This window comes from Amblyraja radiata, chromosome 9 (assembly GCF_010909765.2).
Source record: "Amblyraja radiata isolate CabotCenter1 chromosome 9, sAmbRad1.1.pri, whole genome shotgun sequence".
Lineage (NCBI taxonomy): Eukaryota > Metazoa > Chordata > Chondrichthyes > Rajiformes > Rajidae > Amblyraja > Amblyraja radiata.
Genome location: NC_045964.1, coordinates 49,848,871 through 49,993,049, shown reverse-complemented (window position 1 = coordinate 49,993,049; position 144,179 = coordinate 49,848,871). Strand labels below are relative to the sequence as shown.

At 43.9% G+C, this 144,179-nt stretch overlaps 1 long non-coding RNA gene across 1 annotated transcript; it reads left to right on the top strand.

Annotated features, from left to right (window-relative positions):
* Positions 1–63,493: 63,493 nt before the first annotated feature.
* On the top strand, positions 63,494–130,067 carry LOC116977073. The gene is made up of 4 exons (XR_004413112.1): positions 63,494–63,638; positions 109,171–109,253; positions 127,036–127,192; positions 129,785–130,067. It is a non-coding gene; the product is annotated as an uncharacterized LOC116977073 (long non-coding RNA).
* The last annotated feature ends 14,112 nt before the right edge of the window (positions 130,068–144,179 follow it).

Genomic DNA, 144,179 nt, shown 5'->3' with positions numbered 1-144,179 from the left:
ATCCTACATCATTAAGGACAATTTACAGAAACCAATTAATCTACTACATTCCTACAGGTCTTTGGAATGTGGGGGGAAACCAGAGCAACCGGAAAAAACCCATGTGGTCAAATGTACAAACTTCGTACAGACAGCTCCCGATGTCAGAATCGAACCTGGGTTTCGGGCGCTGTAAGGCAGCAACTCTATCGCTGCGCCACTGTGGCACCTTCTGTTGAAGGAAAGGTTCGAGGGAATGTTGGAAGATAATATATAACTTTGGGGTTTTGTATCATCATAAGTTGTAGTCAGAACGCAACCTTACTCTTTGTCATGGGACCATTGCCAGTCTGGCATTGTAAAGCATAAAACTTCTGTCTGTACGTTTTAACTGAGTTGCTTGGATCTCTTGTAGATTGGGGTAATGAGTCTGGATTAATTTATGGCAGTACGGATAGAGGACTAATCTATGGCAAGGGTGTGAGGAAGTATTTATACTTTTCCAGGGAACAGAATTACTAGAGATTACTGGTTACTAGAGATTTGTGGGAAATATTGACCACAGACTCAAATTGATTCTTAAATCCATGGAGAATGTCATGCAAATGCCAATTAATTTCTGTAAATGCTTGCCCATTTTAACTTGTATTCCAGCCAAAATTGAACTGTCCAGGTGCTATTGCAAGTCTGGACTTGTTCATTCACAATCTCCATTTTGAGGTATTAACTCATGTCTTTTTAAAAAAATGTTAAAATAGACTTTATTCAAGCAATAAACATATACAATACATGAACCGTGCAAAAACATAACCATCCACCATACTCGGAGGCTATACATAGATTCAATAAAATTTACCCAAATCACAATATGTACCCCCCACTAATGTGGCCCACTGGCGTGAAATCCATTCCCTTATTTTAAGGGGCGTCTCCACCTCACCCTGCCCCCCAAGTCCAGCAGCAGAAGGTCTGCATTTCTTGTGTTGGGAGAAGGTATCTAAATATTCACCGTATGTCCTTGTTCCCCTAGTTATCGAGCTCAGCCCTTCCCATATTGGCAAGCACGAGGACAGTATATCACACCTTATCCCAGATCATTTGCCACAATTCAAGGGAGATATGCAAAGAGACCTTCCGTATGTTTAATGATCTGCTAGTATCATTGATAGGATCCCAGGAATCTACATATCCTATAGCAGTAACCTGTTCTTTTGTTCTTACTTTCAAACAAACAATTTCATATTTGTATACATTACATTCAAATTGCCAGCTTGTTTACCGATTCATTTAATTCTCTCTCTCTGTAAACCATTTGCATTCTCCTTGCATCTCACCTTTCCACATTTTTATGATGTCCATCAATTCACTTCTTTCCTCAAAGTCATTTTTATTGTACATTGTAAACAGTTGCAGTCCCAGCATGATTCCTGTCGTATCCCAGTGATTGTCAACTTAAAAACAATCCCCTTGTCTCTACTCACTGCTTCCTGCCAGTTAGCCAATCTTCTATCAATGCCAATGTATTACCTCGAGCACCATAAGCTCTTCTCTTGTGAAGTAACCTTTTGTGGGTCATCTTGTTGCAAATGCAACACATCCACTGATTCCCTTCAATCCACTCTAGTTGAGAATTGTTCAAAAAGCATAAATACATTTTCAGATAAAAGTTTGCCTTCATGAAGTTACATTGACCTTTTGTGATTAGATTATGATTCTCCAAATATACTGCTATCACATTCTTAACAATAAATTCTGCCATTTTGCCAGCAACTGCTGTTTGGCTCCTTGGCCAATGATTTATCTAAATTTTGGCTCTGGCTTTTTCAATGAGATGGGATGTCACATTGACAGTTTTCCAACCCTCTGAAACTTTTCCACTATCTGTGAACTTTTGGAAGATTCCAGCTGATCCATCCACTACTTCGGCAGTTGCTTCTTTTAGGACGGGATCCTCGGCAGCGGTGAGGCCACGTGATTGACCCGTGATTAGCGGTCGATGAGCGTGAGGGGAAGACAATAGGGGCCCGGTGTGAGGGGACGGCGGTGAAGAACAATGGGGACCCGGCATGAGGGGGACCGCTTTGAGAGACAGTGGGAGAATAAAGGGGAACCCGGTGTGGGCGAGGGAGCAGGGGGCACTCTAGTTTTAGAATCCTCTGCCCAGGGGATAAGCCTGCGTTTGTTTGTTTCTTTGTTCCGTTAAGGCGCTGTGCACACGGCAGCCAGCCAACAGTCGCTTGCCTTATTCCTATTTTTCACGTTTAATTTAATTTTAATTTCAAATTTTTGTGTACCTTGTGTGTTGTAACTCTTGGCAGACCAATTTCACTCCGGGGATGAGTAAAGTTCTATCGTATCGTATCATAGGACGTAGGACAGAAGCCACTCAGCCAGAGGATTTGTCGGCTTCAGCCCCATTAGTTTGCCTGTTACTACTTCATTAGTGTTGGTGGTTACTTCCTCTGGAAACATGCTGTATTAGTGGAATGTTCATCTCTTCCATCTCCATCTGCCATCAACAGGATGACATGAACAGCTGCTGTTTCATGTGTATCACTGCCAGAACTTTGCATCTATCCCTTTTCAAGAAAAATAAGAGTATATAAGATCATAAGGTTAAATTAAGATAGTCAGAAATTTGACTTTGAAAGACATTCTGTCAGCACAAACAGTAAAAATGCTTCTCCCATCTGTTGAGTGTGTCTTCGCCAGATTCTGTGTAACTCTGCCTTTGCAGAGTAGATTACAATTAATTTTAAATCGGCATTTCCTTAAGTGAAGTTTAATATGAAAAGTAAATGTTTATGATACATATATCCACCATTTTTTAAGCAATTTATGAAACAACTCAAAGATTAACTAAGGTCATGAAAGGGTGTGTGGATGTGGCACATGGCATCTCTTGTTGTCCAGCTGCAGAGAAGATCATGAAAATCTTGTAAAACAAATTTCAGACACGTTTTCTCCTGCTATTGACCTCGCACCTGTGTTCAGTGTCAGGGAGCATAGCCTTTCTCAGGCCATTCTACTGGGAAAGCGTAACGTTGTTGAACAAAACACATCAGCAATAGTTGGGCAGACCATCTGCTCCCCCTGCCACTAGTAGTGCAGAAACGTTGCAGACAATGGGGTCTTTTGATTTGCTCGGGGAGGGAGCAGTGGCGCGGTTTGCTTTAAAGATGAGATTGAATAATCTCAGGATATCCTTATATTATGTTTGACTTGTATTAACCATCTGTTGTTAACTAATGCCCCTGTCCCACTTAGGAAACCTGAACGGAAACCTCTGGAGACTTAGCGCCCCACCCAAGGTTTCCGTGCGGTTCCCGGAGGTTGCAGGTAGTGGAAGCAGGTAGGGAGACTGATGAAAACCTCCGGGAACCGCACGGAAACCTTGGGTTGGGCGCAAAGTCTCCAGAGGTTTCCATTCAGGTTTCCTAAGTGGGACAGGGGCATTAGATTAACATAAACAAAAAATATATTATGACTAATGAAATAATTAATAACCATGTAGTAGATAGTAATAACAGGAAAAAATATAGCCAAGGACAAAGTATATTTTCGTATAATTATATCTTAACCAAAAAAAAAAGTTGTTTACTACACTGTATAACTATCGGCTAATTCTGCTGCAAAGACAGAGAACTGGTGAGCAGTTAACTGCCACCATCTCTCCATGATATCAAAGTCAATTTCCTCGACACTTGGATAGAGTAGATGTGGAGAGAATGTTTCCAATAGTGGGAGAGACTAAGACTAGAGGTCACAGCCTCAGTATTAAAGCACATTCTTTTAGGAAGGCGATGAAGAAAAATTTCCTTAGTCAGAGGGTGGTGAATTTGTGGAATTCTTTGCCACAGAAGGCTGTGGAGGCCAAGTCAGTTGATATTTTTAAGGCAGAGATAGATAGATTCTTGATTAATACAGGCGTCAGAGGTTATGGGGAGAAGGCACGAGAATGGCGTTAGGAGAAAGAGGCAGATCAGCCATGATTGAATGGTGGAATAGACTTGATGGGCTGAATTCGCTAATTCTACTCCTATCCCTTATGACCTTATGACATCTTAAAAAAAAAGAAACCTTTTCTGCCCTTTGGACGGGTACAGAAGAGCCACAACATTATTTCAAGCAGAACAGGTTCTACTCTGCCCTGGTTAATATTTTCCCTGGTTAATACATAGAACAGCAAAAGGGATTACTCTTTCATTATCACCTCACTGTTTGTGATTCATGGCTGTGCTCATATCAAACAGATAGAGTGAACACACTTCAGAAATACTGTACTTCTTTAGTCGTCAAGCATTCTTGACCATCCTAAAGCCCTGGAAATTGCAAAATATAAGCTGTGCCAGATGTTGGCTTATTCTGTTCGTGGTCTAAAGTGACCAGACAGGTTCTATAAAGAGCAAATAATCCTTTCCAGTAGATTGCATCCTCGGGCAGTGAAGATGAAATCTGCCCTCGAAATCCACTTTCTGTACATAGACCTACATCTCAAATATGAACGATTGTGACTGAGACGTTACTATGAAGTCTTTATCTAGTCAGTCTCGAAAAACTGGTAAGTTTAGAGAATTATGTTTGTGTTTGCAATTTGATAATCCAAAAGTATTAGTAACACTAGGAAAAAAAGTTAGAGTTGTCTGCAACATTGATCTTGGCTAAGTTGCTAATTCTATACAATGTTATTTTTCATGAACAGCTGCTGTTTAGGTTACGCCATTGCCAGAAATTAGTAGATTTTAATTTTCAAAAAGGGAAAAAAAATACATAAGATCAGAAGGTTAAAACAAAATAGTCAGTACAAACACCAAAGGTGCCTCTTCCATCTGTTGAATATGTCAGAATGCGTGAAATTCTACCTTTGCTGAAGATTGCAATTAATTTTAAAACTGGGTTTCTTCCTGTGAGCGTTAATGTGAAAATACAAATGTTTATTATATCTACATTCACCATTTTCAAAATAGATAGTGACATTGTAAAACAGATCAAAAAGTAATCATCAGTAACTAGAAGCTGTTTGCAGTGTCCCTGCATATTTATGGTACAATTATGCTGGACCGTCAGTCTAGTGCATGTTATGGTACTATTCAGTGTATGCCTGCTGGAAATCTTCCTCTTATTGGGGAATTATCTCCTGATCTCCAAAGCTATCCAATTTAGTAGGAAAAACAGAAAGGCAATATTTTATTTAAAGGGAGATAGACAGGGAAACGTTGATGCATAAGTGGGTTGGATATAAGTGTAGGTGTAGCAAGCACTTAAGAAGGCAAATGTGTGTTGGCCTCAATAAAGGAAAGTTGTTTGAAGTGTAGAAACTTCAGGCTGGATTCAGACGTGCTTTTTCCCTGGGTGTGGATAGCAGAGAATTAGTAGTCACAGGCTCAGGATACAAAGGAAGACGTTTTGGACTAGGTCTTAGTGCAGTTGGGGTGGCAACTGGGGGAGTGGTATGCTTCTCCTGCAGGACCAACTTGCCCACACTGGCCAACAATGTCCCAGCTACACTAGTTCCACCTGCTTGTGCTTGGTCCATATCCCTCCAAACAAGTCCAATCCATGTAACTGTCTAACTGTTTCTTAAACGATGGGATAGTCCCAGCCTCAACTACCTCCTCTGGCAGCTTGTTCTATTACCCCTTTGATTCCTATTAAATCTTCTCCCGTTCACCTTGAACCTATGTCCTCTGGTCCTCGATTGCCCTACTCTGAGCAAGAGACTCGGTGCATCTACCTGATCTATTCCTCTCATGATTTTGTGCACTTCTATAAGATCACCCCTCATCCTGCGCTCCAAGGAGTAGAGGCCCAGCCTACTCAACCTCTCCCTATAGCTCACACCCTCTACTCCTGGCAACATCCTCATAAATCTTTTCTGAACCCTTTCAAGCTTGACAATATCTTTCCTTTATCATGGTGCCCAGAACAGAACACAATATTCTAAATGTGGTCTCACCAACATCTTATACAACTGCAACATGACCTCCCAACTTCTATACTCAATACTCTGACTGATGAAGGCCAATGTGCCAAAAGCCTTTTTGACCGCCATCTACCTGTCACTTGACCTTAAAGGAACCATGCACCTGCACTCCTAGATCCCTCTGCTCGACAACACTTCCCAGAGGCCAATCATTGACTGTGTAGGTCCTGCCCTTGTTTGACGTCCACTTCACACTTCTCTGTATTAGGTGTGGGCAGGGCGGAGGTTGATGACTGTTCAGAGGAGAGCAGAAGCAACAGTCAGGACTGTGGCACTGCATCTGAGAAAGATTATGGTGAAGTTAAGGCAGGGCTAGAGCGATAGGACACTCATTAGTTAGGAAGACAGGCAGGAGATTCTGTGGCAGCAAATGTGACTCCAGGGTGGTGTATTGCTTCCTTGGTGCAAGGATCGAAGATGTCTCGGAGCAGCTGCTGAACATTATCAAGGAGGTGTGCAAGCAGCTGGAAGTTGCTGCATACATCAGCATATGTGACATTAGTAGGAAAAGAGATGATGTCTTGCAGAGTGAATATAGAGAGTTAGACAAAATGTTGAAAAGCTGGACCAAGGATAATGATCGCTGAATTCAATATTCATATCTTTCCATTGTAATACAACACAGAAATAGGCTCTTTGGCCTAAAATGGCCTAATTTTCTGAGTGAGATGCCCATCTAAACTAATTCCATATTCCTGCCTTTGACCCATATCCTTCTAAGATTTTCCTCTGCATGTACCTGTTGAATTTCCTTTAATATATTTATTGTATCTATCACATCCATTTCATCTAGCAGCTTGTTCCATTTAACCACCACCTGTTGTGTGAAAAAGTTGTCACTCAGATTCCCATTATGTCTTTCCCTTCTCACCTTGAACCTAGGGACTCTAGGCGAGCATGGCAAAAGCCTTTGTCAGAACAAGGGATCACAGTTTAAGGATAAGGGGGAAATCTTTTAGGACCGAGATGAGGAAAACATTTTTCACACAGAGAGTGGTGAATCTCTGGAATTCTCTGCCACAGAAGGTAGTTGAGGCCAGTTCATTGGCTATATTTAAGAGGGAGTTAGATGTGTCCCTTGTGGCTAAAGGGATCAGGGGGTATGGAGAGAAGACAGGTACAGGATATGGAGTTGGATGATCAGCCATGATCATATTGAATGGCGGTGCAGGCTCGAAGGGCCGAATGGCCTACTCCTGCACCTATTTTCTATGTTTCTATGTCACCATTTCGTCTTACGGTTGGTAAACCTGCAGAATGCAGCAGAAAATAGTGGAAGCCGAGTCGCTGAATATAATTAAGAAGGCGGCAGAGGGTGCGTGCAGTGAGCGGGCATATGTAGTAAGAGAGGGGATCAGCCATGATAAGTTTAGGTTTAGGTTTATTATTGTTACGTTCACCAAGGTACAGTTAAAAGCTCTGTTTTGCACCCTATTTAATCAGATCAAATAATACTGTACATAAATATAATCAAGTCAAACTCAAATATAATAGGTAGAGTAAAGGAGAACCAGTTTAGACTTTAGACTTTAGAGATACAGATACATTGTGGATACAGGCCCTTCGGCCCACCGAGGCTCCCACCAGCAATAACCCCGTACAATAGCACTATCTTATATTATATTATATATTTTGTGTATAAAATCATGAGAGGAATAGATTGGGTGGACGCACAGAGTCTCTTGCCCAGAGTGGGGGGAATCGAGAACCAGAGGGCATAAGTTTAAGGTGAAGGGGGTAAGATTTGCATCTGAGGGATAACCCACAAGAACTGCCCTCACCATTATTTAGGCTGGTTCAGGAGCAGGACCTCTGCGAGTGTCATTAAAAAAAACACTCACAATTATATTCATAATATTATTTTTATATAATATAATTATACTTAATTATATATGATTACAGTCATATTTACAAGTCATATATGTACATATATATATAGGTATAATAATATATAGTTTAAATGGACTGCAACACGGAAATAGGCTCCCCATGGTGTAATATGGGCATTGGACACTAGATGGCGCTTACTTACCCGATCTCATTTTCTAATTAGTTTAATTAATTAATGTGCAACTTTTGGCACTGACGAGTTATGACATCCTTCTCAATTATATTTCATCTAGATCTGTGGAAAATTTCATGTAGTTCCGTGACGTGGGCACGAATATTGATTTCTAGGCACATTTTTGATGCTCGGCCCACAACCTAGTAGTTGATGCAAGGATTATCGCAACATTAATGAAGCAGTTAGACAGATACATTGATAAGACAGATTTAGAGGAATATGGGTGAAACGTAGGCAAGTATGACTAGTGTAGATGGGATTTGTAGGTCAGTGTGGATTGTAGCTTAGGTTTGTAGATTTGTAGGTCAAGTTGGGCCTGTTTTCACACTTTATGACTTTATGACTCTACCCCCAAAATAACAAATATGAAGCAATGTCTAGATGTGATGAGCATGGCCTCGTCATGCACTTCCATTAATGGACAATGGAGATTAGGACCAAACTGAACCAGTCATTGGAAACTTAGTTGACCAAGTCAATGGAACGGCAGTCGGTGGAATTGACCCAATTGGTGAAATAGCTTTCAGAGTTGATCCAGTCAAATTAACAGTATTTAGAGTCAACATGATCAATGAAGTTGCTTTTGGAACTCCTGCTCAGGTCCGGTGAACCGCATTGGAGGATTGATCCCGTTAGTTGTGAGAGATGTTCACCAAATCAGGCAAACTGCTGTCAGCAGAGTTCTTTGCAGAGGCATTGGGATGGATATGTGGCGATAAGTTGATATCTCATTTATAGAGGACCCGAGCTGATTGGTTTTCAAAAGGCATTTGACAAAGGAGTCACAGAAAAGGTGAGAGCTCATGGCTTTGGAGGTAATATATTCATATGGTAGAGGAATGGGTAACTAGCAGGAAGCAACCAATAAGGAAAATGGGACAATTTTTATGATGAAAACCTATACCCAGTGGGGTGACACGGGTATTACTGCTGGGATTGTCTGTTTGTGCAACGTACATTAATGATTGAAAGGAAGGAATCAAATAAACTGTAGCCGTATTTGCAGATGACACAAATGTATGGTGGAAAGAAAGCTGTCGGAAGGATACTAACAGTTTACAGATAGATATTGACAGGTTTAAGTGAGTGCAGAAAAAGCTGGCAAATGGAACACGATGTGGAAAAATGTGAAGGATAAAACAGGTTATTATTTTAATGGAGAAAGACTGCAGAAGGTGCAGCACAAAGAGATCTGGGGCTTCTCATACGTGAGACGCCAGCTTGCAGCTGCTGCAGATAAATGGGAAGGCTAATGGAAAGCTGAAAAATTGAAGGAAGATGAAGAATAAATGTCAGGATGTGGTAGGATTTTAACTCATGCCACTGGATTATTACTCCAGAAGTTTTAATCACCAGTCTGCTATTCCACTGTTCCCATGTTATGGTGACTGTATATTAAGCCAAAAATTCTGTCATAGAATCATAGTCAAACAGAATGGAAGCAGGCCCATTTGGCACAATTTGCCCATGCCAACCAAGAAGTTTGATCTGCCCTCATCCCACTTGTCCGTGTTTGGCCCATATCCATCTAAATCTATCCTATCCACGTACCGGTCCAAATGTCTTTTAAATGTTATTATAATATTTGCCATAACTACCTCCTCTGACATCTCGTTCCATATACCCACCACCCTCTGTATGAAAAAGTCACCTCTCCGGTTCCTATTAAATCTTTCCCCTATTTCCTTAAACCTAAGTCCCCTGGTTCTTGATTCCTCTACTCAGGTAGAAAGACTCTGCATGTTTACCCTCTCTATTCCCCTCATAATCTTATACATCTCTATTAGATCATGCCTCATCCTCCTGCACTCCAAGGTCCTGGCCTGCCCAACCTCTTCTTATAGCTTAGGCCCACAAGTCCTCGTAACATCCTCGTAAATCTTCTCTGCACTCTTTCCAGCTTAACAACATCTTTCCCATTGCAGAATTACCAAAATGGAACACAATACTGCAAATGCAGCCTCATCAACGTCATTGCAATAAGTGAATGGAGAATATCCTCTGCTTGCTCAATCAACTCGGGTCCTCTATAAATGAGATATTGTCTTGTACACCAGTGTATTATTGAGTTTCATCAATAGGAAAGTTGAGACAATCTAGTTCTTCTGACATCTTCAACCCCTAATCTCAAAGTGGGAGAAATATTTCCTTTACCAACACCTGTTATTTATTTACTCAATCACAATCACAGGAAGACTCACTTCTCCCTGGATATGCAAAGGGGAAAGCTGGTGAAACCCAGTTTAATTTGCAGACGTTTAAGGTTTCAGTTTAATTTGCAGTTGTTTCAGGTTACAGATACAGGTTCCGGATACATGAACATAGAATAGAAAGTAGTGCCCTCATATTTGAGAGGATGCAGGAAGGGCATCATGTAGGGAATTAACTGGGGGTTGGGTGTTGTAGATGATGGAGGCTAGCAGTTACTTTAGTCCTGCTGAATTTAGCAACATGATTTAGTTTCCTTTTTTTGGGATCTGTTTACCAAAGGCAACTAAAGTTGCGAGTCTGAGTGGGATTGCGGTGGGTGTGTCTGCAGCATGGGTTGTACATCAGTGGAGGGGCTTGTGAAGGATAAATCATGATGGGGGGAGGGGGAGGGGGGGGGGGGGGGGGAGAGGAGGGGGGAGAGTGATTAAGAACAAGGAATCATTAATGGAGAAAAAGGGAAACAAACTGCTGGAGAAACTCAGTGGGTCAGGCAACATCGCTGGACTGGAGGGCGGCATCTTCGGCCTGGATCGCCTCAGCGCAGAGGGAGAACAAGGAGGGAAGAGACAGAGACTAAGACTTTTGCCTCCATCACAGTGAGGAGGTGCTTGGTGAATTCACTGTGGTTGATGTTAATTTGTGTTTATTGTATGTTTTGTTATTTATTATTATTGTGTATAACTGCAGGCAACGATATTTCGTTCAGACCGAAAGGTCTGAATAACAATAAAGGAATCTAAGTCTAAGTCTAAGAACATGGATAGGTGACCTTTCGACTCGGGACCCTTCTTCACACCCTAGCCATGTTCTCTGGACTTGCTGCCTGAACTGCTGAGTTACTACAGTGACTTTTGTCCTTTTGTGTATTCATCAGCATCTGCAGTTCCTTGTTTCTACCATTAATGAAGAGATTGGTGAAGACATTGGAATTTATGGTCAGGGTATATGGGGAGAAAATTACAAACTGAGGAGTATTATGGAGAAGACAGCTAGGGAAGGTTATCAGTAGAGCCAGGATTTTGCCATAAATGCCATAAGAGCCTTTTCATGCCTTTTTTGATGATTTCAGGAAGATAATGCCTTTTTCACAATTGAGTGCCTAAATCAGCCTTTTTTTTTTGCCATTTTAACATCTTACAAGAAAATGTACACCACATGGGCGAAACCCGGCTGTAAGTGGGTGTGAAGTGGTGATTGGAGAGGGGTGCGTGGGAAAGGGTCATGCTTTAAGTAGGTGTGACGTGATGATTGGGGAGGCGTAGGTAGGTGGGGAAGGATCTAGTCTTTTCAAACTGGAGTCAAGCTGTGAGTAGGTGTGAAGTGTTGGTTGGGGATGGGGTGTGGGGGATATCAGGGTTAAGTTTCTGTTTATCGAACCTGCAGTAGAACTCGTTCAGGTAGTTGGTCAGCTGACGATTGACCAAGGAGCGGGGGGAGGTTTCCTCTTGTAGCTTGTGATTACTTGCAAGCCCTTCCACACTGAAGAAGAGTCATTTGCTGAGAACTTGCTCCTCAACTTCTCAGAGTACCTTTCCTTGGCAGCTCTGATTCCTCTTCTCAGCTTATACTTGGCCTGCCTGTAAAGGTCTGCATCCCCGCTTCTGTAGGATCTACCCCTGCAAGTGTCAAAATGCCTAAAGTCAAGTCAATGCCTTGTAAAAAACTGAACGATTTGGTGAGAGTGTGCGGGAGTGATATATTCTCTAAAGCCAACTGTGTGCTGTTTTGCAAAGCTGGTGAGAAAGCAGTGAATCATGAGAAGAAATATTTAATCTCCCAGCATGTACACCCAGCTAAACACAAGTCGGTGGCAGAGAAACTGAAGGTAGGAAATACACAAACTTGGCTCCTCACAACATTTACTGCTGGCTTCAGTCGCAAATCTGAGTTTTCGAGTGATCTGGGCAAAGCATTCATTGATGCTGGAATTCCACTGTGGAAATTGGAAAACAAATCTCTCAGAGGTCTTTTAAAGAAATACACAGAAGAACATATACCGAGCGAGTATGTTACGGAAAAATTATGTTGGCAGAAACTTCAACATTGTTGTGCAGAAAATTAGAGATGAAGTTGCACGCAACAAAATATGGATCTCGATAGATGAGACAACCGATGCTGTGGGGAGATATGTTGCCAATGTGGTCATTGATACACTGGAGGCAGGTCAACCATCAAAGGAGTATTTCTTGACATTGGAAGTATTGGAGAAGTCAAAGAGCACAACTATTGCTCAGTTGTTTACATCTTCACTTGCTGTACTTTGTACTTAAAGTTCCTGGCGATGTAGGTAAAGACATACATGGAAAACGTGAGAGAGTGATTTTAGCTAACAAAGATCTTGAAGAAATACAAAACATAGCTAAAGTTATCAAAGGTAGTTGTAATGTAGGGGATATGGTCTTTTAATGTGGGGGGGGTAGGTGTAACTTTATTTCTAGGTCCCTACCTGGTCGGTGTGGCAGCCTTTTCTCCGGGCTGCCCGTCGACCCATCCTCGTGGCCTACCTGTGGGCTTGGAGCGCCGTTTCTTGGCGGGGACTGCCCAGCACCTCGGCCTCGGCGGCGGCACAGCGTTGGAGCGCTGGAGCGGAGTGGAGCGGGCGATGCCTTGCCTGGGTCGCCGCGCTGGAGCGACGCGCTGGAGCTCTGGCGAGCTGGACCGCCGAGAGCAACATCTCCGGGCTGCGGGTCTGCGGAGCGGAGAGGCGGCGTAAGGAGAGGCGGCAGTGCGGAGAGGCGGCAGTGCGGAGAGTCGGCGCCGACTTTATCATCGGGAGCCTGGGAGCTCCAAACCGGCGCGGCCTTGTCGGCTTCGGCAGCCGCGGGCTCCAACCAGGAAGCGGCCGTTCCAGGTGGCCCAGCCGCCAAAAGGACTCTCCCGACGCCGGGGCAAGACCACCCGGTGAGAACGGCCAGGGACATCGGGCCTCCGTAGAGGCAATTGCGGTGGCCTCAATAGGCCTGACTTTGGGGTGAACATGGGGTAGGGACTGGACATTGTGCCTTCCTCCACAGTGCTATCCACTGTGGGGGGATGATTTTTTTGTCTAATTATAGTCCTGTAGGTCTGTCCAAGATGGCTGCCGTGAAGAGAGAGTGGACGCTGGCACGCTTTGGCTGCTGCTGCTCTCTCTTTACACTGTGTTTTTGATTTTCTGTTTTTTTGGATTGAATTCTGTTTTTAATTTGTGTCTCTGTGATGTCTTTTTTACTTGTTCTATTCCGATTATATGTTTTTATTCCGATTACTATGTAAGGTGTCCTTGAGATGTCTGAAAGGCGCCCATTAAATAAAATTTATTATTATTATTATTAATGCACAAGATATCAACATGAATGTTGAGTTTGTAGCTTGTTTCAGGTATGCACCAGTGACCTTAGCTGGGGTAGAAAGAGGTTATTCACAACTGAAGCATATTCTGTCTGACAGATGGCATATTTTAACACCAGATAATTTTATAGAAATGCTAGTAGTTATGTGCAACCAGGCAACTTTGGTAATTTAATGTAGTATACCTTTATATTATCATTTTTACCCATATTTTGGTGGTGGAAATAATTGCCTTTTTTGTCAATAAATGCCTTTTTCGTGCCTTTTTTGTAATTTTATTATGCCTTTTTGCCTGCCTATTTCAGAGATTTTTAGCGCCTAAACATCCTGGTTCTAGTTATCAGATTGCAGGGGAGATTAACATGTTTTATTAGCAAGTGGGCTGAGGGCAGAGGGGGTAAGCACTTGTGTACCCTGGCTCACAAATGGCACTGCAAAGGAATTTATCTGTAGTATAAGCAGCTCGGCCTGCTTCAACTGCTGGCTTTTCCTGAAACTCAAAAAACCTGACTGGCCACTGTTGGAAGCTGGAAGTTGGAAGCTCCATTTCTGAGTATTGAAATTACTCCCCATCGTGCTAAATCAAGAAAATGCAATTTGTCAATCTTTAATTTCATGTGTAATAGGGCAGATAATATTCAACCTCTGACACATTGGGGCATTAAATTAAAAATTAAAAATACATGGAGTGGGAGAGAAACCACAACAAAATAAATGTTAGATCAAGGAACTGCAGATGCAGGTTTACAAAGAAAATCACAAAATGCTGGATTGCCTGGCACATTGAGTTACTCCGGCACTTTGTGCTTTTTAAAATAAATTAGACTAAGTAGGACCTGTTGGGTCCCATGTTCACAAGGGAGGTCTGGTCCCACAATGCAATATTCCATCTGTCCACCAATTCCAATATTGGTGGCCAGTGCGGGGGATGGGGGGCGGGGGGCTTTCTGGAGCACTAGTATGGGTGTAGTGGGCCGAAGGAACTGGTTTCCAGAGGGCTAGCATGGACATTGTGGGCCGCATGGATTCTTGAGCTGGCAACTCAGTCACTCAGGCTTGGTGGGCTGGCAGCTCAGTCACTCAGGCCTGGTGGGCTGGCAGCTCAGTCACTCGGGCTTGGTGGACTGGCAGCTCAGTCACTTAGGCCTGGTGGACTGGCAGCTCAGTCACTTAGGCCTGGTGGGCTGGAAGCTCAGTCACTCAGGCCTGGTGGGCTGGCAGCTCAGCCATTCAGGCCTGGTGGGCTGGCAGCTCAGTCACTCAGGCCTGGTGGGCTGGCAGCTCAGTCACTCAGGCCTGGTGGCTGGCAGCTCAGTCACTCAGGACTGGTGGGCTGGCAGCTCAGCCACTCAGGCCTGGTGGGCTGGCAGCTCAGTCACTCGGGGCTGGTGGGCTGGCAGCTCAGTCATTCAGGCCTGGTGGACTGGCAACTTAGAAACTACGAGAAATTCTGCCCAAAACAGGTGAGAGACAGAGTGAGAGATGGGGGAGAGGGTGGAGAATTTATCATCTTTTTCTGCAGATCACAGCAATGAAGGAGAAAAGTCTATCCTGGCCTGGACCTCACAGGGAGCCAATGAAGGGAGGGAGAAATATACTGGGGCATGGTTTAATACTTGCCGGGGGAATACTTACTGATGTGCCGAAGAGAGTCCTGGGCTGGTACAGGCCTGATGGGCCAAAGGGACTCTTTAAATAAAAATCTCAGTGAAATCTCAGTGACAGGCATTTTTTCTGGACTTTTCCTGGCCTGGCACGGGCCATTTGGGCCAACATGCTCCTCCTGGGCTAATACGGGCATTTTGGGCAAAAGGACTGGCTTCCCGACTAATAGGGGCCTCGTGGGCCGAAATGAATGGTTTCAGGCAGGCCAAATGACTCATTTCATTCCATTTCAGTTTCAAGTACAGGGCAGGCCAGACAACTCATTTCATTTTCATTTCATTTCCATTTCCATTTCCATTTCAGTTTCAAGCACAGGGCAGGCCAAACAACTCATTTCATTTTCATCTCATTTCCATTTCCATGTCAGTTTCAAGCACAGGGCAGGCCAAACAACTCATTTCATTTTCATTAAGGGCTAACAAATAATTTATTGCAAGTACATTGCAGACTCACAGTTCAGTTAACTCACATCTTAGAACCACAGTTGTAGACTCTCCCTCACGATCTTCCAGAGTGACTGACTCACGTCCGGCATCCGGGGCTTTATACTCCTGTCCCACCCGGAAGGGGCGTTACCTTCATTATGGTGATTGACAGGCGTTTTAAGGTGATTGACAGGGTAGCATTAAAAAAAAAAATCAATGAAAAACATAGACAGGAAGTGGTCAAGATGAGACTTTTAGTATAATAATAGATATTAGCATTTCAAGTAAGGCAGGGAAGTGGATCTAATTATGACTTTTAAAAGGTATTTGGACAGATATTTGTGTAGGAAATATTTTGGGCTATGCGCCAAATGCAGTGAAATGAGACTAGCCTAAAATACCAATATGGACAGCGTCGACAGGTTTTTCCAAAGTGCCTGCTCCCATTGCTGTACAGCCTTTTTGACTATATGAGCTCTGGAAGGCGGATTTAAGAGGATTTTGGTGCCAAGCATAGGCATATGGGAATAGCTCAGGTAAATAGATGAGTAGGGACTTGTTTCCATGGTGTATAACTCTATGGCCCACGAGGCTTATGTTTAGTTTTCTTGGTAAATGTATCTCCATGCCAACCTGAATAGAACATTCCATGCCCTGCCAGTACACACTAAGCTCATCATCCCAGATCACAGTAAGCAAAAAGGAAGCCCAGTTCTCTGACCAGTCTTACTGTCTCCGATTACATTTTATCTCTGTTTGCTTTGTTGTTAATCTCCCAGCTAACAATGATCTATTCTACATTTTCCTTGATCTCCAATATTATTTGCCCTGTTTTCACACCTTATTCTTATCTATGTATCTCCTTCTCCCCTGATGTCAGTCTGAAGAAGGGCCTCGACCCGAAACGTCACCCGTTCCTTCTCTCCAGAGATGCTGCCTGCCCCTCTGAGTTACTCCAGCATTTTGGATCTATCTTAAGCAAAAATTAAAATGTTTGATCTATAGGGCACAATACATCAACAAACCTCAGTAGAGAGACTAAACCTACAACAATCTTGTCATTAATGCAACAACTAAGGTTGCCAACACCCTGCAAAGTATCCATCACTACAAATTAAATGTGATCAACTAAATTATATGCTGGCTGGTGGCTGTAAACCAATAAAACCCATGTTTAACTTACGTACGTGGTCCCCAAGGTTTTTTGAAAGCCATTCACGGAGGAGTGCATGAAAAATGAGGCAAATTACAAATGTTTGCCAACACAAAATGATAGACAAAGTAAATTAAAGAAGATAAGACCAATAAATACACCTGCAGAAAACAGATTGCAGTTCTGATCTATCAGGTTATAATGCATACTTCACATTTTAAAACTTATGAATTACACATGGTTTTTATGCTAAGCAGTTGGTAGATGGCAGCATCTTCTATTTTTGGAATAAAATTCATTAATTTCTAATGAAGCTGGAACAGAATATGCCACTGTTATACTGTGTAGATCCAAGTCCAATTTAGATAATATCATTCTGACACTTTTTGTTAGTCTAGCTTTCCATCATTCAGACTGATTTCATTTATGCATAAATTGTATTCATAAATAAGCCTTCCTCCGAACTGCCAATCAGTTGGTATGGATTTCCACAGAAGATATCAGTAAATCACGAGGCCCTCGTTTTGTAAGATTTCAGTTAAAGTGCCCAAAATATTTAATGTGCGGTTTCATTGTCTTTATCTCATATTGATGATTTAATAAATTACAGGCAACCATTTCATGTACATTCCCTGGGACAGAAACTGTTACGAAATGGAATGTGTGCATAAGTAAAGCAATAATTTGTTGGAATTTTTTTTGAGGTGATACTTGAAGTTTGGGACTCCCGCACGTTCCAGTCATTGACTCTCTCAGTGTGTTCTATTCGCTGGACCTCATGGATTTGAGGGTCTGAAGCAGCAGTTACACTGGGAGACCTAGTCACAGATATTACACCGTTAATCTCGGTTCAAAATCTACACAGGCCATTCATTTCAAGACAGATTTGTCAGCCACAAGGAAAAGAGGTAGGAATCAATTAAATTATATACAGTATATATTTTAAAATTGTTTGACCCACCTCCAATGTTTTTAATTATTTAAAAATATTTGTATGTATTGTCAGTATGTATTTTTCATTTTTAAAAGTTTTTTTTTTTTAAAAACAATCTCTTCCATTATTAACAGTTTTTGAAAGCTTGTGAATGCCAGGGTATGACAGGTGGGAAAGCTTGTGTTGCCGCATTGTTTCTCAAAGGTTTACTCTGTGTACTTTTACTTGTTCAACAATGATGCAGTTGTGTTGTTCAAGACCGGGACAGGGCAGGACTCCCTGTCAGGTTCCTAAGCATCTTGGCTAGTGAGTTCGACCTTGTGGACCAGGGTGAACTAACTGCAGAACATTTGGGAATGTGAGTAACATCAGGGTGACAGGCCCCAAGTTCTGTGCCATTGATATTGTTGAACAGTGTACAAATCCAGAGGTTGCATTTTATTTTGTAACTGTAATGGCAAATATCCGACTGTTCCAGTGTCCAACTTTCCGTTGCCATTACTACACAGGTAATTAGGAGTGATCTTACGCAGACCAAATAGAACAGATTTCCCAGTCGTTATTTCCAGTTTAGTTGGTTCTTTATTGAAGTAGTTGTACAAAAAAAGAGATGAACGTACCAGGTTTTCCTTATTCTGCATACAAGTTGTAGCTAGCTGTTCTCCCTGGTCTGGTGAGAACTGAATGCCCTCCACCCCTGTGCCTGGTCTTCCACTCCCTGTCCACTATGCCCATATATGCCCCTCTGTGCATCTAATCACCAGCCCCAAGTGCCCAAAATAACACTGCAAGATATATCTAGATAAAATAATATAATATGCCAACAGTAACTAGTCTAAACATAAATGGTTCCTACACACCGGCCCTATTTTTTCTACGTATATAATTAAACAATTACCAATAAACTTTAAAAGGAGCTATATAAAAATTAGAATATTTTCAAAAAAAAGGTATGTACTATGTGTTGGCATTTAAACTTCTTTTCTTCCTTCTTCTTATCCTTCTTGCTGTACCTAGGTCTCAGCTTCTTGGAGCAGACATATCTTTGTTATCGGACTTTCCAAGATGTTGCTCTTAGTCTGAAATCGAACTGTGCGCACAAGACCTTGTGCATCTAGTATGGTCTCCAATATTCTGCCCATTAGCCAGGAGCCTCGTGGTGCAGTGGAATCAGCCACCACAACAAGGTCACCTGCAGCAAAGCTTCTCCTTACCCTTGACCTTTGTTGTTGATTAGACACAACACAGTCTGTTATGACCTTTCTTGCAGCGGAGTTAGCTTTGATAATCCAGTATCTTTTACGGAGGCAAGTCAGCATATGATTTCTTCCTCCATGTCCAAGTTGTTCATGGATATGTCCTAACAGTAGTGTTGATATGTGAAGGTACTTTGAGAGAATAATAGGATGTTTGGCCTCTTCAGGCATCGCTAGTCTATTCAAGCGACCAGCTACTTTCAGATGTCCATCATCCAGCACCGGTTCTAGCTTGTACAAATGACTGCTTCTTTTGACATCATTTTTACCAGCTCTAATACTGATAGTTCTTCTTTGAATCTTTGTCTTTGACTGAAAGAGATGACTGTACTTTCTGCTTGGAAAAGATCTTCAGGACATAAACAATGTCTGCCGAATGTTGCTTTAAAGACTTGCATCTTCTTATCAACCTTTTCCTTTATTTTGCCAGGATCTTTTTCAAAGCTACTCATAGCAGTCTGAATCTCCTTTCTTTTTCAAATCAACTGCAAGAGTGTTGTACTTACTTTAAGAATCTAAGCAACAGCAGTCTTCAGATTCCACCATGATGAGAAAAAAGTGATCAGAGAGTCTGTGGGGTTCAATGGATCCTTGACAATGACGTTCATTGTGACGTCTTGCTTGATTTCTGGATCATTAGCAGAGATTGCAGATTCCAAGTTAGGCTTTGGCCATTCTCTGTCTGGCTTACAGAGAAGCTCTGGTCCATTGATCCATCTCTTACAGCTTAATAAGCGGTCTGCTGTTTGTCCTCTAGAGGCTTCATCTGCAGGATTGTCCTTTGTGCGAACATATCTCATTGTAATATATCAGTAGCATCCCTTACAAAAGAGATCCTTTTTGCTACAAATGTTTGGAAGCGTTCGGTTTCATTGTTGATGTACTTAAGCACTGTTGTGCTATCGGACAAGAAGAAGGATTTGCAGCATTATGTCCACTCTGACAGCTAGGACTGCAGCTGTAAGCTCCATTCTGGAAATTGTCATTTGCTTTAATGGTGCCACTCTGGATTTTCCATTATGAATGCAACATGCACTTCTTTGTTATCACTTTCCAGTCTTCGATATAAAACAGTACCGTAACCCCTTTCTTTTGCGTCTGAAAAGTGGTGCAGCTGTGCATATCTGATTTGACCAAAGTTTGTGGGCTTCATGCACTAGTCCAATTTAAATTCAACCATCTTGATGAGATGTGCTAACCATTCTGTCCATCGCTGAGAGAAGGTTTGGGATATGTTTTCATCTCATCCGTACCTTTCCTTACAGAGCTCCTGCATAATCAGCTTGGCTGGCAGAGTAAATGGTGCTAGAAATCCTAAAGGGTCATATATAGAGCGAACCACGGACAAGATGCCCCATCTTGTATATGATTGTTCCTGTGCAGCAATTCTGAACTTGAACACATCTACTTCCTGCGGCAGCTCAAAAAATTCAGGGTCAGTCGACCAGCCATGACCCACTTCTATAGGTCTACCATAGAAAGCATACTCACATTCTCCATGCTTGTCTGGTATGGTCACACAACCTCGCAGGATAAGATTCGGCTGGAGAGAATAGTGCGCCGAGCTTCTAAGATCATCGGTTGCAGCAGACTTCCCTCAGTGACATCACTTTACTCAACAAGACTCACCAGAAAGGCCAAAAAAATCATAGCAGACCACTTTCACCCGGCACATTACTTCTTTAATCTCCTCCCATCAGGAAGGAGATATAGAAGCATTAAAAGTAAAACATCTCGCTTCAGAGACAGCACCTACCTCCAAGCCATCAGATATTTGAATTTGCACTAATCACTTTGCACTTTCTTTTGCACTTGCACTTACGCTTAACATGACGCTGCTGGGTACTGTCCTTCCTGTATATATTGTCCTTCGTACGGTATTGTCTGTATTATTTATTGTGGTGTATGTGGTGGTTGTATTGTACTGTATTGTATCTGTCTGAGAGCGAACCAAGACACATTCCTATCAACTTGTTGACATGGCAATAAACTTCTTGAATTGAATTGAATTGAATTGAATTGAATTGAATTGAATTGAATTGAATTGAATTGAATCTGTTTCAACACACCAGTGCAGTCCCAGTGCTCTTTCCATAGGCAGATTTTCTTTGTCCAAGTTCAACTCCCTAGTTTCCTTGGTTCTGCTTTCTTGTGGAATGGATGCCAATACAGCATGGCTGTAGCTGTTCCACTTCGACAGAATGAATCCTCCCATTTGGCAGAGGGAAGTCAGGTCTCTTGCCATTTGAACTGCTTCCTGTTCCGAAGGCATGGATTTTAAACAATCATCTACATAGAAGTTGTTCTTTACTGTGTTTGGCACCTCTGCTGGAAAGTGAGCTTTGTTGTCGTCAGCGATCTTCCTTAATGTAAAGTTTGCACAACTTGGTGACGACACTGTTCCTAAAAGTAGGAATGCTACAAAATTTTGAGATTTTAAAAATCGCCTGTAATTTATCCCATCAGATAAAGCATAAAAAGCTTTAATTTGATACCTAATTCACTTTCATATCTTCAGTATTAAAAAAGTTATGGTCATTTTCATACTCAGAAATTAGCATCTTGTTCCCTATTGCTTTTCCATTGACAAAAGGAAACATTACTTGCTTTTTATTCTTTTATTCTGTTCGAAATAAATAATAAAATAAAAAATAATAAATAAAAATAATAACACAAAACCTGTGATCTAGGACAGTCAAAAGCCCATAACTTTCTTAAAAATTAAGAGAATTGAAGATATAGATTGAAGCATTCTGAAACAAATATGAAACATCTTACTTGGATGACCTGAAATTAAAGCATATAATTAGTTAGTTACCTAATTGTAGCTCATTACAAAATTGACCGTTGTGCCAGAAATAGTAATAAACACCCAGACTGCCTTGAAAGTTCAAAAATGTGATATTCTCAAGATCAGAACTTTAATATTATTATATTATATGCTTCAAGTCCGGAACAGATAGGTAAAGAAATTACAATTTCTAGCAAAAGACCAAGTCTTTAAGGAGATCAGTTGCTAGCTGGTACATTGGCATATCATAATCAATAGCATCATCATACTCCTCAGATTGTAACCAATACGCAACTCTGTGCACCTTGTTTTTCCTCAACTTTTCAATTTTGGTATTGTAAACTGCAAGTTTTTGGTCTTCAAACTATGCATGCCATGCCTTTCTGCCCACTACTTTCCCATTAATGCCCCTGACCCACTTAGGAAACCTGAATGGAAATCTCTGGTGACCTTGCGCCCCACCCAAGGTTTCCATGAGTCACCAGAGGTTTTGGTCACTTGCCTGGAAAGCCTTGACCGAAGCGTGAGCTGCATCTACTGATCACAGATCCTATAGGATCTTTGCTACCAACCGCACACACACACACATACATACACAAACACATCGCGAAGGTGGGGGCCCGGGACAGCGGAGGAGCGCTGTCAGCACGATGAAGAGGAAGGTAAACGGCTGCCACAGAGCACAGTAAGTCCTTTAGAGAGCGCGGGAGGGAGGGAGAAAGAAGGGGAGTGAGAAGGGGAAGAGAAGGGGGGAGAGAAGGGGGGGGAGAAGGGGGGAGAAGGGAAGAGAGGGGGAGAGAGAATGGGAGAGAAGGGGGCAGAAGGGGAGAGAACGGGGGGGGGGGGGAGAAGGGGGGAGAGTGGAGACAGTTTTAAGAAGTTTAATAAAGTTACCGGGCATTTTACCTTCTGGCGGATCTTCTAGGTCCTGAAAACCAAAGATCCGATAGGATCTTTGCTGAAAACTCCAATGAGCCAATCAAAATGGCCGGTCAGTGAAGGAGATTGCCTTCGACTGCCTGTAAGTAAATAGCAACCCCACTCCACTGGCTTCGACCAAACGGCAACCTATTTTTAGTCGAGGCTGGGTTTTTTTTTTTTTTTAAATAATCGCAGGAACATAGAAGAAGCCTCGACTATGCGGAAACCACTTTCCACCATTAGGGAGAGTGACCGGAACCTCCAGGAACCTCACGGAAACCTTGGATGGGGCGCAAGGTCTCCAGAGGTTTCCGTTCAGGTTTCCTAAGTGGGACAGAGGCATAAGAATGTCCTGTAGATCATCAAATTTGAAGTAGTCCAAATTCGGATAATCTCTGCGAATGCTGTCTAAATCAGTCTCTTTTGCTGGACACTTGGATTGTCAATTTTGAATTTCTTCTTCGGAGACATCTGTTTAAAATGTAAAGAAAAAAAATACTGAACAGAAACAAGTTATTATTTGCTGTTTCAGAAAAAAGGGTAGAAATGATAGTTAAATGCTAAAACAATTAGTAAATACCCAACAAAAAAATCATATTAATCAGTTTCATCTAATCAATTAAATTTATCTAAATTCAATTACTAGATCTAAACATCTATCCATTTCTTAAGAAAAGGCTAATTTTTAAAAATAGCCTAAGTATCCAAATAACAAATAGATCCCATTCACACAAGAATTCACAATACAACATGATTTTAAAATCTCACTTTGTCATGAATTTATATGCCAAATGGAAGGAATTTAATGTTTAATTCCCATAAATTAATCCAGAAACATCCACTCTCAAGATAATCAAAATTATTATTTTTTGCGCAATACAACTGTACTGTGGATATTTAGCATGAAATTATTGATCATGGATAGACACTAACACAAAATATAGATGATGATTTAGATGTTCTTATGACATGATTGTGCAAAAAAAATAAATGAATTTGATTATCTTGAGAGTGGATGTTTCTGGAATGTGATCAATTAGAATGTTGCCTTAAATTTAAGCTCATATCAGTAGGCAAGAAACTGCTGATTCGTATGGGGGCCTACATAACATGTTTCGCATCATAAGATTAAACTGAAGCCACACCAAAAAGCAAAATAATATGTTAAATAATCAACGTAATAACCTGATCTCAGCACTTCAACTCCCCCTCCCATTCCGAATCCAACCTTTCTGTCCTGGGCCTCCTCCATGGCCAAAGTGATGACCACCGGAAATTGGAGGTGCAGCACCTCATATTTCACTTGGGCAGTTTATACCCCAGCGGCATGAACATTGACATCCAATTTCAGGTAGCCCTCACTGTCTCCTCCCCTTCTCAGCTCTCCCTCAGCCCTCTGGCTCCTCCTTTTCCTTTCTTCTTCCTGACCCCCCCCCCCACCCTACATCAGTCTGAAGAAGGGTTTCGGCCCGAAACGTTGCCTACTTCCTTCGCTCCATAGATGCTGCCGCACCCGCTGAGTTTCTCCAGCACTTTTGTCTACCTTTTGCTTTGTCCAGATATTGCAATCCATGATGTTGAAGGCGTTGAAGGCATTTTTAGTTGCGTTTAAGTTCAATCCAGCAACGCAATATTCCAGCAAATTAAAAAAAAAAACGGGAAGGGAAGTGCGTACAATTTGTCTTCATCAGCTAGCAGCCCGAGGAAATCCCTCTCTGACAACCAATACAAACCTGCATTTTAATCCCGCCCCCCCCAAAGCCTCCGGAATTGTACGGACTGGCAGTGGCAGAGCTGGAGTGCCGCTGATGGTAGGTTTTGTAACAACGCTACTAAAAGATGTACCTTCATCTGGTATTCAACAAGATACTGCTGCAAATCGCCCTCGGGCCACCACAGGAATCGCAGAGAGTCAATATGCTTTTCCGAACCTTTGACCTAATGAAAGATTGCTTTGATATCAGCCATCAAAGCAACCAATTCTTGTCTGAATCTGATGAGAACTTCAATAAGTGAGTTGGCAAGGTCTCGTCCCTGCAGCAGTTGGCAGTTAAGTGATGTTCCTTTGAAGACTGCTCCGCAGTCAAAGATCACCTTTAAGGTTCCTTTCCTTGACCATTGTCAATCATTTCTGTGAGGAAAGATGTATATTCATCATTAAATTTCTTATTCTTGCCAAACCTGCGTTTCAGGCTCTGGATGAGCTGCACTGCAATGCAATGGTTATTTGGCATGCTGACACTTTCTTGTTTGAAAGGTAAGTTTAGACAATAGTGTACATCTATTATCTTTGTTGAGCGATTTATAATATCCAAGAACTTTACATCTTCTCTGGACATTTCTTCTGTTTCCGTGCTGTTCTTTCATTGAAGTCGTGATTGTATTGCCTGACCAGTCGCTCCTCCAGGTTGTCAAGTCAAGAGAGTTTATTGTCATGTGTCCTAGATCGGACAATGAAATTCTTGCTTTGCTTCAGCACAACAGAATATAGTAGGCATGAATACAGAACAGATCAGTGTGTCCATATACCATTATATAAATATATACACACATGAATAAATAAACAGATACGGTGCAAGTAAACAGATAATGGTCTATTAATGTCCAGAGTTTTGTTTCAGTTGAGTTTAATAGCCTGATGGCTGTGGGAAAGTAGCTATTCCTGAACCTAGATATTGCAGTCCTCAGGGTCATGTACCTTCTACCTGAAGGTAGCGGGGAGATGAGTGTGTGGCCAGGATGGTGTGGGTCCTTGATGATGCTGCCAGCCTTTTTGAGGCAGCGATTGCGATAGATCCCCTCGATGGTAGGGAGTTCAGAGCCGATGATGGACTGGGCAGTGTTTATTACTTTTTGTAGTCTTTTCCGCTCCTGGGCGCTCAAGTTGCCGAACCAAGCCACAATGCAACCGGTCAGCATGCTCTCTACTGTGCACCTGTAGAAGTTAGAGAGAGTCCTCCTTGACATACCGACAAGGTCCTTGAAATACCGTAATCTTCTCAGGAGACGCTGATGTGCTTTCTTTATAATTGCATCAGTGTTCTCGGATCAGGAGAGATCTTCAGAAATATGCACGCCCAGGAATTTGAAGCTCTTGACTCTACCATTGACCCGTTGATATAAACGGGACTGTGGGTCCCCATCCTACCCCTTCCAAAGTCCACAATCAGTTCCTTGGCTTTGTTGGTGTTGAGGGCCAGGTAATAGTGCTGGCACCGTTTGGTCAGTTGGTCGATCTCTCTTCTATACTCTGACTCGTCCCCATCAGTGATACATCCCACACCAGTGGTGTCATCAGCGAACTTGATGATGGAGTTTGCATTATGGCCGGCTACGCATCCATCAATTCAATTCAATTCAATTCAACTTTAATGTAATTGCACAAATACTGAGTATGGGTACAACGAAATGCAGTTTTGCGTCAGTCCGTAGTAGTGCAATATAGAAATTTAAAAAAAAAAAAAAAAAAAAGAGGATACAGAATAATAAAAAATACAGAATAATTAAACAATGGGGACGGAGGGACCGGAGGAATCTATCGGCGGGACTCCGAGTTCAGCAATGCGACGGTATGATTGTAGAAGCTGTTCCTCATCCTACTGGTACGAGACCTGAGGCTCCTGTACCGCCTCCCTGATGGGAGGAGGGCAAACAGTCCATGGTTGGGGTGGGAGGGGTCTTTAATGATCTTCCCAGCTCGTTTCAGACACCGTTTTCGGTGGAGGGCATCCATGGCAGGGAGCGGGGCACCGATGATGTGCTGCGCAATTTTCACCACCCGTTGTAGTGCCTTCCTGTCCGCAACAGTGCAGCTGCTGTACCATACCGTGAAGCAGGCGGTCAGGATGCTCTCGATGGTACACCGGTAGAAGTTGGTCAGGATCTGGGGGGACAGGTGGGCTTTCTTGAGCCTCCTCAGGAAGTAAATGCGCTGCTGTGCCTTTTTGATCAGCTTGGAGGTGTTGAGGGACCAGGACAAATCCTCCGAGATGTGTACCCCGAGGAATTTGTAGCTGGAGACGCGCTCCACCTCAGTCCCGTTTATGTGGATGGGGGTATGTCTGCCCCCTCTGACCTTCCTGAAGTCGACAATAAGTTCCTTCGTCTTCTTGGAGTTGAGGACGAGGTTATTATTGGCACACCAGGTTGTCAGGTGCTGGACCTCCTCTCTGTAGGCTGACTCATCGTTGTCACTGATCAGTCCTACCACCGTGGTGTCATCAGCAAACTTAATGATGGCGTTGGATCCGTACTTAGGGATGCAGTCGTGGGTGAAGAGGGAGTAGAGGAGAGGGCTGAGCACACAGCCCTGTGGCATGCCGGTGTTCAGTGTTATAGTGGTGGAGGTGAGGTTGTTGACCCTAACAGACTGTGGTCTGTTGGTGAGGAAATCCAGTGTCCAGTTGCAGAGGGAGGTGGAGATGCCAAGCCCGCTGAGTTTGGTGATCAAGCTGGCGGGGATGACAGTGTTGAAAGCGGAGCTGAAATCAATGAACAGCAACCTGATGTAGGAGTTGTTGTTGTCCAGGTGGGTCAGGGCAGAGTGTAGGGCCGCCGATATGGCGTCCTCTGTAGACCTGTTGGCCCGGTAGGCAAACTGATGGGGGTCCAGTGTGGGGGGGAGGCTGGCTTTGAGGTGAGCCAAGATCAGCCGCTCAAAGCACTTAGCAATGACAGGGGTGAGTGCCACTGGGCGGAAATCGTTGAGGCTCCCTGTGGCTGACTGTTTGGGCACTGGCACGATGGTTGATGTCTTGAGGCAAGTGGGGACAACACCCTGGGCCAGTGAGAGATTGAAAATGTCGGTGAAGACTGGGGATAGTTGTCCAGCACATGCCCTAAGCACCCGGCCAGGGATGCCATCGGGGCCGGCAGCTTTGCGCTCATTCACCTTGCTCAGTGCATCTTGTACAGCAGAGGTGGAGAGACTGAGGGGTTGTTCATTTGGGGGTGGAGCAACTTTGATGGCTGGGGTTTTGTTATCTCGGTCAAAGCGAGCATAGAAATGGTTTAGCTCGTCAGGAAGGGTGGCGTTGTCTGGGGGAGGGGTGTTAACTTTCTGGTAATCGGCAAAGGATTTGATTCCTTGCCACATGCGCCTGGGGTCAGAGTTGTTTTGGAAGTGCTCCTCAATCCGCCGTTTGTGATTGAGTTTGGCATTCCTAATTCCCATTTTCAGATTGGCCCTGGATGAGCTGTATCCCTCAGCGTCGCCAGATCTGAAAGCGGCATCGCGAGCCTTCAGGAGTCTGACCTCCCTGCTCATCCACGGCTTCTGGTTAGGGAAGGTCTTTATTTCTTTGTGGGTAGTGACATTATCGCTGCAGAATTTTATATAGTCCATAACTGTTGAGGTGTATGAGTTGGTACACAAAATTGCTGGGGAAACTCAGCGGGTGCAGCAGCATCTATGGAGCGAAGGAAATAGGCGACGTTTCGGGCCGAAACCCTTCTTCAGACTGATGGGGGGTGGGGGAAAGAAAGAAGGAAAAGGGGAGGAGGAGGAGGAGCCCGAGGGCGGGCGGATGGGAGGGTGGGAGGAGACAGCTAGAGGGTTAAGGAAGGGGAGGAGACAGCAAGGGCTAGCCAAATTGGGAGAATTCTATGTTAATGCCATAAGGACGCAAGGTCCCCAGACGGAATATGAGGTGCTGTTCCTCCAATTTCCGCTGTTGCTCACTCTGGCAATGGAGGAGACCCAGGACAGAGAGGTCGGATTGGGAATGGGAGGGGGGGTTGAAGTGCTAAATGAGTGGGTGTAAAAGGTGTATGAGTTGATGTCCACTTGTGAATTGAAGGTGGACTGGGTAGCAAACAGACTCCAGTCTGTCTGCTGAAACTGCTGCTGTAAAACAGAGACAGCCCCCTCAGGCCAGACCTTCACTGTCCTCGTGGTAGGTTTCACACGTCTGATCAGAGGTGTGTATTTGGGGAGCAGGAACAGAGAGAGGTGGTCAGACTGACCAAGGTGGGGGAGGGGGAGGGCTTTGTAGGCTTCAGTAATATTAGTGTAAACTAAGTCCAGAATATTGTTCCCTCTGGTTGGGCAGGAAACATGCTGATGGAACCTGGGGAGTACAGTTTTAAGGTCGGAGTGGTTGAAATCACCCGCAACAATAAATGCCCCCTCTGGGTGAGCAGATAGATGTTTGCTGATAGCAGCTTGCAGCTCTTCCATTGCTAGCCTGGCATTAGCGTCCAGGGGTACATAGACTGCGGTGATAACAGTCGATGTGAATTCTCTGGGCAAATAGAAGGGCCTGCACTTTAACATCAGGTATTCCAGGTCCGCAGAGCAGTGACTACCAATCCTAACGACGTCCGTACACCATGAGTTGTTCACATAGATGCACAGTCCGCCGCCCTTGGTCTTACCGGAGTCCTCCGCTGTTCTGTCGGCCCTGAAGACAGTGCGCCCCTCCAGCTCGATGGCGTTGTCCGGGATGTTGCCGTTGAGCCATGTTTCAGTAAAGACCATGGCGTTGCAGTCAGTGATCCGTCTGTGTGTGGTGATCCGCAGCCTTAGTTCATCGATTTTACTCACCAGGGACCGGACATTCGCGAGGAAAATGCTGGGCAGAGCTGGCTGGTGAGGATTTCATTTCAGCCTAGCTTGATGTCCTCCCCGCTTCCCACGTCTTTGTTTGCGGTCCCTGCGCCGCCTCCGGGCACTTCCTGTCGGGGAAGCTGACCCGCTAGACCACGGTGTCTTGGCGATCTCCGGCGGCAGTTGAAAGTCGCTTCTGGGGCTCGTTACGCAGAGACGGCCGAGCTCTAATAGCTCCTGACGGCCGTATAGAGTCTTCGCTCAGGTGCTCCGGGCGAAAACTAAGGTAATGATTAACAGAAAAATGACTAAATTACAAAAACTACGGAGACGCAGAGCCTCGCGTTGTGCACGCGACGCCATCTTGGATCGTGACGATTACATATACATGAGTATAGAGTGAGTACAGCAGGGGGCTCAGCATGCAGCCTTGAGATGCTCCTGTGCTGATTGTTATCAAGGCTATTGTCTGTTCTCAGGGGACTATAGATGACCCACCCCAGTAGGGTCCTCACAGCGTATGGTCCACCCCCTTGGCTGTTGACCAGCTCCCAAGGTTCCAATACCTTTGAAGCATTTATCCCAATGAGTAGGTCAATGTTTCAAGAAGCTTGATATCCTTCAAGTAAGGTCATTGTATCATGTCTTCCTGTCTGGGAATGTTTAGCTGAGAAACCGGAATGGTCCTATGTGTGAACACATCAGATAGTTGGATAAAATTGTCTTTGTCCAGACAAGATATTTCCAAACCTGAGATATATTGACTGACCACAGGCTTCACTTGGTTCATGGTATGTAAGAGAATATTGGTCTTTTGTCCTGTAATGTTCTGCCTTCTCATCAAGCTTTCTGTGCAAAAGATAGTTGAACTTCCATGATCCAAAAATACGTATGTTTGCAACACTGTGGCCCCCTTGTGGCTCTTTACCTGTAATGGTACAATGGAGAAGATGCAGGTTTCATCACCGGCCCCAATATGCCCACACAGTATTACTCCCAATTGGCTTCTCATTCTGTTCTGTATGCTCCGGCTTCTTCTCTTGTTCTTTTGTGCAATGTGAAGTATTTCAGGATGATTTTGATTGCACTCATCACGTCAAACGACACTTGTGTGTCTTATCTTCAAACATCCAAAGCAGATGCCCTTCTCCTTTAAGAAGTCTATGCTTTCTCTGTGCCCCTTCTTCTTGATCTGTGGACACCGCCCCGATGGGTGACCGCTTTTATTACAGAACAAACAAGAACCTTGAGAATTGGTGGTAGATACATTTCTTCTCATTCCACTTGTTGTCAGATATTCTTGCACTGTTGTTTCTACAGGTATTACAGTTGTTTAAAAAACTGCTTCCTCTTGGTCCCAACCTTTCTCTTGCTTTAGCAAAAGCAGAGCTTCTGACAGTTGCAATTGGCCTGACATCCTGGATGTTTCCAAAAAGTAGATCTGACAGTATCTTCACTTGTCTCTCCATGAAGTCTACCAGGTCAAAAAATCTAGCTTGATGTCCACGCTCTTTCTGTAGCTGACATGCCCTATTCCTCCAACTGTCTCTGAGCTTGTAAAGCAGTTTTAGAAGGATGGTCTTCATATTGGAAGCAACATTAATTTTCTCCATATAGGTGAGATGTTCAATTGCATTGCAACAACTTCTAAGGAACAGTGAGAAAGCTGTTATCATTAGTTTTTCTTTCCACTCCTCTCTCAAACGCTGTGATGAAAACTTTATGCTGCAAAGAATCATAATCATAAACAGGAATGTTTCTTAGTGGGAAAAGTAGAAGGGAGATTTTGTTGAGCTAGAAGAGCAGTGATGTCATTTTGCCTCTGCATTAGGTTCCAGATATCACATTTGTTTCCATCATTCAGTGCAGGGGTGGTAGTGCTAACATGCCCCTGCACACCATTTTTCATATGAGTCTGTACTTTTTGCTATTGAAGAGAGTATTGAGTTAGATGGGTCGTATCATGAGCTCTATCAGATGGTCCATGAGTTGTTTGTTTTGGTCTTACAACCTGTTGCTGGGAGGAAGATTCACTTCCCATCAACACATTCTGTCTTTGTTGCAATTGAACAGGCAAGTATTCATCTGCCTGTGGATTTAGCTTAGCTGATGTTTCCCTTTGAGCAGTTCCTTTTCTCATATAAGAGTTCATCCCGTGAGATACTCTAGAGCAGCTTCTAGATCCCTTAGCCTCAAGTACATTGATTCTTGCATTGGTTGCTGCCAGCTCAGACTCGAGTTCCAGCTGTTCTTTCTCTTTTTTCAGCTGTTTCTTCTTTCTTTTCAATTGTTCTTCTTGTCTTCCCACTTGTTCTTCTTGCGCCTCAAGCTCATGCCTTTTGTTCAGGGCGGTACCCCGTTCCAAGAGAGCAGCCCTTTCTGCCTGAGCTTTCAGGCAGAAAGTTTCCATTCTTACATGAAACCACTGATTTTGCCTTTCAAGCTTCGCTTCAGGCAGTGGTACCTTCACCAATGACTTGTCGTTTGTCAATGTCTTCATCACAGAGCTTGATTAATTGAACCAGGTTAGATTGTACTTCATTTGCCTTTTCCTCTGATTTCATGAGCTCTTTCCGCTTTTCAATTAACTTGTTAGCTTGTTTACATATAATGAGTTTCTTGTCCTCTGACACTTTTCCATGAACAATTCCCAGCCTTTGCCAGTGTGTTTAATAACTCTTCTTTCCTTTTCAGAATACTTTCTGCCATCTTGTGACTGAGCCTTAGATATTCTTGTTCACTATCCCTTTATAAACTCGTTGACATGAAAGCCTACGGCTGGTATTTCAAACAACTGATCTCACTCTGATTCTCAAGATCACTTCCCAATTCTCCATTTTAGTAACCATTTTCCAATACAGCTTATCATATATAGCTTTTCCAATAAAGCTTAATGTTGTACGTACTCACACTCTCTGCGCGTTGGCTTTCGAGGTTTCCAATCTCCGTTAGTCAGATTAGCGCAGGTGGCGACCTTGTCCAGTTGATCAGGAATGGTGGCGTCAGGCTTGTGAAATAAAACAATCCTTGTTCCTAGGTTTTCACAAGCTCCAGTTTCACTCATAGAGCCAGTTCTCACTTAAATGTAATGGCAAATTTCCGACTCTTCCAGTGTCCAACTTTCCATTGCCATTACTACACAGGTAAGTAGGAGTGATCTTACCCAGACCAAATATAACATATTTTCCAGTTGTTATTTCCAGTATAATTGGTTCTTTATTGAAGTAGTTGTACAAATAAAGAGACGAACATACCAGGTTTTCCTTATTCTGCATCCAAGTTGCAGCTAGCTGTTCTCCCCGGTCTAGTGAGAACTAAATGCCCTCCACCCCTGTGCCTGATCTTCCACTCCCTGTCCACTATGCGCATATAGATATGCCCCTCTGTGCATCTAATGACCGCCCCAAGTGTCCAAAATAATACTGCAAGATATATCTAGACAAAATAATATAATATGCCAATGGTAGCTAGCCTAAACATAAATGGCTTCTACAGTAACTATATCATGAAAAGCACAGAAAAAATATTTATTTTCATTCATCAGAGTTAGTGTATAATTAAAGTGTTGAAACAAGGAACTGCAGATGCTGGTTTACACAAAAGTACACAACGTGGTGGAGTAAGGTTTACAGAGATGTTCTATGGCATCTCTGTTCTCCATAGTTGCTGCCTGACCCGTTGTTCTCCAGAGATTTTGCGTGACCTGCTAAGTGTCCCCCAGGGATGTTGACTGATGTGCTGAGTTACTCCAGCACTTTGTGTCCTTTAGTGTATGGTTAATTATTTTGAACTTCTTTATCAGCACTTTTTTATTGTGCCATTTCCCATGATAAAACCGATCTTACGTTATTTGGAATGCCAATGTCCAGATGGGTTAAGTCCACAGATTTTTAAAATATCTTGTTGGAGCCTTTTTTTTAATCTATTGGATTACATTTAATTTATTATATATCTAGATTCCAGATAATCTTTAGTTCAAGAGATCCCACTTCATGAGTAGAAAGTTGATCGAACTGGATATCTACCACCAGTAGAATTAAAAGAGGCTTTTTCCTCCTTCGAGCTTCCCTGAGCTGGGTTTTTGCCAACTTTTAAGAAAGTTGAACTTTTCGTGGAATCCCCAAGTGGTAACTGAACTTGCATTTAAAAAAAAAGAAATTTAGTTTATCGGAATGTTTTAGTTTTTTTTAAAAATAATATATTTTATCCATTGGTTGGGTGATCTAGGATGAGAAGAGTTAATCTAATAATCTGTGCCAGAGCATTCAGGTGCCAAGAGAGGAAAATTATTCTGAGGGAAGGATAAACAAAGGGGTCACAGTTCCAGAACAAGGGGTCACAGTTTAAGGATAAGGGGGAAATCTTTCAGGACCGAGATGAGGAAAACATTTTTCACACAGAGAGTGGTGAATCTCTGGAATTCTCTGCCACAGAAGGTAGTTGAAGCCAGTTCATTGGCTATATTTAAGAGGGAGTTAGAAGTGGCCCTTGTGGCTAAAGGGATCAGGGGGTATGGAGAGAAGGCAGGTACAGGATACTGAGTTGGATGATCAGCCATGCTCATATGTAATGGCAGTGCAGGCTCGAAGGGCCGAATGGCCTACTCCTGCACCTATTTTCTATGTTTCTAAATGGAATACTCCCCATATAAGACAATAAACAATATCTAAATTGGAGTACTGCATACAGTTTTGGTCTCCTAATCTGAGGAAAGACATTCTTGCCATTGAGGGAGTGCAGAGAAGGTTCACCAGACTGATTCCTGGGATGTCAGGACTTTCATATGAAGAAAGACTGAGTGGTTCGACCATTTTTTGCTTTATTGAGGAAATAAAAAAAACATTCCTAAATCTTGATTCATAAAGTTGCAGTTACTGAAAATCTGAAAACAAAAACACTCAACAGGTCAGCCAGCATCTATATTAGAACAGGTTCTGGTCAGAACCCAGCCTAAATCTTCGTCACTTCTGAAGACAAGCAGAAATGTAAACTTCTCAGTTCAAACAGTTCCCAAGAAACGTTGCAGTCAGAAAATTATCTGATACAAATCAATCACATTTAACACGGACTTTTGATGATTTTTATAAACAATATCTTGATATCAGTTTCAATGAGTCTGGTTGAAAGTAAAATTAGCTGCCCCCTATGTGCAGGTAGTCTTTCTAATCCCATCTCTTTCTCTCCCTTTATCTGCAAGTAGATCTTTAATGCAGGTTTTACTATTTCTCAAATTTGACAATTCATACGAATGCTCTCCTTGACGCAGTCTTTGCTTCATAATAAAGCCCCACTGCATTGAATCTCATGTATTCCTAAACAGCATGTAACGCCTTGGTGCTTGGCAAGCCATTCACTTTGCACATAATCAGTGCACTTGTCGAAGATTATGCAAGGAGCGTTTGAACTGCTAAGTACAAAGTTTCTGCCTAAGGCTTTTCAAGGACATACTGTAGCTATGGCTCTCAAAAGTTGATGCAAATGCAATATTTTTCTTTCTTCAGCTGAAGAACATCTGTTAGCTTCAAACAGATCTCGAGTGTGTTTTTTGCCTAGAGCAAAGGAAAGGCTTCTTCGTGATTTAAGATGAAGGATTATCCCATAAGGGAGATACATTTTTCTGATCTATGTAACTTTAATCTTCAGAAAACTCCTAATCTCTTGGAGAATCTTCTTTGAGGGGAAAACCATATGATTTGTAATCTTGCAACCATTGAACTTTGTGAGGAAAGACAGCGTGCTGTTCAATCTGAAAGCAATGGATGCTGTGGTCAGTTTTTTATCTGGCAGTAACTGCATCAAAACTGGGTCATTATCTGTACTACACCAGTAATGCTGCCAGCAGTAATGAACTGGATCACTTTGAAAGAGGAAACCTACAAATGTTGAAAATGTGATTTTTTTTCATTGTAATTGTGAATCGTCCTTGATTATGTTGGCTGCTTTGCTCAGGTTGCGTGAAGTGTGGATGGATCCGATGGGATGCTTTCTATGGTGTTTCTGTAGAAATTACTAAAAGTAATTGGAGACATGTTGAAATTCCTTAACCTTCTGCGGATATAAAAGGATTGGTGTGCTTTGTTGGCTGTAGCATCAATATGGTTAGATCTGGACAAATTGTTGATGATATTTACAACTAAGAACAAAGCTCTCAATCATCTTCACTCCCACAGCATTAATACACACTGGGGCATGTACTTCACCCTTGAAGGCAATGACCGGTTCCTTTGCTTTGATGACATTGTGGGAGAGGTTTCTCGTTATCTCCTTCCTGTAATCTGTCTCGTCATTGTTCAAGATCCGGCCCACTCAGTGGTGATATCTAAAATCGAAAAAGGAGCTAGAGCAGAATTTGGTTTCACAATCTTGAGTGTACAATCAGAGGTTGAGTATGCAGTCTTCTAGGGCACCCATGATGATAATTGTAGAGGATGATTTGATGCCTATCGTTACCAATTATGGTCTGTGAGTCTGGAAGTCAAGGATCCAGTTGCAGAGTGGGGTGCTGATTCCTAAGACCTGGAGTTTGGAGATCAGATTGGCTGGAATTATGATGTTGTCCTTATGTAGGAAGGAACTGCAGATGCTGGTTTAAACCGAAGATAGACACAAAATGCTGGAGCAACTCAGCGGGACAGACAGCAGCTCTGCTGTGAAGGAATGGGTGATATTGCCTTGTTATCCAGATGTTTCAGGAATGAGTGTAAGACCAGGGAGATCTAGGCCTGCTGGGAGACTGGGATTAATGTGCGCCTTCACCAGTCTCTTGAAGCTTTTCATGATGTCAGAGCCACTGGATGATGGTGATCATGAAGGCATGTTTCCGTGCTTTTCTTTGGCACTGTGATGACATTAGTCTTCTTAAAGCAAGTGGAAACCTATGATTAGCAAATATGTGTATAAAATCATGAGAGGAATCAATTGGGTAGATGCACAGAATCGAGGGCCAGAGGACATAGGTTCAAGGTGAAGGGGAAAAGATATAATAGGTAACTGAGGGAAAATATATAATAGGTATCTGAGGCGTAACCTTTTCACACAAAGTGGGGTGGGTGTATGGAACAAGCTGCCAGAGGTGGTAGTTGAGGCTGGGACCATCCCAACGTTTAAGAAACAGTTAGACAGGTTCATGGATAGGACAAGTTTAGAGGGATACGGACCAAGCGCAGGCAGGTGGGACTAGTGTAGCTGGGAAATGTTGGTCGGTGTGGGCAAGTTGGGCAAGGGGCTCGTATCCACAATGTATCACCCTATGACTATATGAAGAGGTTAAAAATATTGACTGATACTCCTGTTAACTGGTCCCCACAGGTTCTGAGGACCAGCCAGGAATTAATCTGGGCCTGTTGGTTTCTGCCTGTGCATTCTCAGGAAGGCTGATCTGATGTTTGTAATGGTGACTGTGGATGTAGAAGCAGCTGAGGCTGTTTGTTTGATTAGTCTGGGTCATTGATCTAGCTTGGTCTAGAATTGTCTTTAGGCATTGCAAATGGCTTTGCAAAGGCTGTAGGTACACAAAAATGCTGGAGAAACTCAGCGGATGCAACAGCATCTATGGAGCGAAGGAAATAGGCGACGTTTCGGGCCGAAACCCTTCTTGCAAAGACTGTACCTGGATTTCCTGTACAGGTCGTCATTGCCCGACTTGAATGTTTCAGACTGGATCTTCACTAAGGAGTGGATCTCACCATTCATCCATGGTTTCCGGTTGAAGAATATTTGATTCAATTCTTTGACATACAGTTCTCCACACATTACTGATGAGAATTTCATTAAGTAGGAATTTCATTGTTCTGTTTCAAAACATATTACAATCAAACACTCTTGACTCTTGAAATCTGTGACGGCAATGGTTTACTTATTTAGTTCAGCTGCCAAGTCCTTGACTAGTCCACAGATACAAGACCTTTATGTATGAGTTCAGCTGTTTCCTTAGACCAGCACTGTAAGACTTTCTGTATCGGATCCTCACACTTCAGTTTCTGCTTGTTAACAGGGAATAGGAGCATAGCCTGATGGTCAGATTTTCCAAAATGCGTGTGGGAGTTGGAGCAGTAGGCGTCTTTGATGGGTGTGCAGCGGTGGTCAAAGGTCTTTGGGCCTTTGAGGAGAAAGGAGACATGCTGACGGTACTTTGACAGCATGTTCTTGTGGTTGGCCTGGTTGATCTCTGGCTATGATGAACAACACTGGGGGTACTTCATTTCAAGGCTTTTGACAACTGTGTCGAGTAGTCCAGTGTAGGCTTCACATATGTATGGAGCAGGATGTAGACTTCAGTCAGGACTGCTGCAGTGATTTCCCATAAGCTTGGTAATAAGCTTGGTATGTTGGTCTCTTTCAAATTGGAAATGCTTGTGTAAAGGGTTGTGAGGTCACCAACCCCTTTCATATGTATTGGTACCTGATTAACACCAAGTCAAGGCAGTGAATGCTGACTTCCATAGATGGAAATTCACTTCATATATTCATTTAAAATAAATGAAGGGATATTTTTCCAGCTTTGGTTATTTTAGAAACAACTTTCAATCAACAGCAGTACATCTGTACTGTTAGTGTGATGTAGAAGATGAAGTCCATTTAATTCAAACAATGGCAAGCCTGTCAGATCTTCAGTTTAAAAAGGAACATTACAGTGAAATTAGTCAGCATTTATGGAATACTGAGTAATCTTTAAATTCTCATGGTCAAAGTGTTAGTGATTTATTCAGACAATACATCCAACTGTCTAAACACCATTAACAATAAAGGCCTTTGGGCTTTAACTGACTGTAAATTAATACATTAATTTCCTATTTGTAGTGTTGAACATGTTGTATAATATTGGTAGCACTGAAATCTGTCTTCATGAGCTCAGCAGTCCTGGCCAAGGCTGAATTTCTTGGTCATTACTTTCAAACTAACATTTTCTGATTGGTTTTCTCCTTGCCTTGGTTATCTTAAGGGGATTTGGATCAAATCCTTTATCTTTTGAAATAACCATTTGATACAGACATGGAAACTACTGAGGTGGATGACTGGAAAACTTTGGTCATGAGCTCCAACCATTATGAGCATAGGGTATCTCCGTGAATCGGTCACTCTCTTTCGCCTGTCATCTTCAAATGAGAACACAATGGAACATATTTACTTTTACTGTTACGATGATGCCATTGTGCTAGTGATAAGATATCTTTCTTTATTTTTCTCAACTATCACCATCTGCCGTTGATTTAGCTAAATTCAGAATTTCCATCATAAAACAGATTCCAATCTTAATCCAATAATTTCCCCCTTTTCATGTACCAAACTCACAGGGCTGTGTTCACAACATCAGTTCTCTAATCTTCTTTTCTAAAAGATTGTAATTACATTAGTTCCTTTCCTTTCCTCTGGCATCTTTCCTGTGTCTAAGCAGCTTTGACAAGTTGCTTCCAACAGCCAGCTGGCTTATGCATTCACTTCATTTAATATTCATGTTCTATTCTATCTTTACTTTAAGGGTTGGATCTGAATTTTTAATGAAAATGTTTAATGCCTTTTTTTTCATATATAGAAAGTTGTGTGCAGAGTCTTCTTCAAAGATGAATAAATCTTTGAAAAAAAAGTTTATCATTAAGGATATCAGAATTAAGATATTGGGAGATGTTATTATGAATGTCTATTTCATATTGCATATTATCAATCATATTATCAATTTCTTAATGTCTTTCCAAACAACCTTAGTTATCAGTTATGATGTTTCTAATCTTATTCCTTATATAAAGTAGGATTTATTGTTTTCCTCCCATTCTGTTGAAAAGCAGTGGTTTTGAATACCAATGCAACAATATCATCATTCCTACTGTAGCGGCCTGGACGAGGTCAGGAAAAGGCCAGACGTCAGGAAGGTTCAACAGTAGTTTAATGTCACAGCGAGAACACACACACCCCTGAGAAGCACCTCGGGAAACCCCGAGGCAGACCAACGACCCTGTCCCTCAATAGCCGAGGGGGATGACCCAAGGAATGGTCTAATCCCCAGCGACAGCCACAGATCCCCCCCCCTCCAAGAACCCGAGACACAAAACGGACAGGAGGGCGTACACGGCGACCAGCCCGGGTGCGCACCATGCCCGGCACAGGAACAAGCAACTGACCAACAGGTGCAGGGGACGGAGTAGCCAGTGGAGGAGGTACCCTAGACGGAGGGTGCCCTCGCTTACGGGGCCGCGCTACCAGCACCGGCCGATCAATATCAATATTCGCCGGCTTCAGCCGCGCAACCGAAACAGTCTCATGCCGACCCCCCATGTCCAGGACGAATGTAGATGAGCCATGCTCTAGGACTTGGAAGGGACCCTTGTACGGCCACTGGAGGGGTGACCGATGAGCATCCCTACGCAGGAAGACGAACTGGCAGTCCTCCAGAGCAGAAGGAATGTGTGGACGGAAAGACCCATGAAGAGACGTGGGCTCCGGCGCCAACTTGCCCATCTTCTGGCGAAGACGTTGCAGAGCATCCGAAGACTGCTCCACCTGGCCCCATCAACGGAGAGCCATACACCAACTCGGCGGAGGAGGAGGCCAAGTCCTCCTTGGGTGCAGTGCGGATCCCCAAAAAAACCCACGGCAGAGCGTCCACCCAGCCCGGATCATTGATCCATGCCTTCAGGGCATCTTTGAGTTGGCGGTGAAACCGCTCCACAAGTCCGTTCGCCTGCAGATGATACGCCGTCGTGTGGTGTAGGCGAACGTCCAGGAGGCGTGCCATGGCCGACCACAGTTCCGACGTGAACTGAGGCCCCCGGTCGAATGTTATGTCCAGTGGCACCCCGAACCGTGTGATCCAGTGCGCCACCAAGGCTCGAGCACAAGTGGCCGTTGAGGAATCAGGTAGCGGAATGGCTTCAGGCCATTGCATGAAGTGGTCCACCACGGTGAAGAGATAGGTCATGCCCCGGCACGGCCCCACAATGTGCACGTGAATGTGGTCAAACCACTGCCGAGAGATGGTGAACTCCTACAACGGCGCACGCACGTGTCGCTGCACCTTCGCGGTCTGGCACGAGGATGCAGGTGCGCGCCCAATGTCCAACCTCCTTCCGCAGCCCGTGCCACATGAAGCGGGAGGCTACAAGGGCTGTTGTTGCCCGGATGTGTTAGTACACGTAAATAAGAATGGAAAAGGTATTTAATCCCTTATTCAAAGAGGGTTGAAAATGACATTCACGTGGACATCGTGGGGTTGAAAATGAAAGAAGAATGCAGTCTTGCAACAATTATATCGGGTATTGTGAGAATACACCTAATATGCCCCGGGTTGCTTTTTTCCCTAAAGGAAGTCCACAGCCTTTGAAATAGGTGCAAAGAAAATGTAGCTGGATGATTCTTAATATAAGAATGTAGCATCAGCAGGTGAAATTAGATAGATTAGACTGATATTCTCTCATGATATGACCACAAACCCTTTGGAGGATATGATTGACTAGATACTGAAAACTGTTTCCCCTTGTCGATGAGTCTACCACTATGTGGCACAGTCTCAGAATAAAGCAACAGCCATTTAGGATTAGAGAATTGAAAATTGTGAATTTTTGGCCCCAAGGTACTGTAGAAAATAGACAATAGGTGCAGGAGTAGGCCATTCGGCCCTTCGAGCCTCGCTGATGAAGACGCTCTCCCTGATGCCGAGAACTATAGATGTCCACCCTGGGGGCAATGGAGTCATTTAAAGTGGAGATCAGTAAATATTTGGATATTAAGAGAAATAGTGGATATAGGAAAATGACTGGATAGTGGGACTTTCAATCGTGACTATTGAATAAGGTGTTGGCATGAAACTCCATGGAGTCTACTTCTGTGTCTCTTTTTAATTTCTAATGTCTACTTGATTTTCTTTGAAGCAGTCTTCCTCTTTAACATAGCATAGCCCCAAATTGGTGTAATCTGAAAATATAATGCTTCGGATTCCTGAACCCAAGTTATTTGTGTTAACGCTGACTAATTGTGGTCCCAGCAGTAGTCTTTGTGAAACATTATCCTGCTTCTGACATTATGAGTAAACATGTCCCCCGCTGCCGTACCTGTCAACAAAAGCATTTCTGACTGTCTCTGACATTCATAAATATTAGAACATATGCAAAAGTTATTAACATTTAATCAGTTACAATGCCTTTAAAATCTATTAAAGTATTTAAATAAAAACAATCCATTTAACAACATTGAATTCATTCCAAAGGAAGGGCAGCATGGTGGCGCAGCGGTTACTGTGCCGAAGACCCGGGTTCGATCCTGACTATGGGTGCTGTCTGTACAGAGTTTGTACGTTCTCTCCGTGACCGCGTGGGTTTTCCCCGAGATCTTCGGTTTTCTCCCACACACCAAAGACGTACAGATATGTAGGTAAATTGGCTTGGTAATTGTAAAAAAACTGTCCCTAGTGTGTGTAGGATAGCGTTAGTGTGCGGGGATCGGTGGGCCAAAGGACCTGTCTCCGAGCTGAATCTCTAAACTAGACTAAACTAAATAGTGTTATCTTGTACCTATTCTCTCTGAGCCATTCCCCTGCATTCAAACAAACGAAGATAATGTTCCCAGAGGAGGCAGCATGATTTCAGGCAGATATCCTTGAGAATGTCTCCAGCTTTGTACTCCCTTGCAAAACTTCAGAAGACTGGAGTTGAGTTTTGGATTTCCACATTTGATCACATGGGAATGCCAAACTTACTGGGCATTTATATGGAAAAATGACAGCATCTGTGTGTGGAACTCCCTGCAATATCTTGGCCATTGATCAGTTGCTTCGGAGCCATTAAAACTCTATGAAGGAAATTAATACCTAGTTCATTCAGAAATTACCATAAATTTCAAAATCCATTGCATTTGCACCGCTTCCTTCTATTGCTGCATATGTTTGAAAGCAGATTTACATATTCCATTAACTCAGGAAGGTTTCAATGCTGACCTTATTGCTTCATACACACAAAAGATTTTACTGCAGTTTAACGTGAAATTCATGAGGAGCCATCATTAAATTTGTGGTTAAGCTGTTGTGGCCGACACACAACTCATTCTTAGAGAAAACAGCTCGATATAAGAGCAACTGTGAGAAAAAAATTAATTCCATAAAACCAATTTTATATGCTCCCATTCAGTACTGTCTTATACTTCACCTTTTCTGTTCCCAAGAGACTCCTCACATTGCACTTCAGAAGCATTTGGCCACATGCCTGTGCAGAGCTCTGTTTTGACCTGATTATGAAATGGTGTGGAGTCAATGGTGTAACTGAGACCTGATGCCCTGCACTGGTCCAAAGCACACGTTGATCTCAAGTCAGGTTCGCAGTTTGACTAGGTGTAAAAAGAGTTAAGACAGTGTTTAAGTTAAGACCGTTTTTAAATATCATATGTACCAACAATGAAACAAGGAAACTGTTACTTGCAACAGCATAAAAGGCCTGTAACACAATACACATAGATAACATGCAATAAACAAAAACATCAATAAATTAGTAACCTCAATATTGGTGCAAAAATGCCTAAAGTCCATCATCAACATTCATAATAAAGGTGAAACTACATTTGGACGACTAGTAACACAAAAGCTAGAAAATGCCTTCTGTGTAATTTGAACTTGACCATACTGCCATTAAGGTGAACCTGTGTGGCTGACTAAATTTGGTTAGGTGATGCCTTAATTTCTGTTGTTTTCTCTTCCTTTTCCACAGAAAATTCTGCCTTAGCTAAGGAAACTAATGTAACTTAGGCTTCGTGTTTAACACTTGCTTGCACAATATTGGTGTGGGCGGGTTGTGCTGAATGACCTGTTTCCATGCTGCATGAATCAATTATTCAATTATTCTGGCAATGAACAATAACAATCTGTTAACTTTCCAACTTATTTATTGTATGAATACAAAATACCACAAAGACCAGTCAGAAGGCAAATGAATTTATGATAGTGACCCTGAGAAATATTTTAGATTCGAGGAATAAATATATCTCATTATGCTTTGTTTTCTATTTTTTTCATTATAATTTTTCCTAGAAGCTGAAGAGTGAATTGTGAAAATGTCAGCAATGCCTTCTTATCTTACCATTAGAGATTACACAAAAAACACTATATAACTAAGAACTTATTCTCAATATAATAAGTTGTTTATTCTTATCGTGCAGAAAGCAGATTCCAATGGAATTTGGATAGAGACTTGTGAAAATCAATCCACAGATTAATCACTCTCTAAGATAATAATCAGTTTTTCATCCAGGACGTAATTGGACAGTTGCCATTAAGGCATGCTGCTTTTCCTTTCCGTGGTATCGTGATTATAGTGGTCTTCTTAAAGCACGTGGGAACCCCAGAATGGAGAGGTTAAAGATGTCCATGAATGTTCATGCCAGCTGGTGCGAATGGGTTCTGAGGATGTCACTGGGGACTCCATCCGGACCAGTTGCTTTCCATGGGTTCACTCTCAGGAAGGCCGATCAGACATCTGCAACGGTGACTGTGGTACAGGTTCACCCTGGGGGTTTTGGGCCAGATGACATAATTCCACCGGCCTTTCATTCAAACAGAACAGGGAATGCCTTGAATAGCTCAGCGGGACAGGCAGCATCTCTGGAGAGAAGGAATGGGTGACGTTTCGGGTCGAGATCCTTCTTCACCCATTCATTCTCTCCAGAGATGCTGCCTGCCCCGCTGAGTCACTCCAGCAGTTTGTGTCTACCTTCGATTTAAACCAGCAACTGCATTTCTTTCCTACACATAGAATGCATTGAGCTTGATTGGAAGGGATGCATCGTTGCCACAATCCTTTTGATACTGCCCGACTTCACTTTGTATCCCGTTATAACATGCATGCCATGCCACAATCAACGGGTATCTCTGTAGTTATTCTGGGACTGTACCTTGGTCTGGAATTACCTGTTAGCATCCTTGATAACTTCACAAAGGTTGTACAGAGATTTATTGTACTGCTCATGATCATTTGACTTGAACACTGCAGACTTGGACTTCACCCAGGGATGCACCTCATGGTTCATCCATGGTTCCAGGTGGGGAACACACTTGTATTGTCTTCTATTGTGCGCATTCCTCTGCACACTTGCTGATGAAGTCTGTGACAGCAGTGGCATGCTCATTCACGTTTCGTTTGATCGTTAAATAGTTATTTTTACTTTTGTTTTTCAATTAGCATTTGCAGACTTCACAGTAACCTTTCTCCTGGTTTAGTGTGTGTGAGACCCTGCGAGGAATTTTGTGTAACTCTGAGCGACATTCTGACCTGTCTAGTCGGAGGCAGGAAAGAACAGTTACTGTGCAGATTTACACAAGCTTTGATTGGTCCACATCATGCATTAATTTAACATTGTCCTGAGATGCAGTAAAGGAACGTGAGCAGCTGTGCAGAATTGAGGGATTAGCAGCAATAACTTTTACAATTGGTCAAAGAGGAATATTTAGTAAGCTCAGCAACATAGATGGAACTCCACAATTTTCATGGACTTGGCGATTTAGCAACAGCAGCACAACATTATTGCACAAAATATTACAGAACATCCCAATAGCTTTCACGTCCAATTATTTTTTTTCTCAGAGTGCAGTCACTGATATATTATGCCATTCGTGGATTGGCAAACTGCTTTATTTCAGGTACCCTCTAATTAGCTGAATTAGTCATAACATGGTTGGGCTCTGGACTACAAAAATGTAGACGATTAAGAGCCTTCTGATGCCCGTGAGAAAGCAAGAGGAAAAATTAATGATGAAAGGGCAGCAGTATGTTAAGAATAATTTGAGTCCTAGTTCCTCTGGACAAACACTTTTAATGGCAGCTTGTCGGCTTGTAATAATGTGCTGCTCCTAATTACTAGGAGACATAACGTTTTGGAGCCATAATAATCGCTGAATGTGTAACAATTCAAAACTTTCAGAAATACATTTTGTCTGTACGACCTGTACTGAGTTGAGAATATTTTGAAAGCCATGATCACAATGAATGGCGGTGCTGCCTCGAAGGACCGAATGGCCTCATCCTGCACCTATTTTCTATGTTTTCTATTTTCTATGAAAGTACTAATTTCAAGCATTCTTCAGAAGTATTTTATAATTTATGGAATGTCCAGAACAGCCTTTCTGGTTAAGTGGGTATTGGATTACATTTTTGAATCGCCTTTCCACTAGAATACAACATTGTAATGGAGTCGAATGCAACATTAAAAGATTGGATAATTATTAATAATTGATAAATGCATGTTTGCTGGAAAAATGTGTTTAAAAGGAATTGCCCATTCTGAAGCCTCAGAAATTATTTAATCAAGTGCATTTTGTAAGTTTCAGTGAAAACACAAAACCCGTAAGTGGTTTAATATATATGATAATAAAGCAGATACACTTCTAAAAACACATACAAAAATTCATTAAATTACCCATCCCCAAGGCACTAAAAAAGTGGAAAGAAATGAAACATCCATACTATCATTAGCATTCGACAGGAAAATCAACAGCATGGGAGAATACTGATGGATTTTCTAACATCACGTGCAAATCATTTTTAACAGAATCATATGCCTGTAAAGTAAAATATTGGATTGTATTCTTTGGACTGAATGCCTTGAGATCCTTCTGGGATTTGCCTCGAGTTTGAAAAAGACAATCTACTGTACAGTAGATACCTTTTAATATTATTCTGTTTAGAGGTTTCATCTTAGAGAAGAGTGCAGCATTTTCAAAATTGTTCTATAATTCAAATGAAATCCCTCAACATAAGTGGGACCCCCCAAGTTGATAAAAACGCTGCTTTCATTATTCGGAGAAAATTAACTTTTGATTTAAGAAACATATTTCAAAATAAACCGAATGGCTGTAAAAAGGGAATGGAAAGATATGTGTTGCTGCACTATCATCTCCCATTGACAATGCAGTGGGTCCCAGATAGCACAATGCAGTTTATCTCGCTCATGCAACTGTAGGAACCCAAAGAGATGATGTTACCTTGGTCTGAATTCAATGGTGTTGGACATTTCGCCGTGATGCTTATGTTAGATATTCCTCTCCCCTTTCCAATCGCCTATGAGAAAATTTGTACCACAAGCTGTTGGTGCTGTGAGATAATAATGGTGTAGTAAGCTCAACAAGGCACCTAGCAGTCTAGTGAATGACAGGGCCAACACTCCGTCTCCCTAAACAATACCAATGTAAGAAGAAACATAAGGAACAATGAAGATGGAAGAACAGTGAGTTGGTGCCAAATGAAGCACAGGAAAAGAAGAGAAAAGGGAAAGAAATTGGATTAATGAAATGATGCTTAAAGGAACAGCATGAAGATAAAAAATATTTATAGTTTTAAATTAAAAATAAAATCCTTTAGGAAAGGGTGTCCACTGGCCAGGTAGACACCACAGTTTCAATTGATCTTTGAAGTTGACACTGAATCAATGGAAGGTACACAAAAAAGCTGGAGAAACTTAGTGGATGCAGCAGCATCTATGGAACGAAGGAAACGTTGCCTATTTCCTTCGCTCCATAGATGCTGCTGCACCCGCTGAGTTTCTCCAGCCTTTTTGTGTAATTTCGATTTTCCAGCATCTGCAGCTCCTTCTTAAACACTGAATCAATGGATATTGCCATGAGTCGTATTTCACCATGTGAATCTAGCACTCATTACTTGGTTGATGGTTGTTGAAAGTTTATGGATGTTTAGGAAGATCTACTGATTCATAGCCCATGACATATCCTTCCCTTGGCATATTTTGCCTTATTTATACATCAATAGGTAGGCATTATTTATACATCAATAGGTAGGCATTGTTAAGTTTCCAATTCTGTGCTAATAATTCCTTCAATTATTCCACCTGCTGATTAAATTACTTACTGATAAAGAATAATGTTAACATCTTCTCTTTTGTTCAATCAGTAAGAATGACCAGTGCAAGAGAAACTATATTTCCTGGGTGCAGGTTGTAAACTGTTTCTTTCCCTTTAGCATTCCAATCACAGATACAGTATGTCATGAAATAATGTCCTCGTTAAGTTTAGAGATACATTGTGAAAACAAGCCCTTTGGCCCACTGAATCCCTGCCAACCATTGATCACCCGTATATTAGTTCTATGTTATCCCACTTTTGCATCCTACACACCAAGGGAGATTTACTGAAGCCAATTAACCTTATAACCTATATAAATGTGGGTGGAAACCAGAGCACCTGGAGAAAACTCCACATCGACAACACCCAGAGTCAAGATCAAACCCGGGGTCTCTGGTGCGGGTCTACCTCTGTGCCACTGTGCCACTGTGCCGCCTCTCAGTAATATTTCTGCTGCCATAATCATATGTAATTGTGACCCACAAATTATTTTGTGGGTCACAATCATTGCCAGCAATGCTAGAATTTATCAGTTAACCCAACTGTAGATTAGTTATTGCATATGAACCAATCATAGTAGAAATAGCATCACTAACCCCACCTTACTGCTTGCTTTATACTAACACCAACTTCCTACACTAGGCAGTCTTGGAAGCGGTAATGATGAACTAACAACTAACAACTTGCTGTACCGCTATACTATGTGTACAGATTAAAGATGACTCTGAACTCCATATTGTGTAATTTGCTTATTTACATGGTGTCAGAAAGCTTGGAGTAACCCACTGCGTCTGTATATCGGGTTTTATTTCTGTTTATCAGTTTTACTTGCATAACGATGGCTCAATCATGCAGAAAGCCTGCGCAGCTTATCTTCGATTGTGACATCGGGGAACGATGGAGACTCTTTGAAATCGACTACGAACACTATATCAACATTGTCCACTGAAATGAACCAGATGCTGTCAAGGCTTCCCTCCTACTTAACCTGGCGGGACCCGAAACCATGATGAGAACGTGGACCTTTGAATACGCACCAGCCGTTCACAATGCCAACGATAAGGTAGTTACACCTGCTGAGTCCATGCGTTACACCACCAGAAATCTAACTGTCTATATCTTAAAATTTGACTCTGTGACTCTACTGGGCATCCATGCGTGCCAAGACTTAGGGCTAGTCTCCTTTGACCGGTCCGTTCACAAGTTACTAATATCTGCGGACCAGAAAAAAGGATACCCTGATCTATTCGATGGCAAGCTAGGCAAGCTGCCTGTGACCTACAAGATAGCCATTGACCCCAACGTCGACCCAGTCATCCGTGCCCCCCACCGTGTGCCACATGCCATGAAAGACAGAATTGAGACTGAACTAAAAACATGGTCTCCATGGGCGTACTAGCTGAAATCAGCGAGCCCACTGACTGGGTTTCCACCATGGTTGTCACCTTCAAGAAAGGTAAAGACATGCTCGTGCTGACACTCTTTCTCGCGCACCACGTGCATCCAGCGAACGACACCCTATGAACGGGACGAGTTTACGGTTCTCAAGATCGAATTTGTTTCCACGGAACGCTTGCGCCGTCTAGCTGAACACACAGCCGCCGATGGCACTCTCCAGCTACTCTCATCCATAATCAAAAGAGGCTGGCCAGACAGACAATCCAGCACACCACTGGAGGTGCAGCCGTTCTTCCTAGTCCACGACGGTGCCATAGCTAATGGTCAAAAAGTCGTGATCCCTTCATCCTTACGAGATGAATACTACAAAGAGGCACACAACGGTCACCCAGGTACCGATGCCACGTTGGCCCACGCACAGAACATGTTCTACTGACCTGGCATGGCCAAGTACATACAGGACAGGACAGCCTCCTGCCCCATCTGCAACAGCCTGGCGCCGCACCAACAGAGACAGCCCCTGCTACAACAACACCCACCGGCACTGCCTTGGACGTCGGTGGCGGAAGACATTTTCGAATGGCACGGTAAACATTACAGTGGTTTGCAAAAGTATTCATACCCCTTGAACTTTTCCACATTTTGTCACGTTACAACCACAACCGTAAGTGTATTTTATTGGGATTTTATGTGATAGACCAACACAAAGTGGCGCATAATTGTGAAGTGGAAGGGAAATGATACATGGCTTTCACATTTTTTTACAAATAAAAAACTGAAAAGTGTGGCGTGCAAAGGTATTCAGCCCCCTTTACTCTGATATCCCTAAATAAAATCCAGTGCAACCAATTGCCTTCAGAAGTCACCTAATTAGTAAATAGAGTCCACTTGTGTGTAATCTAATCTCAGTATAAATACAGCTGTTCTGTGAAGGCCTCAGAGGTTTGTTAGAGAACATTAGTGAACAAAAAGCATCATGAAGCCCAAGGAACACACCAGACAGGTCAGGGATAAAGTTGTGGAGAAGTTTAAAGCAGGGTTAGGTTATAAAAAAATATCCCAAGCTTTGAACATCTCATGGAGCACTGTTCAATCCATCATCCGAAAATGGAAAGAGTATGGCACAACTGCAAACCTACCAAGACATGGCCGTCCACTTAAACTGACAGGCCGGGCAAGGAGAGCATTGATCAGAGAAGCAGCCAAGAGGCCCATGGTAACTCTAGAGGAGCTGCAGAGATCCACAGCTCAAGTGGGAGAATCTGTCCACAGGACAACTATTAGTCGTGCACTCCACAAATCGGGCCTTTATGGAAGAGTGGCAAGAAGAAAGCCATTGTTGAAAAAAAGCCATAAGAAGTCCCGTTTGCAGTTTGCCACAAGCCATGTGGGGGACACAGCAAACATGTGGAGGAAGGTGCTCTGGTCAGATGAGACCAAAATTGAAGTTTTTGGCCTAAATGCAAAACGCTATGTGTGGCGGAAAACTAACATTGCACATCACCCTGAACACACCATCCCCACTGTGAAACATGGTGGTGGCAGCATCATGCTGTGGGGATGCTTTTCTTCAGCAGGGACAGGGAAGCTGGTCAGAGTTGATGGGAAGATGGATGGAGCCAAATACAAGGCAATCTTGGAAGAAAACCTGTTAGAGTCTACAAAAGACTTGAGACTGGGGCGGAGGTTCACCTTCCAGCAGGACAACGACCCTAAACATACAGCCAGAGCTACAATGGAATGGTTTAGATCAAAGCATATTCATGTGTTAGAATGGCCCAGTCAAAGTCCAGACCTAAATACAATTGAGAATCTCTGGCAAGACTTGAAAATTGTTGTTCACAGACGCTCTCCATCCAATCTGACTGAGCTTGAGCTATTTTGCAAAGAAGAATGGGCAAACATTTCAGTCTCTAGATGTGCAAAGAGACATACCCCAAAAGACTTGCAGCTGTAATTGCAGCGAAAGGTGGTTCTACAAAGTATTGACTCAGGTGGGCTGAATACTTTTGCACGCCACACTTTTCAGTTTTTTATTTGTAAAAAAATTTGAAAACCATGTATCATTTTCCTTCCACTTCACAGTTATGCACCACTTTGTGTTGGTCTATCACATAAAATCCCAATAAAATACATTTACGTTTGTGGTTGTAACGTGACAAAATGTGGAAAAATTCAAGGGGTATGAATACTTTTGCAAGCCACTGTATCTAGTCCTGGTCGACTCCTACTCTAACTGGTTCGAACTTGATTTACTGCCCTCTATCACATCAGAAATGGTCATTCAAAAGCTACAGAGCCACTTTTCGACATTCGGCGCACCCGTCCGTCTGCAAACCGACAACGGAAGACAATTTACCAGCCACGCATTCAAACACTTTGCCAACCGATGGAACTTCCACCATGGCACGAGCAGCCCCGAATACCCTCAAAGTAACGGGCACGCTGCACGTTAGAAGTGCAAAACAACTAATGAAACGCGCCCACCTAGCCAAGTCGGATGTGTACCTCGACCTTTTAAACCTCAGAAACATCGCTAGAGACGGGGTCCTGGGCTCACCAGCCCAACGCCTGATGTCCAGAACAACGTGACCTCCGATACCAATTGCCCAGCTGGTGCTACAGGTGCTGAAGCCAGCCGTGGTCCAGAAGCGCATCCAGGAGAAACACAACATCCAGAAACGATCATATGACAAGTCCAGCAAACCGCTGAAACCACTACTGCGGTGCCAAGTCGTCCGCTTGCAAACTACTTTGGGACATTCCTGTCTAGGTTGCGTTGTTGGGCCTGCCAAGGAACCCCGATCCTACCTGTCGACGTCGATGACGCCCTGTACTGACGGAGCCGCCAGCACTTGCTGTCTGTAAAGGAACCACGTCCTCCACCAGCCGATCCTTTTGCTCCACCTTTATTGTTCCAGCCGTCTGCTGCTGTGGCCATCACTAGTCCCAGCATGTCCCGTTCTCCACCGCGACCGGCGGCTCTGACTAACAACAACACTACCTCTCCCGCATGCTCTCCCTATCGGTCACCTCAAGTGTCCCCTGCTGCTTTCTCACTTCCGGGTTCACTGCCTCCCTCTCCCACTAATTTTTCTGGCACAGAGGGAGAGGGGTTGGTCCGTACACGTTCGGGCCGCATTAGTAGACCGCCTGACAGATACGGCGAGTATGTTTAAATTCGGAAGTCGCATGTGTGTTTAACTATATTCGCTCTTTACGGGGAAGGATGTAGATTGGTTATTGCATGTGAACCAATCATAGTAGAAAGAGCATCACTAACCCCACCTTACTGTATGCCTTATGCCCCTGTCCCACTTAGGAAACCTGAAAGGAAACCACTGGAGACTTTGCGCCCCAGCCAAGGTTTCTGTGCGGTTCCCGGAGGTTGCAGGTGGTTGCCGGAGGTTGTAGGTAGTGGAAGCAGGTTCCTGACAAAAACCTCTGGGAACCTCCGGGAACCGCACGGAAACCTTGGGTGGGGCCCAAAGTCTCCAGAGGTTTCCGTTCAGGTTTCCTAAGTGGGACAGGGGCATTATACTAACACCCACTTCCTACACTAGGCAGACTTGGAAGCGGTAACAGTGAACTAACAACTAACAACCTGCTGTACCGCTATACTATGTGTACAGATTAAAGATGACTTTGAACTCCAGACTGTGTCATTTGCTTATTTACCCCAACAATTAAGTTTAATTGTATAGGAAGGAACGGCAGATGCTGGTTTACACTGAAGATAGACACAAAATGCTGTAGTGACTTAGCAGGACCGGCAGCATCTCTGGAGAGAAGGAATGGGTGATGTTTCGGGTCAAGACCCTTCTTCAGACTGTACGACAATTAAGTTTAGTTGTTGAACAAGAAATGTAAGCGTTAGAAAGAATTGCTGGATAGAATATCTAAAATTGTCGTATACCTGCTGAAAGTAATAATGCGTGCATTTTGCTGTGATAAAATATATCATGAGGCAGTGTAATGGTTTATATATTTAGTTGGGAACAGTCAAACTCTGGTAGGTAGATGGTAGACCCATCTCACCCCGCCCATCACTTGTTTGCCCTTCTGCCCTCGGGAAATCGCTACAGTTCCATCAAAGCGCACACCACAAGACTAACAAACACTTTCTACCACTGATATATTCATTTATAATATTTATTTTTATAATACTATTCTGTGCAATATCTTATATTCTGACAATGACCTTCTGAGTGCAATATCTTATATTCTCGTAAGGGTGCATACGTAGACATAATGTGTACGTGTGTGTGAATCTGTGTGTGTGTGTCACAATATGTGCACGTGGGTGTATGACCAATTTTTATTTTTCTCACTTTTTTGCTGTTACTTTATCGTTTTTTTTAATCTGTACATTTGAGCTCCGCTCAGGCAGTGCGCCTGAATTCCGTTATGTGCACCACTGCAATGACAATAAATTAATAAAGTAAAAGTAAAAAAAAGTAAAAGATTTAACTAATGTTTGTGAACTGGCAACAAGAAAATAAATGATGGAATAGCTCCTAAAGTAAGTACCAGCCTCTTATGGATCCAGTAGTGTGTGCAAAAAATTAGCGTCGCTGAACATCTCGGATGTCCATGTGGAGACATGGCTAGCATCGGCTGGAGTTTTATCTCACTTGAGGAAAATGTGGAAGCAAGTGGCTCATGGAGAGTGTGGTAGGGAAATCTGTCAACTTCTTATGGGACCCAGGATCTTTTTTGGGAAGTCGAGAATGTTATCTAGAGATTGTTAGGATTATTAAAGGAAGAAACTAACACATTTCAAGGGAACCAGGCAGCAATCAATCTGGGGAAATCAGATAGTTTAAAACATCTGGAACAACAGAGCTGAAATTGTCCATCTGGTTCTGCCTGGAGGGAACCTTCAACAAAGCTGTACTGACTTCACAAGACATGTAGATAAAGGTACCGATCTACTTGTTTATTCGTGAGTGCATTGCTTTAGACATGCAATATTGCATTAGATATCCAGATAGCACCGCTGGAAGTAATATTTCTATTTAAATTATTTTGTGGGATACGATCATTGCTGGCAAGGCTAGAATTTATTGTTGCTGTTGAGGTGATGAACTCACTTCATAAACCACTGCCTTCTTTATATTGAAGGCATTCCCACTGAAGGCAGAGAATTCCAGTTATGAGCCAGTGATGACTGAATGGTGAGCAATGTCCCTCAAAGTCAGAAAGGCACGTGGCTTGGAGGGCTCAGCCTCAGAATCAATGGACGTACTTTTAGAATAGAGACGAGGAGGATTCTCTTTAGCCAGAGGGTGGACAATCTGTGGAATTCATTGCAACAGATGGCAGTGGAGGCCAAGTCTTTGGGTATTTGTAAAGGGGAGATTGACAAGTTCTTGATCAGTAAGGGCATCAAAGATTATGGGGAGAAGGCAGGAGAATGGGGTTGAGGGAGAACAAATAGATCAGCCATGATTAAATGGGGGTGGAGTAGACAGCTTGGGGTGATTGGCCTATTTCAGCTCCAATGTCTTATGGTCATAATTTTACAGATGATTGCATTACCATATTCACATTATCTTTGTCCTATGTGGAAGACATTACAGTTTTTAAAGGTGCTTGATGGGTTGCTGTAGAGCACCATCTAACTGGTTCAAGCTAAATGTGTCTTGTAATGATGGTGAGGGATATTTAAAGTGGTAGGGCGTTCATTGCTCAAGTCGGCAGCGTTGGCTGGGAAAGTGTCCAATTGATCACTGCTGAAGCCATATTCTAGGCAAATGGACAGTATGACATGAATCATGAAATGGAAAGATGAGGTTCAATCCTCCCACCTCTCCAGTTTAACACCCCCCCTCCCTTCCATTCAGTGGTTCTATGTTTGGTGTTCTATATCATAGATAGCATTTTTTAACATTAATGTTCCAGGAAACAAATACATTTGACCAGATGTAAATTGAAAGACGCCTATGAATAATCTAACAAAATGAACACAACTCATGTTTGGATTCTCATGTTTCTGATTATCAAAAATAATTGCATTTTTACATTCATTGCGCTAATAGAATTCTACTCTGCCAGCTGTTGTGAGCCTGGCTAACAATTTGATGTTACATCAGCATACTAGATAATAGACAATAGACAATAGGTGCAGGAGTAGACCATTCGGCCCTTCGAGACAGCACCGCCATTCAACGTGGTCATGGCTGATCATCTCCAATCAGTACCCCATTCATGCCTTCTCCCATATCCCCTGACTCCACTATCTTTAAGAGCCCTATCTAGCTCTGTATTGAGCGCAACTACTCCCAAGCGCACAGATACCAATAGAAAAAGACTGGGGAGCTGGCATTTTACTGACTTGCTTATTTCCAATTTCACTTCTGATGAACAGCCTTTACCAGGCTGAGGGAACTGTGCTGTAGAGCAGTATTCATATCTTTACCGAAAGCTAATTCACTTTGACACCAACACAGTGACATCAGCCAATGTGTCTCTCGTGCTTTGTATCAGCCTGCAGGGAGTGAACTAACCACTGCAGCAAAAAAAAAAATCCAGAATCGTCATAACAGTTCCTAGGCACCTTAAAGCGGACCAGATAAATGGCACTAAATAAAATGCAATCCTCAGGAGTCAAGGCAAGACGTCTTTGATTTAAAAACAACAGAAGAAGGGTCTCGACCCGAAACGTCACCCATTCCTTCTGTACAGAGATGCTGCCAGTCCCACTGAGTTACTCCAGCTTTATGTGTCTATCTTCAGTTTAAACCAGCATCTGCAGTTTTATCCTGCACAAAAGACAATCATGAATATATTTTGCTCACAGATATTTGCAAATCACGGATGAACCACGAAACCACAGGTTAAATGTAGATAATGATTAACTTTCCAAACAAACTATTCTCAAGAAAGCATCCATTAAATAAAAATAAATTATATAATGATTCACAGGAGAGCATTCATTAAAAGATGAGCTTTGATTTTTACAAAAATATAATTCACATTTTACGTTATTTTATGAATTTATTGCAACCTCAGTGAGATATGATTAGAAAGTTTAAACACCTTAATATACATTTCAATATATATTCATTTACAACACAAGTACAGCTCATGCATAATGATAGATGCAGCATCTTTGACTGTATATATATTAATATATATAAAGCGGTGAAGTATTAGACTTTTGATATGGATTAAGATTTGGGTTCACGTTGTTCTTTTATCTATAATCCAAACCCATATTCCTTTGAACCAGGTTCCTGCATCAGCTATCTCAACAATGGGAGAAATGCCCATGGGAACATTTAATCATTTTTCTGATTTCTAAAGCAGTAATCATCGGACACGAGGTACAGAAGCCTGAAGTTGCACATCACCAGGTTGAGGAACAGTTACTTTCCAGAACCATCAGTTTCTTGAATCAACCTGCAGCATCCTATTTCAATTGCTCGGCAGTCATCCATTTCCAGGCCGTGCCTACTGACCTTCACTGCCAGCCTAGGACTACCGACTCAATATGAGGCTTTCCATTCTAGGACACTGAGATGTCTTTCTTTAGTAAATGTGGTTTCCCTTGTGCTGTTGTAGATGGATCCCTCACCCCTGTCTCCACTGTACTGTAGTTCTGTTTTCGCTCCCCCATCTCTGCAGACGGAACAAAGATAGAATTTCCCTGGTCCTCACCTTTCAACCCATCAGCCTCCGCAACCCACGCATCATCCTCTGACCTTTCCGTCACCTCCAACGTGATCCCACGACTAATCACATCTTCCCATCTACACCCCTTTCTGCCTTCTGCAGAGACCACTCCCCCTACAACACCATTGATCATTCATCCCTTCCCACCCAAACCACCCTCTCCCCAGTTACTTTCCTCTGCAACCATGAGAGATGCAACACCTGTCCCTATACCTCCTCCCCCACCTCCATCCAGGGTCCCCAGCAGTCCTTCCAGGTGTGACAAATGTTCACCTGCGCCTCCTCTAACCTCATCTACTGCATCGGGTGTTCCCAATGTGGCCTCCTGTACATCGGCGAGACCAAGTGTAGACTCGCCGAACTGTTTTGCTGAACACTTGGGCTTGATCCACCTAGGCTTACTGGATCTCCCTGTTGCTAGCCACTTTAACTCCGCTTCCCATGACCATATTGACCTTTCTGTCCTCTGTCCACTTCCAGAGGTCACAAGCAAACTGGAGGAACAGCACCTCATATTCCACTTGGGTAGCTTACAACTTAACGTTATGAACATTGAATTCTCCAATTTTAATTAATCTCTAACAAACCCTCCTCCCTTTTTTCTCCCACACTCCCCCTCTATTCTCTGCACTGCACTGGACTTGCACTGATTTCTCAACTCTCCCTCCCCCTCCACCTACATTCCTTCCTCTGGTTTCACAATTTGCAACTCTTCAATCCATTTGCCTCATACCTATTTTAAAATTAATTTTGACCTTAGTCCAACCATCTATCTATCAAAATCCCCCTTGCCTGTGTTCACTTGTTATCTGCCAGGCTTTGTCCTACCTCTCCTCTTTCCAGCTCCCCCCCCACCCCCTACCATCAGTCTGAACAAGGATCCTGACCTGAAACATCTATCCATGTTCTCCAGGGATGCTGCCTGACCCGCAAAGTTACTCCAGCACTTTGTGGGTTTTTTATTTGTATACCAGCATCTGCAGTTCTTTGTTTCTGCACAATTCTAATCCTACATTGACAAAGGAAAATTATAGACCACCTCTTGGACTACAATGGACGTTTTCTTTTCTCTATAATTGCGTTTTTGCCCCGTTGTATTGTTTTTTATTGCCTTGTGGAGTTTTATGTGGAGTTTATGGATAATTTATGTTCTTGTCTATCTGTTTGAGTCTATGTGGCTGTGATGCTGCTGCAAGCAAGATTTTCATCTTACCTGTAACTCACCATACTTGTGCATATGACAATAATCTCGAATTGACTTGGCTCCTTTACGAATATAAATATATAATGATCATTTACACTGGCACTTAAAAGAATAGTTGATGTCTAACCATTCAAGTCATCTTAAGAAGAAGGACTGTTAGGCGCTCTCCCCCCCCCCCCCCGGTGAATGCTATGTACTTACCTTTCTCTGTTTCTCTCCCGAGTGCAGGCCTCATGGCTGTGAGTCAGGAATCACGGGGTTAAAAGGCTCCTGTACCCGATTGGCCAAGCTGCGTCAGGTGACGGGTGACTCATCTGAAGCTTAAATACCAGAGTCTCCCAGGATTCTCTCTCTTCTTAGTCGACCCTGACTTGTGAGCAGCCTGCTGGTGTGAGCTGCGGAAGGCCTGGCCACATGGCATAGAACTTTGTGTACTTTCACCATTACTTGTTAACAAATATTGAATTGGGACGGATAAGGGCTGACCTTAGTGTTTTCGTGTATTTTGTTTCAGGGTTATATCTCTTTAGGCAGGTTTTAGAGTCTCCGGTTCGACGGTCCATCACGTGGCTAGCTGGAGCAATGTTAAATTGTTTGTCAGTCCATCCATATCCCTGACTGGGTTGTTTGAATCAGGTTTGGGTTTTGTGTTCCACTGAATAATTAAAACTATTTTTGAACTTGAATCTGGTTTTTGAATTATGTTACGCGGCTCTGAAGTACCTGCATTCGGGAGTCGTAACAAAATGGGGGCTTGTCCTAAGTTTTGAGGACCCTAGACGTTTTTGGGGTTTTTTTTTGTATGCTTCTGGTGACTGAGGAAGTCTGTGTGTGTGAGGGAATTTTTTCTTCCCTGCTTTGAGACAGTCTGTGTTGTGAGCGAAATTTTTCTTCCCTGTTTGTGGTAGCATTGGTGCCCAGGTTGTAGCTGGTGGTTTGGTGCTACATTTGATATAGAGTTTAAAGGGAAGGACTTTATTGAGGCTCCGAGTCGGGAGTTGTTTGATATATGTACGAAGGAGCATTTGATTTTTCTGGCAGAGAACTATGACGTGCCTACTAACAAGCATTCAAAGAAACAGTCCATTAAATCGGTGTTGTGGGCTGCGTTGGTGGAGGGTGGGGTTTTGCCTGGCTGTGTAGACAGTCCCCCACCTTCTGTTCAGCCTGGTCAGGACATGGAGGCAGTCATTAGGTTGAAGGAGTTAGAGCTGGCAATGAGAGAGGAGGAGACCAAAAGAGCAGAGGAGGAGACCAAAAGAGCAGAGATTCAGCTGCGTGGGGCTGAGGAGGAAACCAAGAGGGCAGAGATTAGGCTGTGGGAAAAGGAGTTGGATGCCTCCCGGCTTTCTTCTAGGGAACGGGAGTTTGATATGAGCAAGAACATCCGCCTGGTTCCTCCGTTTAGTGAGAAGGATGTGGACATGTTTTTCACAGTGTTTGAACGGGTGGCTTTGTCCTTGAAGTGGCCTAGGGACGTGTGGACCTTGCTATTGCAGTGTGTCCTTGTGGGTAAAGCACGGGAGGTGTACTCGTCTTTGTCTGTTGAAAGCAGTCTGGACTATGAGTGTGTGAAGTCTACAGTATTAAGGGCTTATGAATTAGTTCCAGAGGCGTACCGGCAGAAATTCCAGCGCTTTAGGAAGTTTGATAGTCAGACTTATGTGGAGTTTGCTAGGGAGAAGGAAGCACTTTTTGACAGGTGGTGCGCTTCTCAAGGAGTGAAGGATATTGGGCAACTGCGGGCCTTGATGATTATGGAAGACTTTAAGAACTGTCTCCCTGAGAGGGTTACTACTTACCTTAATGAGCAGAAGGTGAATGAGGTGTCTAAGGCCGCGGTGTTGGCAGATGAGTATGTATTGACTCATAAAACTGATTTTGTTGGGCGATCCTATAGTTTTAGTGCACGGCCGGTTGATCGTGGTGGTGTCGCCGGTGGCAGTGTCAAAGGTGTTTCTGTGCCTGCAAGTGGCAGCACGTTGATACAGGGGGAGGTCCGAGCTGATAAGGTTGACGGAAATTTGAGGACTAATGAAGGTCCTGTGTGCTACTATTGTAGAGGGAGAGGGCACATGTTAAAGGCGTGTCCCGTTCTGAAGCAGAAAAATGCAAAGCCTGTGGCTTTGGTGGGTACACAGAAGGCACCTGTGGTACCTGAGGTGCCTGAGTCTGATGAGTGTAGGAATTATTCTGCGTTCATCATGAAGGGTTTTGTTTCTCTGGAGGATGGGGGTGATAGAGTTCCAGTATCGATCTTGCGTGATATTGGTGCTACTCAGTCCTTTATATTGGATAGTTTACTGCCGTTTTCTGGGGAATCATCGGTTGGGTCAAGTGTCCCTGTGGTAGGATTCGGGATGGATGGCATGGTAGTGCCTTTGCATACCATGAGTCTCGAGTCCGAGTTGGTTTCAGGCCGGGTAACTGTTGGGTTACGGCCGTGTTTTCCCGTTGGGGGAGTTTCTGTAATTTTGGGGAATGACTTGGCAGGAGGTAGAGTTTTAGTTACTCCTGAGGTGACGGCTGTTCCGATGGTACAGAGTCCTGATAGATTGGCTATGCAGCATCCGAGGGTCTTCGCAGCTTGTGCTGTCACGAGGGCTATGGCTAAGAGCCAGGCGAAGTTTGGGGATGTAGTGGACCTGAGTGAGAGCATTTTTGGGGATCAGGATGATGGATCCTGTGTTGTGAAGGGTGTTTCTACATCTCAAGATGGGATAGTGTCTGGAAATGGGCCGGTGTCGCTGTCACGTGACCGGCTGGTTGAGGAGCAAAAGAGTGATCCAGGTTTATCTGATCTGTTCGACTGCGCGGTGCCTGAGGGGGATATGGATTCCACAGCAAAGGGGTATTTTCTAAGGGATGGCTTACTGATGCGAAAGTGGTCACCCTTGGATATATCTGGGCATGATGATTGGAGCGTGGTTGATCAGATTGTGATACCTCGTCGGTATAGGGACGAGATACTCTGTTTGGCTCATGATGGTCCTCTGGGTGGACATTTGGGGGTCAATAAGACGTATGACTGTATCTTACGGAATTTCTTTTGGCCAGGGTTGAAAAAGGACGTGAAACAGCAGTGCAGGTGTTGTCACATTTGCCAGGTGGCAGGAACGCCGAACCAATCGTTGTTCCTGCGCCTTTATATCCAATCCCTGTGGTCGGTGAGCCGTTTGAGCAGATTCTAGTTGATTGTGTGGGTCCTCTACCTCGGACAATGGTGGGCAACAAGTTTTTATTGACAATTATGTGTGCGTCTACCCGCTTTCCGGAGGTGGTCCCTTTGCATAGAATTACTGCCCCTACCATTGTGAAGTCTCTCACTAAGTTTTTTTCGTTGTTCGGTTTGCCCAAGGTTGTGCAGAGTGACCAAGGTTCCAACTTCATGTCGAAGGTTTTTGGTCAGGTAATGAAGTTGTTAGATATTAAGCATTGTTACTCCAGTGCGTATCATCGGAGAGCCAGGGAGCTCTCGAGAGGTTTCACCAGATTTTGAAATCTATGTTGAGGACTTACTGCCTGGAGTTTGAAAAAGACTGGAATGAGGGGGTTCATCTAGTTATGTTTGCGGTGCGTGAGGTCGTGCAGGAGTCTTTAGGGTTCAGTCCTGCTGACCTGGTGTTCGCGCATACTGTACGTGGTCCGCTGAGGGTCCTGAAGGAGAAATGGTTGCAGGAGGATACAAAACGTAGTATTTTAGACCACGTCTGTACTTTTCGGTCTAGACTGAGGAGGGCATGCGAACTGGCAATGGGTAATCTTGCTTCTGCTCAGTCTAGGATGAAGGACTGGTTCGACAGGAAGGCTTCTAGTAGGAATTTTTCTCCAGGTGACAAGGTCCTGGTGTTGTTGCCTATTCCTGGTTCCAGTCTGCAGGCTCGGTATAGCGGTCCCTATCAGGTGGTTAAGAAGGTCGGTGCGAGGGATTATGTTATTGGTACCCCTGATCGGAGGCGTAAGACTCAGCTCTGTCATGTCAACATGATGAAGCAGTACCATGAGCAGGAGCCTGTGGAGGTTGATGGGGAGGAGCTGTGTCCTTCGGTTTCGTCTAAGCCTGTTTTGGCTGCAGTGGTGCTGCCCCCTGACACGGGTGGTGATGTGGGTGAGGCACGGTTGTCTGTGGCAGTGACGCAGGGAAGGCTGTGTAACTCTGAGGCTTTGGAGTCGCTTCCCTTGCGGTTGTCTCATTTGACTAAAAGTCAGCGGGTTGATCTGCTTGTTTTGGTGGAGTCAAATGTGTCACTGTTCTCGGATGTGCCTTCTCAGACGTCTGTGCTGCAGCATGACATTGACGTGGCCGGTGCTGCGCCAATTAAACAGCATCCGTATCGGGTCAACCCTGACATGCGTCATCGTCTAAGGAGTCAGGTTGGCTATATGCTGCGGCATGGCATTGCTGAACCTAGTTGTAGTCCGTGGAGTTCTCCGTGTCTACTGGCTACGAAGGCTAATGGGGAGGACAGGTTTTGCACGGACTTTCGGAAAGTGAATGGTGTAACTAAGCCGGATTGCTATCCTTTCCCACGGATGGAGGATTGCGTGGATCGTGTGGGAAGTGCATCTTTTGTGTCTAAGTTGGACTTGTTCAAAGGGTATTGGCAAGTTCCTTTGACTCGGCGGGCGAGGGAGATCTCTGCGTTCGTTACGCCTGATGACTTTCTTCAGTACACGGTAATGGCATTTGGGATGCGCAATGCGCCGGCAACCTTCCAACAGTTAGTGAACATTGTATTGTCTGGTTTGTCCTTCTGTGAGGCATACCTTGATGATTTGGTTGTGTGCTCCAGGTCGTGGATCGAACACATCGGTCATCTGAAGGAGGTATTTCATCGTCTAGCGGAGGCAAACCTAACGATCAATCTGGGGAAGTGTGAGTTTGGCCAGGCCACGGTAACGTATCTGGGTAAGGTGGTGGGCCGGGGTCAGGTTCGCACTCTCAAGGAAAAGGTGGGGCATATTGTCGCATTTCCTGCTCCAACCTCGAGGACTGAACTCTGTAGGTATCTGGCTATGGTTGGGTACTATAGAGGATTCTGTCCAAACATTTCTGCGGTGGCTGCCCCTTTGACGGATTTGCTGAGTCCGAAGGTAGCTTTGGTGTGATCCGCAGAGTGTCAACAAGCCTTTGATCATATTAAAAGTCTTCTGGTGCGCGCACCTGTGCTTGCGGCACCTGATTTTGAGCATCCATTTAAGCTGGCAGTGGATGCTAGTGATCGTGAGGTTGGTAGAGTTCTTCTACAGGATGATTCAGATGGGGTGGAGCATCCAGTTCGTACTTCTCTAAGAAGCTTAATCGTCATCAGAAGTGGTACTCAACCATTGAGAAAGAAGCCCTTGCTATTTTAATGTCTCTGAATCATTTCGAGGTTTATGTTGGCTCCTCGAATGTCCCTGTCATCGTACTCACGGATCATAATCCGTTGGTATTTTTGCATAGTATGAAGAATAAGAACTGGCGGTTAATGAGCTGGAGTTTGCAGCTGCAAGACTACAACCTGGAGGTCATGCATATCCGTGGCAAGGATAATGTCTTGGCTGACGCCTTGTCACGCCAGTAGTGTTTTAGCACCTGAATAGTTTCTGGGATTTGGTGATGTTTTTTCACTCTTCTTCCGAAACTTATTCAGTATCTTTGGGTTGGGGTGTTAGGCACTCCCCCCCCCCTGGTGAATGCTATGTACTTACCTTTCTCTGTTTCTCTCCCGAGTGCAGGCCTCGTGGCTGTGAGTCAGGAATCACGGGGTTAAAAGGCTCCTGTATCCGATTGGCCAAGCTGCGTCAGGTGACGGGTGACTCATCTGAAGCTTAAATACCAGAGTCTCCCAGGATTCTCTCTCTTCTTCGTCGACCCTGACTTGTGAGCAGCCTGCTGGTGTGAGCTGCGGAAGGCCTGGCCACATGGCATAGAACTTTGTGTACTTTCACCATTACTTGTTAACAAATATTGAATTGGGACGGATAAGGGCTAACCTTAGTGTTTTCGTGTATTTTGTTTCAGGGTTATATCTCTCTAGGCAGGTTTTAGAGTCTCCGGTTCGACGGTCCATCACGTGGCTGGCTGGAGCAATGTTAAATTGTTTGTCAGTCCATCCATATCTCTGACTGGGTTGTTTGAATCAGGTTTGGGTTTTGTGTTCCATTGAATAATTAAAACTATTTTTGAACTTGAATCTGGTTTTTGAATTATGTTAAGCGGCTCTGAAGTACCTGCATTCGGGAGTCGTAACAAGGACAAACAGCTCAACAAGAATTTTTTTACATACTGAGTAAGTTGTGAAGTGGATATTTATTATTTGAACCTTGTACTTGCATTGTGCATAATGTCTTTACATCTATTGGTTTTAAATTGCATCTGAGAATTTGTGCATGCTGTGTCGAGGCAGTACTTTGAACATTCAAGCTTTGCATTTTTAACCTTACTTAATTTTTTCCTACAGACAATGTGACATGACATTCACACAAGCTTATTAAACATAATCTGAAAAACATTGCAAAATGAAACACGAGTATCCCGACTTCTGTCGGCTGGTTACTTGTCATAAGCGGCAGCTTCATGTTGGGGTTCCCTTATCGGTGGCGCAGTGGTGGAGTTGCTGCTTTACACCGGTAGAGAACTGGGTTCGATCTTGATTACAGGTGGTGTCTACACTGAGTTTGTACGTTCTCCCTCTCCTCTGACCGTGTGGTTCTCTGGGTGCTCCGGTTTCCTCCCATATTCCAAAGGTGTGCAGGTTTATTTGCCTTCTGCAAATTGTGCATAATGTGCAGGATACAACGAGTGTACAGGTGATCGCTGGTTGGCATGGACTCGGTGGGACAAAGGGCCTGTTTCCATTCTGTATCTCTGAAAAACTGCTTCTCCCATATCTCATGAGATCAAGGGGAAAGTATCACATTTGTAGTGAGATGGAAATGTTTAGCTTAATTTAGTTTAGTTTATTGTTGCGTATACTGAGTTACAGTGAAAAGTTGTTGTTGCATGCTAACCGGTCAGCGGAAGCACAATACATGATTATAATCGAGCCAATGTACAGATACATGATAAAGGGATGATCTTTGGGTACACTCTGGAACCCGCCTGCTCATGTGGCCAGTCAGGCTCATCCCTATCTGTCACCATGGCCCCATGTGCAAGTCAGCCCTTGAAAACTTAAACCTGCTCTAACAAGTTGGGATTCAAACAATGGCTTGACGTTTCATTAATTATACAGTCTGTTAATACTAAGTATGCAGCTTTTGAGAATAATTCAAGGGCTTTAATGTACGGATGATGCTGCTGCGAGAGAGCTGTGGGTGGATCTGAGCAGGCAGGCCTGGCATTCAATCCTGTTGACTTGGCTGCAATATCCTCTCAGTTTACTAAAACACACTGTCTTGTGATGAGGAACTTGGGTAAAGGAACACAGCACATGCCATTAAAGATGCCAAATATTTATTTATTTATAAGTAAGTTCAATCTTTGAGAGTCCAGGCTCTGACTTGTCATAAGTGGCAGCTTCATGTTGGTGTTCCCTTAACTGCTTCTCCCACTCCACATGTGATCAAGGCGAAAAGTATCACATTTGTAATGAGCAGGAAATGTGAATGAACTGCTGTAAAAATGGGTCCACTCCTTTGCCATCTACATTGTTCAGAGGCCGGGTCCCAACTCAGCTGAGGAATTTAAAACGCTCAGATAAGCAGGCTTAATCTTAGTTCTGCTTCATGACTTTACTGGACATTACTAGAGTAGCAGACTGTGGCGCCACTCCTTTCCCCCGTCAGGAGGTCAGGCTCAACTGCTACGGAGCCAGGAATCCATCCCAAGAGGCAAACCGCCGAGCCCGAGCTCTGCCCTGCTCACCCCTGAAGGTCGGAGAGGGTTATAGTCTTCAGAGATACAGCGTGGAAACAAGCCCTTCAGCCCACCGAGTCTGAGAGATGAGGGAGTGAGAGGATAGGGGGAGAGAGGTAACTGGAGAGAGGGTTGAGGGAAAGGAGGTTGAGATAGTGGGGAGAGGAACGTGGAAAGAGTTGTAGGGAGAAGGTTTAGGGGGAGAGAGGTGGAGGAAGTGGGGGAGAGGGGAGAGAGGATGAAGAGGGGGTGGGGATACGGATGGAGAGGGGAAAGAGAGAGGAGAGTGAATGTGCCAGTACAGTGGCGTGGGTGCCTGAGGATGCTTGGTGCATTTTTGAGGCAGGTCTCCTGTAGATCCTTTCAATGTTGGGGAGGTCAGTACCTAGCGATGGACCGGGCAGCGTTCATTGCTTTTGACAATCTTCTTTGTTCCTGGGCATTCGAGTTGCCGAGCCATGTTGCAAACAGTCGATATGCTCTCTGCTGTACACCGTCAACAGACGAATCTTCTCATCTTTGTGAGCATGAATTAACTTGTGTCAGCATTGTGCTAAATGTTTAATACTACAGTTCATTCAAAGTAGTTCTAGTCAAGGATTTATCCTATATCCCCGGCATAATGGGACCTATGACCAGAGATCATGGGAATCTGTGATTGCATTTTCTGTTGTCCTAAGTTGTGAACATTGAAGGAATATTATCGCTGAATGGAATGTGCATTTGTGGTACTGGGAGTTAAACAGTTTATACTAATATTATCCAGTGGAGGGCAATAGATCATCAATGAGCAGCTAAATCCTCTCCTTTACAATACTTTTTTCCTTGAGTATAAATAACCCTGTTCTTTATTTTTATAAACCGAGATTCTCAAAAACAAGCAAAATTATAGCTTAAATTATCTTGTTCTTTGTTGTACATTTGAGGCTATCAGATTTAATAGGCAAGACATCCCTTGAGAACTATTGCTTTTTTCCCATTAATTATACAGTCTGCTAATACCAGGTATGTACAGCTTTTGAGAATAATTTAAGGGCCTTAATTTAACAGGGAGCAGAACGTTGTTTTTAGAGAGAGGAGTGAATCCTGAGCAGATACTCTGACAATCAAAAACACATACCCTTTCTTGGGATACAATTCTGTTGACTTGGCTGTAATATCCTCATGGTTTAATGGAATGCACCTTCTTGAGATGAGGAGCAGTGGACAGGGAGCACCATACAGTTGTCCTATCTTATTAGTGATACTTCTTTGACTCGGTGGTTGTGGAATGACATTGATAAACTGTGAGGGAATCCAGGCAGAGAGCAGCTGGCACTTTCAACAGAAAGGCTCCAAGCAGCAGAGGGCAGCACCTGTGGGAATAAAGGGAAGAAAAACAATTCACTTAAAAATGAGTTTATGCAAGCAAATAAAAACTGAATTATTTCTCATGCACTAAAACCTTTTAACTAGGACAAGTGTAGCACTTGATAACCAATATAATTGCTGCCTAAGGTGTCTTCTCTCAAAATATATTAATGTGAATAGGATTATATTTCTAAATTTAGTTTCAATTTATGAGATGAAGATTCATGATAAATATTCCCTTCTGTTTTCCCTCAGAAATAAACTGAAGATCGCTGTCAAATTTTGGAAGCCTTGACTATTTAGCCCAAAGGAATTCAGGCTAAATTTACTGTGAAATCCACACATCAATCATTGGCAGAGTTCTAAAATGGGCAATATTGGAAAGATCACCTGTCAAGATTTTCATCCGTGGATCTTAACCTAGTAGGAAATAGCTGGCAATAAATCTGTCAAGTACAGCATTACCAGATATTATGGCAGTTTAACTGGACGATCTTTAACAATGTGGAGCTGGAGCAGACTCGGAAACTCCATCTTTGGTTTCCTGTTCAGTTGACATTAAGAGGGTTTGCGGATATTTCAAGTGGACACAATTCTCTGGGAAGAGCTCCCCCTCACTAAGATTAGAACGTAATTGAGTGAAAACATAATCCTGAAACTAGTCCCCTATCGGTAGTATTATGGTTACACGATTAGCTATGTCTGAGCGGTAACTTTTTCAGTGGGTGGATGTATGGAACAAGCTGCCAGAGGAGGTGATTGAAGCAGGGACTATCCCAATAGTTAAGAAGCAGTTAGACAGGTTTGGTCAGGATAGGTCGGGTTTGAAGGGATATGGATCAAATCCCTGGCAGGTGGGACTAGTGTAGTGAGACATGTTGGTCGGTGTGGGCAATTTGGACCGAAGGGCCTGTTTCCACACTGCTTCACTCTATGATGGAGAGAAGGCAGGTACGGGATACTGAGTTGGATGATCAGCCATGATCATATTGAATGGCGGTGCAGGCTCGAAGGGCCGAATGGCCTACTCCTGCACCTAATTTCTATGTTTCTATGTTTCTATGATTGTCTAACAAGCAGCTAAAGATTCGACTAAAGATAGACACAAAATGCTGGAGTAACTCAGCAGGTCAGCCCGAATATCTGGAGAAAAAGGGTAGGTGATATCTTGGGTCGGATCCCTTCTTCAACTGAAAGTATAGCATGCGAGAAAGGGTGTGTGCATGGGGAAGAGCTGGATGCGGGGAAAGACCAGGACACACCAGGGCAGGCAACAAATGACCAGACAGGGTGCTGCCCAGGTGGGCCAATTGTTGGCTAGGGAAAGTGTGATCTCAAGAGAGATACAATGTGGTGAACTATGGCTGGAGTGCAGTGTATCAACAACTGATGCCCTTACCAAATGAAAGTTGTGGGTGATTGGGAAGTGTTAGGCATCCATGTAGGTAGACGAAAAAGGTGGAGAAACTCAGCGGGTGAGGCAGCATCTATGAAGCAAAGGAATAGGCGACATTTCGGGTTAAGACCCTTCCTCAGACTGATGTCGGGGAGGTGGAAAAAGGCGGAGACAGTAGGCTGTGGGAGAGCTGGGAAGCGGAGGGGAAGGAGGGAGAAAGCAAGGACTATCTGAAATTGGAGAAGTCAATGTTCATACTGTTGGGGTGTAAACTAAGCGAAATATGAGGTGCTGTTCCTCCAATTTGCAGTGGGACTCTCTCTGGCCATGGAGAAGGCCCAGGACAGAAGGGTCGGTTTCGGAATGGGAGGGGGAGTTGAAGTGCTGAGCCACCAGGAGATCAGGTTGGTTATTGCGAACTGAGCGGAGGGCGAAGCGATCGCCAAGCCTGCGCTTGGTCTCACCGATGTAGAGCAGTGGACGTCTGGAACAATGGATGCAATAGATGAGGTTGGAGGAGGTGTAGGTGAACCTCTGCCTCACCTGGAATGACTGCTTGGGTCCTTGGATGGAGTCGAGGGGTGAGGTAAAGTGACAAATGTAGCATTTCCAGCAGTTGCAAGTGAAAGTACTAGGTACCAGGGGGTGGTGTGGGTGGGAAGGGACGAATTGACCAGGGAGTTGCGGAGGGAACGGTCTCTGAGGAAAGCAGAAAGGGGAGGAGATGGGAAGATGTGGCCAGTGGTGGGCTCCCGTTGAAGGTAGTGAAAATATCGGAGGATTATATGTTGTAGGCGACGGCTGATAGTGTGGAAGGTGAGGACAAAGGGGACTCTGTCCTTGTTACGAGGAGGGGGATGGGGAGTGAGAGCGGAGCTGCGGGATTTAGAGGAGACCCTGGTGAGAGCCTCATGTATAGTAGAAGAGGGGAACCCCTGTTCCCTAAAAAATGAGGACATCTCCGTTGCCCTGGTTTGGAACATCTCATCCTGAGTGCAGATGCGGCATAGACGGAGGAATTGGGATAGAGTCCTTACAGGAAGCAGGGTGGGAAGAAGTGTAGTCCAGATAGCCATGGGAGTCAGTGGGTTTGTAATAGATGTCGGTCAGCAGTCTGTTACCTGCGATGGAGATGGTGAGGTCTAGAAATTGTAGGCAGATGTCGGAAATGGTCCAGGCGGAACTGATCCTTACCCTCAACAACTTTTCCTTTGACTCCTCCCATTTCCTCCAAATCCAAGGCGTAGCAATGGGCACGTGCATGGGCCCTTGCTATGCCTGCCTCTTTGTAGGTTACGTCAAACAATCCTTGTTCGAGGCGTACCATGGCACCTATCCTCCCAAGAAAATACCCATTACCATAGGCATCCATGTAGAGTCACCCAACAGCTCAGGGCTGGTACCAAAGAAAAACCAACCTGGTGAAGTATCCAAGCCTCTCCCAATGGCAGGTTGTGATATTTCTATGGACACCGGAGACACATTAATCTTCCTGGCTGGCCAGTTTTCCACAATAAAATATTCATGCCTTTTACCATGCATTAAGCACTGCTGGTTAATTCATGTACTGCAGGGGGCAATGGGTGTAGTGTGAATGATGCACACATCTTTCGATTTTACTCCAGAATTATCGGCTATTGTCAAAGGATCCAGATTGGCAGATGTAACAGTTGTGCCCAAAGCCACAAAAAACAGTAACAACATCCACTTATATGGTATATTTAACCTAATGTGTCTCAGGGTCGTTCTCTGGAGAGTTAATAAACAGAAGAACTGCCACACGGCCCCAGATCCCTGTGGGGAGATGTTGCAGTTTTTACCAACTAATTCCCATTGAAGATGTATCAGATCAGCAACCAAGCAGAATGGGACTGAATTTGTGTCTCTGTCCTGTATTTAGCTTTGAGCAAAGAACTCACACCAAATACATATAAAATAATTTAATGCAAAAATGTAATTTACCCTGGGCAAGAATCGAATTATCATGGAACAAAGAAGCGCACTTTTGGTATGTTTTACCATCTTGGCAGCACTGTGGTTAGGAAGAAAATTAATGTAAATCTACAGCTGTTTGTCATGTCAACTTAACATCTGCTTCAGAAGAAAGCTCCAAGTTCAGGTAGATTCAGACACATCGGGGGATAAGCCTGGCAGCACTCGTACAAATGCTGAGAACTAAGACCTTCTATGTTGTCTAAAATAATCCTTTAACTAGTTGAGAAATGTCCATAATAATGTCCCTCAAGCATCAAGGTATAGTGTGGAATAGTCTTTGGAATTCACGATTTGTAACCACGATTTTTAATCTTGCTTTAAAAAAAATTAATTCATCTGATATAGTAGTCGATCCAGGCAAGCTCTACATGTTACACAGAATTCCAGTCAGTAGCAAATTTCATTAAGAGAAAGCAATTTTTGAATGTTTGATTTAAGTCAAATTGGTTTTTTTTCCCCCTGAGCTTAACCAGTTCAGATCAAATCCGATCAAACTGGTCATAAACAGGGGCAGGCACTGTATATGTTTAACAGACCTTTATATCTGAATTCAATTCAAATTGAAAATATTCACAGCTACAGAATTGTGGTCAGGGCTTCTGTGTGCTGGAAGAACATTGAATCTGAAGGTTAGAATGATTTTGTTTAGAATGATGTGCAAGTGAATGGAAAATTGTTTCCCTGAAACCTCAAATAATAACAGGAGGAAATGAGGAAGCGTTTCCTGTGTGAACTACATTTGATGTTACCATCACTTTCCTTTGATCATGGAGAAGGAGCTGAATTTGTTAGAAAAATTGCTCTCTTTGTTTACAATTTAGGTAGGTTAATGCTCAGGTGAACTGTGCAGAGCCTTAGCTTGAAGCAGAAAGAAAAAGAGTTTAATTTGTTCTTTTGCAGTAAATGGGATTTTGTTTTCTCTTGCAGCCTGGTAGGAAAGTGTCGAAGATAGACACAAAACGCTGGAGTAACTCAGCTGTACAGACAGCAACTCTGGGTAGAGGAATGGGAGATGTTTTGGGTCGAGACCCTTCTTCAGACTGAGAGTCAGGGGAGAGGTAAAGACAGAGATATGGAAGGATAAGGTGTGAAAACGTGACATCAAAGGGGACGAAATTCAAGAAAAATGTACAATACATCATTGTTAGCTACAGGAAGTTGACAACGAAGCATACAAGGTAACATTTAATCAGGAGGACAGTCAGACTGGTCAGAGTATAGGATGGGGGAGGGATGGAGAGAGAGGGAAAGCAAGGGTTACTTGAAGATAGAGGTTGATATTCAGACCGCTGGGTTGTACGTTTCCGATGTGAAATATGATGTGCTGTTCCTCCAATTTGCATTGGGCCTCACTCTGACAGTGGAGGAGGCCCAAGACAGAAAGGTCAGTATGGGAATAGGAGGGGGATTTAAAAGTGTTTAGCAACCAGGAGATCGTGTAGGTTTAGGTGGACAGAGTGGAGGTGTTCAACATAATATAGGTTCGTTAACAGCACATTAATGTAGTTCAGTTACATTACGTTATATTCTAATCAATGTACAAGTGAGCAGATTAAATTTAAAAGACAATCACAGTACCTAATCGTCAATTGCAGTCTTGTTCCAGTGCTAGTTCAATAACTCACATTAATATTGACTGCTACTGCATAAATAACATTCATTGCTTCAGCTCATATGTGGGATTGTTAATGAAGAAGATAAATTGTGACACATCCACCTTAGTGAAGGTTTGTATCTTGGTTTAATTTTATTAATGGTGAGTTATTAATGGTGAGAAGGAGGTGGAGAGAATGTTTTGAGAAGCTGTGGGAGCTGGTGGAGTTTAGAGGTTTATGTCTTGGGGAGTTTGGAGGTTATGAACTGGGGGTTGAGTTTGGTGGGGGGTGTGGGGAAGAGGGCCTGTCATTAAAAGTGAAATCAAAATAAATCCATGGAGATTAAAAACTGACTGTTTAAACGAGTTAGTTCTGTGCATCTCTTGAAAAGCCGCATGAAGTTTGCCAATACTAAGTACATCCTCAGAATAACATGCACAAATCAGGTTATGTATTATATAACATGGTATTATATTTATATTTCCCTGTTCATATAGAGTCATAGTCATACAGCATGGAATCAGGCCTTTTAGTCTTTCATCCATGTTGACCAAGATGCCCCATCTAAGCTAGTCCTATTTGCCCGCATTTGGCCCATATCCCTCTAAACCTTTGCTATCCATGTACCTGTCCAAATGTCTTTTAGATGCTGTTATTGTACCTGCCTCAACTACGTCCTCTGACTGGGGAGCTGTTCCATATACCCTTGCGCTGTTCCATATACCCACCACACTCCGTGTGAAAGGACTGGCAGTACAAAGTGCAGGGTGAGTCTCGGCAACAACATATCCAAATGCAGTTAAAGTGATTAATTCGCAGATACTCAAAAAATCAATGGTGGAAACAAACTTTGAATGCTATGGCCAGCAGGCGATATGGGAGTTGCACCAGGTTTGCATTCATGTTTTGCAATAACCTTACATTTCAAAAGCATTCACTGGAAAGATGGGCCAGAGAAACTCCACCTATGCTCATACCATCTCCCATCAGGCAGGAGATACAGAAGTTTGTAAACACGCACCTCCAGATTCAGGGACAGTTTCTTCCCAGCTGTTATCAGGCAACTGAATGGTCCTCTCATCAGCTGGAGTGTGGCCTTGATGTCCCATCTACCTCCAATGACACTTTTGAACTTTCTTTAATTGGAGTTTATCAGACTTCAATGTTATATCTTTGCACTAAATCCGTTATCCGTTATCTTGACACTGTGGATGGCTTGATTGTATTCAGGTGTAGTCTTTTTCTTGACTGGATAGCACGCAAACAAAACCTTTTCTATGTATCATGACAACGATAAATTAAACCAAACTAAACTAAACCATCTTGAAGTCCACATTCCAGCCTTGAGCATTGCCAGCATGAAAACATTGGCCCAACGCACCTTCATGATAAGCAGACGGCTCAGAACTTCTCACCTCTCTGTATTAATGTTACACACTTACTCTGCCATTGCCCAACAGCAATAACTCTGCTCTCATGTCTGAGTTGATGCACCATCCCCTGATGTACTACCTAGCATTCAAGTACAGCAAATAATGAAGAAAATGTTTTGGTGTTTATCACAAGAGGGTCTGAGTACAAAAGTAAGAAAGTCTTATAACATTTCTACTGGGCTTTGGAAAGACAAGTACAATAGACAATAGGTGCAGGAGTAGGCCATTCGGCCCTTCGAGCCAGCACCACCATTCAATGATCATCCCCAATCAGTACCCCGTTCCTGCCTTCTACCCATATCCCAGACTCCGCTATCTTTAAGAGCCCTATCTAGCTCGCTCTTGAAAATATCCAGAGAACCGGCCTCCACCGCCCTCTGAGGCAGAGAATTCCACAGACTGACAACTCTCTGTGAGAAAAAGTGTTTCCTCGTCTCCGTTCTAAATGGCTTACCCCTTATTCTGAAACTGTGGCCCCTGGTTCTGGACTCCCCCAACACCGGGAACATGTTTCATGCCTCTAGCGTGTACAAACCCTTAATAATCTTCTATGTTTCAAAAGATCCCCTCTCATCCTTCTAAACTCCAGAGTATACAAGCCCAGCCGCTCCATTCTCTCAGCATATGACAGATGCGCCATCCCGGGAATTAACCTTGTAAACTTACGTTGCACTCCCTCAATGGCAAGAATGTCTTTCCTCAAATTAGGGGACCACAACTGCACACAATACTCCAGGTGTGGCCTCACTAGGGCCCTATACAACTGCAGAAGGACCTCTTTGCTCCTATACTCAACTCCTCTTGTCATAAAGGCCAACATGCCATTCGCTTTCTTCACTGCCTGCTGTACCTGCATGCTCTATGAGTTGCACACTGTTTTGATCTCTTTGTTTAAGGAAGCGTCTATCTGCTTCTGAGATGGAGCAGAGAAGATTTGTTAAATAGATTTCCTGATTGAGGGAGTTGATTTATGATAAAGAATGAGAAGAATATATCTATGTTCTCTGGAGTTTAGAACTGAGTGAGGGGATCTCATTGAAAGGAACACGGTTCAGAGGGTCTCAGCTGGGTAGATGTTGTGAGGATTCCCCTTGTGGTGGAATTTAAATTTTGAGGAGATAGTCTCAGGATAACGAACTGAGATTAGCAGGATTTATTTTTCTCTTTGCGAATTGTGAATCTCTGGATTGTTCCAGAGAGATGTACATTAAGTATAGTCAAGACTGAAATAGATTAAACAGAAAATGCTGGAGTAACTCATCGGGTCAGGCAGTATCTCTGGAGAAAAGGAATAGATGACTTTTCAGGTGGGAACCCTTCCTCAGACCCGAAACGTCACCTATTACTTTTCTCCAGAAATGTTGTCTGACCCGCTGAGTTACTCCAGGATTATGTGTCTATCTTTTGTAGAAAACCAGCATCTGCAGTTCGTTCCTACACACTGAGAAAGATACATTTATTTTGACTATTGAAGAAGCAAAGGTTATGTTGAACGGGCGGGAAAGTTATGTTGAGGCCCGGATCAATTAAGCAAGATTTTATTGAATGGTGGAGTAAGCTCGTGGGTCTATATGACTTACTGTTGCTTCTGTTTCTTCTGTTCTGCATTTTGAAAGCTCTATCAATGCACTTGTGCGGCACCAGGTGACACTAAATCCTGGTTATTATGTTTTGAACCACCATTGTACCTGGCATTTATGGAGCTGGTGCAGAGTTCAGCAAATTACAGCCCCCTTTACCAACATCTCGTATTCTATTCTCACCTGTCCTCTTGCAAATTTTAAATAGCAATGATGTAGATTATGGGTTTAAACATTGCACATTATACAGTGCAGTTAGAAAGCAAAAACAAACCCAGTCAGAATTTTTTTCTCAGGATGGAAAAATTACAAACCAGAGGGCATAGCTTTATGATTAGAGGAGCAAAGTTTAAAGGAGATGCGTGGGGTAGATTTGTTACACAGTGGGTAGTGTGTTCATGGAACAAGCTGCCAGTGGTGGTGTTTGAGGCGGATACAATAGTGGCATTTAAGAGACTTTTTGATAGGCATATGGATATGCAGGGAATGGAGGGATATGGATTATATGCAAGCAGATAAGAGTTGGTCTTGGCATAATGTTCAGCACAGACATCATGGGCCGAAGGGCATGTTCTTGTGCTGGACTGTTCAATGTTTTACCTTCAATGTGTGCTGCTAAATATTTATTCCAAGGAACAAGTCTGGAAATATGAGCAAAAATAGATGACAACTCCATCAATATGATTGATACAATTACTAACTTAAATACCCACAAAGCAATTAAAATCTCTAAGAGAATATGCATATTCTCAGTCAAAGACTGGCAATAACATTTACAACATAAGCATAATGTAACTAATTATGTATTTTAAGAAATATGGTATTTATCACTTACAATGCAATCAATGATCACTAAGATTACTTAATATCCACATATTAAAGGAACAATATAAATGAAATAGGATTTTATTTAGATGAGGATTTTACTTAGGATCCATGAGCTGAATAGCCCTCTTCCCCTCTGTTGTGGTTCTATGATTATACTAAGAAGGAAGATAAATTTATGCTGGAATTAATGTGAAACACACCTGAGAAATCATTAAATGCATCACCAACGCTCTGCCAACATTAGCCTGTGGGGATTGTACAGGCAACCTCGGAAAGAATTCATACTCCATTCTGCAGATCACCTTCTGATGTGGGTAAAATACAAAAATGGCTCGGTTGGGAAATATATAACGTAATGTGTTACTGTCTTACAAAGCAAGCAGTTTCCCAACTAACCTTAAACGAGATGGTAGTATAGGGTCTAACAATTGCTCCTATTGGTTGTGAATTAGATAAAACTGGGGGCTCACGAGGCTCCAAGAAAACAATTTATTTTACAGTGTAACAAGTCAATTCCATTGTAAAACAGAATTGTGTGGGAAGAAACTGCAGATGCTGGTTTAAGCCAAAGATAGACACAAAAAGATGGAGTAACTCAGCGGGATACGCTGTTACTTCACCTTTTTGTGTAAAACAGAATTGAATGGATGAGCATGGCAAACAGAAGCTCTGACTGAATCTATACCAATTTCTGCCAATACACACAGTTATTTTTCTCCACGTGGCACAGTGGCATTGCAGTTGTGCTGCTGCCTTGACGCACTGTAGACCCAGGTAGAATCCTGAACTCTGGCACTGAGTGACTTTGCATATTCTCCCTGTGCTTGCATGGGTTTTCTCCAGGTTCCCACTTTCCTCCCACATCCAGGTTAATTAGCCAGCGTAAATTGCCTCAAGTGTGCCAGTAAATGCTGGGAGTTGTGGGAATCTAGGGTGAATAAAATGGGATTAGCATAGGATTAGTATAAACAGCTGACTGAAAGTCAATGTGCACTTTGCGGGCTGAAGGGCTTATTTCTGTGCGGTATGACTCTTTGACTAAGACAATGTATTTTTTTAGTTTGAGAGATACAGCGGCATATAGCGGCCCTTCAGCCCAATAAGTCAGCGCTGACCAGTGATCACCCTTACACTGGTTCTATTCTACACCGGATAATTTACAGAATCCAATTTTATATCGAAGTCTCGTGATGAGACTACGTGAAGAACCCGCCAGCCCGCATGCGCGTCAATACGTCGTCGCATGGCACGGGATTCGGAGGCATTCGAAAATGCTCCAGCAGGTAAGCTGTTTTTGTTTGCAGGCCCGCTGGCTCTGAAAATGGATGCAGTGGGTTTGGAGAGGCTGACAGGTGCAACCCATACAGTTATCGCCGTTGAGGCTCCGGAAGGGAGCAAGCGGCCGGCCTCGGAGTAAACTGGCAAGCGCGACCTGCGCAGTGAGCTCCACCAAGGCTCCAAAGGAGCAGCCTGTCGCACCAGGCTTGGAGTAACTGGCAGGCGCGATCTGCATAGTAAGCTCCATCAAGACTCCGAAGGAGCAGAAGGCTCCGAAGGAGCAGCCTGTCCCACCGGGCGCAGAGGCACTGGCAGGCGCGACCTGCACAGTAATGTCCATTTAAAGCTCTGAATGGGAGCAGTTTGGCAAGCGTGGGGTCGAAGATGTGGACAGGCACAGCCTGCAAAAGGAACTTAGCTGAAGCTCGGATAAGGAGGTCGACCCGGGCTTGGAGACGCTGGCAGGTAAGGTCTGCTTGCTAACCCCCATGAAAGCTCCGAAATGGAGCAGCTTGGTGACCCGGGCTCGGAAACACTGGCAGCATAGTCTCTCTAGTACCTTCCACTGGCTCTGAAAAAGAGCAGGTTGGTGACCCGGGCTCAGAGACGCTGGCAGGGTGGCCTGCACAGCAACTGCTGAAAGTTCTGAAATGGAGCAGCTTGTTGAAACCGGGCTCAGAGACGCTGGCAGGTTGGCCTGCACAGCAACCTCTGTGAAAGCTTCCAGAAGGAGCAGCTTGTCTACCCTGGTTCAGGGTAGACCAACTTGAAACTGGCTGTCCAAATGGATTATATTGGCCAGGAAAGCGCTGCCTCAACATCTATGATTGGCGTTATCAGGCTGCCCACAAGAGTAAGGAAGGTGCATTTATTGATTGAGGCAGTTTATTTGAGTCAGATATTTGAGGATATCTCCTGCTCAGAGGCAGGGAGTTTGAGGATTCCCTCAACACATGCTAAATTCTTTCAGCTCGGCTAAAAAGAGTTGCCAGCACGCTGGAACATCATTTGCCATCCTCTTGGGGATAGGTAAACCAGTAAAGGCCGAACTTACATGTACCATTTTTACCTGACTTGCAGGTTTATGTTGTAAAAATAAAAAAATAAATAAAAAATAATAATAAAAAGCAAAAGCTCTGTAAGGGAGCAGTTTGGCAACCCAAGTTCACGGTAGGCCAAGGCCAAAACGGCAAAATGTCCTGAAGGACAATATTGTGCAGGAAGGTACTGCCTCAACATCCATTGAGGATATCATCTGTAGGCCTGATTGAGAGGCTGGTCGAAGGCAATGTGTTGCGCACACTGGCGACCGAGACAGGTAGTCCCAATCAGAGGTTTGCGGCAGCAATACCTGGTTCAGGGTTGCATTATGATATCTCCCACTCTGAGGAGGGGTGATTTGTGGATTATTGGTGGAGACTCTGACTGTGAGGTAGTTGACAGTGGACATCAAGTGGATGGTATGCTTCAACTCAAGTCTCATAAGGATCTGCTGTCACTTGTGACTAAATTTGCCATCCCTTCGGGGATAGGAGAACCGTTAGAGAAAGAACTGGCAAGTAGCATTGGTTAATTGACTTCTCATCAGTTGATTGAGAAGTTCATGCAGGACACTGCTGGATAGTATGCTAGTCCTGATTTCTGCCAGACACTGGAGGTCTGTAGGTAAATGCTACCATTTGGGGCTATCTCAAGAGTAAAACAAAGTCAAAAGGCTTTAAACTCCAGCGAGTTCAGAGAATTCTCAAAGAAAGATTACGACATTTGCAAGGTCAGTGGAGGGAACTCAGCTGTCTGAATTGCAGTAGACGCCTTAGCACTTTTGTGTAATGCACACTCAAATTGTGTTAGGAAGGTATAGGCCTGAGAGCAACCCAATATATGCTGTGTTGTGCAAGGCTAGTATGTGCAGTCTGCAAATATCTCTTTGGAGAAGACTTGGGCTAGCAAGTAAAAGACTTGCAAGAGGAATTCAAGGCTGCGGTGGGTGTGGTAAAGACACCCTTTGCGGGTAAGACTCCCATTTACCTGCATGCATATCATCCCTACCAAACGAGTGGCAGATACCACTACACTGAGGCTGGTTGGAGCACCAGGCCTACACAATTAAAACCAAGCCAGAGGGCTTTTTATTCGCAGGTTTTAGCGCTCACCATGGAGGCAGCGCACTCAACATACTCTATATTGTTCCCCAGTTGGCCATGATGCCTGAGCCAAGGGGACAGAGCAAAGTCTAGGGTCAGTTGACTATATTGATCATCTGCCTAAGGCCATTTTTGGTGGTGTCAGTCTCAGGGGTTGCTGGATCATGGTGGCGGGGGGTGATAATCACCTTTCGTCTATTATTTTATTGGCAGCCTTGGTGGTTTTTATAGCAAGTTCTTGGTTTCTTGGTCCACCAAAATATTCCAAATGGAATTTAAACTGGAGGTGGATTTCTTAGAAACAGATGCTTTCTTAGAAACTGCCTTGATCACATCTACAGCCACTGTCTGTCTCCTCATGGACAGCAAAGCAACAATGAGGTGGAGGCCGTTTAGGTATGCAAATATTATTCCATCAGTCGCATGAGAGATGCTGACGATATTCAAGTCGGAGATAGGTTGAGACTGTTCAACAACAGGTGGGGACGGATAACCTCCAATCTTTATATTTTACAAATCATAAACGGTTATAACATTCAGTTTCTGGCTGATTAATTTCCATGGCAAGAGAAGCCACGATTTCCGTACATATGGTCTAAAGAGGAAACTATGGCTATTCAAGTTGAAACAGAGACATTTCACAAAAGGATGAGCAGGCTGCTCAAGAAAAAGAGGGGTATATTTCTAATCTTCTCACGGTTGAAGAAAAGTGGAGGAAGCCAAATCATTCTAGGATTTGGCTAGTCTGAACATGTGCTTGGTATAACCATTTTCAGATGGATAATTTTCATTCAGCAAAATAGCTTATTACAGAGGATTGCTTTCGGGCCTCAATCGATCTTGAAGATAGAAACATAGAAACATACAAAATAGGTGCAGGAGTAGGCCATTCGGCCCTTCGAGCCTGCACCGCCATTCAATATGATCATGGCTGATCATCAACTCAGTATCCTGTACCTGCCTTCTCTCCATACCCCCTGATCCCTTTAGCCACAAGGGCCACATCTAACTCCCTCTTAAATATAGCCAATGAACTGGCCTCAACTACCTTCTGTGGCAGAGAATTCCAGAGATTCACCACTCTCTGTGTGAAAAATGTTTTCCTCATCTCGGTCCCAAAAGATTTCCCCCTTATCCTTAAACTGTGACCCCTTGTTCTGGACTTCCCCAACATCGGGAACAATCTTCCTGCATCTAGCCTGTCCAACCCCTTAAGAATTTTGTAAGTTTCTATAAGATCCCCCCTCAATCTTCTAAATTCTAGCGAGTACAAACCGAGTCTATCCAGTCTTGGCAAGAATGTCTTTCCTCAGATTAGGAGACCAAAACTGTACGCAATACTCCAGGTGTGGTCTCACCAAGACCCTGTACAACTGCAGTAGAACCTCTCTGCTCTATACTCAAATCCTTTTGCTATGAATGCTAACATACCATTCGCCTTCTTCACTGCCTGCTGCACCTGCATGCCTACTTTTAATGACTGGTGTACCATGACACCCAGGTCTCGTTGCATCTCACCCTTTCCTAATCGGCCACCATTCAGATAATAGTCTACTTTCCTGTTTTTGCCACCAAAGTGGATAACCTCACATTTATCCACATTATACTGCATCTGCCATGCATTTGCCCACTCACCCAGCCTATCCAAGTCACCTTGCAGCCTCCTAGCATCCTCCACACAGCTAACACTGCCCCCCAGCTTTGTGTCATCCGCAAACTTGGAGATGTTGCATTCAATTCCCTCGTCCAAATCATTAATATATATTGTAAATAGCTGGGGTCCCAGCACTGAGCCTTGTGGTACCCCACTAGTCACTGCCTGCCATTGTGAAAAGGACCCGTTTACTCCTACTCTTTGCTTCCTGTCTGCCAGCCAGTTCTCTATCCACATCAATACTGAACCCCCAATACCGTGTGCTTTATGTTTGTATACTAATCTCTTATGTGGGACCTTGTCGAAAGCCTTCTGAAAGTCCAGATATAACACATCCACTGGTTCTCCCTTATCCACTCTACTAGTGCATACTTTTCCATATCAATACACAAGAGTTACGGGATATATCTGAGGTTTATCTGGCAAGGCTAGTTGTGGAAATTTTAGGCTCTAGCTAAGGGGTTGACTTCAGCCCTAGGCTATTTACAAAGATTCTAAAATCAATGTTGCCCTACTCAGATCTAAAGGCCATTTTGTCATGGAGTTTATAGAGGACATGCTTATTGTATGGAAGAGATCAGGTGTCACAGAGTTAGCTGTTTCAGCAACCAAGGCACTCCTAGAATATCTAGGGTTTGTTATTCATCCAGGAAAGTCGATACTGGAGCCGGCATTATCTATTACATATTTAGGTTTTGTCATAAACTCTGCAGATATGTCTCGGACCCTACACACAAATAAGACTCAGGGTATTTATCAGTAGATGCCTCCTAAGATAATTCAAGATGAGGCAACATGAATTATGGAAGGCCAAATTGGCCTACTCAACCATGGCTTCCATTGTAAATAAGTCCGCTGAAAGAAGCTCCTATATTTGCTCGAAGACACGAGCGGTGGCTAGTTCAACCTATCTCTCACGCATCTATCACTGCATGGTTGTATGGAAAGTTTTGTGAAGAGACACATGTGAGCTACTTTTAAACAGAAGCAGAGGTTTGTGGTTTTCTTTCAGTTTGGGTTTAAGAGAAGCGACTATGTTATAACGCAATTAACACTGCTCGCACTACTTAGCCGTTGTATCTAGTACCATAAGTGGGACAACAAATGATTGGTTATTCACCCACTGTTGACTTTGGTTATAGAAGGTGTCTTTTATATGAACACTCTAAAGTCGAGATACAAAGTAGTGTGGAATGTGTAATCAGTATAAATTTTTATGCAGATTATCACCAGCTGTATCCCAAACGTTGGAGCAGTTACTCTTAAGTTAGTCATGCTTATGACACTGATTTCAGCACGAAGAGCACAGTCTTTACCCAATCTCCATCTGGATCTCTCGGTCATATCTTACAAGAGGGTAGCATTTTATGTGAATGAACTCATAAAGCAAAACAGGCATGGTTGGGTACAATTTGGAGTTGACAGCATACCCACCAGATCGGAGATTGGGGGTGTTTATTATGTAAAAAGGTACACTGAGGTTACTAAGAACTTATGAGATGAAGGAAAAGTTTCTTCATAGTTATATAATAGTTTCACGGGGTCAACGAAAGAGCGTTCACGTCGCGGCCCTGTTTCCACCACCATGCACAAGAAGCACAAGAAGCGCAAAGCAGACACCATTGTGCAGATGCCGAGAAGTGTGTTCAGCTCAGGCTGAACAACTTCTAATCTTGTGTGTGGACTCGATAAGAAGAATAGTTTCACAAGAGATTGTTAGTGCAGACTATTTCAAGATGGATAGAGTGTAAGCAGCTGAAAGCAGGAGTGAATACAAATCATTTCGAGTTTCACTCTACGGCTGGATCATCAGCAGCCAATAGAATGGATATTTCCCTTTGATCACTTTCTTGCAACAGCAGGAGGCTCAGATAAGTGCACTTTCAGAAGTTATAACATTGTGTTGAACATGTCTGGACGGTTGCAGATAGAATTCTGAACAGTGTTGCATGAGCTATTGTCTAACCCAAAGGCAATTGGCACTGTGGCCCAATTAAGGGCGATGTACATGTATGTAAAGTTAGCATCATGTTGTTAATGGCCCATGTCTTTTCTACCATTTATGGTTTATCTGTTTAGTGTTTTCACATTTACTGCATAGAACCACAGGGCTTCAAAGGCTTCACGTAGTCTCAGCACGAGACTTCGATATAAAATAGAAAGATTAAGCGAGAAATTACCGTTTGAAGTATGATCTTTATTTTATGAGAAGTTGGAGTGAGAGACTACGTGCCCTCCCAACCCTGAATCTCATAAAGATCATTCGGTAAGTCAAGCGTTATTAATCTTTCTATAGTTTAATTTGGTGCAAGTGGTCTGTGGTTTCATACAGTTGCTTTGAAGATTGACGCGCATGCGGGCTGGCGGGTTCTTCACGTAGTCTCTCACTTCAACTTCTCATAAAATAAAGATCAAACTTCAAACGGTAAATTCTCGTTTAATCTTTCTATTAATCTGCAATCTTGCAAGTCTGTGGAATGTGGGAGGAAACCGGAGCACCTGGGGAAAACCCACGCGGTCATGGGGAGAACGTACATACTCTGTACAGACAACACCCGTGGTCAGGATCGAACCCGGGTCTCTGGCACTGAAACGTAGCAACTCTATCACTGTGCCACCGTGGCGCCCTGAGCCATAGTGATGGGCTATGTGATCTGCTCTTCTGTTGAGCTAGGTCACAAATCCTGTCCTGCTTCCAATTCATTAACTAACATGCTGATGTAAATATTTGTTCTGTTACAGTATGTAGCTAAAAATACAGGGACCTCTTCCCTAGTTCTTGTGCAGTAGGATTCGCTGTTCTGGGATGCTCCAGGCAGCAGCTGACCAACTCCAGTGTACCATTTGTCTGATTACACAACTGAACAGCAGCTGCCTTTTCTCAACCTCAAAACATTATTTATTTAATTAGCAATTTACACAATAAACATGTTCATCTGTAATCTTGGTTGGAATTCTGATTCTGCTTAATTGGGAAATTGTGCAAAGTTCAATCAGTGCTGATGGGAGAAATATTTCCAACATCATTAGCACTGTTTAAACATGGGAAAAAAAATCCTTATTATTAAACTCATCAAATTAATAGTGACAAGCTTTGCAGCATGTAATTAGGAAAGTGCCATACAGGAAGTTTTTTTATTTGCCCCTACATTGCAGTGATTCATCTTCTGGGCACTGTTCTAATATTTATCAGCTCATAATTTCTCACAGTGGGGATGGAGTCCATTGAGACCATGTCAGCTCTCAAAGCATTTCCATCTGTCTCATTCCCCCCAAATTATTTTCTTATAACATATTCCCTCTCACATGTTCATCAATTCCTCTCACGTTCCAACTCTTCTGTCACCCAGCTGCATAATGGACAATTTTCAGGGTCAATGAACCTGCCAACCAGCATGTCTCTGGGCTGTGAGAGGAAATGACAAAATGCACATTGGCAACTTCACTGGAGCTGAAAAGACCCCCCATAAAGTGCTGGAGCAACTCAGTGGATCAGCCAACACCCCTGGAGGACAGGGACCCTTCAGGTTGGGACCCTTCTTGTGCAGCTGTAATATCTGCTATACCCGTTCATCCTTCAAATATCTGCACCTCTGGGATTATTTTTATTTAACGTGCATTTGTGGGACACTAAATTAAAACTACCAATGAAAGGCAGCATGGTGACATAACGGCAGAGTTGCTGCCTTACAGCACCAGAGATCTGGGTTCGATCCTGACTACAGGTGCTGTCTGTACAGAGTTTGGCTTGGTAAAATTGGAAATTGTCCTGAATGTGTGTGTGGGCATCGCTGGTGGTGTGGACTTGGTGGGCTGAAGGGCCTGTTAATTTTCATGAAGCTTGAGCAATGTTGATAACAGAGAGGAAATGAATAAACTGGACAATTACACATCCATAGGCTAATGTTGGTAAAAGCGAACGGCTGATGAATTTAGTTCTCACATGCTCTGAATTTGACCCCTTGTGCTACAGGAAATTTCTCTTTAGAGTCATATAGTACAGAAACAGGCTCTTCAGCCCAACCAGCCCATGCTGATGAAGATGCCTCAACTACAGTAGTCCATCTGCCCATGTATGGCCCATATTCCTCTCCACATACCTGTCCAAACATCTTTTAAATATTATAGGAAATTTAACTTTATGTACTCTAAGAAGACTATTCCTGATCAAATATTGATACACTGTTAAATCTTTTCTTAGCATTCATCTCCAAGGAGACCAAACTGTATGTGCAGTTATATTTTGCAATCAAAAATGAAGAGCCCGCCAGCCCGCATGCGCATCAATACGTCGACGCATGGTGCGAGAGTCAGAGCAGTTCGAAACTGCTCCGACAAGTAAGGGGAAAGATTTTCTTTCAGGAACGGGCCGCTGCTCCGAAAATAGGGGCAGCCGGCCCGGAGAAGCTGGCACATCTTGTACAGTCGCCGGCATGGAGGCTCCGTAAGGAGCTGGCAGGATAAAAATAGCGGCTGCCGGCACTCTGTAAAGGAGCTGATGGCTATAAATAGCGGCTGCCAGCTCGGCCCGGACTGCGACCGCTGTGGAGATAGCACAAATGCCGTGGGGGGTCAACAGGAGCTGGCGGTTTTTTAAAATAGCGTTGCTGGTTCGACTGGGACAGCGGCTGCTGTGGCAGAATGGGGCTCCACTGGAGCAAGCAGCTGTTCGGAGCATCTGATGGGCATTGCCTGTACAGATTGGAGCTCCGAAAGGGATTCAGATAGAGGAGGCAATACCTGGTTCAGGGTTGCATTCTATTTCCTCCCCTAAGAAACTCCGTTGAGGCTCCAGAAGGGAGCAAGGACTCGGAGTCACTAGCAGGCGCAACCTGTCTAGTAAGTAAAATAAATAAATAAATAAATAAACAAACAAACAAATATATAAAGAAAAATAAATGGATGAATAAATAAATAAAATGGAAAAGGAAATGTGCTCCTAGCTCAGGAGACATTTACAGGCTGTGTCAATCAGATGCCTGTGGGAGCAACACCTGGTTCAGGGTTGCGTTATAATATTTCCCGCTCAGAAGAGGGGAGTGTTGGAGATTCTTACATAGGTGACTCCAACTATGTGGATATCGATAAGGAAATCGAATCGCTGAACTAATGGGGGATATGCTTCATTTTTAATCATATGAAGGAGCTACCGGCTCTTGTCACATATTTGCCATCCCTTTGGGGATAGGAGATTCACTGGAGGAAGATCGGGCTAGAAGTATCTGGGATATATGCCAGTCCAGATAACTGCCAGACTTTTGGATGTTTCTATTCGTCAATTTCATCAGTTGTGATATCCCAGTGATGATATGTAGGCAAAGAATTATGTCAGCAAGTGCAAAAACCGCTCTGGAGTCATTACGGCCTTTGGCAAGTCAGTAGATGGGTCTCAACTCTCAGAAGTGCAGAAAATTGCATTATCACCTCTGTAATACCCAGTTGGGGCTATTGCCTTTGCAAAATGCTATAAGGCATGAGATAATTCCCAAAATGGCTCATTTTTACAGAGCCAGTAACGTGCAGCCTGCATAGTATCTCTTCAGAGAGAACTTATGTAGCAAGTTGAAGACTTGCAGGGGGAATTTAATGTGGCTGCGGGGGTGGAGTACCTTTCTAGGTGGTTAAAGCTCCAGTATTCCGGTGGGTTTTCACCCTGTATTCAAGGAGCAGGAAGCGCCGTTGAAGCTCCGGAAAGGAGCAGTCGGGAGTCACTAGCTGGCCACGCAAGTACAGCTTGTTGAACCAGGCTTGCAACAATGGTGCTGTCCCTGTGAGCCCCTCTGAGGCTCCGAAGGAGCAGCTGGCCAAAGGAGCAGCCTGTCGATCCAGGCTGGGAGAAACTGGCAACGCGATCTGCATAGTCAGCTCCAGCAAAGGCTTCAAAAAAGGCAGAAGGCCGCAGGAGCTCTGAGTTATGGCAGGCGTGGCCTGTTCAGTGAGCTCCGATAAGGCTCCGAAGGAGCAGAAGGGGTAGAAGGAGCGGCCTGTCAAACCAGGCTGGGAATAACTGGTAGCGTGACCTGCACACTAAAGCTCCAGCAAGGCTCTAAGAGGCTGTAGGCCGAAGAAGTAGTCTGTCCCATTGAGCTCAGAAATGCTGGCAGGCGTACCTTGCACAGCAATATCGCTTTGGAGCACCGGAAAACTCTGAAATGGAGTGGGGCTGAATATGTGGTCAGACAGGGTCTGCAATGGAACTTCGCTGAAGCAACATGCAGGTCGACCCGGGTTCAAAGACATTGGCAGGTAAGGTCTCTTTATTAACCTCCGTAAAACTCCGAAATGGAGCAGTCTGTCGCCCCGGGTTTGGATTTACTGGCAGCATGGGCTGTCTAGTAGCTTTCATTGTCTCTGGAGAAGATCAGGTTGATGCAGAGACATTGGCAGGGTGCCTTGCATAGTAACCTTAGTAAATTCCAAGTAGGAACAGCTTGGCTACCCTGTTTCAGGGTAGACCATCTTGGAACTGGTTGGCCATATGGATCATATTGACCAGAAGAGCACTGCCTCAACATCTGTGATTGAGGTTATCAGGCTGCTCAGTAGAGTGAGGTAGTTGAAGTTTCCCTCAACACATGTTTAATTTTTCAGCTCAGTTAGTAGAGTTGCCAGTTCGTTGGACACATCATTGCCATCCTCTCTGGGATAGGTAGCTACCAGCAGGAAGCCGGTCTGGCATGTAGCACTTTTTATCTGACCTGCAGGTTCATGTTGTGAATAAAATATATATATATATATATATATATAATAATCTGTATGCTCTCAATACCAGTATTCCTGATTGAATGGCTGGTCGAAGAGAGTGTGTTGCGCACACTGGCGACTGAGACAGGTGGTTTCAATCAGAGGACTGCAGAGCAATTCCTGGTTCAGGGTTGCATTATGCTATTTTCCACTCCTATGGAAGAACGCTGAGGATTCGTGATGACTCTGACAGTCAAGAGTTGACAGGGAACTCGTATTCCCACATCAAGTGGAGACTGTGGAGCTCTAGTCATAAGGATCTGATTATATGTTATGAGCGAAATAAATAAATAAATAGATAAATGCATCTTCCGCGGCAAGAGAAGCCAAAAAATTCTATCTGTATGGTCAATAGAGGAAACAATGTTTATCCAAGTGGAAACAGAGACGTCTCACAAAGGATGAGTAGTCTGCCCAAGAACAAGAGGGGTATATTTCTGATATTTCACGAGGTTGCAGAAATGTGGAGCATGCCAAATCAGGTTAGGATTTGGCTAGTCTCATCATGTGTTTGGTTACCCAGTTTTAGATGGATAATTGTCTTTCAGCAATTTAGCTGATTCAGAGGATTAGGGCCTCAATCGATCTTGAAGATGCATACTTTGCCATATCTATACACAAGAAGCACAGATATATCTGGTGTTTTGATGACAAAGCCAGTGGTGGTACGTTTAGGCTCTACCTAGGGGTTGTCTTCAGGCCTTGGCTATTTACAAATATTCTAAAGCTAATGCTGCCCTACTCAGATCAAAAAGGCATTGTGTCATGGAGTTTATAGACAACATGCTAATTTTGTAGCTGATAAGACTCAGGGGTTTTATCAGTAGATGCCTCTTACGATATTAAGGATGAGGCAATATGAAATTTAATAGTGCCAATTTTGCCTACTCATTCACGGTGTCCATGGTAAGGCGGCTGAAAGAAGTTCCTATTTACTCGAAGTCACGAGTGATGGCTAGTTCAGCCTATTTCTCGAGCAGCTAGCTCTGCACGGTTGTATGGGAAGTTTGTGAACAAGGCACATGAGCTACTTTTAAACAGAAGTAGCAGAGCTTTGTGTTTCTTTCAGTTTGGGCTTAGAGATGCGATTATGTTATAGCACATTTGACACTGCTTATGCTGCTTTGTCATTCTCTCTAATACCTGTGGGACAATACATGATTGGTTATTCACCCACTGTTGACTAACGTTATGCAAGGTGTCTTTTATATGAACACTCTAAAAGCCTGGACTCATAGTAGTGTGGAATGTGTATCAGTAAATTATTATGCACATATTCATCTACTGTATTCCTAATGGGAGCAGTATCTTTTAAGTTGATTATGCTTTTAGCAACTGATTTCAGCACAAAGATCACAGTATTTATTCAATCTTCAGCTCGGTCTCTGGGTCATAACTGACATGAAAAGTTGATGGCATACCCACCAGATTGGGGATTGGGGGTGTTATTATGTATACAGGTACACTGAGCTTGCTAGTACCTATGAGATGAAGGATAGTTTCCTCATTGTTATTTAATAGTTTTCTCAAGAGATTGCTGGTGCAGACCATCTCAACATGAATGGAGTGTCAGCAGCTAATAGCGGGTGTGAATTCAAATAATTTCAAGTCTCACTCTTCCAAGGGGGCTGGCTCATTAGCAGCCAATAGCATGGATATTCCCATTTGATAATCTTCTTGCAACAGCAGGAGGCTTACATGGTGCACTTCAGAAGTTATAACATTTGGTTGAATATGCCTGGATGATTGCAGATAGAATTCTGAACAGTGTTGCATGAGTTATTGTCTAACTCAAAGCCAATTGGGACTGTGGTCCAATTAAGAGCAATGGCCATGTATGCAAGTTAGCATCATGTTGTTAATAACCCATGTATTTTCTACCATTTATGGTTTATCTGTTTAATTGTTTCACACACAGATTGGGTTACTGCATGAAACCACAGAGCTTTGAAGGCTACACGTAGTCACTCACGTGACTTTGGTATAAAATAGAAAGATTAAACGAAAACTTACCGTTTGAGGTTTGATCTTTATTTTATGAGAAGTTGAAGTGAGGGATTACGTGCCCTCCACTCCCAACCCTGAATCTCATAAAGATCATTCGGTAACTCAACAGTTATTAATCTTTCTATAGTTTAAGTTTGTGCAAGTGGTCTGTGGTTCATACAGTTGCTCTGAAGATTGACGCGCATGCGGGCTGGCGGGCTCTTCACGTATTCCCTCCCTTCAACTTCTCATAAAATAAAGATCAAACCTCAAACGGTAAGATTTCGTTTAACCTTTCTATTAAAATATACAAATAAAAATTGGGCCATTGAAGAGAGAGAGACTCGGGTATATACACATTTGTTGAAGGTGACAAGATAATTTTGGAAGGCTGTTTAGTAGAAATATTCAGGACCATTTGGCTTTATTAATTGTATATACCAAGGTGCCTAGAATTCAGTTGGAATGCGTTTGAAACTGAATGGAAACTGTAGAAGAGATTCACTAGACGGGTACACAAAAATGCTGGAGAAAGTCAGCGGGTGCAGCAGCATCTAGGAGCAAAGGAAATAGGCAACGTTTCGGGCCGAAACCTTCTTCAGACCACTAGACGGGTACCAGGGCTAAATGATTTCAGTCATTCGAAGAGATAGGAAAGGATGGAATGTGTAAGAAGGAACTGCAGATGCTGGTTTAAACCAAAGATAGACACAAAAAGCTGGAGTAACTCAGTGGGACTGGCATCATCTCTGGAGAGAAGATGCCTTCGGACTGGTTAGTGATAAGGGAAATGAAAGATATAGACGGTGAAGTGGAGAGATAAAGAACAATGAATGAAAGATATGCAAATAAGTAATGATGATAAAGGAAACCATTGTTAGCTGTTTGTTGGGTGAAAATGAGTAGCTAGTGTGACTTGGGTGGGGGAGGGATAGAGAGAGAGGAAATGCCGGGGCTACCCTGGACTGTAAGCTGCCCAAGCGAAATATGAGACGCTATTGAGTTGCTCTTAGAAATGAAGAGGTTAAAGGGTACTGGACAGTGAATCAAAATTTGATCGTGAATGGTTGTGATAAAAACAGATAATGTTTCCTGTAGCAGAAGGAACAGAAACCTGAGGACACTGGTGATGTGAGGAATGTGCTTTGATTAGCAAGTTGCTATGATGTGAAATGCACTGCATGAAAGTGCAATAGATTCAAAAATGAGCATTCAATGGACAGAAAAAGAAGAGGAAGTCTCATAGCAATGAGCAAAGGGCACAAGAGTAGGATTAATTCAATAGCTGTTTAGAAATCTGCATGCATTCCATGGGCTAACTGTTCTTTTCTGATGCACCATTCTAAACTTTGGTAAATCTTAACTTGATTCAGAAATTTTAAACCAAAAATAAATCATTTTTGAAAAACAGATTCTTTAGTTATTATTATTTGGTTTAGTCCAAAGAAAATTCCTGATCCAAAACATTGTCTTTCCATTTCTCTCAACAGATGCTGTCTGGCCCACTAAGTTCCTCTAGCAGTTTGTTTATTGTGCAAGATTCTAGCATCTAGCTCTCGCTTTGTCTTCAATATTTGATACCAAATACCCTCTGAATTTGCTGCTTCTTTTTCTGGAGAAGATCTTCATTGAGCTCTGGCATGTTGCCTCGTGGCTCCCCTGGATTCAGCCTTGCAAGTTCACAGGCTATCCTGAACGTATTCTTTAATATCCTTTGCTATAAGAGGCATTGATCCATTTTGCCCGTATATTTTTAGTCATCTTCAGCCTCGACTTACAAAAGGTTAAGCCTAGACGAGGGCTCCCCACAATTCTTTAGCTCCCATTGGAACTGGTTCACTTGGTCAGTATGCATCGAGAAATGTGATACAGGAGCAAGTCTGAAAATAAAGTTCACCATGGAACATCTGAGTTGGGATTGAATGAAGAGTAAAGGGCCTGTCCCTCTTGGCTATCTTTCGCGCACCATTTACGCGACCTGCTAGCATGTGAGTAGCATGTGGGTAGTGCGTGGGTAGCGTGTGGGTAACATGTGGGTAGTGCGGGGACGGCCGCATGGAGTGGTGCGGAGGAGTGTGCAGTGGCGTGGAGGAGTGTGGACTTTGTCCTGCACTAAATCTTCGCACGGCACCGGCCTGACGGCCAAAGTAACTGACGGCCAAAGTGGGACAGGCCCAAGACGCTGGCGCGACACAACATCTCACCTCCAACAGCAGCAGAAGCAGGCAAATGATTGTCGAACTCATCCTGGGGTTGCGGATCCAGATTCGCCCCCACTCCTACTCCCAGTAAGGGGCCAAGACGATTAGAGATAGACACAAAATTCAGGAGTAACTCAGTGGGACCGGCAGCATCTCTGGAGAGAAGGAATGGATGATGTTTCGGGTCAAGACCCTTCTTTCAGTCTGAAGAAGAGTCTCAAGTCAAGTCACTTTTATTTATATAGCACATTTAAAAAACAACTCTCGTTGGCCAAAGTGCATTGGTGGAGGTACTAACGTTATACAGCATTGGTTCATAGATTAAGTACATACATAAATAAATACATATAGTCCTCCCTCAGAGGACATCAAGAAAGGCTTGAGAGTAAAGATGAGCTTTAAGTCTCGACTTAAAGGAGTTGATGGAGGGGGCAGTTCTGATGGGAAGAGGGATGCTGTTCCACAGTCTAGGTGCTGCAACCGCAAAGGCGCAGTCACCCCTGAGCTTATGCCTGGACCGCGGGATGTTCAGTAACCCCAGGTCGGCCAATCTGAGGGACCTGGAGGTGGTGTGGTGGGTAAGCAGACTTTTGATGTAGGTGGGGGCAAGCCCGTTAAGGGCTTTGTAAAAATAAAGAAGGATCTTGAAATTTATTCGGAACCGCAAAGGGAGCCAGTGGAGAGAGGCCAGAATCGGGGTGATGTGGTACCTTTTTCGGGTGCCCGTCAGGAGTCTCGCTGCGGCGTTTTGGACCAGTTGCAGGCGGGACAGGGAAGATTGGCTGATGCCGGTGTAAAGGGAGTTCTAATAATCGAGGCGGGAGGAGATAAATGTGCGGATGATCTTTTCGAGTTCTTCAAACTCGACCCAAAACATCATCCATTGCTTCTCTCCAGAGATGCTGCCGGTTCCGCTGAGTAACTCCTGCATTTTGTGTCTATCTTTAAATGACGTCACACGCTCCATACGGCGGTGCGGGCACATGATGACGCGCGTGACTCTCGCGGGACTATCGCGCGACCGTTACTACCGGCCTGTCAGGTAAACATAGAAACATAGAAACATAGAAAATAGGTGCAGGAGTAGGCTATTCGGCCCTTCGAGCCTGCACCGCCATTCAATATGATCACGGCTGATCATCCAACTCAGTATCCCGTACCTGCCTTCTCTCCATACCCCCTGATCCCTCTAGCCACAAGGGCCACATCTAGCTCCCTCTTAAATATAGCCAATGAACTGGCCTCAACTACCTTCTGTGGCAGAGAGTTCCAGAGATGACCCAAGTGGGTCAGGCCCTTTAGAATTCTCCATTTCAAAACATTACAACTGAGTCAATTTACGTCGAAGGTGTGAATGACAGTGAGAAAACCGTTTTTACCGTTCCGAGTGGAAGTGGGCTCGTTTAGACGGAGAATTCTAGGATTGTCTCAGAGCATAAATACAAGAGAGAGAAGCTGGACAGAGGGGCAATGGTGGAGGTATCAACTAGGACGTAAGGCCACTCGAGACTGAAGACACAATAAATATTTTTTTGCTAAAATGAGAGATTTTGGAACCAATATTTTAGAAACTGGAGTCTGCACACTGGATCCCTTTATTTTAAGATCCACATGAACCAAAATTGATTTTGCTTAGTGTATGCTAGTTATTCATCTTTCATTGCCATGGGAATCTGAATTGGTAAAGGCCCTTTTTTTTTAACTAAATGTAACCTGCACCTCTACACTCAACACATTCGCGTCTCCCTAACTCTCTGGCTCTGTTCTTCAAATTTCACTAATCAACAATCAGGCCTCTTTGCTCCTCACGCATTCTCAAACTTCTCATGACCCAGTCCCAGTCCCCAAATCGTCAGATCTTCCATTTACTGCAATGTGTGCACCAGTTCCTTGACATTCAGAAATGCCACTGTTTGGTGTGGTGTCCCATGTTTAAAACAGGCATGAGCATGCGAGAAAACAGCCATTTAGTGGGCACTGAAGGCCCAGTTAAATTCCTAAACAAAATGTGCTTTGATATCTTTGGCAGTCGGTAAAGCCAGGAAATGTGGCTTTACATTAGCTGACAGACCGATTCCTTCAGCATTTTCATGGTTAAGGCTAATTCAAGATCCTAGTTGTACCATCAAATGTTAGATAGATAGACACAACATGCTGGAGTAGCTCAGCAGGTCAGGCAGCATCTCTGGAGAAAAGGAATAGGTGATGTTTCTGAGTCCGAAGACGAGTTCCGACCCGCAACTTCACCAATTGAGCAGATTGATAACAATGGGGAGGGTACAAAAGTTATGAATTGTTCATTGAAATTTCTCCTAATAAGATGACAGTAGTGAAAACTTGGATATGAAGTAAAGAGCAGATACCTTACACAGTCCAGTAGTGCCACACAAAGCTGATTTGGTTTGCGTTGTGCTTTCTCTATAAAAATCATTCAAGACCTTAAGTGGAACAGTGGCGCAGTGGTAGAGTTGTTGCCTTACAGTGAAAGAGACCAGGTTTGAGACCTGACTACGGATGCTGTCTGTGCGGAGTTTGCATATTCTCCTTGTGACGGCGTGGGTTTTCTCCGGGTGTTCTGGTTTCCTCCTACATTCCAAAAAACGTGAGGGATTGTAGGTTAAGTGGCTTCTGTATATTGTCCCTCGGGCGTAGGATAGAATTAATGTACAGGCGATCGCTGGTCGGCATGGACTCAGTGGCCCTGTTTCCACACAGTATCTCTAAACTAAACTAAACTAAACTTGTGGTTTAACCTTGGCTTAAAATTGTGCAATATTAACAAAATGAAGGTGGACGCTGCTCAAAGCAACCTCAACTTTTCTCCAATATAGATGTGAAGCTCAAATTGAGCACCACACCAGCTGTTAGTCATGTAGACAGTTGTATGAGAGTATAAAGGGAGTTGAATAATGGTGTTTTTGCTTTCTGTGACAAATTCTACTTGCAGGGTGTGAGATGCTCCCTTAAAATAGTGTCAAATATCGATCTGCGGAGACTTTCCAATGGAACTCGGTTTGGGCTATTTATCAGGACTATAAATTACCTGCATTAACTCTGCAGGTTTTTCGCCTCGTATCATCACTTTGCTGAAGGAACAGTGAAATAAAGGGTTAGAAGAGGGAAAGGAAGATGACTCTATGGAGCAGAAACATCAACAGGTCTGAATTTATTGACAAATGACCTGACTTTCTGGAGTTTCGCAAGAAGGGAAACTAGCTGCCTGCATGCTGTACAGTACAGAAGTTGTTCTCACCTAATCTAAAGGACGCTTCCTTTACTCAGGTGTGAGAAAGTTTGAATCTTGAAGTTGAATTAATGTGAAGTCACGGTATCTTTCTGAACATTCAGTCCACCTTAAGCTTAATGTTCATTTAGCACTTGAAGGGGCTAACAATCTACCCTGGTAGGTGTAAATGTGCTAGCTCCCGTTGTCTTAACCTCTGGCCATCCAGGGATCAGTGTGCTCTTCTCCCTTGCACAAGTGGCCTCCTGCGTTACACTGGGCCCGTGCAATCCTGGGAAGCAAGGACTCAATTCCCAGTTTCCACTGCTACACTCGCTTCACCCAGTTATCTCACAGTGCACTGCTGTCTGATTTTCTGCTTGTAAAACTGAGCATCTCTTGGATTTGTGTCCTAGATTCAGGAGAAAATCCATCCAGTTTGAGGCAAAATTTCACATTTTGGCAGCCCATCTTCTGGGCATTGGTGGACTTCAGGGGTTCTTCGTATGTTTGGACTGAAACTGATACTTTATATCAGTTTGATATTAAATTCAGCTGGAAAAGTGCATCAGATACTCCGTACATACGTTGAGCCCCTGTACGAGGTAATTCAAGAGATAATTTAACACTGTACGAGGTAATTCAAGAGCTCTCCCGAGTTTTTCCCTGATTCGAACTCGGAGAATGTCCGTAGCGGGTCCGTAGGAGTTTGTGGATGTCTTGTAGCAGCTCGTACGAGTAAAAAGTAACAATTTTTGTCATCATAAGTATTTTTTACTCGTGGACATTTTTTGCAGGGATGAAAAAACGTCCCGAGTTTAGCGGATGTCCCGAGTGCCTACCGTTAGCATTACGAGCCACTACGAGGACATCTACGAACTCCTACGGACCTGCTACGGACATTCTCCGAGTTTGGATCAGTAGAAAACTCAGGAGAATTCTTGAATTACCTCGTACAGTGGGACAGGGGCTTGACTACTCAAGTTATCTTTCAACTGGGGACTGCACAGACCAACCTATGCAGACACCACCAGAAAACTCAGATTGTAAACCCTTCATGAGTTTAGTACTTAGGACAAAATCCATGGGCACATTTCTTTGAATAGGGGAAAAAATGAGTAACTGGTGTATGTTGGATGGAGGGTGGGGGGGTGGGGGGGACATAGTGGCAGGGTTTTAAGCTGACTTTTGAACGGAAAATGAATGTAAGAGGGAATAATCATCTAGGGTGGGAGTTTCATGAGGGAAGGAGCAGTGAGAGAGACAATGACCACCTTTGATGAGCCAGAGCTGCAGGGTACAAGGAGGAATGGCTGGTTGAACTCTCTCTGGTGGCATGGGCATGTGGCAACAGTGCATTTGGCATGCTAGAAGGTATTTGATCCTCAGCTGATGTAACATAGAAGAATTGGGAGGAATTTCCATACATTTTGTGGATTCCTTTTTCTCAAGAGAATAGTTTGTGTAATAGCAGTAGCTCTGTTTTATCAGCAAATGCTAGTTTCACAATAAAGGCTTTGGTCTCTATGGAAAATCCCATTGTCAAGTGAGACGGAATGTAATGATTGAGTTAATTTCATTAATCGCATACCAAATAACTCAGGCCGTTTCGGACCTAATGTGTTTAGATCAGGGGAATAATTATCTATGGTGGGAGTTTCATGAGGGAAGGAGCAGTGAAAAAAACAATCACCCCCCAATCTACCTCGTTACAACCCTTGTACTTTATCTTTTATTTGCACTTTCTCTTTAGCTGTGTCCTTCATCTGCTAACCTTTTTCACCAATTGTCAGTGGGCAAGAAGACTAGCAGATTGATTGAGCTTATAATTGATTGAATTTAATGCATACAGCATGTTTATTTGTGTAAGTAACAAACTTGATTGTCTGAGGTTGTTTCCTTTTAAAAAGGAAGCATTGAGGTCTTTCCATAGAAGGCTTAAGGGCCTGTCCCACTGTACGAGGTAAATCAAGAGTTCTCCTGAGTTTCCCCTGATTCGAACTCGGAGAATTACGGTAATAGCCGCTCGTAGGTACTCGGGGCACCCGTGGACATTTTGCAACATGTTGAAAAAACTTCACGAGCTTACTGCGTTTCCTGAGTTCCTGCCGTTAGCATTATGAGCCACTAAGAGACGTCCCGAGCTCCGACGTTCCCGCTACGTACATTCTACGTACTTACCACGAGTTTGATTTTTTTCTAAAACTCGCGAGAGCTCTTGTATAGTGGGCAGGCCCTTTAGGAAGTTTGGTATGTCCTCCACAATTGTCACCAACTTCTACAGATGCACCGTAGAAAGCCTTTAATCAGGATGCATCACAGCTTGGGTTGGGAACTGCTCCATGCAAAACCATAAGAATTTGCAGCAAATTGTGGAAGAAGTCTAGACCATCACGCAAACCAACCTCCTTTCTATTGACTCCATTTACCTTATACCTTATGCTGGCCCAGCAAGGCCAGCAGCATAATCAAGGACGAATCGCACCCTGGCCACTCCCTCTTCTCCCCTCTCCTATCAGGCAAATGGTATAGAAGTGTGAAAACGCACACCACCAGATTCAGTGGCAGTTTCTTCCCAGCTGTTATCAGGCAACTGAATGATCCTATCACAACCAGAGAGCAGTGCTAAACTACTATTTACCTCTTTGGAGACTCTCGGACTATCCTTGACCGGACTTAGCCAGCTTTACCTTGCACTAAACATTGCTCCCTTATCATGTCTCTATTCACTGTAAATGGATCGATTGTAATCATGTATTGTCTTTCTGCTGACAGGATTAGCACACGACAAAAGCTTTTCACTGTACCTCGGTACACGTGACAATAAACTAAACTAACTGACTTCTTTGTGTGGCACTCAGATCTGTTGTTGTATATTGTTGTACCCAGATACAGGGCTTCAGTTGTGTTACTGTCTTCAATAAAGGACATTGTGTTTTAGCTCCAGCTTTATTTGATTGCCTTTCTTTTGGAGCAACTTAAAAGAAACCCACAGACACTACAAATGCCGAGGATTAAAACAAATATGAATCAAGATAAAAAATGCATCAGAGGTGCCTGAATTGCCTTGTCTCTGAAGGCAGTTAAATTGGAACTGGGGTGCAACAAATTGACTTTGATGACATTGTACAAATTCAAAGGAAAGCAATCATTTAAAACGCAAGACATATTCTCATGAGATTTTCTGTGTTTGTATTTTTTCATATTTTGGTTCTATAATGCTATGGCAGCTTTGAAGTCCAAATATAATGGGTGAGTGACAGAGCTACAATATGAAAAGTTTAGCATATATTTGGAATTTCAGGAACTATTAAAATAAAGAAATCCATTGGGAAGGCAACTGCTTTACTTTAAGAATCATCAATTATGCTCTTAGACATGTGCCTGGGGTCTTTGGTATTGTCTGTATTTTTCTTGTAGGAGTTTGATATGGTGTAGGTGTGATTGTAAAATGTGCATTTAAATGTAGTTATGGATCTGACTCATTTCCCTAAGGCAGCTGTTTGAGGAAAAGCCGAGTGGTTAATTTCAACATTGCAAATTGTGCAGTTTTATTAATGTGCAGTGTAATAATGGTTTTGATACATTTGTGTTTTTAATAGACTGTGAGTATATACAAATTGGCTTCCAATGAGTCCCAGCGCCAATCAAGAGATTGCAGTGAGAAGAGAATGCATGAAAGTAGAAAGGAGTGAACTGTGTGTCTTATTGTCACATGTATTTAACACACATGGTTCATACATCTTGTGAATGGCTGTAAAGGAACAGGCACAGGCAACAATCAAAATGGATGATCAAAAGACTGATACACCATAGAAAGCTTCCTATCAGAATGCAGCTCAGCTTGGCATGGCAACTGGCCTCCTCAGTACCCCAATGACCAGTTGGCTCTATCTATACATCAGGCTGCTTCTGGAATGCACATAAACAAGGACCACTCACACCCCAATCATTCCCTCTTCTTCCTGTCAGGCAGCAGATATCGAAGCTTGAAAGCACAAACCATACTACCAGCTTCTTCCCTAGTTATCAGACCTTTCATAAGTTAAGGATGTATTCCTGATTCCCCAACCTACCTCGTCATGGCCCTTGCACTTTTTTTAATATGCACTTTCTTTGTAGCTGTAACACCGGATTCTGCATGGTTTGATTGTAATTATGTATTTACCTGGGTAGCACACAAACATTTTCTTTCACTGCATCTCAGTACACATGACAATAAGAAACCAATATCAATGACTTCTTATAGCTAAATGTGAAGAGGACCTGAGAAAACTCTAAAAGTTATAGATTTCTAAAAGTTCAATCATTGAACAAAAATAATAGCTCCAAATTGATAAAAAAATAATTCAAGATAATCATTGACTGAGTGGAGGAATTGGTAAATTTTATTTTCAGGAATCAGAATCGAAAGAAATTGGGGAAGCGATGTCAAATTCAGAAGAATACTGCCAGGAAGAATAGTAATGGCAGACTCTGTGGCATGGGCGGCACGGTGGCACAGCGGTAGAGTTGCTGCCTTACAGCATTTGCAGTGCCGGAGACCCGGGTTCGATCCCGACTACGGGTGCTGTTCCCTTGACCACGTGTGTTTTCTTTGGTTTCCTCCCACGCTCCAAAGACGTACAGGTATGTAGATAAATTGACTTGGTAAATGTAAAAATTGTTCCTTGTGTGTGTAGGATAGTGTTAATATGCGGGGATTGCTGATGGGGATCAGTGGGCTGAGGGGTCTGTTTCCACACTGTATCTCTAAACTAAACTAAAATCAATCAAAATAATAAAAGTTAAAGATAGAAGATTGTTTTCCTGGGGATGTAAAGGATGGAGATTGTAGATGCTGGAACCTTGATCATAGAACAAACTGCTGAAGGGGTTCAGAAGGTTGAGCAATGTTTGTTGTTGGGGCTTTGACAAAATCCAGCATGGTTGGTAGTCTGGAACGTTAAAGTGCATGGAATCCAAAGTTAGTTAGCCAATTATTTTCAAAGTTGACTTGGAGGAAGAAGTCAAAGGGTAATTGTGGAAGGTTGTTTTTCTGATTGGAGCCTGTGACCAGTGAAGTACCCCAGGAGTCTGTGCTGAGTCCATTATTGTTTGCTTTCAGCATTCACAATTTGGATGACAATATAGTTAACATTGGTAATAAGTTTGCAGGTGACACCAAAACTGGTGGCGTAGTGGACAGTGAGGAAAGATATTTAAGTTTATACCAGGGTCTAAATCAATAGGGAATGTATGCCAAGGAATGGCAAATAAAATGTAAGTCTGACAAGTCTGAGGTGCTGCACTAGAAGAGATCTGGCCGTACAGGTGCATGGTCCCCTGAAAATGGCAGGTCAGGTGGACGGTATGGCGAAGAAGGCCTTTGGCATACTTGCTGTTTGGAAAGGGTATTGATTTTTAAAAAATGGAACTGTACAACTTATTGGTGGGTCCACACTTGGAATGCTTTGTGCAATTCTGGTCACTATAGGAAGAAGCAGCCAGAATAACTATGGATGCAGGTACAATTACGACTTTTAAAAGGCATTTGGATAGATATTTGGATGGGAAGGGTTGAGAGGATTATGGGCCAAATGCAGATAGCCCAATATGCCAGCTCGGTCGGCATGGACAAGATGGGCCATAAGCCTTGATTCTGTGCAATATACCTCCATAAATCTATGATATAGTGATCAGTCTATATGTCTTATGTCTATGACTCTATCTGGAGTTTTGTGACTTTCAACATCAACACATAGTCAGGGATAGGGTGTTTAAGAAAGAGCCAGTATATAGGCTCACCAGGAATTAGCACTGATTGTATTGCACTCAATAGACTGAATAACCAAATATTTGAGGAAAATCCGTCTCTCCACAACTCCTCAACAATTAAGTTGATTCAAAAGCAGACTGCACAAATGATGAAAATTCTCTAATTTTCACCAATCTCGCCCTTTGCATACTCTGATTCTTGTGTACTTAATGATGTGGCAGTAGAAGTGGTGGATGGTGGAGCAGTGAAATTAACCATTGTTTGCCACATGGGAGACACAATAGCAAAAAGGAAATGAAAACCCTGTAATTCTGGTATCACCCAGCAGTATTTGTGGAGAGAGAGCAACACAGAGGTAGTGGGTCGATGATCTTTCAAGAAAGGTCTGATGATAGGTAATCAAGCTGAACCGATAACTCAACTTCTCTCTCCACGGATGCTAACCGACCAGTTGAGTGTTTCCAGTACACTCTTTTTATTTCAGCATTTATTTTCTCTGGTTCTTTTGATGGGAAATTGAAAGCTGAACCAATGTAGATGTAGATGAAAATTAAATTATTCAGTATTATCCTCCTTAAAATAGTCATGCATTATTGAATCAAAGTTTAGATGAATTATTAAACCCTGAAATTCAGGTAACAATGATCGAGGGGAATGAACACTCAGCATGAGATTTAATGAATTGAAGTAATGAAGAGTCCACGGTTTTCCTATTTAAATGTTATTATAAGATGACAGTAAGATAATTTTCTATGAATAAAAATGTAGAGCAAGTATGGCCACTTGTCATTTGGAATTTTTTTGAACTCATACTGTCTTACCATAAAACTATTTCCTTAATTTAACAGTTTATAAGATACAAGCATTTTAGATAAAAATACATGTCTTAAGCAGGAACTCTGTTCCCTTTGAGCAGTTTTTATAAATTACTTCTCAATGACAGATCAATAAATAGAAGACCTTTGGGATGGAGTATAAGAGGAAATAGATACATTTTTGAAAGATCAGATAATTGAGAGCAATGGGGAACTGGCACACAGCCTGAAGCAGTCAGCCATGAATGGCAGGCCAGGCTTGAGGGGCCGACTGGCTTACCCCTCTTCTTAATGTTTTCCCAGTAAAGGCTGTATATGATTAATTAAGCAGAAAATTATGGGATGTTTGAATACAATATTTCAGGACAGCACAATTTCACAGCGGTAGATTAGCTGCGGGCCTGTCCCACTTAGGCGATTTTTCAGGCGACTGTCAAGTTGCCGGCAGTCGCCTGAAAAACCGGCAACTAGAACAGCGACTGTCAGTGGCACACACACACACACACACACACACACACACACACACACACACACACACACACACACACACACACACACACACACACACACACACACATCGCAGGCAGGGGACAGGGTAAGTGGGGGGAGCGCTGTCTGAAATGCATACGGTGCAAAGCCAAGGTGATACAGACACACACTGCGATGAACAGGAAGGATGGCACTTTAATTAGCACGGCTAAAGCACAGTGTTCGATAAGTCCTTTAAAAGAGGGGGGAAGGGAGGGGAGAGGGGGGGAGGAAGGGAGAAGGAGTGTAGACAACTTTTAAGAAGCCAGAGATACACGTCTGTGAAGTTTGGCGGACATTTAACATTACCGGTTGGTTATCCTTGGTTCTGAAAACTACTGCTTATGTTTTTTTTCCCCAATTCACCTACAAGAACCTACGTGAACCTTCGACCTCCTGGTAACCCACTAGGACCTCTGTTGCGACTGCATAGTCTCCTGCAGTCACCTAAAAAGTTACCTAAGTGGGACAGGCCCATTACAGCACCAGAGACCCAGGTCTGATCCTGACTATGGGTGTTGGCTGTACAGAGTTTGTGACGTTCAGGTTTGTAGGTAAATTAGTTTCGGTAAGTTGTAAAATTGTCCCTAGTGTGTAGGACAGTGCTAGTGTACGAGGTGATTGCTGGTCAGCGTGGACTCGGTGGGCCTGTTTCCACGCTGTATCTCTAAACTCTGAACAAAAATAGAATCAGTATTGGTCTTGTATTCCAGAAGCACTAGAAGCACGTGTTTATACGTCAACACAGTTTCTTGGATTTTTTTGACTGAGATAGTGAAGAACAGTAAACCTGACAGATGCTGCCATGCGTGTGCCAAAACATGGTGATTTGCAAGTCACTGTTTTATCGTTCTGCCCTTTGTTCTCATCTGAACAAAAGGCCACATGCTTCTGCCACTGAAGAGTGGTGGACGAACATTCTGGTTAAAAAGGAAATCCATCTAGACCTGATTGATGCTTTTGGAATCAAGAAAAATCAATGGTAACTTTGCTACACCACCAGGGGCACTGTATGATTGGCAGCCCCGCCAGCAGTCTGTCCGTTTTTTTCTTATTTTTTTGTTAATTTTAGTGTGTTTTGAAAGTTTGTTTTAATGCTCTCTTTTATGTTTGTTTGTTTGTTTTATGTCTGGGAGGGGGGGTCGGGGAAAACCTTTTTTTCAATCTGTTATCCTGCCGGAGATGCGATTACTTTCCGGGTCGTATCTCCGGTCACTCTGCGGCCTAACATCTTGGAGCTGGATGCATGCTTGGACTGATTTTGAGCCCCACCGCAGGGTGTGGACATCATCGGAGCCGATCCCTTGCCTGGAATCGATGCTCCATCCGCGGCCTGCGGACTTTACCATCGAGAGTTCGCAGTCTCGGGAGAGACCGTGGATGTTGGGAGCTCCAACGACGCAGAGGTTCGGCCAGCCCTGAGCCAGTGTCCGATCGCTTGGAGCGTGGGAGCTGAGATTCCCCCCCGATGCAGGAGTGATCGTCCCGACGTGGAGGGCCCGAATGCCGCCGGCTATGGAAGTAAGATCATCCCATGAACGGAAAGCTCGAGGCCCCCGACAAAGAATGGAAGAGATCAAACTTTTGTTTTCGCCTTCCATCACAGTGAGGAATGTGGAGGAGTCACTGTGGTGGATGTTTATGTTAAAATGTATTTTGTGTGTTGCTTTTTATTTGTATGACTGACTTGGCAAATAAAATTCCTTGTATGTTGCAAAACATACTTGGCTAATAAATTATTATTGTAAAAAATTGGTCGACAATGATGCGGGGGAAGGAGCACAGATGAGCGCATTCAACTTTCCAACTGAACAGATGGGGAGGGTATCCTGGGCCATAGGGCTGGAGATGATGGGTAAGATTTGGGACAAAAACATCAGACGTATTTGAAACTGATCATCCACATGTCAGCGCACAAGGAAACAATGTGTTTGTGGAAGTAAAGATACAAAGTGTTGGAGTAACTGAGCAGCTCCAGCTACTCCAGTACTCTACCCGCTGAGTTATTCCAGTACTTTGTGTCTATTTTTTTGTAAAGTAGCACCTGCAGTTCCTTGCTTCCCCATGTGTTAGTGGAGATCAACAAATTTGTGGAAGTTGGGCCGAAGGGTCTGTTTCCACACAGTATCACTCTATGACTATGAGTATTGTTCAATAAATTGTGTGATCTCTCTCAAAAGTAAGAAAAAGGTGATACCGCAAATGGAAATATAATAATAATGAGAACTCATGGAAAGCTTGTTTCTAAAACAAAACTGGACTATGAGGGACCCGTTGGGTTCCTGTCACATGGGAGGCCTGGTCCCCCAACACAACCTGTTCTCCCAACGCAATATTCCACCACTCACCCATAGCCCACAACTGCGCAGGCGCGGCTCATTTACCCTCATCCCCAGCACTCTCTCCTCTTCCTCTTCACCCTCTCTCTTTTTCCCCTCTCCTCCTCCCCTCCCCCAATCTCTCCCTCACCTCTCACTCCCTCTCCTTTCCCCTACCCTCTGTCACTCCCACCCTCCCGCCATTGCTCCTCTTCCCTCCTATCCCTCTATCCCCCACCTCCCCACTCCTCACCTCCCCTATGCCCCCCACTATCCCTCATCACCTCCCCACTGCCCTCCTCTCCTCCATTCCCCACTCCCTTCCTCCTCCTCTCCCCCTTCCTCCCCAATCTTCCTCCTCACCTCCCTCTTCTGTTGCCTCTCCTCCTACCCTCCCCCAATACCTCCCTCACCTCTCCATTCCCCTAACTTCAGTCATTCCCTCCATCCCTCCATAACCTCTCCCCTCCCTACCCCCCTCCTCTCCCTCAATCCCCCCATGCTCCCTCCTCACCTCCCCAGGATCTCGAGGTTACCGCTCCTCTCCCTTCTTGCGTGCCCGAAGGAGCATCAGCCGTCGATGCCCTCAGAGCCAGGCATGGCCCCAGAGCACCAGCAGCTCTGGCCTCTGGCAGAGGCGGGCGGATACGGGCAGAGGCGGGTGGGTGCCGGTGACTGACAGCGGACGCGGCCAATCAGTGCGGCGATGTGCCGTTTTTAAGATTTTTAAACCTTAATAACTTTTAAAATATACCACCAATTGGAACAAAACGGTGCATTTGCAGCACAGTACAATGGTGAGTAAGGTGGCGAAAAATCGTAGTGCTATCGTGTACCGTTTTGCGCAAATATAAAAACAACGCAAACCGGAAGATAACAAGATGTGAGATTTAGTTATGTATAGATAGATAGATAGATAAAGCAGATGAAAAGTAAAGGGTGTGGGAATTAATAACAAACTGTTATTTCACTTGTTTTCATAGTCTGAGAGTGAATTTTCAGTGTTGGCTCAAGTGGATTTGTTCCTGGTCCAAATATAATTGATTGTAAATTGAAAAATGCTTGATAAGAAATGTTGAGGGATCAATATGTGGTGCTAAAGATAGAGATCAGTTAGAGGCTATTCGCGGACTGGATGTTTGTTTGGTTGCCATTATCTTTATAGACATCGGCCTGTTTTTGGAATTGTACAATGAATTGTGTGCAATGATCGTGAGCAGATCTTTCTGACTCTTAGGTCAGTTATTGTGGACTTTGCCCTTCAATAGTGTTTTCAGAGTGAGGTATAGCAAAAAATAGACCCGCCTAATGGTTAAGGTTAAACGTTTAAAATCATTTGGTGATGTTTTTGATTCGCAGTTCGGTGCTTCTTTATGTTTGTCCTTGGGTAGTCAATACCTGCTGTCATTGAATTGAATTGACTGTGACAAAGCACATGAGTGTTAAGATTCTTGTAAGCATTGAGAGACAGAGCAATCTCGGTATACACTTCCAAAGATCCTTGAAGGCAGCAGCACGTGTTTATAAATAGTGAAGAATGTGTGCGGGGTAATTGTTTATGTGTTCGATGACTCCATAATGTGTGGAGTTAAAGATAGAGATTTCATTCAGGCTATTTCATGTGCAGCTATTGGATCACTAACAACAATATTATAAACACAAACTTAAAGCACACGGCATTGGGGGTTCAGTATTGATGTGGATAGAGAACTGGCTGGCAAACAGGAAGCAAAGAGTAGGAGTAAACGGGTCCTTTTCACAATGGCAGGCAGTGACTAGTGGGGTACCGCAAGGCTCAGTGCTGGGACCCCAGCTATTTACAATATATATTAATGATCTGGATGAGGGAATTGAAGGCAATATCTCCAAGTTTGCAGATGACACTAAGCTGGGGAGCAGTGTTAGCTGTGAGGAGGATGCTAGGAGGCTGCAAGGTGGATAGGTTGGGTGAGTGGGCAAATGTTTGGCAGATGCAGTATAATGTGGATAAATGTGAGGTTATCCATTTTGGTGGCAAAAACAGGAAAGCAGACTATTATCTAAATGGTGGCCGACTAGGAAAAGGGGAGATGCAGCGAGACCTGGGTGTCATGGTACACCAGTCATTGAAAGTAGGCATGCAGGTGCAGCAGGCAGTGAAGAAAGCAAATGGTATGTTAGCTTTCATAGCAAAAGGATTTGAGTATAGGAGCAGGGAGGTTCTACTGCAGTTGTACAGGGTCTTGGTGAGACCACACCTGGAGTATTGCATACAGTTTTGGTCTCCAAATCTGAGGAAGGACATTATTGCCATAGAGGGAGTGCAGAGAAGGTTCACCAGACTGATTCCTGGGATGTCAGGACTGTCTTATGAAGAAAGACTGGATAGACTTGGTTTATACTCTCTAGAATTTAGGAGATTGAGAGGGGAGCTTATAGAAACATAAAATTCTTAAGGGGTTGGACAGGCTAGATGCAGGAAGATTGCTCCCGATGTTGGGGAAGTCCAGGACAAGGGGCCACAGCTTAAGGATAAGGGGGAAATCCTTTAAAACCGAGATGAGAAGAACTTTTTTCACACAGAGAGTGGTGAATCTCTGGAACTCTCTGCCACAGAGGGTAGTCGAGGCCAGTTCATTGGCTATATTTAAGAGGGAGTTAGATGTGGCCCTTGTGGCTAAGGGGATCAGAGGGTATGGAGAGAAGGCAGGTACGGGATACTGAGTTGGATGATCAGCCATGATCATATTGAATGGCGGTGCAGGCTCGAAGGGCCGAATGGCCTACTCCTGCACCTAATTTCTATGTTTCTATGTTTCTATTAGTCTTTTTTACAAATTAGCCTTGAATTGATCAATATGTTTTTCATGAAGTTGGTAGATACAGTTCAACGAGGTAAAAATATTTTGCGCCCTTCCATTTTGTACATAATTTTCACTCTTCAATGAGCTCCTGTTTACAAATCAGTGTGTTGGCTTTCAGAGAGCTGCGTGATTTATTCTAATCAGAATAACCGTCAGTAGAATAATCCCAATGTTCAGTGCACCAAAGACAACCAGCAGAGCGACACTTCTCTTTCCACAAGGCATATTTGAGAAAAATTGGAATTACCCTCTGATGTCCTAAAATCCATATGGAGCTTTAACAGACATCAGAACTCTGTCAAATTGCATTCTTGGCTGAATTCACCGTGCAATGCATTGGTGCTGTGAAGGCTATTTTTTATAAGATAGTCTTTCAATTGGAAGTAATTTTGAGTAATGTGATCTCAGGGAGGCTTTTACTGTCCTATCATGAGACAAAGAATTCTGATGAACATTATTTGTGATTTGGATTTTTCTTACTTGTGTTTGATGCCTACACTTCCCTGTTCCTTCAATTTTCTTATCGCCCCAGAAGTACATCGGGTGGCGCCATCGAGTGTGGCAGCCTCGCCAGCAGGTGTCCGTCCTTACACCCTTTTTTGGGTTATTTTTAGTATGTCACAAAGTATGTTTTAAAGGTTTCTTAGTCTTTTTTATGTGGGGGGCGGGGGAAAGGTGGAAACCGTTTCCCAGTCACTTACCTGGTCAAGATGCGTCTTTTCTCTGAGTCGTATCTTCGCCCCCATTCGCGGCCTACCAACTGGATCGGCATAGCCGTGCCTGCCGGAGACTGGCCAAAGCTTCAGCAGCGACGCTGCATGGAATGCCATCGCGGAGTGGGTGATGCCTTACCGGGATCGCCGTGTTGGTGCTTCGGAATGTTGGGCCTGCTGATTAACACCATGGAGCTGTGGTCTGCGGAGCTTCTAGCCGCTGACTCTAACATCGCGGAGTCCTCGGCTCTATTGCCGAGGGTCACCAGTGTTGAATCTCCGCCCACTTCGACCTGTTGACTTTGGCAGCCACGGTCTCCGGTAAGAAGCGGCCAATTCGGAAACTCCAAGACGCTGAGCGTGTTCTTCCATTCCGACGCCAGACCTCCGATCATCCCGGTGAGAGGGCCTGAACATCGGGCCGCTGTAGTGGTGACTGCGGAGTGCTCAAGGCCCCTCCAGAAATGAACCATTCTGATTGTGCCTGATGTGGATAGAATATATTGCTCAATTTGAGATTCAGTTGCATTTCCTACATTCATTTTATTAAAAGAACAGATTATGGCAAGAAGTTACATAAAATATTTTTAGGGCAAAGCCTAATAATCAGAATAATCACATAGTAAGTTTAGTTCTACCAACCATTGCTAAATATTTAGGTACAAATAGGACTTTATATGTGCAGAAAGTACATGAGCAGTTATCAAAAAAATATTTTCTACTGTTTTCTTCCGATTCATGATACCTTACAATTAAAATATATATTTTATGGGATAAATGGGAGTCAAGTGCTTGAATGGAAGGGTTTTTGAAATTTGATTGAGCCAGTGTCCATAGAACATAGAACAGTATAGCACAGGAACAGGCCCTTCAGCCCTTCAGCCCACAATGTCCACGTGGAACATAATGCTAAGTTAAACTAATCTTCTCTGCCAGCAAGTGATCCATATTCCCTCTATCCCAAATGACTATTATAGCTGTTTACTTCTATATCCTTAGTCATTATAATATAGTATTTTATTCCAAGTACAATACTTGACTGCTGTATCTAATTCTTTTCTCTTGGATTAGGTTCTAACCTTTATTATTGCTACGCTCACGATCACATAATATAAAGTGATTTCAGTGATAAACAATTTGCCATTCAAGCTGAAAGTTCCTTCAGTTTATATTGAATATCTCCTGAAGAGTCCATCCAACTGTTTATTTGCAGGTCAAACCATTTATATTTATTAAATGCTGACTATTAGTTTCAGGACAATTCTGTAACCTAAAAATACAGGCAATGTTGGCAATCCAGTTAAAGACTATTAATAACCCAATATAGAATGACTTTCTGCAACATCAATCCAGTTGGCAGTAGTCATAAATCCAATGCCATGAGAATTTGTATTAAAACAAAATCAGAATTTTAAGCAGAAGTATAATATGGTTGCAATAGCATTTTGGTAATATTTTCTTCTTGTCAAAAACTTGATGAATGTCCCTTCTCTATGTTAACTACAATAAGCTAATTGAGCAGTGGAAACATTGTTTTAAACTACAGTGAATGATAGTCCTCTCCTCTCCATTCTATTTATAGATCCAACTGAGTTGATAAAGAGTCAAAGATGCTTGGTATAACATGGCTCTGTTTTACCCTCATTATATCAAAGTACATTCAAGGTAATGTATAATCATTAGTTATACATATATTATCTGGAGGAACTACTTATATTTCCACCTTTGCTTGCCTCACAACTTTTAAAATAGCACTTTTATGGAAGTTATTCACTAACCTTTTAAAAAGTAACATGGAATCCTCTCTGACCACTGATTCCAAGAGAGCTGTCCAGATTCCAACCGCTTCAAATATTATTTTGTTTAAACTTCTGTCTTCATTCTTTAAGCGAAAGGCTGATCAAGGTTAGCAGGAAGGTGACTTGTTATGATGATTGGAAGATGAGAGGAGAATCGATAACTGGCAATTCTACTCCTATCACATGACATGATTCGGGTCTTTCTCTGCTTGAATAGCATGCTTGCTGCATTTTTGGGTGTTATTTTTGAGTGATATTTTACACAGTACCCTAATAAATTTTCCAATAGACCAGGTCAGATTAATGGGAGCATGGAAACCAGGTCCCCACTGAGTGAAAATAGAACATGGGAAGCAGGACCTGTTGAAAGGAATTGGAGTATGGGAACTGGGACTCCTAGGTGGGAAGATAGACACAAAATGTTGGAGTAACTCAGTGGGTCAGGCAGCATCTCTGGAGAAAATAAATAGGTGACATTTTGGGACAAGGCCCTTCTTCAGACTGATTGTAGGTGGTGGAGTGTGAGAAATGGAAGCCAGAAAGGACCAGGACAAATTAGGAGGGGGGGGGGGGGGGGGGGAAGTATGTGGAAATTAGATATGGGTCACAGAGGAGACGGTGTGAGGGACCCATCTGTCAAAAGTGGGTAAATCGCGTTAACTCCTAAGTTGGAAGGGATGTAGGAACCTGACTCCTGATGTGATGGAGGGAAATTGGATACCAGGAGGCCTGGAGTGGGAAAGGAGTGTAGAAACCAAGGTCATTGCAGGAGCTGGGGCCCCAGTGAGTGGGAAGGGAGTAAATATTACTGGTAAACCTGCTGTTGAATTATTGGGATTTCTGAATTGTCAGATAGTGGGTTATATGAGTTTTAGTGAAGATTAAATGTGAAGTTGGTAGGAGCTGCTTTATCTCGCAATATAAAGTTCTCACTGATATGGGAGCTATTGGCCACAGTAACTCTTACTATGGACGAGTCTTCCCTAAATATGGATGGATTTTGTCTGCATGGGAAAGCTGAGCTGAGCAAATTGTAACAAATTGGGTGAAATGCATTTCTGATTGCCTCAGGGATTTAGAGTGGATGCAAAGTGTGGGTATGGTATGAAAGATGAGTTCCTACAATTAAAAGAACGGTTTCATGTTTACAGCTTTTAAACCAAATAACCCCCTTTTGTCCTGTCTCTGAGATAGATGATTTTTTTTGCATATGTGGTTTTCATATATTAGAAAGAGACTCTGCACGGTCCACTAGTGGCGCTGCATTGAAGGCGCCTCTGCCTACAGCCTGTCCGTTTTTTCCTATCTTTTTTTTATTTTAGTTTGTCTAACAGTTTTGTTTTGGGGATTCTTTAGTTTTTCTATGTGGGGGAGGGTTAAGGGGGAAACCGCTCCCCAGTCGCTTCCTAGCGAGGATGCGACTATTTTCCAAGTCGCGTCCTTGCCCCCCACCTCGCGGCCTACCAGCTGGATCAGAGCGGCCTTTCCTACCTGAGATCGGGGACCAGACCAGAGCTTCGGCAGCTGCGGCGCGGTGCTGGATTCACCGTGGAGCGGGTGAGGCCTACTTGGATCGCCGTTTGAAGCTCCAGAGCATTAGGCCCGCTGCTCCAACATCGCGGGGCTGTGATTCGCGGAGCTCCCAACGCGGGCAGCGCAGATCGACATCGCGGAGACCCTGGGGCCCTTTGCCGAGGGCCGCCAGTGTTGAATTTCTGCCCAGCGCGGCCTGGGGATGTCGGGAGCTGCAGAATCCGAAGGGAAGCGGCGGCCGTTTAGGAGGTTCAAGCCGCCGAGGTTGGCCTCCCGTTCCGACGTCAGAGTTCCAACATCCCGGCGAGCGGGCCTGAGCGGCGGGCTGCCCATAGCGGCGATTGCAGAGAGTTCCGGAGGCTCCGACCACGGGTGAACATCACAGGAAGAGACTGACTTTGGTGCCTTTACTCACAGTGGGAAACTTTTGATTCTGCTGTGTGGGGATGTTTTATGTTGAACTCTATCGTGTGTTTTGTTCTTTGTTTTATTGTCTGGCTGTGTGGTGATCACATTTCACTATGCCAACTGGCACATGTGACAAATAAATGTATCTTGTATCTTGTATCTTGTTCTGCTATGTTAAGAATTGCTGAAACCCTCAACCCCTATTTTTTCAGAATTATGTTTCAGTGCAGTACCCTATCCTCCACCTTAGTCGGTTCCTTCCTCCTATTTTTTTTATATAAAGTCTTGCTCTGCCTGTCCTCAATGACCCTCTAGTACCAGTAACTAGTTTCCCAAGGCCTTTGTTTGTCATCCAAGTGTTTAACCTAATTTCTCAAACTTGCCTATCTTTTTAACCTTCTTCAGCTTACCAATCCCGCAGTCACACTTTTGTCCCTCTCACTCTGGCCTTTGGTGCACTCGCCTTCTTTTGTCCAACATGCGGTGGCCCACATTGGAATTCCTATTCTGAGCCAGTCTGTCTTCCCACATCGAGGATAGACACAAAAAGCTGGAGTAACTCAGCAGGTCTTAGGATAAAAGGAATAGGTGATGTTTTGAGTCGAGACCCTTCTCTATCACATCCCTCTCTTGCTGTCTGTCTTTCCTTACACCTCACCTATGGCTAAATTCTTGGTCTCTTCTTCTTGATTCAGGCACTTATTTCTGATTCTATGAAGTATCTTGGAATGTGTTTCTTTTTTAAAAGCAGTATATAAATCCCAATTGCTGTTGCTTTGTAAAGATGACAGGATGCTAATTAAAAAGGTGAAATTACTAATTATTCCAAACGAATCTTTGTGTATTCCTATGCAAAAAACAAATTGTTTTAATATGATCCTAATGCAGAATGTCATCACACTTTGGGAATATGTTTGGATTTGTGTACACTTGCAAATAGAATCTCTATTCACAACACAACAGAGTCAAGCCAGTGAATGAGCGTCAGGTCGCAAATGTAGACTGAAAGCAAACAGAGACAGTTTGCTCAGTCTATGTAAAGAACCGTGGAGATCAAATTTATAAAAGCAAAACCAGCATTTCTCCACAATAAAAACAGGGCAATTTTGCCAGGAAAATGTAATGTGTGGCAGGTCACACAAATAATATGAAAATATTGGTGTCAAGCACTTCCAGCATTGTCGTAGGTACTCCAATCATCCGCACTTAGCCTGGGATTAGCACTGACATGATTTGCAGCCATATGAATTTGCCATTTGTGATGATATTGAAAGTAGAGATCTTTAGCTTAATATCCAGATAGAATTGCTTGGATAAAAATAGGTTCAGTTTTATGATTTGACTATTTTCAATTATTGGGAGAATTGGTGCAACAAAATCTAATAAGTGACTGATGTTGTATCAGGGCCAAAGTCTTGGAGATCATGATTATTAACGCTATGGGACTGCTCATAGAATTGCTCAGCACGAAACAGGCCCTTTGGCCCACCATATCTGTGCCAGCCTTTTTGCAATCTTCACTAAACCCATTTATTTTTGTAAGGACTGTATCCTTCTATACCATGTCTATTTAAGTGACTGTCTAAATGTATCAAACATAATTGTACCTAGAATCCTTGAATTCCTATAAACCGAAGGAAAAAATATTTTAAATAGATTAAGGTGCTGTGAAATTCCTTCACTCATCAACTTGCATTGGTTCCATCCTATTACAATTTAAAGTTTAGAAAGCAGTGGGCTAGGACTCACTGGCTTATGCTAGCGGTTTCAAGTGGAAATGCTGTGTTTTATCCAGTTAAGCTATAATAGGTAGAGAGACACAGAGACTACAGATACTGCAATCTTGAGTACAAAATAAAGTGTTGGAGGTGCTCAGTCAGTCAGGAAGCATCTCATCGAGTCATAGAGTCATGGAATCATACAGCATGGAAACAGGCCCTACGGCACAACTTGCAGAAACACCAACCACCATAGCCCCATCTACGCCAGTCCCACCTGCCTACATTTGGCCCATATCTCTCGAAACCTATCCTATCCATATCTATATTACTAAAAGTTTGATCTTGGCCACTTCCTGTTGTTCTGTATATTGATTTTAGAAAAAACGCTACCACTTACGGCTGTGATTTTGGCCATCTTACTCAGAGTCCCCCTCCGTTGCGCAGGACAAGAGGATTTTTCCCATCGATGAAAAATAAAAGAGTTATTAGTGTTTAAAAAATGTTGAGATTCTCTCTCCTGTAGGCCACGCCCCTTCCGGAGGGACTATAAAACTCGGAAGTGTTGAGTGCCTCAGTCAGTCTCTGCAAGATGGGGGGAGCGAGAGGGTCACGTCGCAGTCTGAGCTGTGAATAACACTGAACACATGTCTACTAAACTGTGAGTGTGGTTTTAGTGACCTTGAGTGCCCTTAATCTGGTTGGTTTGAAATAAAGCACAGCAAATGGCTGGTGGCGGTTGGTTCGAAATAAATAAAGTACAGCAAATGGTTGGTGGTGGTTGGTTTGAAATAAATAAAGCACAGCAAATGGTTGGTTTTAAATAAATAAAGCACAGCAAATGGTTGGTGGTGGTTGGTTGGAAATGGCAAATGATTAAAAGTCTAAACTTGACAACTTCCTGTTTGCACTGTTTATTGATTTTAGATAAAACACTATCACTTATGGCTGTGATTTTTGGCCATCTTACTCAGTCCCCCTCCGCTCATCAGGTGCAGAGGATTCTTCCCATCAATGAAAAATAAAAGTGTTATTAGTATTTAAAAAATGTTGAGAGTCTCTTTCCTGTCAATCACGCCATGAAGGCCACGCCCCTTCTGGTGGGAGGGATTATAAAACCCGGAAGTGTGGGTGTGGCTCAGTCTCTGCAAGATGGGGGAGGGAGAGGTCATGACTCTGTCTGAGCTGTGAATCAACTGAACACACTGCATGTCTACAGAACTGTGAGTGTGGTGTTTATGTGGTGTTTTGGGGGGGTTGTCGGGGGGGCTTGTGGGGGTGGGGGGCTTTTGGGGGAGGGGGCTTGTGGGGGAGGGAGGTAGGGGGGAGGGGGGGTAGTGGGGGAGGGGGGGTTGTGGAGGTTGTGGGGGAGTGGTGGCTTGTAGGGGAATGGGTTGTGAGGGGGGGGGGGGGGTTGTAGGGGAAGGTGATTGTGAGGGAGGGTGGGTTGTGGGGAGGGGGGGTTGTGGGGTTGTGTGGGTGGTGGGAGGGAGGGAGGCTGTGTGGGGGGGTTGTGTAGGCAGGGGGATGTGTGGGGTGTGCGTGTGTGTGGGGTTATGTGGACGGGGGTGTGTGTGGGCGGGAGGGTGTGGGCAGGGGGGCTTGTGGGGGGGAGGTGTGTGTGGGCGGGGGGGGGTTGTGGGGGGAGAGGGGTGTGTGGGCGGTGGGGAGTGAGCTCGGAGAAAAGACGGGGGAAGAGCCATGGGGGGAGGGGGGTGTCACGGGGGAGGAAGAGGAGCCACGAAGGGGACCAGAGGGGTAATGGTCCCTTTCGTTGGCTCCCCTTCGTTAGATATTTTACTATGTATTTTGCAATTTAAATATCAAAACTCCCATTTAAATAGTTTTTAAATGTTTCTTAATGTCAGATGTTTCAAGACTATTTAAATTCTCTCTGAGCATTAAATTTGGGGTGCTTTGTGAATGAGGTCCCTTCACTAATTGGCGAGAGTCCTGCCACTGTTAAGACCAAACTGAGGATATTTCAGGCTACACACTGTTTCTCAGCCAGGAGGGTGTGGGAATGTGATAACTTTTGAGGACTGTTCTGGGCAGGGGGAATAAAATAACTAGCTTCACACAGATTACCTGCATGTGTAGTATTGCAGGTGAGTTTGAGTTTTAGCGTACTCACACTCTGAGTACTTTCCAATCATAGAGCCAACCCTGATTTAGGATGCTTTGGTTGAGAAAACATAGAACATAGAACAGTATACTTCTATAGTACGATAGACAAGACCACTATATAGAACATAGAACAGTATAGTACAGAACCCGCAGTCTGAAGAAGGGTTTCGGCCCGAAACGTCGCCTATTTCCTTCGCTCCATAGATGCTGCTGCACCCGCTGAGTTTCCCCAGCAATTTTGTGTACCTTCGATATTCCAGCATCTGCAGTTCCCTTTTGAACACAGTACAGTTCAGGAACTGGCTCATCTGCCCACAATGTCCATGCCAAACACAATGCCAAGTTGAACTAATCTCTTCTGCCTGCAAGTGATCCAAATCCTTTCATTCCTTACATATCCAAAACATATCCATGGGTGCCTATCCAAAAGCCTTTGAAACACCACTATCGTATTTACCTCCACCACCACCCCTGGCAGTGCCTTCCAGGCACGCACCACCACTCTGTAAAAATAACTTACCCTGAACATCTCCTTTAAACTTGCCCTTCCTGACCTTGAAACTATTCTCTCATTTCTCTCATTTGACACTTCTACACTGGGAAATAGGTTCTACCTATCTAACCTTTGTATTCCTCTCATAATTGTATATATTTCCATTAAGTCCTCCTTCAGTCTTGACTTTTAATTTAGTGGAAAGACCCATTATAAGTTACTGCTCATTTAAAAAAAAAAATCACTTCCAGTATGTGAATACTTTATGAATCAATTGTTGCTATGATCATTAACTGCGGGATCTCTTTGTGTGAAAAGACAAGACCACTATATTTGCATGAATTTCATCTGCAGTCATTTTCCAAGATCAAAATTTATCACAGAGTCTGAACGATAGTGTTACAACTTTCCAGCATAATGGGCCTGTCCCACTTAAGCGACTTTTTAGGCGACTGCAGGAGACTACGCAGTCGCCACATGTTCGCGGGTGGTTGCCGGGGAATCGTCTTCATGGTCGTGAGGAGTTTCCGCATTCTGGGAACTAGTCGCAGCCTCAATACGGTCGCCGCAAATTTTTCAATATGTTGAAAAATTAGCGGCGACCAGAATGAAGCCGCCATGGAGAGTAGCGAGAATTCTCGTGTCGTAGGTGGGTCATCAGGAGGTCCTAGTGGGTTGCCAGGAGGTTGTAGCCGGTGCTGACCGGTGAATTTCATTGGCTCATTGGGGGGAAAAAAACATAAAAAAACATAAGCAGTAGCTTTCAGAACCAAGGATAACCGACCAGTAATGTTAATGTTCGCCGAACTTCAGTGCCGTGTATCTCTGGCTTCTTAAAAGTTGTCTCCATTCCTTCTCTGTCCTTCTCCCTCCTCTTTTAAGGGACTTACCGTACACTGTGCTTTAGCCGTCTTAATTACAGCGCCGACCTTCCTGTTCATCGTGGTGTGTGTCTGTATCACCTTGGCTTTGCAACATGTGAATTTCACTCAGACAGCGCTCCCCCCGCTTACCCTGTCCCCGCCTGCATAACGGGCTGGTGAAGGAAGCGATGTGTGTGTGTGTGTGTGTGTGTGTGTGTGTGTGTTTGTGTGTGTGTGTGTGTGTGTGTGTGTGTGTGTGTGTGTGTGTGTGTGTGTGTGTGTGTGTGTGTGTGTGTGTGTGTGTGTGTGTGTGTGTGTGTGTGTGTGTGTGTGTGTGTCAGTCGCCGTTCCAGTTGTCAGTTTTGCAGGCATCTGCCGGCAACTTGACAGTCGCCGGCAGTCGCCTGACAAATCGCCTAAGCAGTCCAAAGGCACATATGTGAATACCTCATGAATCGATTATTGCAATGATCAGTAATTGCCGGATCTCTTTGTGTGAAAAGACAAGACCACTATATTTGTCTTTGCATGAATTTCATCTGCAGTCATTTTCCAAGATCACAATTTATCACAGTCTGAACGATAGTGGTACAACTTTCCAGCATAAGGGAAGTTTTGAATTACAGACCATGTTACTAGGTCCAAGTTGAGTTGATGGCTCACACTGATCTGGAACTCTCTATTCTCCTGGTTTCATTAAACTGTCGGTAACCTTCAATCAGCCAGGTTCCTGTTAAAGAGAAATCGTGTTGCAGGAAACAACATTGCAATTAAAAGACAGAATCCTACAGGTGGATTATAAATAGAGGAATGGAATTAAGCAGCAGGATCTGGAGAGCAACATTCTGCAGATAATTCCCAGTGGCTGGGGTTAATAGAGATAGGAGGTTAGTGCATGGCTGGAGAGAAGCTTTGTATTCTTGGGTATTGGGACTGGATCTAGACCTAGGGAGACATATACAGGGCAGATAGTTTGTACCTCAGTGGGGCTGAACCAATTCCTTGTAAGCAGGTTAGTTGGCGCTGTAAGGGTTGGTTTAAAAGTGCTTGGCAAAGAAATAGGATGTTGAACTTAGCTTCAGGAAGGTGAAAAGGAAGATTGGAAACAGAAGGCATGAAATTGATGAAACATTTGGAAGGCAGAGCGAACACTTTGGAAAAAGAACAAAAAAGGCAAGCTGGTTGTCTTAAATGCAAATAGTAGTGAAGAAGGCAGATGCACTGAAGGCACTGATAGATTTATGGAAACACTCCAACATAGGCTTGAAAGAGCATAGAACTGACAACCCAACATTCCTGGTTTCATATACAAGAGAGAAAGGGGTTAAAAAAAGTTGGGGAAAGGGGCAATTGGTGGCATTAGTGGTTAAGAAACAATGGAGAAGTGATATTATAGTAGAGGGATCGTCAAATGTAGCTTTAGGGGTTGTAACAGAGAACAAGAATTGGGAGTGCATGGAAGCACAAGAGACTGTAGATCAAGGGTTCCCAACCAAGGGTAAATTCACCCCCAGGGGATATATTTCACCTACTCAGGGGGTAAATTTGTTGATTCTGGATTTGAACATATTTTTTCTCATTCACTGACTGTTTAGTTCTGGTATACTGATATCTGTTCATCATTAGTTGTTCATAAATAAGTGAAATAATATTGTTATGTGCTATTAAAGTTGCCAGGGGTAAACGGGGTTGAAAAGGTTGGGAACCCCTGCTGTAGATGCTGTAAAAAAAGAAAGCAGCTGAGGAACTCAATGGTCAGGCAGCATCTGTGGAGGAAGTTAGCAGTCAACCTTACTGGTCATATCTATAAGCCTAGCTAAAAGCCTCTTAAAAGCCACTATCATATCTGATTCCACTACCACTTTTGGCACCATCCTTTGCACCCATCAAGATCAGAATGATGCCAATTCTGTGATCAAGGAGGGAGAGTATGAAATAATAGTTGTGATACACATGTTAAAAAAAAGTCGTTTAACATTTAAAATTGATAAATTGTAAGACCGTGATGATATATGTATTGGGTTCTGAGAAGAACAATAGAACATGGCCTATTGCTTTTCTCAATTCCAATGTTATGTCTACTTGCCCTATTATTCATCAGGATTGTGTCTGATCTTCTGTCTCAAGCTTTTTTTCTCTGAATGATGCTGATATTCCTCAATTCCCTTTGTATACAGAAATCTATTACCTTGATTTGAATTGATTCAATGACTAAATCTCCACAGCCCTGCATGGTAGAGAATTTTAACGATTTTTCTCTGTCCCAAGTACCTTGCTGTTTAGTTTAAGAATGTGACTCCTGGTATTAGACTCCTGAGCCTGGGAAAGCATACTTCCGCATAGAGCCTTGTAAGAACTTTGTAAATTTTGATGTAATCTCCTTTTATTCTTTAAGCTGTTGGAAGTAGGGATTCAATCTCTTCCTATACTGCCGCCATAGGAATCAGTCTAGCAAATCTTTGTTGCACTCCCTTTGTGGCAGGTGTACTCTGTATTTTATGGGAGATGGTCAAAACTGTACACATTCTAAGTATGGCCATTCTAAGTATAGACTCACTGAAGCCTTGAATCATTACACTAAACACATTTACTATGACGCACAAATCATCATGTAATAAATCATTTACTTTCCTAATCTCTTATCATTATAAAAAATATACAGCAGGGGATCTGACCACGATTTTCCAACCTTCTCTGCCTACAGGAGTGGTGTCAATGGGTTGCAGGGCTCCCCAAAATCATGCCTTCATTTAAAAAGAGTCGGGGTAAACTGTGTAATTACATGTCAGTTGGTTTAACATAATTGACGAGTAAATTAGTAGGAGCAATCCAAGGTGAGAGCACAAAACTTCAACACAGGTTAATCAAAGATGGTAACAATGAATTTATTAAAGGGTGGTCAAGACCGATGAACTTGATTGAATTTTCAGAGATGAGATCATAGACTGTTGGTAAGGGCAATGTGATTAATAATAATAATAATAATAATAATAATAATAATAATAATAATAATAATAATAATAATAATAATAATAATAATAAATCCTTCATTGATCCCTTCAGGGAAATTCAGATGTCCAGAAGCCCCCAACCAACAAACCCACACATTCAAAACGAACGCAGACAGAAAATACATAAAATACATTGTGGACTCTACCTGAGAGCAATAAATACTTAAAAAGACCAATAATTAACAATTAAAAATTGAAAAGTGCAAAAATGCACCCCCTACAGCCTAGCGGTCAGTATTTAAAAAATCTAATGGCTGCAGGGGTGAAGGAACTCCTGAACCGCTCCGTTCTACAGGGCAGGGAGAGGAGCTGGTTGTTGTTCCGAGTGCTCTTTTGACTCTCCGGAATTACATGGAGGGGATGCCCGGGGTTTTTCATGATGACCTGCACCTTGCACCTCGTAAGCCTCTCAAGCACATCCATCCCAGAGTCCACTCTCCCCTCCAGCACTGAGCTAGCTCGTTTAACCAGTTTGTCCAGCTTGTTGTTTTTTGCACTAATGCTGTTGCCCCAGCAGACAACAGCGTAGAAAATAACACTTGCAACCACAGTGTTGTAAAACATGTGCAGCATATCATTACGCACATTGAAGGATTTGAGCCTTCTGAGGAAAAAGAGTCTGCTTTAACCTTTTTTGTAGAGGGCGTCAGAGTTGACAGACCAGTCCAGTTTGTTATCCAGGTGCACTCCATGGTATTTATATGTCTGCACCACCTCAATGTCAGCCCCTGCAGCATTGAACAGCTGAAGGGGGAGCTTGGACCTGCCAGAGTTAACCACCATCTCTTTAGTCTTAGCTGTGTTCAGAATGAGACAGTTCTCTTTACTCCAGGCACAGAAGGCACTGGTCAAGTTCCTGTATTTCTCCTCATGCCCGTTCTTTACACATGACACAATCGCTGTGTCATCTGAATATTTCGGTACGTGGCATGTCAGACTTATAGTTAAAGTCTGCAGTATACAGGGTGAAGAGGAACGGGGCCAGAACCGTTCCCTGTGGGGCTCCAACATTGCACAACACTGTGCCAGAGACACAGTCCCCCAGCTTAACAAACTGTGGATGAGCCGTCAGGTAGTTGCATATCCAGGAGGTAAAGGTGGAGTCCACCCACATCTTCTTAAGCTTGTCATTCAGTCTCCATAGATTTTTGTAAGGTTTTGAGGATGTTTTGTAAGTAAAGCCCATGGGTTGCAAGCAAGGGGATAAATTGGATCCAAATTCATGATATTTCTTGTGACTAGGACACTGTTTGCATGAGGTTCCAAAGACCCTTTACTGTGTGTAACATATGTTCATGATTTATGCTTAAATTTAGGTGGTATTGCAAAGATGTTTGCAAATTTACAAATATAGGCTGTAGTTGATAATGAGGAGTAAAGCTTCAGACGGCAGCAAGGTAGAGATGGCCTGGTTATGTCGACAGAACAATGGAAAATGGAATTGAATACAAAAAAAGTGTGTGTATCTCTGCGGAGGTGCAGAAAGACAAGGGAATACACCACAACGTAGATTTTGAGTGTGTCGAGGAATAAAAGGACATTGGTGTGTACATTCACAGATGTTTAAAGGCAGAAGACAATGTCATGTGTTACAAAGTTTGTAACTTTGTCAGCGCCGTTCATGTGGTGACTCTTTCCAAAGCTTGGGCTTGTAAAACAAAGAACTTCACTGTGACGTGTCATATGTGACAATAAACCATGAATCAATTAACTAATTCATTCATTCATTCATTCAAAGGTTCATGGAGTGATTTTCTTTTGTTATTAAGATGTAGAATATAAAAGCAGGAATGTTATGACAGGAATTTGGGATAGCCTGGCATTGATTTTTGAAGGGAGTTATAATTTAGGTGAATGAGGGGCCGAGACAGTGTGAAGAGGAACAGGTTAAAACCATTAAGCATAGGCTCAAAGTAGAAGGGTCAGAAGGAAGATGAGGAAACATAACTTCACCCCGAAGGTGGCGGGATCTGGAATTTATGTCTGAAAGGATGGTAGAGGGAGAAATGTAGATCAGACAAAAAATATATGGAGAGCTGGGACCTGCAGGCCTATGTGCTGGAAGGTGAAATTAGGCTAGGTAGCATCAGGATGGACTGATTGGCTTCCTTTTATGTTGTAGGTTTTCTATCATTTATAGCATATCCACCTGACGTATTTATGAACTGTTAACCCACAACAAGGCAGCAGTTACATATTATCCTTCAGATTTTCCCCTTCTATCTCATTCCAGTACTGCTGCATTCCTGTGAGACCTGGGACCTGTCATCCTCCGGGCCATTGCTGCAAGATGGCATTATGTTGGGTAGTACAATTTTTCAATGATTGCATTAAGAGGGAGAAAAAGATAGACAGACCGCAACAGTATGAAAGAAAATAATTGATTGCGGATTTTAAAAATCCCCCCAATCTGTGAGGAAGAGGCTCTTCTGTTTGAGTAGTTTCCTTACTGGAGTGATGAAATTGACTGTCTTTACAGTAAGATAAATCTCCATACTTAAAAAGGTGCACATGGCTTTTAAGTCAGCAACTTTCCTACTTTCTCCTCCCCTTCTCAGCTCTCCCTCAGCCCACTGGCTCCATATCTTCATTTCTTCTTCCCGCCCCCCACCCCCCCCCCACCCCCACATCAGTCTGAAGAAGGGTTTCGACCCGAAACGTTGCCTATTTCCTTCGCTCCATAGATGCTGCCTCATCCGCTGAGTTTCTCCATCATTTTTGTCAACTTTCTTTTCCAAGTTGAATTAGTTATTAATTTATAAATCTGGCAAGTTCACAAAGCTCCGCGGGAGATTGAGGATGAGTTAGAACTGCTTTAAGGCATGAAGGGTGAACGGTGGCTATTTTCAAACATAGCATTGGAAGTGCGAATCAATGATCAACTTGGTTTACTGATGTTGAGAGCCATGTTGTTGTGCTGGCACCATTTGGTCAGACGGTCGATCTCACATCTGTACTCTGTGATCCCCATCTGTGATTCGTCCAACCACAGTGGTGTCATCGGCGAATTTGATGATGGAGTTCGCACTATGACCGGCTACGCAGTCATGGGTATAGAGTGAGTAAAGCAGGGGGCTGAGCACACAGCCTTGAGGTGATCCCGTACTAATTGTTACTGAGGATGAAGTGGTTCCTCCAATTCGAACAGACTGTGGTCTGTGGATGAGGAAGTTGAGGATCCAATTGCAGATGATGCGCAGAGGCCCAGTTCCGTGAGCTTGGTAACCAGCTTGGAAGGGATGATGGTATTAAAGGCCGAGCTGTAGTCTATAAACAACAGCCTGACATAGGTGTTTTTATTGCCCAAGTGGTCCAGTGCAGAGTGGAGAGCCAGTGAAATTGCATCCTCCGTTGACCTGTTGCGGTGTTATGCGAACTGTAGTTGGTTGAGGTTCTTGTCGAGGTAGGAGTTGTTGTGCACCATAACCAACCTCTCAAAGCACTTCATCACCACAGTCGTTAGTGCCACTGGTCGATAGTCATTGAGGCACATCACCTTACTCTTCTTGGGCACCGGTATTATTGATGCACTCTTAAAGCAGGTGGGAACCTCAGACTTCAGAAGTGAGAGGTTGAAAATGTCTGCAAAAACCCCCGCCAGTTTGTCTGCACAGATCTTGAGAACTCGACCGGGTATACCATCAGGTCCAGGTGCTTTCTGAGGGTTCACCCCCTTGAAGTCTGACGTCAGCCTTTGTGACTGTAACACCGTCAGGGCGAATAGGGGCTCGGGAAGGCACATCAGAGTTTTCCCTATCGAACCGTGCGTAGAACGCATTGAGCGTGTCAGGGAGATGCTTCATTGTCATTTGAGCCTCCTCCTGATTTTGTCTTGTAGGAGGTGATTGCATTCAAGCCCTGCAACAGTTGCCGAACATCCATCTCATCCTCCAGCTTAGAGCAGAAGTCCCTTTTGGCCTTTTTGATGGCCTTACCAAGGTCGTATCTGGACTTCTTATAGACCTCTGCATCGCCAGACCTGAATGCCCGGGATCTGGTCTTCATGGTTCATCAAAGACTTCTGGTTAGGAAACACTCAGAAGGTTTTTGTTGGAACGGAGTGCTCCACACATTTCCTTATGAAGTCTGTGACGACTGTGATGTATTCATTCAGGTCTGTTGCCGAGTCCCTGAACAATGCCCAATCCACAGACTCCAAGCAGTCCTGGAGTTGTTCCTCTGCCTCCCCGGACCAGCTCTGTGCAGTCCTCACCTCTGGGGGTGCTTTCTTCAGTTGCTGCCTGTATGCAGGAAGAAGCAGCACCACTCCTACGATGCTACCTAACACGCTGAGCTGCTCCAGCACCCTGTGGCTTCCTTTGTACACCAGTATCTGCGGTTGCTTGTTTCTACACATGGGGGATCATTGGGTTGCCCTGCTCCACATTTTCTCTCATGTTTACGGTAACCTTTTTGTGCAACCATGGTTGCTTTAGGCAGGTAACCGTTAAGTCGGATATCTTTCCCAGTGATCATTGTGGAAATGACAGAGCATCTATGAGCCTTTCATGAAGCTTCTCATGGGAACCGTACAGACCATGTTTCAGCACATGTGCAACCCCCAATAAGGTAATGTTTCTTGGTATGTTTTATGTTGGGGGTGGGGCGAGGGATCGGGGGAAACTTTTTTCAGCCACTTACTTTGACGGATATGCGATTTTTTTTCCGTGTCGCATCTCCGTCCCACCTGCGGCCTACAACGTGGAGTTGGCGGCCTTGCCTGGGGACCTGCCCGGAGCTTCAAGCCGCAGGCACGGTGCGGACTTACCATCGCGGAGCGGGTGATCCTTTGCCGAGGATCGCCAGCGAAAGCGCTCCGACCACGGGGCCTGTATACTTTAACACCGTGAAGCTGTGGCCGACCCGGGAGCTCCATGCTGCGGAGTGTTCCGATCTTGTCCCGACGCCGGAGTTTCCAACATCCCAATGCGAGGGCTTGGTCATCGGACCGTTGACAGCGGCGAACTGCGGAGCATTCAAAGGCCCCGACCACCACGGGTGAACAAAGGAGGAAGATGACTGAAATTTATTGCCTTCCATCACAGTGGGGAATGTTGATTCCACTGTGTTAGAGTTAGAGTTTCATTTATTGTCATTCAAATAATAGTTTGAACGAAGTTGCATACCTTGCAGTCATGACAGAGAAAAAAGCAACAGAACACACAATGAACAAAGTTTAACACAAACATCCATCACAGTGATATCCAGGCACTCCAGGCATCCCCACGGCCGATTCCAAGCTCCGCGAATGGGCCGATTCAAACTCCGCGACCCGGGGCAGACGAACCTGCCACCCTCCAGTCCAGCGGGTGAAGCTGTTGTTGCGGGAGCTCCGGAGAATCGGTCACCAACCTGGGACCTGTGAGCTCCCAATGTTACAGGGCCCGCGGCCGAAGCCTCCGAAACTCCGCTCGGATCGCAGCCACAGCGCCACCACAGCCTCCGAAGTCAGCCAGCTCCGTGATGGTAAGTCCACAGGCACTGCCACTGCCACCTGAACCCCCAAGGTCGATTCCAGTTGGAGACTGCAAGCTCCACGATATTAGGCCTCAGCGCAGATGGAGACGGAGATACGACAAGGAAAAGGTTGCATCCCCGTTGAAGGAAGAGGTTAGAAAAAGTCCCCCCCCCCACACATACATAACTAAAATAAACTAAAACATCCATCTAACAGGACAAAAGAAAACAAAAAAAGGGAAAAGACAGACGGACTGCAGGCGAGCCGCAGCTGCTTAGCAGCGCCGCCACTTCCAGATGGATGTTTATATAAAATGTTATTTTATGTGGCTGTGTATTGTTGTTTATAACTTAGTATGGCTGTATGGTAACTCAAATTTCACTGTACCTTAATTGGTAAAGTGACAATAAACGCAAACTTGAACTTGAACTTGTACTTAATCAATCAAAGAAAATGGGCATCGCTGGGTCAATCATTATCCATCTTTAATTGTCCTTGAGAACAACGATGGGATGCCTTCAGGAATTTCTTGTGTTCTTGTAGTGATGATACAAGAGTTCCAAGATTTTGAAAAAACAGTAATAAAAGAATGATAATTTAATTTCGGAGTCACGTGAGTGATTCGTGAAGAAGACCCGCCAAATCGGTAGACAGCCGCTGGACCGCAATCAGCATTGTTTTTTAACCACAAACAATCACACAAGAAAAAGCCAGTTCAGACTATTTCAAGGTAGCTGAAGCAGGTTCTGGTTTTATGCAGGTATTGACACTGATGATTTTACATCTCATTCCATCAGGGCGGAATGGACGTTCCCATCGACCATATCCTCGTGACCGCAGGATGGTCAAGTGAATGCATTTTCAAAAATGTTTTACCATAGGCTGATTGCCGAAACCGGGCTGTTTGCCCATTCTGTTTTGCGTTCACTTTTGCCTCCCCTGACATAGAGGGGTTGCTATTGATTGCTTTATTCACATAAGCCATTAATACATTTGAATCAATGTTATGGTTAATGCATTGTTGATTATTCACTCATTCTGAGTCAATCGATGCAGTGAGACGCCGGGATTTGAATCTGCGGCATGAAATCACAGAACTTTGAACTCTTCACGGAATCACTCACGTGACTCCGAAGTAAAATAGTAAGATTAAACGAGAACTTAACAGATTGAAGTTTGATCTTTATTTTATGAGGAGTTACGTTGGTGATTACGTGGCCACCACGCCAACCCTCTCTCTCATAAAGGTCATATGGTAGTTCTCATGTTGTTGATCTTACTATGTTACTTCAAATATTCTGTTATCAGTGAATGCATACTGCTGCTTTGAAGATTGACGTGCATGCGCACTGGCGGGTTCTTCTTCACGTAATCACCAACGTAACTCCTCATAAAATAAAGATCAAACTTCAAACTGGTAAGTTCTCGTTTAATCTTACTATTATATTCTCATCAGGAGGGTGTATAACTCTGTGAGGATCTCCTTGTTGGTGGTGGCCCCTTTCTTCTGCTGATCTTTCCTCTGATAGCAGAAGCTGTGGACTTTGCTGGAGTGCATTTCCAAATGGTGCACAATTCAAACACAGTGTGCTGGTGACCGAAGGAATGAATGTTTAGATCAAAGATTAGATAACATCTAACAGGGCTCTTTTGGCCTGGATGGTATCAAGCTTCCTGAGTTATTAGTGTTGCTTTACCCATGCAAGTGGAGTGTCTTCTGTTACTGTCTTGACTGGTGCCTACTGATCGGTGAAAATACTTTGAGGTGTCATGGGGTGAATCAGTCCCTGTAAGATACAAGCATATGACTTACTCCTGTAGCTGCATTTGTTAAGATTTTGGTCAATAACAATCCCAGGTTGTTCGGGGGGGGGGGGGGGGGGGTGTTCGGTCAAAACTATAGTTGAATATCAAGGAGATACCTCCTGTGACTTTCACTAATATGATGTTATCAGTATATGCCTGATTGTTGCTCAGATCTTGCAGAGTGATTTATTTCTGTGGAATTAATTGAACACAATGATCAATTGAACACAGTTATCGTCAGCAAACATTCTCATGTCTGACCTTATGATGGAAAGAAGGTTATTGATGAAACAGCTGAAGACGGTCGGGCCTAGGACACTATCCTGAGGAAGTCTTGGCCAGAGGAACACACTGGAGCTGAGATGATTGACCACCATATGCATCGGAGGTAAGATGTTGATTTCATGTTTTAACTTGAATCGTGTTCAATGTCACTGAGCTATCAGCAATTAATGGATTTTGTGAAATACTGATAAATGCTATGCATTAATTATATGTAATTGCAATATTGAAAGGAAATCAGTTCTAAGCAGTTACCTATACCTGCTGACTTGATAACCAGAAATTGACCTTGATACTTAAGATTCAGATTCAGATGAAATTATTGTCATACTCACCAGATGCAATGAAATTCCTTGTTCGCACGCAACTCATAAACAGTATATACGCTACTGAAAAATACAATAATAAATACAACGATAAATGCAAAACAGCTGAATGGTGGAAAGATTATTGTGCATTCCAAAATGGCAAACATACATTAAATGGAAATAATGAGAATGCAAAAGTACGTGGCAGCACCTCCATGATAGGGTTGTGAAAGAGGGCGTTGATTCAGGGGTCTGTTAGTAGTGGGGGAAAAGCTATTCTCGAGTCTGGATACCAGGGCTTTCAGGCTCCTGTACTTTCACCCAGAGGGTGGAAGGGAGAAAGGGATATGGCCACAATGGCCTTCAGGTTCCTATTAAATCTTTCCCCCTCACATTAATACCTGTGTCCTCTAGTTCTGAATTCCCCTACTCTGGATAAAAGACTTTGGCACTTATCCTATCTATTCCTCTATACGACTCCCCCTGATCCTCCTGCTCTCCAAGGAATAAAGTCCTAGCCTGCTCAACTTATCCCTATAGCGCAGGGCCTCGAGTCCCGAGCTCGTGGTCCTGAACTATAGGGACTCCAGGCAACCTCCTCGTAAATATTCTCTGCATCCTGGTAAATCTTCTCTGCAAACTTTCCAGCTTAATGAATGGAGGAAATGTTATGACTAATTTTAGATGGCTGAGGTCGGTTGGGCAGAAAGTCCAAAAGACTGTTGTTGAAGGAGGGCCCAAGACCAAGCCCAGAATGTAATATTTCAAGATGTTGATATTGAAATAATCTGAGTATTGTGACATTGTAATGATTTAAAAAGCATAATAATTAAAGGTTGTCACAATCTGCATACGTTTCACTGTAGAAGATGATTCAAAATCTTGCTGAATTTTTCCCAGTTGAAATTCCAATAACAGCAGTTGGCTGAGAAAAGAATCAGAACTCATGCCTTATGCGAATGGTTTTGTTAGCTGGAGTATGTCAGGGTTTCTGCACGTGTGCTTTCCAAGAGGATCAAGAGTTTTATTGTCATATGTCCCAGATTGGACAATGAAATTCTTGCTTGCTGCAGCACAACAGAAAATGTAAACATAGTACATACAGTGTGTATATATACGCATGCACACATACTCAATAAATAAACAAATATAGTGCAATAATATTAATAGTCTGTTGCAGTTCAAAGCTTATTTGTTGTTGTGTTTAATAGCCTGATGGCTGTAGGGATCAAATGTCCCAAATGTACTTTGCAGATGTCCCAAATTTACTTTGTGCCTTTAAGTCTATCACAAATTTACTGATGGATTTGGAGTGGTGAATTGGAAGTTGGACTCTGTTACTGAACCCCACATGATTCTAATGTTGGAGACCAGGCCTGTGGAGATCTGTCAGCATCAAACTGTGATTATCTCTCAGATCCATGCACATAATCCAAGACTCCTAGATTTCAAAGTATGTTACCTTTAATAATTATTTGCTTACATTTTAATGAGTTTTAAATGTTTATGATTGTCAGAGATATCAGAGAACCATTAATAAATAGCACCTGCTATTTCCAAAGTCAGCAAGGTTAGAATAGTTATTTGCCAGCTATTAAAGATTTTCGCAGTGTTTGTGGGCCTGGCTGTTTTGCTGCACTTCCAGAGACCCTGCCATTAACTACTCACAGCACTGGAATCCACATTGCTTCTGGACAGTATGCGGGCCCTCTGCATCTGGACCAAGTATGTATAGGAATGGGGAAAGTTAAGATGGCAATTACTAATGATAAAATTGTCAACAATCCATTAGGGTGCAGATGAGCACTGCCCATTGAAGCACGCTGCCTAGTACCAGACTTCCCAGTCAGAAAAAAAAGATCAATCCAGCATCTATTCTCTGATCCCTGTAATAAATTTGTACGTTTCTATGTGAGCATCCTGTCTTCTTCTAAGTTTAAAGAAATGACCAACTCTGGGACGGCACCAGGTCTGTCCCACTGGGAGGGTAAACGCAGGGACAATATTGCTGATGTGGCCAGGCTGACATTGGAACATCACTGAATGAGCATTGGAACCCACATTGTTACAGTGCTAAGGAAAGGAGCACCGGGGTGGAAATGATTTAAGCATTACCTGTCAACGTGTACACGTCATATAACTGATCTTTTATGTACCTGTTAAAAGTGAATATGGCTGGGTTTGATATTTTAATGTGCCTGAAAAAGTATATGCAGTAGACTTATAATCAATAATATTAATAATTAGTATTGGTGCTGTGCACTTTATCTTGAAGGCATGCACTAATTTTCAAAGCGATTAATTCTGCCTTTTAAACAACTGATAATGGACAAGGGCACAGTATTTATGCCTATGAATTAATTTCGGTAATGTTTCTTTCAATATTGCAGAAATGACAATTAATTATTTTCTGGAGTGAAGTACGATAATAATCTCGCCTGGACCGATTTGTGCCACTCTGGAAATTTGATGAAGCATCTCCCAGTGTGAGTTATTCTATTGAATCAGACATGGTTTCCACATCAGGCTACAGGCAATTATGTCATTTCTCATGCAAAACCACTTATGGAGCATTGCAAGGGGGACAAGGACTCTGTTGCACTGTGAGTGCCTGTTGCTGGGCGTTCCTGGGTCAACATGCCATTACTAACTCATCGCATGATTGGGATGCCTGCCAGGTAAATGTATTCATTGACTACCCTGTTCTTGTGCTGAACCAACCACCTTCCCTCAATCTTGCCCCATCTTCAGCCAAACTACCCGGTTTCCTGATCTACAAGCAATACGACTGATTCAATAACCCCCTGCCCAATGAGCACTGCCATTGAATATTACATCATCTCTTGCACTTGAGAACTCAGGCCAAGGTGGTCATTGGGCACCTAATGTAGTCATGAAGAGGCACAGGCATTTCTAGGGAGTGCTCCAATAATGGAGAGCAAGATTCAGATTCAGATTCCGATTCAGATTCAACTTTAATTGTCATTGTCAGTGTACAGTACAGAGACAACGAAATGCAGTTAGCATCTCCCTGGAAGAGCGACATAGAATATTTCAATAAATAAATCAATTTACATGTATACAGACATAGTGTTTTTCCTGTGGGAGGAGTGTCCGGGGGGGGGGGGGGGGGGGTGATTGGCAGTCACCGAGGTACATTGTTGAGTAGTGTGACAGCCGCAGGGAAGAAGCTGTTCCTGGACCTACTGGTCCGGCAACGGAGAGACCTGTAGCGCCTCCCGGATGGTAGGAGGGTAAACAGTCCATGGTTGGGGTGAGAGCAGTCCTTGGCGATGCTGAGCGCCCTCCGCAGACAACGCTTGCTTTGGACAGACTCAATGGAGGTGAGCGAGGAACCGGTGATGCGTTGGGCAACTTTCACCACCCTCTGCAGTGCTTTCCAGTCGGAGACAGAGCAGTTGTCATACCATACTGTGATACAGTTGGTAAGGATGCTCTCGATGGTGCAGCGGTAGAAGTTCACCAGGATCTGAGGAGACAGATGGACCTTCTTCAGTCTCCTCAGGAAGAAGAGACACTGGTGAGCCTTCTTGACCAGAGTTGAGGTATTGTGGGTCCAAGACAGGTCATCGGAGATGTTGACCCCCAGGAACCTGAAGCTGGAAACACGTTCCACCTCTGTCCCGTTGATGTGGATGGGGGTGTGCGTGCCGCCCCTAGACTTCCTGAAGTCTACAATGAGCTCCTTGGTCTTCCTGGAGTTAAGGGCCAGGTTATTGTCAGCGCACCATGCTGCTAGGAGCTGGACCTCCTCCCTATAGGCCGACTCATCGTTGTTGCTGATGAGGCCAATCACCGTTGTATCATCTGCATACTTGATGATGGTGTTAGTACCATGTACAGGTGTGCAGTCGTAGGTGAAGAGGGAGTAGAGGAGGGGGCTCAGCACACAGCCCTGTGGAACGCCGGTGTTCAGGGTGAGGGTTGAAGAGGTGTGCTTGTCTAACCTAACAGACTGGGTGGGGTCTGTTGGTTAGAAAATCCAGTATCCAGTTGCAGAGGGAGGGGTCGATGCCCAGGTTACTGAGTCGGTACAACTAGTTAAAGGGCAGCATGGTGGCGCAGTGGTAGAGTTGCTGCCTTACAGCGCCAGGGACCTGGGTTCGATACTGGCTATGAGTGATGCCTATACGGAGTTTGTACGTTCTCCCCATGACCATTTGGGTTTTCCCCGGGTGCTCCGGTTTCCTCACACATTCCAAAAACGTACAGGTTTGTAAGTTAATTGTCTTTGGTAAAGATAGTCAATTGTCCCTAGTGTGTAGGATAGTGCTGGTGTACCAGGTTCACTGGTCGGTGCGGATTCAGTGGGCCAAAGGGCCTGTTTCCAAACTGTCTCTAAACTAAACTAAATATTGTCATGTTTGGGATTCACTTCATTTGGTTTGCCCAGGTACCTTAATGTACTGTAACTGCTGCTGCTAGGTTATTTTGAATGTAGTTATTTATTTTGGACAAATATTAACACAGTTTCTTTTGTTTCCAAAGCAACCGGAAATCTATTTTCTTGTTCTGTTTTGCAGTTTCTCCTCCCAAAAGGACGTCTAGCTTTTAATCTTCATTATCATTGATTGCGCAAAATATATTTATTCTACAGAATGATTTGCACAATACAGTATTATTTGGATGTAGTAAAGACTGCTTAAGAGCTGGTTTTATGCCTTGGCATGCTCTTTCCCTTCAAGCTCCAGCATTAATAATTCAACAGCTCAGTAACTAGCAATTTAGCACTCAAGAGTATTGACGCCTGTTCTGTATGCAGAAAGTTCCTTCAGAGGAATAATTAGATATGCCGCTAAGTAAACCTTGTTTACTGCTGGGAGAGAGAAAAGGAAGGAGAGTAAACAACTTGGAACAGACAAGGGTACCCTTATACACACAAAGCAGCAATATAGTATTTCACAATTTGCCCATCAGCCACATGAGTTTCCATTTTCACTTGTATTAGTTTGGGTATTCAATAAAATAAATTAGGTACTAGAGGTGGCTGCATGATTCATTGAATGAAATTGCATGATGCATGGTCTTTCCACCATCCAGCTGGACTAAGCCGGTTAAAAACAAAATCCTCCATGCACGAACCAAAAGTCATGAAAAACAGCACGAGTGACAGTGAAAAAAATGTTTTGGTGTAACCCTTCATTGTGAACAAACAATATGACCATTCAGAAAGAAAATGCAGAGGCCTGCTTCAGAAAGTAAAGATTCAGATAGTCATACAGCATGGAAACAGGCCTTTTGGCCCAAGTAACCCACACTGACCAATATGCCCCATCTACACTAGTCCCACCTGCCTGCATTTGGCACATATCCCTCTAAACCTAAACCATCCATGTACCTATCTAAATGCTTCTTAAACGATAATCAAAATATTTCAGGTTATTTCTAGGCATAACAAATTATTTTTTTTTTCTGCATGGAAAGGAAGGAAGTTTTGTTTTACTTTAGCAGCTATTAATATATTATAAGTAGATGCCACAAGCAGATTAAAATCATATACAGGATAATTGAATCACTGACAGATACAATATAGAAGCAGGACTTTTGGCCCACCGTCTGTACCAGGGTCGGCAACCTTGTTCTGCATAGGAGCCAGGACGTATGTCTGTGAGCGGATGGCGGGCCACATCTATCACGTGTACACATGGATCCCGCCCCCATACCGCCCCGGATGGCAGGCATCAAATCACCTGTTCACAGAAGGTAGACAAAAATGCTGGAGAAACTCAGCGGGTGAGGCAGCATCATGCAATCCTTGCATGTCTCACCCGCTGAGTTTCTCCTGCATTTATGTCTACCTTCGATTTTTCCAGCATCAGCAGTTCTCTCTTAAACGTGTTCACAGAAGGTGCGCGGCCGTGCTGGCCGCTATGCGCAGGATGCGGTACAGCCAGAGCTCGGTGCTCAGCCGCTGCTCAGGACGGCGCTGCCCGGGGCGCCTGGCTGCTGCTCAGGGCGCTGTTGTACGGGGCGCCAGGCCACTGCTCGGGGCGCTCGGCGGTCCGCATGATTATGGGGGGAAAAATCCGCCGGCAGGCCGGATGATTTCGGGTTACGGGCCGCATTCGGCCCAGGGGCTGTAGATTGCGGACCCCTGGTCTATACTGATCATTGTATCACCTATTCACACTAGCACTGTTATCGAATTTTCTCATCCATTCATATTACTCCCTAATTACCAAAGATACTAGAGGAGCAAGATCGACCACTTGAAGAAAAAGCCATAGTACGGTCATGGGCTCATGGGTAATTTTATTCTCGCTATTTTGGGAATCTAAATATGAGGGTTTTTTGTTTTTTTAAAATCGGCTTCTGTCATGGCGTCCACATCTACCAGCATAGCGAGCTGTTCTGCTATAGTGCTCGAATCGCCACTGTAAGCGATTCGAGCACATTATAGCAGTCTTTCTTCAGGTTCCCCACTAAAGACGAAAGGTAAGAAAAAAATTATCTTTCTGTCGTGTGGCCTGCCCGATCTCTTCCTGTAGCTCAGATCGCGGAGCCGGGGGTCGCCAGAAGAATTGCTCCGATCGCTGGCCCGCGGACTATAACACCCTGAAGCCGCATTGTGCAAAGCTTCTAGTCGCGGGGGCAGCGTGCACTTTCCCTCGCGGAGTCTGGGATTCCTCGTCGGAGAAGAGCTCCGACCGCCGGCCCGCGGCCTATAACATCATGAAGCCCCGGTCTCCAGTAGGAGGTGGGCGATTCGGAACCTCCAAGCCACGGAGATCCCGAATCGGCTTGTATTTAAGCCAGTTTGAAATAGTGTTTAAAATACAGGATAAATGGTGTTAAATATACACAATGTACACAGATCAGTGGTGTTTCAAATACATGATAAATGGTATTAATGTACACTGATCAATGGTGTTTAAAATACATGATAAATGGAGTTATAGGGAACAACGACATGCTACGAGGAGCACACATTAAAGCCTTAATTTCCTTCCCAATGTATGATGACTGTAACTTATACAATTCTATTCTTATGATCCCGACAATGTGTTATATTATACAAGGCATGTTTTGGTACATGAGCAAGTTATTAGAAAGTCTTCTTTTATAGATCTAGACTTACCACAATAATAAAGGTAGACAAAAATGCTGGAGCATTTCTCCAGCATTTTTGTCTACCTTTGATTTTCTAACATCTGCAGTTCCTCCTTAAACAATAATCAATGTATCAATTTTTACACTGCTGTACATTTTTGGTTTTGTTCTTGTTGTAAGGCATGCATGGTATTGTAAGCTCTTCTACATTTAAGATAAATTGACCTAGGAGGAAAAATACATCTTCAATATACATGTCTCTCCCCATCCCTGAAAACAATTGCATTTAAGTGACATATCATCCATTCTGCAGTTATGTAGTTATAATCAGATTTGTTCTTATGTTAATTCTATACGATATTTTACTGTAATTTCGGATGTCGACAGTGGGTCCAGAATACTCGTTGACAAGATCTCCGACACCGAGTTACGGAGTACTTGTCAAAGAACTACCTTCTTTGTTCTGAACACCCTGTATATCTCACACATAAAACAATAAATTATGTAAATCTTACCATAAATGACAGAAATAAAATGTTATCCTTTTTTATGAATTTAGATGTAGAATTATTTTAAATTGAGTGGATTGATGCAATATACTGCTAACCCACAAATGTTTAGTTATGAGGTATTCACATTTAAAAACTCACTCAGTAGCTAGGGTGGCTGTGAGCGACCGCTGGGACCGGACAGCGGAACGGCAGCTAGGTACTCGCAGGTGACCTGGGAACTGTAGCTGGTCCCGGAGGGTCCTGGCCGCTATGCAAAAAAGGCTGCGGACCCCTGAACTAAAACAAACCCTCGATCCTGTCCCGCCATCCTTTTTTCAAAATTTAGCAACTCAAATGGTTGTGCGAGTTCATTGCCGGGAAATACGGTAACTAATTTCCCTCAAATATATGTTAGATTTTCCTCAAATATATGTTAAATTAAAAACTAAACTATGGTAGCAATGCACAGTATTCATGTCTAAAGCTTGCACTTCTGCATCAATGTAGATATGTATACACTATATTTCTTTACACTAATATAGAATGGAAAAATATCTTGGCATGAGTTCATTTATATTTTATTCACGATATTAGGATTTCAGAGAGAGAGGTTGATGAAAGAAAAAAAGGTTCAACAAAATTAGAGGAGATCACAAGAAAGAAACTAGAGAAATATACATATGTGTGTGTTATATATTTATTTGTTTATTATATTTCTGTTCCCCCAACATGCGGGGGTGGGGGGGCTGCGGCTTCATACGCACACTATCCACCCCCCACACTTACAGGGGGGAGGGGGTAGGGGGGGGTGAGAGGGGGGTAGGGGGAGATGGGGTGGGGAGAGGGGAGGGAGGGGAGACCGCTGGGTCCCAGAGAGTAGAGGGGAGAGAGGAGCTGGGGGGAGAGGAGGTGGGGAGTGAGGAGGAGAGAGGAGGGGGAAGAGAGGAGGGGGGAGAGATGAGGGGGGAGAGATGAGGGGGGATGGGGAGAGAGGGAGGGAAGGGAGGGGGTAGAGGGGAGGGGAGGGGGGTTGGAGGAGGGGAGAGGGGGTTGGAGGACGAGAAGTTGGAGGGGGGAGAGGGGGATTGATGGGGGGGGTAGAGTGGGTTGGAGGAGGGGGAAGAGGGGGGAGGTGGATAGGGGGGAAGGGGGGAGGGAGTGGGGAGGGGGAAGTAGTGAGGGGAGGGAGGGGGAGAAGAGAGTGGAGAGAGGGTGGTAGAGGTGGGATGAGGGGGGGTGGAGAGAGAGTGGAGGGGGAGAGAGAGGAGGGGAGAGAGAGGAGGGGGGAGAGAGGGGGGGAGAGAGGAGAGAGAGAAGGGGAGAGAGAAGGGGGGAGAGAGAAGGGGAGAGAGAGAAGGGGGAGAGGACTGGGGGAAAGGCAGGGGGAAGAGAGAGAAGGGGGAGAGGGGAAAGGCATGGGGTGAGAGAGAGTCGAGGGGAGAGAGAGTAGAGGGGGAGGGAGGGGGAGAGAGAGGAGGGGGTGAATGAGGGGGAGGGAGGAGAGGGGAGGGGGAGAGAGAGGAGGGGGAGAGAAGAGGAGGGGGAGAGAAGAGGAGGGGGAGAGAAGGGGGGTTGGAGGAGGAGAGAAGAGGATGGGAGAGGTGGAGGGGGAGAGAAGAGGGGGAGAAGAGGACGGGAGAAGTGGAGGGGAGAAGTGGAGGGGGGAGAGGTGAGGGGAGAGATGAGAAGGGGAGAGATGGAGGGGGAGAACTGGAAGGGATGGAGGAGAGAGGAGGGTGGAGAGGGGGGAGGATAGGAGGGTAGAGGGGGAGGGGGAGGGGAGTGGAGTGGGGTGGAGAGGGAGGGGGCGGAGGGAGGGAGTTGATAGGGAGGGGGGTAGGACCTTGCTCTATTTGATTGTATTTGATTGTGCACGCCAGACCACGTGAAGGTTCCAATCTCCCGCACCTGTCCCATTGTGATGTCATATCATATGTAAATGAGATCCAATGAGATGGCACTGTGACTCATGCAGCAGCTTGATTTTTAATTTTTTTGATGTTTTTTACTATAATAGCGGGGAGATTAATAACCAAATTTTCTAATTTTCAAAACAAAATGTGGAGGAGTAAAAACTCAACAGTAATATGTAAAAATGTCTCAGTTACAGCAAACGGTGGAGGAGTAAATCCACAAACGGCTTAAACGAATTTTCGCAAAATAGAACTCGTTACAAACCAACCAACCAACAAGAGTTTTAATAGTTACTAGACCAAGTGCAGAAGTGGAAGAGTGGGGAGGGAGGGAGGGGTAGAGGGGTAGCGGGAGTGGTGGAAGAGAGATGGGGGAGTGGTGGAAGAGGGACAGAGGGGTAGGGGAAGGGGTGGGGGAGAGAGGGGAAGGGAGGGGAAGAGAGAGGGGTGGGGGTGGGAGAGGCGTGGGGTAAGGGGATAGAAGTGGAAGAGTGGGGAGGGAGGGGTAGGGTGAGTGGTGAAAGAGGGACAGAGGGGTAGGGGGAAGGGGGTGGTGGTAGAGAGGGTAGGGGGGCGGGGGAGAGAGGGATGGGTGGGAGAGGGAGAGGGGTGAGGAGAGGGAAACATAGAAGCATAGAAATTAAGTGCAGGAGTAGGCCATTCGGCCCTTCGAGCCTGCACCATCATTCAATATGATCATGGCTGATCATCCAACTCAGTATCCTGTACCTGCCTTCTCTACATACCCCCTGATCCCTTTAGCCACAAGGGCCACATCTAACTCCCTCTTAAATATAGTCAATGAACTGTGGCCTCAACTACCTTCTGTGGCAGAGAATTCCACAGATTCACCACTATCTGTGTGAAAAATGTTTTCCTCATCTCAGTACTAAAGGATTTCCCCTTTATTCTTAAACTGTGACCCGCTTGTCCTGGACTTCCCCAACATCGGGAACAATCTTCCTGCATCAGACAAATGCAATTCAGGACTTTTCACTTCACAAGCAAAGTCAGAATGACGGTTAGTGAAGAATTCGAATATTCGCTGAGCGTTCAGATACTGCGCGAGCCTCCTGCACCAAAGGGGGGGGGGGGGGGAGCGTGCGTTGTCACACACAAAGATCTTGTAGCGGAGAGCTCCGCTATAAGATCTTTGGTCACATACTAAGTACGCGCCTCCACAAACAGATGAGCGTCTTCTTGAATGGAGAGCGCGTGGCCGCCACCACAAACAGTCACACACACTGAGGACCCGTCCCCACAAAAAATATTTTGTGAGGAAGGGGAGGAGGAGGGTGGAGAGGGGGAGGGGGAGGGGGTGGGGGTGGGGGTGGAGAAGAGGGGGAGGAGAGGATGGGGGAGAGAGGTGAAGGGGGGGAGGGGAGGGGTTGGAGCGGGCGTGCATGAGTCGAGAGAAGAGAAAAGGGCAGAGAGAGAGAGAGAGAGGTTGGTACAACAACAAAAAAGCTGGATAAACGCAGCGGGTGCAGCAGCATCTATGGACCGAAGGAAAAGTGCAACGTTTTTGGCCGAGAGGGGTGAGGAGAGGGAAACATAGAAACATAGACATCAAGTGCAGGAGTAGGCCCTTCTAGCCTGCACCACCATTCAATATGATCATGGCTGATCATCCAACTCAGTATCCTGTACCTGCCTTCTCTCCTTACCCCCTGATCCCTTTAGCCACAAGGGCCACATATAACTCCCTCTTAAATATAGCCAATGAACTGACCTCAACTATCTTCTGTGGCAGAGAATTCCAGAGATTCACCACTCTCTGTGTGAAAAATGTTTTTCTCATCTCTGTCCTATAGGATTTCCCCCTTATCCTTAAAGTGTGACCCCTTGTTCTGGTCTTCCCCAACATCCGGAACAATCTTCCTGCATCTAGCCTGTCCAACCTCTTAAGAATTTCATACGTTTCTATAAGATACCCCCTCAATCTTCTAAAATCCAGCGAGTACAAGGCGAGTCTATCCAGTTTTTCTTCATTTGAAAATCCTGACATTCCAGGAATCAGTCTGGTGAACCTTCTCTGTACTCCCTCTATGGCAACAATGTATTTGAGCATTGGGCATTGTGACATCACACGATGGAACGTTCACCATGGGCTGGGGCTCTTGCAAAGGCATATGTAAATGAATGCATTCCGATTGGACATATGTGAGCATTGGGCATTGTGACATCACATAATGGAACGTTCATCAGGGGCTGGGGCTGGTGCTGCTTCTATGGGTGCGAAGCCAGTTTATTTTTGAAATTTTGGGGGGGTGGGGGGGAAGGATTTGATTAAAAACGTGTACTTAAACACGACGAAATGTAATGAGGAGCGGATACTTAGAAAGAAAAGTGAAATCTCTACCGAAATGGAAAAGATGTCGGCGATTCTGCTTCTGGTTTCGGAGTTGCAGGGAATCAAAGGAAGAAATGCAGTCGGAAGCCGTACATGTAAATGGATCCATTCCGATTGGACACCTGCGAGCATTTGGCATTGCGATTGGACATCTGCGAGCATTGGGCATTGTGACATCACACGATGGGAACTAATCGAAAGGCAGGCAAGCAGCCGGACGGACGGCAGGCGACAGGCACACGGTTTTATAGATAGATAGATAGATAGATAGATAGATAGATAGATAGATAGATAGATAGATAGATAGATAGATAGATAGATAGATAGATAGATAGATAGATGACTAGACCAAGTGCAGACGCGCTGAGTCTGTTCCCCCAACGCACTGTTGGGGGGGGGGCGGGGGGTTGCTGTGGCTTCACACGCACACTAACCACCTCCCACACACGAGGGGGGGAGAGGGGGAGGGGGATGGGGGAGAGAGACGCGGTGGGGTAGCGGGAGACGCGGTGGGGAGAGGGGAGGGAGAATAGAGGGGGAGAGGGGGAGAGGGAGAGGAGGGGAAAATGGCGGAAGGGGGGGAGAGAGGGGGGAGAGAGAGGAGGTGGAGAGAGAGAGGGAAGGGGAGGGGGAGGATGGGGAGAGGGTCCTGTCCATTCAACACGCGGTTGCGGGGGGAGGGGAGGTTGCGGCGTCACACACACACACACACACACAAAACACCCCCCCTTGATATTACAGTTTTTGTCAATCGCTTTGACACTAATTTCAGAACCTTGATGTTATTTTTCACAACTCTAGATACAAATCTCAAAACGGTCACCACTTGTATCACAGGCTGTCCAACGTTCAAAACATTGCATTGTGTATTCATATCTTTAAAGAAAGCTTGCACTCACAGAATCATTGGTTCAAACAACTCATTTATCATGAAATACCATAGGGACATTTCTTTAGATCACCCACACACAACATACACATAGTTTCACTGTTTAGTTGTTCGTACAACCATTAAATATTGTAGTACAAAATATGTGATACATGTTTCATCCTGTGCTACACGTAATGTCACTGTAAAAGGATTAGTAGAGAGAATACCACAGACACAGTGGAATCATTGAACAAAGCTGAAATTTATTGATGAATACAAACTAAATGACAACATAGGTTGAATGAAAGCAACAATTACTGTAACAAAACAAAAAAAAAGTCCTGCAAAACAAACTGCCGTGTTCCTCACCTGGTACAGTAAGAAAAAAAAGCTAAACAAAGGATCAACAATCACTCGTCATCCCCATCAACCCTGTCTTGTGGATTGGGTCACAGGTTCTCATCCACACCCGCATAGATGTTTTCGTTTGCCAAACATCTTGGAAAGTACCTTCGCGCATGGCGAATCCAGGCCTGACACAGGTCTGCTGTAATGTCATCGCAGGCATTGTCCATGGCCTGAAGAAGGGTCACTTGTTGATGCGGATGCCAATCATACACTTTCCACCTCCATGTGGAGAAAAAATCCTCAATGGGGTTAAGGAAAGGAGAGTATGGGGGCAAGTACACAGTGAGGAACTGTGGATGGGCCTGAAACCATGCCTGCACCAGATGAGCGTGGTGGAACCTGACGTTGTCCCACACAATGACATAAATTACACCAACAGCTCTACAGACTAGAGGTAGCTCATCAAGAAATGCAACAAGGAGCTCTGCATTGTATGCGCCAATCAGAGATCTACGCCCTACCACACCATCTTCTGATATCGCCGCACACATACTGATGTTGGCCCCACGTCGTGCAGGTACTTGTATGTTTGCCCGCTGGCCAATTAAATTTCGCCCTCTCCTCCTTGTCTTGGCCAGGTTGAAGCCTGCCTCATCCACAAAAACAAATTTGTGATGATTGTCATCCGCATCCAGGGCCATCACCCACTATGTACAAAAAGACATGTTGGAAAGAGAATTACTGTACAGTATTGATTACAGTACAATGATGGGGAATTTTTCACAAACAGGCATCATGAAACTGAACATACCTGAACATACTCAATCCTCAGTTGCTTCACTCTGTCTGCATTTCTTTCAAAAGGCACACGGCACAACTGTTTGAGGGACACCTGGTGCCTTTTCAGAACACGTGCAATGGTTGGCAAACTTATGGCTTCCACATTCCTGAAGAGATCTTCATCGTCCAGGATGTTCTGTCTGATTTCTCTAAGCCGAATGTCATTTCTGGCCTGGACCATGTTGACCACAGCCTGTTCCTGTTCCTCAGTGAGGAGTCTGCCTCTGCCTCCACTATTGGGTCTAGTCTCAATTCTGTAGGGAATATGACAGGAAGAACATGTCATCATACTGTAGAACACATTTTCATAGTCACATTACCTACTCTGTGCTGCACATTGGCATGCAGTGTACAATCATTTGACAATTACAGTAAGAGTAGCCTACAGTACTGTAATGTTTACTGTAGTGCATGCTGAAGACTTACCGGTTCTCATTGCGGAAAGTTCTAATGATTGAGGCCACGGTTGATCTTCTAAGGTTTGGTTGTATCATTCTCACTGCCTCAATCATTGTCATGCCATGATTGATGACATGATCTACAACCATTGCTCTAATATCATTGGAGACTCTTTGCCGTTGCTGTCTTGGTCCTTGTCCTCGACCCCGTTCCCTCACACCTCTCAAACGGGGCCCATGGCCACCTCTCAAATGGGGCCCATGGCCACCTCTCAAACGGGGCCCATGGCCATCTCTCAAAAGGGGTGCTTACCTAGCAAGAAAGCTTGCACTCACAGAATCATTGGTTCAAACAACTCATTTATCATGAAATACCATAGGGACATTTCTTTAGATCACCCACACACAACATACACATAGTTTCACTGTTTAGTTGTTCGTACAACCATTAAATATTGTAGTACAAAATATGTGATACATGTTTCATCCTGTGCTACACGTAATGTCACTGTCACTAATGTCACTAAGAGATACGACTGATTGGCTCTAGCCCAAGTGGGAGGAGAGAAGTGAAAACAGTTAAAGTAAAGGCCAAGGACAGGCAGACTTGACTCAGAACTGCTGTAGGTTTGGGAGCAACAACAGCAGCAGGAGTTTAGCAAGAGATATGACTGATTGGCTCTAGCCCAAGTGGGAGGAGAGAAGTGAGTCAGTGCTGGGAAAACAGTTGAAAACTGAGGAATTTGGTTTGTAAATTGGTAAATCAGGCAATTTATCAGTCAATTTAAGCAAGACTGCTCTTAGCGAGCGGCAGTGAGTGAGCGGCCTTGTGAGAAAAGTGTGAGTCTTTGGCTCGAGAGTCTTCGGCGAGGAGACGAAAGAAGGAGATGTCAGGCAAGCTGATTCAGTGCGATGCTTGCAGTATGTGGGAGGTCAAGGACACCGCTAGTGCCTCTGGCTGCTACAAATGCGAGAAGTGCATCCAGGTAGAGCTCCTGAAGGGCCGTGTTGGGGAACTGGAGAAGCAAGTGGATGACCTCCGGTTCGTCCGAGAAACGGAGTCGTTCCTCGACAAGTCCTACAGTACGATTGTTACACCTAAGGTACTGGAAGAGAGAAGGTGGGAGACAGTGAGAACGGGAGGGAAGCATGGAATGCCAACGTCCCCGGGTGTTGTACCTCTTGTGAACAGGTTCACCCACTTAGAAGCTGTCGGGACAGAAGAGGTGTTTACACTGGGCGGCGGACTGGCTTGTGATGCGAATAGAGCTGTTGAGCCAAAACCAAAAAGGCCTAAGGCAGGCAACGCCATTGTAGTGGGAGACTCCATTGTGAGAGGTACGGACAGGGGTTTCTGCGGCAACAGACATAGAAACATAGAAACATAGAAATTAGGTGCAGGAGTAGGCCATTCGGCCCTTCGAGCCTGCACCGCCATTCAATATGATCATGGCTGATCATCCAACTCAGTATCAAGAATTTTGTAAGTTTCTATAAGATCCCCTCTCAATCTCCTAAATTGAGGGAATTGAAGGCAATATCTCCAAGTTTGCAGATGACACTAAGCTGGGGGGCAGTGTTAGCTGTGAGGAGGATGCTAAGAGACTGCAAGGTGACTTGGATAGGCTGGGTGAGTGGGCAAATGTTTGGCAGATGCAGTATAATGTGGATAAATGTGAGGTTATCCATTTTGGTGGCAAAAACAGGAAAGCAGACTATTATCTAAATGGTGGCCGACTAGGAAAAGGGGAGATGCAGCGAGACCTGGGTGTCATGGTACACCAGTCATTGAAAGTAGGCATGCAGGTGCAGCAGGCAGTGAAGAAAGCGAATGGCATGTTAGCTTTCATAGCAAAAGGATTTGAGTATAGGAGCAGGGAGGTTCTACTGCAGTTGTACAGGGTCTTGGTGAGACCACACCTGGAGTATTGCGTACAGTTTTGGTCTCCAAATCTGAGGAAGGACATTATTGCCATAGACGGAGTGCAGAGAAGGTTCACCAGACTGATTCCTGGGATGTCAGGACTGTCTTATGAAGAAAGACTGGATAGACTTGGTTTATACTCTCTAGAATTTAGGAGATTGAGAGGGGATAGGAGGGGATCTTATAGAAACTTACAAAATTCTTAAGGGGTTGGACAGGCTAGATGCAGGAAGATTGCTCCCGATGTTGGGGAAGTCCAGGACAAGGGGTCACAGCTCAAGGATAAGGGGGAAATCCTTTAAAACCGAGATGAGAAGAACTTTTTTCACACAGAGAGTGGTGAATCTCTGGAACTCTCTGCCACAGAGGGTAGTCGAGGCCAGTTCATTGGCTATATTTAAGAGGGAGTTAGATGTGGCCCTTGTGGCTAAGGGGATCAGAGGGTATGGAGAGAAGGCAGGTACGGGATACTGAGTTGGATGATCAGCCATGATCATATTGAATGGCGGTGCAGGCTCGAAGGGCCGAATGGCCTACTCCTGCACCTAATTTCTATGTTTCTATGTGCTTGTCCCC